Here is a 144179-nt window from a genome sequence, read left to right on the forward strand (position 1 = left end):
TTGAGACGAATGCGTGTGAAATGTATTGTACAATGGTGGTTGGTTTTTATTCAAATTGGCATTGCAATACTACAATCACGGGCGTGACGAATCATCACGTTATAAAATAGCTAATGTGCTTTTTCTGTAAATAGAAAATCTGACTTTGATCGGTGCAATGTGAGCCAATAATTTTGTTGGTATTCAATATTGGATATTCGTATAGTATTGATTTTATAATGCATTTTGCGATACAATTTGATAGAAACCCACTTTGGTTACAAGACGATGCAAAGCACTTAAAGTTTGATGATTAAAAGAAATGTTACGCTGTGCTTACCACTTTCAGAGAGAACTGAATAATTATAGAGTTATAGGTTAAAAGGGAATTCTATTGCGCGAATGTTTCATCGAAATGCAATCAAGCATTTGGGAGGCACTCATAATCACTAAAGGATTTCCAATCAATTCTTCAAATGTGCGAACATAGCCGAAGGATATTCTCGTATCTATGAAGTGATTCACTTCTTCATGTTACAAAACAATAATATATAGATTCGTGTAAATTAGCTTATTATGAACAGAAAGAGGTGATGTTAATTGGAAATTCAAGAAATCATTTGATACTTATGTGATTTTCTTTTCCATTATTTTGTGCATTTTTGTCAAATATCAACTGCAACATAATTTTATATGGTATTGAATAAGTCTTTTGAACTACCGATCATATGATGAACAAGTAGGCTATTTTCCATCATCATCGTCATCCTAAGCTATCCTCGACCCACTGCAGAGTGAAGGCCTCTCCAAGGTGACGCAACTCTGATTTATTTCACGTCTTTCTCATCCAGGTTACATGAAGAAATATTGTAATTTCATCCCTCCATCTAATTTTCTGTCTTCCTGGGTGCCTAGTACCATTTCTAAGTATCCATTCTGTAGCCAATTTGATCCGTCGTCCATCTGATGTTCCAGCCTGGTGACCAGCCCAAGACCACTTCTTTTGTATCACAGTCTGGTTGACATCGGTGACCTGAGTCATGCTTCTGATCCACTCGTTTGTTTTCCTGTCTCTTTTTGTGATCCCAAGCATGCTCCTTTCCATACTGTGTTGAGACACTCTCAACTTCTGCTATATTTTCTGAGTCATGGCCCAAGCTTCTGAGCCATCTCATTCAATTCTCCAGAAGAACCCCACCATGCTCTTACTTTTTCTAACTTCGTCATAGTACCACGCTGTTCGTTCCCTCATACTGTCTTGACTTGATTATGGCAATGCCATCCTCTATGGTATCACTCAAGGTGAAAGAAATAGACTGCGGAAGCTGCAAATTCGTGCTGTGCGTTTGATATTCTCTGTTCCTCGCTCAACTTGTACCTCTAAACTTCTCATTCAATTGCATTGGCTTCCTATCCAGGACCGAATTCTTTTTAAACTTCTGCTTTATGTTTTCAAGTGCTCTCAGGGCCGTGTCCCTAATTATCTTTGTGAGCTTCTGTAAGCTTATGCTCCCGGAAGACAAGGATTGAGATATTCTTCCGAAAAGACTCTGCTTAGTCATCCTAGGGCACGTAGAGCAGCTGGTTTAAATACCTTCTCTGTCTCTGGCCCGAGGGAATGGAATAAACCCCCTAAGGCCATTAGGGAGACTCCCTCAAATCCAGTTTTCCAGTGGGCGGAGCAGTTGCTTTCGTTAATATGAGGCGGCTTATTACTAATTAATTAGTTTGATGAATTTCGTCTAAAAACTGAAATTACTTCGAAGGACATTTGATATATTCAAACAGGACAATTAAATTGATAAGAAGACCAAGAAACGCAAAACATGAAAAGGTCCCGGGTCTGTCAATCGTCGATTTGATGTGTTTATGTTTTTTGTAGTTCTTGTATTACTCGATCTTAGTGTTGCATTTGATACTGTAGATCGACAGAACATCGGGGTATCATGTGCAGCACTGAGATGGTGTGAATCTTACTTAAAGGACAGATCAGAGTGTGTGTGTGTCTGCACCTCTTCTTCTAAAGCTGTGGCATTGAACTATTCTGTGCCGCAGGGGTCTGTGCTCGGACCACAGTGGTTTGTTATATGCACCTCTACTGTGTGTCACATTATACACAAATATCATTTCCATCCCATTTACGCAGATGACACACAGATTTATATTTCATTTGATGCATCGCAGAACGCAGCTATTCTTCTTCTGGAGTCATGAATTGAGGAAATCCGTCAATGGATGAAAAATAATTACCCAAAACTTGATGATGATCAAAATTATTTGATATCAGAAGGACATTCCTCGTATTCAGAATGCAATTTTGTGTGTCTGATGTGCTCTCAGGTCCCACAATAAATACTGTGCAAAACTGCAAAGGTTGCTATCCGTCTTTTAAAGCATTAGCAAAACATCAGGCATGATCTGATGAAAGCATTTTGAAATAGTTTTAATACGGTATTTGCTCATTATTGAAAAAGGTCATATGCATTTTTCTTTCCCAATCGAAAATCAAAATGTCCGTAGCTTTTGTGGTCATGATATGAAATTATTAAAATGTGAAGTTCTACTATTATTGCTACCCAAGGTTTCATATTACGGTTAAATCGATATATTAATCGAGTCAATTTATTATTTCATATTAATATCCGCGTAACTGTCGATTCAGGGTTAAAACTCTACCAGATTAAAAAAATATAGAATCTTTCTATAACTTTAATAAGAATCGGCGTTCTATCAAAACTACCAATCTGCATTTCTATTAAAACTACCTTAAAACTATACAAATGGTTAGTTTTCAGTCAGAGGAGGCTTAAGGTTAAATACCACTAATTATGTATTACACGGGTTTCAATGGGAAAATGCCTAATTTCGGGTGGAATTTTCTCATATTCAGAACTCTCACAGTTCAATGCCACTAATATCAGGTGAAACTATATGATTTAGATGCCAAATGATCAAAAATTCAAGATAGGTTGACCTGAGACTTTTCTTGTTTTAACGCACTGAACCCCCGGGGGGGTCACTCGTATACCAAATTGGTACGCATGCTCGTCCCCAAAAACGTCGAAAAAGGGTCTATTTTTGGCCTTGTGGTGGCGTCGACGTTTTTAGAAAAAAGGGTGCTTTTCAGGTAAAGTTTCGACATTTAGGGTATCTTTTTTCAATTTCAATGGACTTGTTTTAGAGTTTACGCCATTTAGGGGTCCATTTTAGTTTCTTACACTGAATTACGCCATATTTTAGGGTAAGATTTTCAGAGCCTTACGCCAATAAGGGGTGAAATTTTTCTACACTGATTACGCCATTTAGGGTCCATTTTTGAGGTGCTGGGACGAGCATGCATACCACATTGGTAAACGAGTGATCCCCCCGGGACTGAACCGTAAACACCTTAAAATGACAGTGCGCCCTCGAAGCTGAAAGTTACAATATGATAGGGCGAATATTTACTAAAACCGAAGCCGTGCGTATGAATTTTGGTACTATTACAACAAAAATGTCATATAATGAGAGAAAATGTACCATTTTGAAGCATCAAACTCTAAAAAGTACTTTTTTGCTATATAACCTGATCAATTTCAGCGATTTTAATGCAGACTTTTCGAATGCCATAAAAACAAATAGTTACTCGTCGTATCGCCCATGCCTATTAGTGGTATTTAACCTTAAAGGCATTCCTACAATGCACTATGATTGGGAAATTTGATCAATATAACCTAATTTTAAAGGCAAAGTCCTCATTGCCACACCCCGTGCCACACACACAAAATGGTAATTTTAAAACTGCAGCCAACGAGCTAATTGTTGTGACTTATAACTTATATTTGACTTTCTTACAGGAAACATTCATATTGTCCCACTGCATTAATTTTATTCATAAGTCTCAATGTTTTGAATGTTAAATAAAAGGATGAAAACACCAGATATTTGCACACAATCCCAATGCAAGGTATGGTCAACTATGCCACACGTGTACAAAGGCCAGACATACCAAGGTCAGAAACCCCATTGGGTTATGGGAATGTCTTTAAACATCCTCTGGTTTTCAGTAGTGTTTATACCATTGCATTTTATATTCAAAAGCTCATCACCAGTACCATTACTTAAATTTAGTGAAATATACAGAACCCATGAGCCCTGAAACAAATTACAACTTACATTATCGCGTGCCCAAAGGTACAGACAATCTTAGGTTACATGGAATATTACATTTACACGTTATACGTTGTAAAAATAGAATTTTGATTTAAATATTTACGTTTCATTGCTAGTCTCTCTGTCCTTTATTATACTTCCACGCGATACGCGATTTCAATTTGAATTTCACATTGCAATGCTCGTCTATAGTGAAATATTATTAGTGTCAAGTTATTAAATTAATTTTAAAAGGCAATTCAAGCTTTGTGCAAATGCCCTCACCAGATCTCTCATTATAAAAGTATTACGTTGCCTAAATGAAACATATATTTCGTTCTTAAATACCACTTACCATGTCATTATTCTTCTTCGAGTCTGGGGTATGAGCATGAACATTCGCTTAGAAGTGCAAGTGAAGCATGGGCCTGACCTTCAAATTATTTTAAGATCCGACATCAATTTAGCGTCCCAGAAATGAACAATATAGACAAAACGAGAGCCATGGGAGAATTGTACTAATTCAAAATATGATGCAATTAATTATTTTGACGATAATGCAACCATGCCAATATTATAAGCAAATGTTAAATATTCCTGAGGGTTTTATGTTAAAGCTGAATTTTTTGTTACCACTTGCTTACACAAGATTCACTTATGAAATGTTTAGGAAAGGGTTTTGGACGTGGTTGTGTCAATCCACGAATTAGCAGTTTTTGGGATATGTGAGTCTTTCGTTAATGACCAAGGTATAGATAAGTTGACCGATGATGTCACATGTTTACATTCAGACCGCCCTCTGTTGTTTCAAGCCAGGTAAAATAACTCAGGAGTGTCTATAGCAGACCACATAAATCTCTTAACAACTCGACTTTTAAAAACCTTTGAAATTGTGTGTGATATTATGTGTATAGCTTGATACATTTGTAAACAAGTTTGATAACATTTTTAGTATTATTTGCTTTGAACCAAAGTTAATGAATAAAAATCAACTTCTTCCATGTAAACTATAGTGTTTTTTGCCTGGCAGTTTTGATCTCAGACCAGCAGAGGGCATATCAAATGTAAACACATGTCAAATCATCGATATCTATCTCGTGTCAACATGGTCAAGGAGATGAGTAGTATTGCGGAGGTGGTATTGCGCTTATGTATATCCAAATATGATTTTCGATAACCCTTTAGATTATTGAAACTTCAGGCCAATCTTTACATTATCCGGACTAATTTCACATCTTGTTTATTGTATACGGTCTAATTCTACTACAATATAGGCTATAGGAGAAAGCAAACGTGTAAACCTTCGGAGCAGGTATGCCTACCACGTGGTTCTCATCATTATGGCCATCGGGGAATCTGGTGATTGCAAAATTAGGTCATATAGATCATTACAAACTTCTCATAATAGCTACGCGACTAATAGCAATGTGTTCATAGAATTACAGCTTTTAAAAAAAAAGTGAGCAAGTGCAACAGTATTGACCAAAAAGATACCTCGTCAGAAGCATGTGACGTCACCTAACAACAGTTGTGTACAGTGATGGTGGGGCACACTAAGTATTGAAAAATATTTAAATATAAACTGGAGTACATTGCGCTTGTCATGACAGAGAGCAATGAATAAGTCCATGAAAATGAAAAATAAGAGTAGCGTGAGATTGAAATAAACAGATTCAATAAAAAGTTGAAGAAAATGTTTCTGTTATGAATTTATAGATTGTTTATTGCCTTTTCACTTTTGAATAGGGATCACTGCATCTTTTGAAATCGACCGCTTACCATTAAAATACTTGCTTTTTTTCTCAACGAGATCTCAGAGCAACAAGCAACAAATGAGGTGTCAAAATTTGCAGTATGACATTCTGCATTCAGTGAGTTTATTGATTGCTCCTTACCCTATTGCTTTTCAAATCATGGCGAATTTTTCAAGTGTTACGATACTCTTTTGAGAAGTTTATTATTTTCATGAACCATTGTCAACCATTGCTATTCCTCCATTGCAAAGAAAGTATTTAAGGTTAGCTTATTTTAAGCTGTTGCGATTTGGAAGTGAGCTTTGGCAAAATTGCATTGATCATTTCATAGCGAGTGTGTAGAAGAATTCAAATATCACAGATATACTTTTGTAGGTCCTGTGGTTCTTGAGTTATGTTGTAAAGAGGGCTGAAACAGCAACACTTTTACAAAACAACAATATATCAAGCAAGTTTTCAAAATATATGATTTGTAGAATAAACTTTTGCAAAACATCATAGTGTTAGTTTTCAATAATATTTTGATATAGATACTGAAAATCGGGGTTTTTTTGGCTGCTTTGACCAACAATACCTAGTCTACCCTAATAATATGTTGATCTTATTTCCGGGGAAGTCATTACGAATAACATCTCTGATATTTTGAGATCTCTAAATGATATTCTCACAATGTGACTGTTTCATAAAAATAATAACAGCTTTGGCTGGGTAATCTAATTGATGAGACGCCGGTGAAAAAACAAATGTCTAAATCTGTACTGACGTACACGAAGCACTGTAATTAAAAATGCTATCTTTGTTGTGTATGTTTGCCCCAGAAACAACCTCCTCAGCCATCTTAATGATGTAATTTGGTGTGTGATTTCAATTTAAGTACTGATACATTTACCAAATCACCATAGATTATTACGTTCATTACATGTTTTCACCTCATTGCGTTCTCAGTTAAGGGGGTATTACACCCCTGTGGTAAATTCGTGACTATTTTTGCATTTTTCTCAAAAAAATAATAACACACTGGTAACAAAAGTTATGCATATTATTGGGGCAAGGAATCCAATTACTACACTGAAATTTCAGTGACTCAAGGCAAGCGGTTCAGTATATATGATAGGAAATGAGGTACATTCTAGCGGTACCTCTTTTCTTATCATAAATGACGAACCGCTTGTCTTGGGTCACTGAAATTCCAGTGTAATCGGATTCCTTGCCCTATAATATACATAACTTTTGTTACCACTGTGTTATTAGTTTTGAGAAAATGCAAAAATAGACATTAATTTATCGAGGGGTGTAGTACCCCTTAAAGAAACTAAATATCCCATTAAGTATGTGTGTTTGCTCTACTATCAATATGCTAAAAATAAAACAAGAGAACTATATGTGAAAACGAGTAGGTAAACGTGTTGCTTTAGTCTGGCTGACATATCAAGCGTATATACCATGTCCTCTGAAGTGCTTCGTGACAGACTTTTTTCCCGACTTTTTTCCGCAATCCGTCAAAATAAGACAAGTCTTTTGTTGTCAATGCCAAAGTGTATTTTTTTATCTTTTTTTGTACAAATTACTTTCATTTATCTTAATCCGCTTTTTATTCAGCATACATTAATTGACGTCAAGACAAATTAAAGGCAACCATAGTATTGTAGGCTAATAAAAGCAACCCCCGGGAAGCAACCTTGGAAGATATGAGATTTATTCAGAACCAATTTGAAAGAAATTATACGATTGCATAACTATATATCTTGTATATGTATTATATAAAAGCTGTGCATCTAACAAACGAAGCTAATTCCGCGTGACGTCATTGATGGTGCGTAATCATTCCCTCATAGTCAATGTCAAGTCACTTATTAAACTTTCTAAATTTTCAGAATTTTAACTCTTACATAATGTGTGTTATGTAATGTGAACCAAGTATGATGTATTCACTACGACGGCGAATACCATTGTTATGAAAATGCATTCAAATTTAAAGCACAAAGAAATATTACGCAATATATATGCACACAAGAAGGCTCGGGTTCTTAGATATGTGCCCTAATATCACATAGGAAGCCTGGAAGCCATGCTATATCTCTTAATATTAAGAAAAGACATGATATTCGGAGGTGTCCCTACAACATCACTAGCAGCAACGAATCTTCAGGCTGAAGACTCCGGTCGACCCAGTCAAAGTGCTCCGGTGAGTGTACCAAATTTGAGTAGCGTAGCAGTATACGTTTGCTTTCTACTAGCAACAAATGTTCCCCCGTTGGATTAAATAAAACTATTACTAAAATAGAAACATATGGAAAGGTTTCTATACAACAACAAAAAAACGATTCTCTTATAAACCATCATGCGCTCAGTTTCCACCTCGATACACCTGAGCAAGCAAGTGCAGTGAATTGTCTCCGCACAGTCTTTGATTACACTACACGGTTGAGTGCATAGCAAATGTAAGAGCTGTGGAGCTTCTAGCTGAAAATGGGCCTCTTTGATTGTTTTTGTCGAAACCTCAAGTGTTCCCTTCATCCAATCAGATTTTTGTATATCAACCGAAAGCTAACACTTCCCCCTAAACACGCTTTTCGTCAACAGATAACACAATTCAATGTTATAACAAGGCAAGGCGAATGTGGGAAATCTGTTGAAAACTACCTATCCAAGCACATTTTTTGACCAAAATGTAGGTTTTAAAAGTCAAATTTTATGTCATTAAATGAAAGAGCACACATATATATTTGTCCATATACTAGCGTCACTAGAATGCAATGGCCTATTCTCTTTAAATTTCAAATCTTGTGTAAAAAAATACTATTTTCACCTCAAATTCAATGAACTATGACTTTGCTAAAGAGCGCTTACAAATTGATATGTCCTTAGACCTTAACCTTTAAGATGCACTGTGCATTTACTTCTTCAGACAAAATTATTTTGAATGTCAGGCTATGTGCATCAAATTTAAGGACAGATTTTGTAAAAATTTAGCGTACCCTTAAATATCCAAAGTTATCATAGAAGCAAGAGAGTGTTTATGTCAATTATGTGGACGGAACTTGAAATTCTGATCATTCTATTAAATTCAAGGTTGTTATTTTTTTTACCCATTGGTCGTTTGCTTCAATCTTTTAATTGGCCGTAAATTTAGGAATCCTTTACCATAATTATGTTTATAATCATAGCGTATACGTTAACGATGTTGTGATTACTGGGACGTTCTGTTTGGCTTGGGGACAAAAATCGTTTACATATATTTATTCAAAGTCGTGCTAAATGGGAGACGTAAAAACTAAGATGCACTGTGAATTTTCTTCTTCAGACAAAATTATTTTGAATGTCAGGCTATGTGCATCAAATCTGAGGACAGATTTTGTAAAAATTTAGCGTACCCTTAAATACCCAAAGTTATCATAGAAGCAAGACAGTGTTTATGTCAATTATGTGGACGGAACTTGAAATTCTGATCATTCTATTAAATTCAAGGTTGTTATTTTTTTTACCCATTGGTCGTTTATGGCAAGCCAAGGGGGCCAAAAGCGTGGAACAGCTACGCGTAGCTTCTTTCTCGTTACGAGCAGCTGTTTGACCAATCAAAATAGTCAAATTTAATCACGTGGTTGGGTCGTTAGCTGCGCGTAGTATAGTTATAAGCTGTTATAGGTATCCTCTTTCACAATTATTATCTTGTAATTAATTTACGGAATTAGCATAGATAACGAACGGGTAAAGGAGGCCAAATCACAGCACGTGTCAAGAGAACATGTTGCTAATGCCTGGCTAAAATGACACAAAGCATATTTATTTAGTGTTTCCAAGTTTACACCGTGTTTAATAGAAAGTATTAACTTTATACTCGGGCTGTATTAGCGGTGCAGGGGATATGAAGGTCAAACAACAACTAACTACTGATGTAAAGCGCTGTGTAAAGATATTGCAGGGAAAGCGATATCACATGCCACTGTGTAAATATGGAGAGAGTAAAATGGGTCATCATTTTTTTCGGAACCGGGGGAGGGGGGTTCCTAAATTTACAAAAAGTCGGCGTCAATAAATTGCGACCCTGACTATTTCGGCATCAAAATGTTATGACCCCAGACTCCCATCACCGATACACCTTACCCCCTAGACAGGCTAAAATTGTATTGAAATCAGTCTTTTTGAATACAATAAACACACTATCTGTAGTCATCTTGTGACTCCCTACATTTTGTCATTATCAATTTATGACCCCCTCCCCTTATTTTTCTTTCCAAAAAGTATGACCCCCTATATTTGGGATCCCCTTCCGAAGAAAATGATAGCCCCTAAATATAGAACAATCATCATTCTGTTCAGATATTACTTTAATAGCACCTATACCATTTGATATACTACATATATTTTCATTTACAAAAATTAACAACGTAATATTTGTGAGAGAGGATGTTTACATCAGCTCCACGTGTTTAAAACCGCGAATCTGATTGGTTAATAAGCTGCACGTAACGAGAAAGAAGCTGCGCGTAGCTAGTCCCACGTTCTGAGCCGCTTAGCTTGCCATAGTCGTTTGCTTCAATCTTTTAATTGGCCGTAAATTTAGGAATCCTTTACCATAATTATGTTTATAATCATAGCGTATACGTTAACGATGTTGTGATTACTGGGACGTTCTGTTTGGCTTGGGGACAAACATCGTTTACATATATTTATTCAACGTCGTGCTAAATGGGAGACGTAAAAACTAAAATTGATCTAATAATTTGGCGAAGTTGTACTTGTCTCTCGAGATGTTTTTACAATACTTATTACATATTGGCATCATTTGAACTACATTGTAATTCTATGCAGCAAAGTTAGTTATTTTAATTCAATTCAATTCAATTCAATTCAATTAATATATTTCACAACTTCAAAAATACAGGATGTAAATGACAAATGACATACAAAACAAAGTAGTGTATCAGATCACAAGCCCACTTTCACTTAAGGTTTGACATTATTTTAAAGTGTTGCGATTTGGTAGTTCACAGCATCTTGCGAATGGTAGTCAGCTTTGGCAAAAATCGCATTGCTCATTTCATAGCGAGTGTGTAGAAGAATTCAAATATCACAGATATACTTTTGTGGTTCTTGAGTTATGTTGTAGGAGGGCTGAAACACCTGCAACACTTACATAAACGTACATAACTCATTAACAACGATAAATCAAGCAAGGTTTGAAAGTATATGGTTTGTAGAATGAACTTTTGCAAAACATCAAAGTGTTATTTTTCAATAATATATTAATTTACATAATGAAAATCGATATTTTTTGGCTGCTTCGAGTCGACCAACAGTACCTTGCCTACCCTTAATGAAGAAATTATAACTAAATGTGTCATTCAGTAAACCCTGATTAGCTTTCAAAAATCAAAGATTTTACTTTTTATGTTTTTTTTTGTAGGGACCACCTTTCCCACATGACCACGACAGCACAACGCATTAAATCAAGTAAACGATGCGTTCAGTTTTAACTATAGAATCCATCAAATGGCATTACATTTCAAATGTACTGGTAATTTTTCAAAAGTACCATGATCGATGCGAGTTCCATTTGTTATTCATATTCGAGATAACATATTGCGCAAGTGTTTTGCACTTTCGTTATATAAACATCAAGTTATATGGAATACAGAAACGAATGATGTCAAGTACACAGCGATTCCCGGACAATGTTAGTTGGGTCGTTGAGGCGCTTCGACATTTCATTTATGTAATGTTTTGATACATTAAACGAACTTGAATTTTCAACTCAGACGATAAGCGATTGATTTCATCAATAAAATGTATCATAGTCTGGAGGCTCAGACGAACTTGGATTGGGCTATTCCAGTTAATATCCACACTACCCCTGTGGAAGATTTTGGAAATATCTTCTACATGGGGAGTATGAATTTCAAATGTAATTGATTAGAGTTAATCATTTTGAAACTCATACTCCCCCTGTATTATGGCTTCACCTATATCTTCCAAAACTGGAGTGAGTATTTCAAATGGAAGTACCCAATTGTCTATTCTATCTAAAATAGATACTCCCTCTGTGGCAAACATTAGCTAAATCTTCCACAGGGGTAGTGTGGATTTTGAATACAATAGCCAGTTTTCAGCCCAGACGATATGAGCGACTGATTTCATTAATAAAATGAATCGTAGTATGGAACACAAACTAGGACACAATATTATCATTGATGTAAGATCAATTATTGCTCATTGCTGGCGTCTGTGCTGGGAAAAAGAAAACATAAATGCATTTTGCTCGCAATTCTAGTACCATCATGTCTGTCCTTTTTGTTTTGATAGATATTGCATTATTATCTAATTGTTCAATTTTACATTAGAGTAAAAACCTTGCTAGTCGATCGACTTACTGAAAGCAAAGTTTGGAAGACCTTATTCGCCATTGCACCTACTCACTTCTGGTACTAAGCAGTAGATTTATGGACGTTCTTTCTTTCTCAAAGCATTTTTTAAAACTTTCTTTAATCTAATATAATCTAGGGACCCATTTTTTAAAATACTTTTTACCAACTTCACTAAAACTGGTTGAAATGTGGGTGACATGTTTTCAATGATTTGTTATCAAATAAAGCGTTTTTCAACCGTGTTTGGTGAATATTTCTCATTATTATGTTTTGATGAATCTAAGTGTGTGAAAATATTGGTTCCAAAACATAATAATGATAAAATTGGATGCTTTACGCCCTATATTTTTTGGTCTCGCTATGAGTTTTAAAATATTGGACTCGACTACGTCTCGTCTAATATATTAAAACTCATTGCTCGACCAATAAATAGGGGCTCAATCGATCAAATTTTATATCACAATTGGTCATTTATTTTAAAAATTGGTTCTTAAATATTTTGCCATTCTAAATTTGTATACCAACAAATAAGTAGTTATAAGGCCCGAAGTTTTCTATAATTCCAGTTTTAAGACCAACCTTAACCCACCACATATTGTACCGGAATCCATATGACATTAATTTTGACATAAATTTCCATCTGATATCTGTTTTAATTCCATCTGTTGCTTATTCCATTATCCAGTGCACCACAATCAAGGAAATAAAGCCGGGCATTATGTTTGCTTGCTTCACACCGGTTTTCACATTGAACCATTCTGACTCCTAGATGAAGGGAAGGAGGCAGAATGGTTCAAGGTGAAAACCGGACGGTGAAGCAAGGAGACGTAATGCCTGGCACTATTTCCTTGATTGTGGTGGACTTGATAATAAAATATGCAACAGATGGAAATAACACAGGAATTCGATGGAAATTTATGACAAAATTAGAAGATTTGGACTTGCGAATGATATAGCCCTTGTATCATCTACCATCCAACACGTGCAGGATAAGGCAACAAAGCTGATTGAATTTGCAGTAAAAACTGGTCTAAAAATTAATACCAAGAAAACTGAAGTGCTTAGAATAAAAAGCAAATCCAGCACCAGGATAGTCTTAGTAGGCCAGTAACAAAACGAGGTAGAAAAGTATACATATCTCGAGTCCCATTTCAGCAACCAAGGAGGAAGGGTGAAGACATGAAGAACAGAATTTGCAAGGCAATGGGATCATTCTTGAAGCTCAAACAAATTTCGAATAAGCTACAAACAAGCTCACTGTAGGAACCAACCAAAAACTGTTTCAATCTCTAGTAATGTGAGTATTATTATACGGCTGTTAGAAAATCAATGCTAGTGATGAATATCAACACGAGCCCAAAATATGACATTTGACCATTTAAATTTCACCTCTACATAAGGAACCATTTTGGATTTTTAAAATGTACAAATTTACGCACTAATATATACAAATGACGCACTATTCCACGACTTGGATTTTCCTGGACTTTGTTCGAGCTTCTGGGAGATGAATACGTGTGATATGTATATTGTACAATGCTGCTAGTGGTTGGTTTTTATTCACATTCGCATTGCAATACTACAATCACTGGCGTGACGAATCACCACATTACCTATTTTTTTTTCCTGTAAATAAAAAATCTGACTTTGATCGGTGCAATGCGCGAGCCAATATTTTATGCAATAATTTTGTTGGCTTTCAATACTGGATATTAGTACAGTATTGATTTTATAATGCATTTTGCGATACAATTTGAAAGAAAACCACTTTTGTTACAAGACGATGCAAAGCGCTTAAAGTTTGATGATTAAAAGAAATGTTACGCTGTGCTTAACATTTTCAGAGAGAACTGAATAATTATAGAGTTATCGGTTAAAAGGGAATTCTATTGCGCGAATGTTTCATCGAAATGCAATCAAGTATTTGGGAGGCACTCATAATCACTAAAGGATTTCCAACCAATTTTTCAAAAGTGTGAACATAGCCGAACGTGATTCTTGTATCCATGAAGTGATTCACTTCTTCATGTTACAAAACAATAATAATAGAGTCGTGTAAATTAGTTTATTATGAACAGAAAGAGGTGATGTTAATTGGAAATTAAAGAAATCATTTGATACTTATGTGATTTTTTTTTCATTTGTGCAATTTATTTTTGGCAAATATCAGCTGCAACATTTAGTCTATGCAGTATTATATCACCCGTCTATTAAATTTGGTGTTGAATAAGTCTTTTGAACTACCGATCATATGATGAACAAGTAGGCTATTTAGTTTTCATTATAAAATTCATCCTCATTAGGCCGTGTAAAATTAATATTTTGGTTCTCGTCCCTCCCTCCTCAATTTCTGGGATTTGTCAGATTTTTTTTTTTTTTTTAGATTTTTCAATTTTTTAGACTTTGGAATGATTTATGAAATCTTCATACATATAAATAAGTTTATTAGAGAACAAGCATCACTTCCAAGTCTTTTGTGGTACTCTAGGGGTTTATCCTCAGAATCTCACATTTGAAAAAAAAAAAAGGGCCTCATCGTTTCCATCGTTTCCTCGAGCACTGTTGGAGAAGACCGAAACCTACTGACAATGCTAATTTTACATTGAAAAAAAAAAAAAAAACACCTCCCTCCCTCATCAATTCATGAAAATCCTCTGGACGAGAACCAAAACATTAATTTTATACGGCCTTATCACCATCCTAAGCTATCATCGAACCAGTGCAGGGTGAAGGCTTCTCCAAGGTGATGCCACTCTGATTTCTTCCACGTCTTTCTCATCCAGGTTACATGAAGAAATATTGTAATTTCATCCCTCCATCTTTCTGTCGTCCTGGGTACCTACTACCATTTCTAGGTATTCATTATGTGACCAATTTGGTCCAGCTAGGTGACCTTCCCAAGACCTGTTTCACAATCTGGATGACATCGGTGACCTGAGTCATGCTTCTGATTTACTCAGAATACGTGTGGCCGAGTGGATAAGGCGCCCGACTCATAATCCATAGGTTGCGAGTTCGAGCCCCGCTCGTGCCAACGTGTTGTGTCCTTGAGCAAGACACTTTATCCTCATTGCCTACTGGAGGATGGGGTTGGGTTGGATTGGATGTTTGTATAGTTGTTTGTTTCAATCTTGCAATATTGGCGCTGATTAAGCTGCTGCCTGCAAATTGCATTGTGTCTGTTTAGGTGTGTTTAATGTACAATTCTAGCAATTTGACCTACGGGTCACCATTAGAGTTTGAAATAAAACCTTCCTTTTCCTTTTTCTGCTCGTTTTTTTCCTGTCTCTTTTTGTGATCCCAAGCTCCTTTCCATACTGTGTTGAGACACTCTTAACTTCTTCTCCAGTCTCGAAGTCATGGCCCAGGTTTCTGAGCCGTATGTTATGGCTGGGAGAACACACATTGGTTGTAAGCTGTTGTAGACTTTCTTTTAAAGACAAAGTGGCATGTTGCTCTGCATCAACTCATGCAAGTTTCCAAAAGAACCCGACCCTGCTCTTACTCTTCTAACTTCGCGCGGGTAACTTCGTCAAAGTGCTTATGATTCATTTTGACAACTTGACCCAAATACACATATTCTCCTAATTCTTCTGGTGCTGTTTGGTGTATGCAGATTTGGTTCTTGATGACGAATCTGTTGAACATGCTTTTAGTCTTGCTCATGCTGATCTTCAGCCCCACTTGGTTATTTACATTGTTAAGGGAAAGTATTGCATAGACTCCAGATCATCAGGATTTTTCTGCAAAGATTACAATACAGTCTGCACATCTCAGGTGGTTTGTCCTCTCCCCATTGATGTTGATCACTTTTTTCCCCCAGTCAAGCTTTTGTTTGGTGGCTTCCAGAGCTGCGTTGAAAGGTTTTGGTGATAATTATGGTATCTCCTGCCGAACCCCCGGCAGTGGTGTAATTAGGGTGGGGGAACAGGGGCAACGTGCCCCGGGCGCTACCACTAGGGGGCGCCAATTCGGTCTCACCTAAAAATGCCATTCCCACACCCTCGCGTCTAAGATATTCTCGGGTGGGGAGTAGGAGCGCCAATTTTGTTTCTTGCCCCGGGCGCTACCAACCCTAGTTACGCTACTGCTGATGTTGTTGCTCATAGAGTATATCTAGATGTTAATTGTTCCTTTACTGTACATGTCCTCGATTATGTGCTCTCAATTCCCTGATCAACCAGTTTGAGTTTCAATATTGCCGAAAGCCTCATACAAAAGTCGAACACAATAGTTGCTGGTATTCATTTGCTGTCTCTATGATCTGGTTAATTACATAATTATGTATATAGGTGATCTGTGGTAGAGAATCTATTTCTAAACAGTGACGTTGCTAGGGGTTGTGGCGACCAGGGCTTGTGGCGACCAGGGCTAAGGATACATAATACCGCCCCCCCCCTCAATTCTTGAAACAATTGCGACATTTTTTGGTTATAATGAAGTTAATTATCGGTCTTCAAAATTTGACATTTGACTATGTGAATTTCACCTCTGCATAAGAGGGCATTTTGGATTTTTAAAACATACAAATTTACGCACTAATATACAAATTACGCACTATTCCACGACTTGAATTTTCATGGCCTTTGTTCGAGCTTTTGAGACGAATGCGTGTGAAATGTATTGTACAATGGTGGTTGGTTTTTATTCAAATTGGCATTGCAATACTACAATCACTGGCGTGACGAATCATCACGTTATAAAATAGCTAATGTGCTTTTTCTGTAAATAAAAAATCTGACTTTGATCGGTGCAATGTGAGCCAATAATTTTGTTGGTATTCAATATTGGATATTCGTATAGTATTGATTTTATAATGCATTTTGCGATACAATTTGATAGAAACCCACTTTGGTTACAAGACGATGCAAAGCACTTAAAGTTAGATGATTAAAAGAAATGTTACGCTGTGCTTAACATTTTCAGAGAGAACTGAATAATTATAGAGTTATCGGTTAAAAGGGAATTCTATTGCGCGAATGTTTCATCGAAATGCAATCAAGCATTTGGGAGGCACTCATAATCACTAAAGGATTTCCAATCAATTCTTCAAAAGTGCGAACATAGCCGAAGGATATTCTTGTATCCATGTAGTGATTCACTTCTTCATGTTACAAAACAATAATATATAGATTCGTGTAAATTAGCTTATTATGAACAGAAAGAGGTGATGTTAATTGGAAATTCAAGAAATCATTTGATACTTATGTGAATTTTCTTTTCATTTGTGCAATTTATGTTGTCAAATATCAGCTGCAACATTTAGTACATCACCCCGTCTATTAAAGTTGGTATTCAATAAGTCTTTTGAACTACCGATCATATGATGAAAAAGTAGGCTATTTTCCATCATCATCATGATCATCACCATCATCCTATATGTCGATGTCCTAAGCTATCCTCAACCCACTGCAGGGTGAAGGCCTCTCCAAGGTGATGCCACTCTGATTTATTCCACGTCTTTCTCATCCAGGTTACATGAAGAAATATTGTAATTTCATCCCTCCATCTAACTTTCTGTCTTCCTGGGTGCCTACCATTTCTAAGTATCCATTCTGTAACCAGTTTGGTCAGTCGTCCATCTGATGTTCCCCTCCACACCGTCAACATCCCTATATCTTCGTGTTAAAAATTGCCGTGATAGTACGATGAATCCTCACGTTTTTCAGCAACTACGCATGGTGATTTTATTCGAGATAGGCCGTGCAACTCAGGCTAAGCATACAATTTGAGATTTTGAGCGCCTGCCACACTGTTTCTATTCTATGTTTTACGATTTTCGCATGATCAATATATGGCTGGCCGTAACCGCCACAACGTGGAGCTGCTACGCGTAGCTTACTTTTCGCTTCGCGGAGCTAAATTGACCAATCATGTTAGATCTTTTCATTACGCGGAGCCAGTGGATGCATCCTCGTTCCAGAGAGACAAAACTCTTGCCAAATTAATGTTTACTATGGGGATTTTAAATGAATCGATTGTAAATAAACCACGACCAGTTGTACAGGATCAATACCATTGTTTGATTAGTGTATAGTCAATGTTACCTTGCATGCATGTGTCATGTGTGTGTGTGGCGTGTTTGTTTGTTTGTTTGTCTACTGTGTCAGGCCAGGATCACTGACACCCACGGTACTGATACTCTCATACTATCACGGTGATCATATTGTTGAATGTTGTTGACTTAAAAATAATCATGATGCAGTCATGTCTACAGTAGAACTCACCACGACCTTTGAAGGACTTAAACCCTATTAAAAGCTATTAAACCAAGATAACACTCAATGAAAACGGCTCAACTATGTTACATCAGATCTTCTCTGGTTAAATACACACTGCACTTGTGTCTGTTTTACCTGTGCAATGAGCAATGAGCTGGTATTATAGTTTCAGTTGGGTGAACGATTATAAAGCGAACGCAAGGTAACAATACTGTGGGCTTTTTGTTTACGAAATGAGACAATAGTCTGCTTATTGTTAACCAGCGTTCTTGAAAATGAGAAGCTTAATGACTTAACACGGTTTAGAAATAATTTCTTCATATTTTTTGGTACAAAAGTACCAATATTTCCAAACACCTAAATTAGCTAAAATTTAGGACATGTTACAAAACTATATTTTCTAGAATTTCAGAGAATACTTTAAATATTGGCCGGTTATTTTTTACACAGTAGTGACGTCAACTAGGCAATGGCCTATACTTCTAACATACACTATTTGTAGAGGTCACGCGTCAATGGTGAGCGCACTGAGTATTGTGTATAGGAAAACGGACAGTAACTATTATGTATTGCCTACTACTAGTATATAAAGTAAATCCGAACTGGTTTGCAGTTTGCTGAAGGTCGAATTCCGCAGGGACACCGCGCAAGTTATACAAATTAGCTCCCGGCGATACTGCAGATCGCAGAACTGTGTGCATAGTTTACCACCACTCTGCCTAGCTATATAGTTATGTACAATACTGTATGAGTTTCTTATGAGTGCATGTCCATCTTAATAATAAGTCAGTTCGTACTTTTCATAAACTACTTTTTGAATCATAACTTTCGTGACCGAGGATATCTTGCAACTACGTGACGCTCGTCTAGCAAATTCTTAATGAATAAATTCGCTTCACGTAATGAGTAAGTCGTACTTAATTAGTCAGTTTTACCTCCGAGTAATGAAAAACTCTAACATGATCATGATTGGTCAATTTGGCTCCACGGAGCAAAAAGTCAGCTACGCGTAGCAGCTCCACGTTGTGGCGGTTGCGGCTTACCATATCAGTATCCCATATGATATTTCTATTGCAAGAAAATTTTATTTGTTGTCAGGTTTTATCTTAAATACACTAACTGGAAATTAAATACACTAATTAGTGAGGACCGGTATTTTGCTGTGGATATGTTTAACTGCAATTTGCGGGTAAAAATTTGAAATCCTGAGTAAAACTTTTGATCATATTCAACTCTTTGAGAAAAAATTTATATAAAAGAATGCATGTAAAATCCAGCTGCAATACAATGCACATTATTGACACACTATCACTCTCTTTATCTACGGCAATAATAGAATATCGATTTCAATCGAATTGAATACGATGCTCAGTTTTGAGTTTGTAGTTGACTACTAAGCGACCTAAGCGATCGATTGCTAGCCAATCAGATAGAACTCCTTTTCTTGCGTTCGGTGAAATAAGAGTCGCCCGTCGCTCACCAACGGAGTATTAAATTTATATTTATCGAATAGGAAGTCGACACTGTGCCCTCTAGGTGACCAGCCCAAGACCACTTCTTTTGTTTCCAGTCTGGATCATCACATCGGTGACCTGTGTCATGCTTCTGATCCGCTCGTTTGCATGTCTATTTTTGTGATCCCAAACATACTGTGTTCAGACACTCTAACTGTGCTCCATACTCTGAGTCAAATTGGATACAATATTCATTTTGGCCAATCGGCAGCTAGTTCTCATGGGGTTAAAGTAAACTACACATCAAGAAGGGACAAACCATAAGTTGCACAATATTTTGTGAAATCGGACCAAAAGGTTTGTGAGATTTGAACTCCAGACACTAACTCACACAGCGATCTTACCAAACCTTTCCAAATTTGATTTCAAGATATATTGCTTTTCAAAATCATAGTACATTTCAATACATAACATACACGATTCAAACGAGTTCTGATATGTAAACTTCGGTACAATCAGCTGACAACATAATACGGTGGCGCTATTGAAGCACAATTAGTGGAGTTCTCGGCAGTTTAATCCAGCTTTCTAGCAAATTGTTTGCTCTATTCTTTTGATTTTTAGTTAATTGAACAATAGAAAAACCAAAGCCGAGATCTTAAAAGGGCCTTAGCACAAAATATTATTGCATCAGGGATAATTCTTCGTTTGATCAATTCATGCCAGGTTTAACATACACATAGGCCTATACGGTAGCACGGTAGTTCTTTAAATTGCCAGGAGCATTATTATCAAAGACCACTTGACATTATTGTTTATCAACAAAGGCGAGGGACTGGTCTATCGATATGCTTGAACGAACCGCTACACTGTTCAACGGTCTTCTAATATGAAATGTGATGGGCGATTTTAAGTGACAAGATGAGGGGTGTCCACCCGGAGATGTCCGGATAATTTATAACGATAATGTCGTGGTAATTGTGAATGGGATTGATGAGCATGCTGGTGTTTCCAACACTTTGAATGAAAAAACAATCTACCAAAGTACCGGTACCAAAGCTAATAGTTTTGTGGCTAAACCAACATGACAGGTTAGCCGATCCAAACACCGAAATAGGGTCTTTCCTCATCGGGGATAAACAGTGGTGTGATTGGGAAGCCAAATCATATGGAAAGGTTTCTATACAAAACGATTCTCTTATAAACCATCATGCGCACAGTTTCCACCTCGATGCACCTGAGCACAAATTTTCGTCCAAGAGCTCTCAAGCAAACAGTGAATTGTCTCCGCACAGTCAACTTGGTGATGACGTGGGCGTGTATGGCAAGCTAAGCGGCTCAGAACGTGGGACTAGCTACGCGCAGCTTCTTTCTCGTTACGTGCAGCTTATTAACCAATCAGATTCGCGGTTTTAAACACGTGGAGCTGATGTAAACATCCTCTCTCACAAATATTATGTTGTTAATTTTTGTAAATGAAAATATCTGTAGTATATCAGCAAAAAATGGTATAGGTGCTATTAAAGTAATATCTGAACAGAATGATGATTGTTCTATATTTAGGGGCTATCATTTTCTTCGGAAGGGATCCCAAATATAGGGGTCATACTTTTTGGAAAGAAAAATAAGGGGAGGGGGGTCATAAATTGATAATGACAAAATGTAGGGAGTCACAAGATGACTACAGATAGTGTGTTTATTGTATACAAAAAGACTGATTTCAATACAATTTTAGCCTGTCTAGGGGGTAAGGTGTTGGGAGTCGGGGGTCATAACATTTTGATGCCGAAATAGTGAGGGCCGCAATTTATTGACGCCGACTTTTTGTAAATTTAGGAACCTCCCCCCGTTCCGAAAAAAAATGATGACCCATTTTACTCTCTCCATATTTACACAGTGGCATGTGATATTGCTTTCCCTGCAATATGTTTACACAGCGCTTTACATCAGTAGTAGTTGTTTGACCTTCATATCCCCTGCACCGCTAATACAGCCCGAGTATAAAGTTACTTGCTATTAAACACGGTGTAAACTTGGAAACACTAAATAAATATGCTTTGTGTCATTTTAGCTAGGCATTAGCAACATGTTCTCTTGACACGTGCTGTGATTTGGCCTCCTTTACCCGTTCGTTATCTATGCTAATTCCGTAAATTAATTACAAGATAATAATTGTGAAAGAGGATACCTATAACTATACTACGCGCAGCTAACGACCCAACCACGTGATTAAATTTGACTATTTTGATTGGTCAAACAGCTGCTCGTAACGAGAAAGAAGCTACGCGTAGCTATTCCACGCTTTTGGCCCCCTTGGCTTGCCATAGGCGTGCGGCCAATCCGCACAGTCTTATGGATACTAGTCACATGAGTCAGACGAAGGAGTCGGTTATATGTTATTGTTCTCATCATTTATTAGGGTTCTGGGCTGATCCAAGTGATCGGCTGGGAGCAGTAGTAGTGGTTATTGATGCAGAGAGAGAGATGTATGTCTTGATTAACCTGCCTCGACGGTCACAGGGTACGGAAGAGCAAAGAATGATCGGCACACCGGTTTATATACCCTGATATCACGTGACCTGAAATAACTGAAGGCCGCCATCTCTCTTCTGAATCCATTCCCGCTACAACATTGCAAACATAAAACAGCAATTTCACCATCAATTGCCACTCTCCCTTTTATTTATTTATTCATTTAGCCATTCAATCATTCAATCATTCATTCATTCATTCATTTAATTATATATTTATTTTATTTGTTTTTAGCTGATACCCAAGAAGAAATAAGTGATTAAAGTAAGTGGAGTTTAATGTTCCACTTCAAGCATCTTATTATCACCCGATTACCCCTATAAGTCCCACTGATAAACTCTTATAGGGGCGGCTGTGCAATAATGATCTGTTTCCCCGGAGTGAGTAAAAAGATGCATATTTTTAATGTCACCGTACTGTTATCCTGAGTCTTTTAGAGTGTTTTATGAAAAAGGTGTCCAGAAATGCGTTCCACAATTCTCTTTGGCAAACACTTCCACCTCCCCCCTTGGACCTGGCAAAAATTACTTGCTCCCCCCTTTTTTTGCCCTCCTACATATTGCTTGCCCCCCCCCCCCGCTTTCTTTATTGCACTGCCCCTTAATATACAGATATGGTGGCAAATGCATGTCATCACTGTCTTAATTGGTGATCCTCCAGGATCTCCCTGTCCTTGCTTCCCATACAGTTACCCAACCAATGTACTTATAATCAAAATCCTCGATTCTATCATGGTTTTGCCATGGGTCTCGCATTGTGAAAAATGACAGCTCTCTAGCAACTACTGCCATTCGTTTCCTATGACTTGGATTTTATCCATGCATCTTTTGGCCATATCCCTTAGGAGGCCAATCTGGCAAGAACGCCCTATCTCATCGATGATATACCCGTAGGCGTAGGTGTCAGCAGCCTCTGTGTGCCCGGTTATCCCTTCGATCAATTCTGGTGCCTTGAAAGGTCGTCTCGTTCTATAGACAGCCTTTTCCTTTTTAGATAATTGTAACGGAGCTGATGGTGTAGCCATGGACTCTACAGAACCAGAGTTGAAGATTTTTCCTTCCCATATTCTTCCGTTTGGATTTGGACTTGGTGGAAAGCGGCATAAGAAAACGTTCCCGTAGTTCAAATCTCCGTGTGTGTACCCTGCTTTGTGCAGCATGGCGAGTCGTCTGGCGATGTCACCAGCAACAGCCAACCATTCTGATTTCATCAGTCGCGGAGATAAGGCGTTCAGAGCGTCAATTATTAGCGTTTTATATGAAAGTGTATAAATCTTTTTGCCCCTCAGTTCAGGAAGTATCGACGGCGACGAACTCGTGTGGACTACTCCTTGTCTAAGGACAGCGTGCTCTGAACCATGGAATCTTAGGGGCCAGTTGATGTTGGATGGCACCAACAGGATCGGCAGGATCAATAACAGGCTCAACCCTGATACATGGTTAGCCCTGCATCGAGCAGCAGCGATGTAGTACGAGTTCTTGGCGCTCCTTAATCTATTCAAGGAAATCGGCAGTACTCGATTTAGTGATGGGCGTTTTGGCAACCCCAAACACGGCTGTCAATGCTGCAGTGAAGAAGGCAACGGGATACCACTTCACTTATTGTTTCCCAAGAATAATCATAGAAGGTCACAATTTGATGTCAGAGACTAACGGCGTGAAGGGGGATGTGGAACCTAATGTGGACGGCTCCTCGCCCGGTAGGGTGTCCCATGGAGAGCAGGTGGGCCCAGACCGTCAGCTAGCTACTGTTCGAAATAGTAAGGTCATCTTGCGAAAAAGTAAGATCATCAGAGTTGGAACCTGGAATGCGCGAACTCTTAACCAGAGTGGGAAGCTGGAAAATGTTAAGCAAGAGATGACCCGACTTAAAATCAACATACTAGGAATAAATGAAACCAGGTGGACAAATAATGGAGACTTCAAAATCGATGACTTGAAGAGGATTTATGCAGGTGGTGACAAGCATGAGAAAGGAGTTGGGCTAATGCTAGATGCAGATATGGCTAAATGTGTGCTGGGCTATTGGACTGTAAGTGAGAGAGTTTTGCTGGTCAAACTACAAGGACAACCTTTCAATATCTCTGTTATTGTAGTATATGCTCCCACAGCAGAGAGCACAGAAGAGGAGATTGGTGCTTTTTATGATAAACTGGAGGAATCAAAGTCTCAGTGCAAATCAGATGAAATATACAACTGATCATGGGAGATTTGAATGCAAAGGTGGGACAAGGACAAGGACAAGATGGCAAAACAGTAGGCAAGTTTGGACTTGGAGAAAGAAATGAGCGTGGTGATAGGTGGGTGCAGTGGTGTGAAGCAAACAACATGGTAATCACAAACACTTGGTTTAAGGAGCACCCCAGAAGAATATATACATGGAAGAGCCCTGGGGATCGCACAAGGAACCAGATAGATTACATAACCATTAATGACAGATTTAGAAGAGCAGTGAAAGCAGTGACACATCCAGGGGCAGACTGCAGGAGAGATCATATTCCAGTAGTATGCACACTGCGTTGTAAGCTGAGAAAGTTGAAGAGAGCGAAGATCACGAAGAAGGTAGATTTTTGAACAGCTGAAGAAACCAGAGATCCGAATGGAGTATTCCATCAAAGTGGAGAACAGGTTTGAGCAACTCACAGACGAAGGAGAAGAGATGACATGGGAATCAATGAGGGATATCTTGATTGAAACAGCAGAGGAATGCCTGCCGAAGAAGAAGAGAGAAAGTAAAAGCAAGTGGATGACAGAAGAAATGCTATCAATGATGAGAGACAGACAAAAGATCATGGACAGGGATTCGAAAGAATATAGAGAGTCGGACAGGGAAATAAAGAAACGTTGCAAGGAGGCCAGAGAGACCTGGCTGAATAGTGAATGTGCCAAAATTGAGAGTCAATTTGGAGAGAATCGGAATGAGTACCAGAGGATAAATGAGATCTCAGGCAGGAAATCAGTCTGTTCAAGCTCTGGGTGCATCAAGGCAAAGAATGGTACTATGCTGGTAGGGAAAGATGATGTAATGAAAAGATGGATTGAATATGTTGGGGAGTTATTTCACGATGTAAGGGACGGTTTGCCAAGCTTTCCAGATTCTATTGAGGGTCCAAAGATATTGCAGTCAGAGGTTCGATCAGCTATAAAAATGATGAGCAGAAATAAGGCTGCTGGGCCAGATGGAATAGTTGTTGGAATGATTGAAGCATTAGAGGATTATGGAATTGAGAAACTGACAGGAGTCATCAAAAGAATGTATGATGATGGGATATTTCCGGAAGACCTGAGCAAATCAATCTTTATTGCTCTTCCCAAGAAACCTGGCGCTGTGGATTGTGAACAACACCGTACAATTAGCCTTCTGAGCCATGTTACAAAGATAATTCTAAAAATCCTGTTCCTCCGTGCAAGAAGTAGAATAAAACCTGAGATTGGTAAAGAGCAGTTCGGCTTTGTAGAAGATGCTGGTACCAGGAATGCGATTTATGTCTTGAGAATGATAACAGAGAGAGAGCGGTAAAGATGCAGAAGGATGTTTTCATGTGTTTCATTGACTACTCAAAAGCCTTTGACAAGGTGAGACATGATCAGCTTTTTGAAGATCTTGGTAAGCTAGACCTGCATGGAAAGGATCTACGACTGTTGCAGAACCTTTATTGGAACCAAACAGCGTGCATAAGGGTGGATGGAGATTATAGTGAATATACAAGCATTAAGAGAGGAGTCAGACAGGGATGTGTGATGTCACCAGATCTCTTTAATTATTACAGTGAGCTGATTCTAAGGGAGCTAGAAAAGGAAAATGGTCTCAGTATAGGTGGACATAACATCACGAACATAAGATATGCAGATGACACTGTCCTATTAGCTGAGTCTGAGGAGGATCTGCAAAGGCTTCTTGATGTGGTGGTTCAGGAAAGTGAGAGGAAAGGTTTATCGTTAAATTGCAAGAAGACAGAATGTATGGTGGTATCAAAGACTGAAAGCCCAACATGCGTATTGAAGGTGAAAGATCAAAGAATTAAGCAAGTTTCCTCCTTCAACTACCTTGGCAGTCTAATCACAGAAGATGCCAGATGTATTAAGGAGGTTAAGAGAAGGATTACACTGCTGCGTTCTCAAAATTAGACAAGATCCTAAAAAACAGTACCCTCAGTATAGAAACCAGAATTCGGGTACTCAACTGCTATGTCGTCCCTGTATTAATGTATGGAAGTGAAGCATGGTCAATAACAACAGACATTAAAAGAAGATTGGAGAGCTGCGAGATGTGGTTCCTTAGAAGAATGATGAAGATCCCGTGGACTGATAAAGTGTCTAATGACGATGTCCTAAGTAGAGCAAATGTGAACAGGAAGCTGTTACGTGAAATCAGAGTTAAGCAGCTCAAATTCCTTGGTCATATCCTCAGAAAAGATGGTTTCGAGAACCTAGCATTGACAGGAAGAATAGAAGGAACAAGGAGCAGAGGCATGAAGAGAGTGACGAGGTTATCAAATCTGAAAGACTGGCTAAAAGAAAGGGGAGCTGAACATAAAGCGACAGAGCTTCTGGAGATGGCTTATAACAGAGAATTGTGGCATGACATGATCGCCAACGTCTTAGGATATGGCACCTAGAGAGAGAGTCGTCAGTGAAATACTATACAACCACCGTGTAACTAAGTCTTGAACTTCACTATTAAAGTGTCACGAACATCACGTACGTCAGTGCCTAGCTCCTTGTCTCGGCTCCTACGGAGATAAAACTGCATGTGCGCTGGGATTAGGCTATATGTAACTTCAGCAGATCTGCAGATCTGCATGGTACACAGTGTCAACACCCTGTATTATAAATATTTTTTCCATACAGCTCCATACTCCGTTGGTGAGCGTATTCAATTCTATTGAAATCAATATTCAATTATTGACACAGATAAAGAAAGTTTACATAATTATGATTGAATATTCTATACAAGCACCTGGATCTTAACTGAATGGGCTAAACGTGTTTCTTTATACCTATAAAGTATAGTTGTAATTCTCAAAATAAAATATAGGCCTATCACAATTTTTACGGCGATTTAAAAATCTTTACGGATAAAATGCAGTAAAATATATACACAACAAACAGCAGTCGCCGCTAATTAGTGTATTGCATTTCAAATTATAGTGTACTGGAAACAAAACCTGGGTTTCACCTGAAAACAAATCGAATTTTATTGTAATAGCAACATCATATGCATGGGGTACTGGTGCATGCGCAAATCACTATACGCAAAGTAGGCCTACTATCACTGCAATTTTTGACACGAAGATATAGGGATAATGACGATGTGTGGTATAGTAAAGAGTGTTTCCGTCCCCGGGATGAACATGCATGCTGTACATCGCCTACCCGGTAGTAAAGAGCATTTTCAAAATAGGTTCTTGTCTTTATTCAAAATATTACTTGATGTCATAAAATGATTGGGTGTACGTTGCCTACCTGTGACTGTGCAACAGATGAAGAGCCAGAGCCTTTCCAATACGAGTCCTGCGTGTTGCATTCGTACATACAGTGTTCCCTGCCAGGTTGCTGGTCCTCATCTTGACGAACCATACAGCACATTGACCGCAGAACATCCAGCAGAGTTCTGAATCCGAACAAAGATATAAAGACATGACGAAATCGTGCATTACTGAAACTAGTATGCGCGTTTCTTGGGTGAAATACTAATAATTAGGCTATACTATATAATAGCCTGCAAGGCCTATCTTACTATAAATAGGGAAATGTTGTATGTATGTATGTATGTATCTATGTGGTTTATGTAAAAGGCTCCGTCAGTTTCGATCCAAATGTCGCCAAATTCATACGGGAGATCGAGGAATATACGGGAAATTGCCTCGACTTTATTTGGTTGAAATCGGTCAAGAATTGGCTGCAAAAACAGTGAAAATATGGGTAAAAACGGGGTTTTTGTTATGAAAATCAGTTGTCAGTCTGCGCGTCAATGCAGCTGGCAGGCAGCGCGCCGGCGTGCGAGCGTAATGCGCACTACGCCAATGCGCGCGTAAACGGCGCAGAGCCACGCGACTTGCGAGCCAGAGACCAGTGGACATGATAATACAGAAAGAAGGAAAAATAAATAAAAATTAAAGGGTAAAAAGGTACATGGACGGGTCACGGGATTATGATAACGATGAACACGTCCGCATACACGCTATGAGAGGACGTATACGGGAAAAATATGTGTGTTGTATAAACAAAATGAAGCGGTAGACCTACTATAAAGAAAAATGAAATTAACATATAAAAATGAAATATGAAATAAAGCGCAAAAAAATTTTACTTTAATTCATAATTTCAAAGTCGTGACAAAGATTCCGATATTTACATTATTGTTACCGGTATGTAATTGTCTTTACTCGAACCACAGATCCTGAAAAGAAGTTTGCAATGTTTTAGAAAGCTTGCGTCATCTTTTAGAGTAACTAAAACTGTTTTGTTGTTGTTGTTGTTGTTTGTTGTAGTTGTTGTTTCGGGTTTTTTTTTAATTTCTTGAAACAGTTGTTGTTGTTGTTTTGGGTTTTTTAATTTCTTGAAACAGTTGATAAAATTTGCACGGATTCATGTTTATTCATGTTTAAAGTAAACTTAATTTGATCAAGTGAAATTTAAAAAAAAATATGATTAAAATGTCTTGAAATGCCTGTGTTATTATCATGTTTTGTACTTTTCTTTTTCTGATTTGATTTGTTCGGATTTTGACAACCCTGGATAACCCAAGAAAGCCTCTATTGAAGCTTATTTCCATTGGGGTCCATTTGAACACCGGGACGGGCTGGGAACAGTCAGGGGTTAACACCCCGGGGGGGGGGTACTCACGTTTGGTTTTGGTAGGGACGTGCCGCTGAGATTTTGGAAGTGGACCTATATAAATATACCAATTTGTCTTTACTCGAACCACAGATCCTGAAAAGAAGTTTGCAATGTTTTAGAAAGCTTGCGTCATCTTTTAGAGTAACTAAAACTGTTTTGTTGTTGTTGTTGTTGTTTGTTGTAGTTGTTGTTTCGGTTTTTTTTTTAATTTCTTGAAACAGTTGTTGTTGTTGTTTTGGGTTTTTTAATTTCTTGAAACAGTTGATAAAATTTGCACGGATTCATGTTTATTCATGTTTAAAGTAAACTTAATTTGATCAAGTGAAATTTAAAAAAAAATATGATTAAAATGTCTTGAAATGCCTGTGTTATTATCATGTTTTGTACTTTTCTTTTTCTGATTTGATTTGTTCGGATTTTGACAACCCTGGATAACCCAAGAAAGCCTCTATTGAAGCTTATTTCCATTGGGGTCCATTTGAACACCGGGACGGGCTGGGAACAGTCAGGGGTTAACACCCCGGGGGGGGTACTCACGTTTGGTTTTGGTAGGGACGTGCCGCTGAGATTTTGGAAGTGGACCTATATAAATATACCAATTTGTCAAGAAATTCTGACCCATTGATATACCAAAAGTCGAATTTAACGGCCGAATTTAACCAAAATTGTCTTAGTTTTTACAAATTTTGGCTAGATTAAGGAAAAATTGGGCTGTTTTCCGAAAAAATTGAGAAAATTTTGAAAAAAGGACCCATTCATATACCAAAAATAGGCTTTGAAAAAGGGGTCATTGATATACCAGAAGGCCGAAAATGCTACCCATGTTTGCGGCACGTCCCCGTATGGTCATTTGTACTGAGTACCCCCCCCCCCCGGGGTTAACACCCTACTCTTTTCGAAACTAGCTGCGAAATATATGTTGCGAAACTAGCTGCGAAATACATATACAGGTATGGCTCTCTGGCTCTCTACTTTTTTTTTGTCACTAACCTTCTAATTCCTGCAGAATTTCGTTTCCTTGTTAGGCTTACATGTCGCACATCAGGCGGTGTCGTAATTGAGAACGACTGAAAAGACAAACGCACATGAAATCAAAAATGAGTCAATAGGCCTATGCCTACATATGTTCGATCAACTGCAATCGTAATGCTTATTTTATTTAAAAAAAACAGTATGTCGTATGCTAGAAGGGTTCAGAAGAACCAAATTAAATGGGTTTCCCCTGCATGACCAATCTTATAGCCTGAACTAGAAACGAACTGGCCAAGTTCTGGTTTGAAGAACTAATAACACCAAATACCAATTGCTAAATAACCAAGACGAAATATGACGAAAGTAGATTACAAGAAGAAAATCATGAGAGATTTCAAGAAGAAACCAAAAACCTTCTACAATTATGTTCGTGCTAAAGAATTAAGACAATGGTCTCTCACATGGAGAATCAATGAGCAAGGCGATCTTACAAAGACCTACAAAGAAACAGCTGATCAATGTTTTGAACAACTTCTTTCAGGGTGTCTTCACGGAAGAACCTGATGGGGAACCACCAACTTTAGTAGACCGCAAGCCAGACATGGAAGAGCTCAGTGGAGCAGAGTTTACTCTTGAATACTCTTGAAGGTTGTCCCCTTGTTCATGATCTTTAAGAAATCTCTAGAGGAAGGCTATATCCATGGCTGGAAACTGGAATGAGTATCACCGATCTTTGAGAAAGGGTAAAAATATCAGGCTTGTAACTATAGACCAGTCAGCCTTCAGCGGTCCTTGTAAAATCACGGAGTGGGTACTGAGAGATGCCATTCGTAAGCATGTCACCCAGCACAACCTGCTCTCAGAAGATCAACATGGGTTCAGAAGTGGAAGAGATGACCCTTAGACAGTGCAATAAGTATCAGGTCCCCAGAACCAAAACAAAAGATATGGGAACAGCTCAATACCCTATCTCACTCATCTACTTAATTAGTGCGTCTCATCATGTTCATATTCAGCTGGTGTGTTTTAACTGTGATTTTATGACAGCATTTTTTATCTTGATGTATTCAATTTGTCCCTTATAATTTGGCTGGTCCAATTTATGTGCAAAATTTTGTTATGTTATTTATTAATTACTGCTTTATAAAATTAAATTCTTTTGAGCATCTGGGGTGTGGGGTGTGTGTGTATATGGGAGGCTGATAGTTTGAGTGTGGGTGCTATAGGAGTTGGGGTGTGTGTGTGGAGATATGGGGTGTGTATGAGCTGTATGAGTGTGAGTGTGAGATTTTGCCTCAACAAGTGCAATTAATTTCTTTGAGTAATTTTATGGTGTTTTTATGTAGGCCTATATTTTATACCGTATGTTTTTTATGTCTTTTAATGTAAACAATGCAAATGTAATATTTCATGTAATTTGGCCTACGGGCCACGAATTTGAAATAAATTTAATCTGAATCTGAATATGAAGATCATGCATGACCAACTCACCACTCTAGAAGACATTACAGAAAGCTTGAATGAAGGATTCGGAGTGGATGTCATATCTTGACTATACGCAAAGGCCTTCGACACAGTCCTTTAAAAGCGGCTAATCTCCAAAATGAAAGCATAATGGAATTTCTGCCAAGATCTGATAGACAGGATCAAGGATTTTCTGAGGAAAGTATTGTCAGACTGGGCCGATGTCATGAGCGGCGTACCTCAAGGGTCAGTGTGAGGACAACCAGAGGTATAGTTACGTCAACAACTAAAATGTTTGCTGACAACACCAAACTGTACAACAGGGTCAAGAAAGACAGCTCTGACAGAAGTGATGCTACAGGATGATCACAACCAACCCAAGGACTGCCAGATACCTGGCATTCTCTTACTCTCCCAAAAATGTTTATATAGGCCTATAGGAATCCTGCAATTCTGTTATCAGTTATTGTACAGAATAAAATTGTAGAATTTCTTCTCACACCGTACATTGCTTTTTGTGTTGGTCCCATGTACAGGAAGCATCAAACCATTATCACATGAGTATCAGAGTTATCAGAAAAGAGAAGGAACCATCCCCGGTTCCCATGAGTCGCATTCTTGTAAGTCTGCGTGTCCGGGGACACCTTACTCCTGATATCCGTGTTGGCTCTGTAACCTTTTGGTCCAGGAAAATTTCATTGCAGGTAGGCCTATTGTTAAGGGATCTAAAATGAGCGTTTATTGCGTTTCGACAGTATTTTTTGTGGGACATGAGAGCACCTCAGACCTATCGAATTGCATTCTGAATACGAAGCATGTCTTTCTGATATCAAATAATTTTCATTTTTGAAAATTACAATATAATCTAAATTTTATGACAAATTATAAAAATTTGATATTTTTCAAATTTTTGATATATAACAGTCCTCGAAGTAAATTATATAAATCTAATGATATATTCTTAAAGTGTATGTAGCAGGAAGGAAAAGCCGACGGTCAATTGAAAATTTTGACCTTTCATATTGAAGATATGGATTTTTTCCCAAAAGACCTAATTTTTTTTGGTGTTTTGGGAAAAAAAATCCATATCTTCAATACGAAAGGTCAAAATTTTCAATTGATCGTCGGCTTTTCATCCCACCCACATACACTTTAAGTATAAATCATCAGATTTATAAAGTTTACTTCAAGTACTGTTAAATATCAAAAATATCAATTTTTAATGATTTGCCATAAAATGTGTATTAAATTGCGAATTTCAAAAATTCAAAATTATTTGATATCAGAATGACATTCTTCGTATTCAGAATGCAATTCGATATGTCTGATGTGCTCTAATGTCCCAAAATAAATACTGTCCAAACGTTCATACCCCAGCCCTTAAGAGGGTACATTTTGATGGTTCAATTGCATACTTTTTTACTTCCCTTTCTGACCAGTCTGCGAGATTAAAATCTCCTGCCAGGATGACAATGGCATGTTTGAATTTGGATTGGATTTCAGACAGTGATGGCGAGTTGCTCAATATTGGCTGTTGGCGAGCGTGGTGGTCGGTAGAAGGAGTGGTTGATGACCTTGAATGTGGAGTTCAGCCCACAAAATTTCGGCATCACTACTAGAGATATTACATTCAGATGCACTAAAGATCGTCATTTATCATAATAAAAACTCCTCCTTTGCGAGCATGGATGATGATGAGGAGTCCGTTGCACTGCATGTAACTCGCGAACCTTGAAATTTGAACCTCGTGAAAAACGAATTAAAGAATTGAAAATTATTACAGAACAACAAAATGTACTTACCGAAGTTTTCTTCTTTCGCTTTAAGTAGTTCATATTCATGTAGGCCCTATTGAGAGAGTATGCTTAATATTGAATCAAATTTACTTCAGGAATCAGATATAGGCCCTACGACATGCATTACTGGCGTACATAAAAATTGTGATTAAATTGTCACGGTTGTTTATGTTTTTTGGTAGCTAATGTAACGTACAGACGCGCTGTTCCCCATGTAACGCCACGCGTCGACGCGTATTACTGTTGCGCGTAACGCGTCAATCGCAAGTAAATACGCCTGGCAACGGGTGATGACGGACTGTGCATGTGTCACTCGACTCGACCGTCATCAAAATCAAGCTGGATGATTATTTTCATGCATGATGTCTTGTCCTTGAATGTGAAGTGCGTATACATAGGAGTTTCATTCACGACCTGTCCATTTCCCAAAAGGACCGTCGTCTTGGGGAGGCTTCTCTCTTCAGAGACTCTGTAAGATAACTGGATTTTATTGCCAAAAGTTGCAAAAAAAAGCGTATCAAATTCAGTGTCATTCAAGTAGTGATGGTGGTAGAGATACACAACTTCGTCTGCTTGTAATACCATTACAATTCCGAATTCCGTGGCGGGCTCAACACAACTTTAAACCTGCTGATTTTAGCTATTTACTGCATTGATTTCGTAGACAGTTACATCCATCATGGTCGACACATACCAGTCTTTGAATGCAGGGCGTCAACAGCAGCGTTTGATTACGATGACGACTCCTATGGAGCATTGGTTATTGGTACATGAATGGTATATGGAAAGACGGGAAAGGGTCCAGGTAAGATCCAATCTCAATCTCAATGTGGTTTCGTCGGTAACGGTGAGCTGCTGCAACACATCTAAACCAACGTTGACCTTTCGCTCGCATTCAATATTCATAGAAGACGAAGATATTTAGTCCAAGCCTGATTTAAGCTACGGTAGATCATATATATATTATATAAAGCTATGATTAAAAAAATCAAATATCTGATCTTAGTTTGTAGAGTTTTTAGAGGTGACACCAATAATAATTTTACAATACACAAGTATTCAACGAACTTTAGGCCTATCAATAATTGCCTGTGAACTTTTTGTTCATCCTCAGGTAGGGCTAGGCTATTGTAGCTTGTTGTTTTGCATTCGAATATTTTTAATTAACATATATTCTTTTAATTGCAGTTGACACCAATATCTTCAGAAACCTATCAAGTTTAACATCTGTATAACATATGTCAAATCAAAAACAAATTTGGTGATATTCTAAACATTTACTTTCTCATAAATCACAGACAGTTATAATTATTATCATTAACATATCAAAAAATCAATGTTCGGGGTTTTGTGAGAAAGTGTCACATATTCTTGGGAGGTAGAATCTCGGAATAAAATATGATAAAATGTGACCAGGCACCGCAAAACTTGTGGAATGTCGCATTTGGTGATTCTGAGATGTAGGCAGTTGTAGATTGACAACAATAATGAAAATAAAGGACTTGAAATCAGCAACATAAAATATTTTGTTCAAAGTCTAAAATGCTTTGGTATCATTTTTAAGCTTGCATGCATATTCAAGGAGAAACATTGAATCAAAATAAGCAATTTGCTAATGTGCAACTTTCATCAATTTGGTCTTGCCATGTTCAAAATCGTACGTGCTTACATTGTATAGATAGCGGAAAATTAACCGATTTATACCGGTACTCGTCGAAATCCAATAAAGATAATCTTAGTGTTACCTACGGTCAAAACACAATCAGGGCAAAAGACTTATCTTTGATCAGATAAGTGTCAATGGCCGTATGCCCCGCGAGGCATCTATTTTTGGTCTTATTTGTGATAAACTACCATTAACGTCATCCGTAATGACTGCTTAAATGTTATGAAAATGTGTGTATTTTATCTCCGGGGTAGTTCTACAAGAAACATTTCCGCAGGCAAGATGTTTGTAACAAGTTGACGACGCCAATTATGTATCAGGGAACTAAAATATGTACGTGTCGAGCTCCGGTTCTGTGATCGAGCATAAGATACTTTTATAAATAGCGGAAAGGACCTTTTTTTGTCTCGAGCATAGCAGGATGTAAGTCTACCTGAAGATCAAGACTATCAAGTTCCGTTTAACATTTAAAGGTATAATACATTTAATCACATACGGTCAGAAAACCCTTTTTCCTGATTGGTTTTGATAAAATTGACAAGATATCTATCTGATATTGATATTGATAAGAAAATGATATTTGCTGATATAATGTCGGTGATTTTATTTTTTTTTATTTTGAGGAAGTAGCTATCTGCTGCTGATATTGGATTGACAAAGTAAGCTATCTATACTGCTGATATTTGGTTTTGAGAAAGTAGCTATCTACTGCTGACATTATTATTGACGAGGTAGCTATTTATTGCTGACATTATTATTGACGAGGTAGCTATTTACTGCTGATATTTGGTATTGATGAAGTAGCTATATAGGCCTACTCTTGATATTGGTATTGATGAAGTAGCTATCTACTGCTGATATTGGTATTGATGAAGTAGCTATCCACTACTGATATTGTATTGACGAAGTAGCTATCTAGGCCTACTGCTGATATTGTTATTGACGAACTGCCGTTTACTGCTGATTTTGGTTTTGACGAAGTAGCTGTTTACTGCTGATATTTGGTATTGATGAAGTAGCTATCTACTGCTGATATTGGTATTGATGAAGTAACTTTGTTGGCCATTTCTTCCTTGTCATACGCCTTTATTCAAGAGAGTCGTTGCTATAGATCTTTGCAACTGTTTCAGTCTACAATTTGCAAGTAAAATTTCATCTATTCTAGCCAACGAAAGAAATAAGCATCACCGTACCTTACTTCTACTCCTATAGTGATTTTTCCATTTTTGAAACACCGACTGAAAAACCCATTCATGTCAAAATTCTGTCAATGACTCATGGTTTTATACTGAAAGATGATTGCATGGGTGACTGAGTAATCGGATACATAAAAATTCAAAACAAATTAACTAACAATTTACATTGATCACGTTGATATCGAGAACGTTTTTGTACATTACATGTATAGGATGTTGAAAAGTGCAACTTTTTCTGAAAGCATCATTTTTGGAAAATGTGATAATTTATGACCAACAAAAAATGATTTTCAAAAAGAAGAAAATTGGGAGGGTAGCAAAAAGATTCTTCTATTCACAGGTTTTTAAATTTTTCAAATCAACCAAATATATGTCACGTTATGCAAAGAAATGTTCTGTAATTTTAGGGGGGGGTATTTCTTTTGAATTGTAGCTATCTACTGCTGATATTGGTGTTGACGAAGTAGCTGTTTACTGCATGCTGATATTTGGTATTGATGAAGTAGGCCTAGCTATCTACTGCTGATATTGTTATTGACGAAGTAGCTGTTTACTGAGCGACTGATATTTGGTATTGATGAAGTAGCTATCTACTGCTGATACAGACTTGACATTTAATATGGAATATTTTTTCGCAAAATTCCAAGACTGGACTGGAAGGGGTCTGCATGAACCGCACGGGCTAAATTTAATTGGGGTGTGTCGGGAGACGGTGTAAAATATTTGTTTGATAGGAAATGTGCTTTCCATGAGTTTACATTATGGTGCTTATAATGTAGCGAATTTGCCTAAAATGGCGGATTTAGGGAGGCTGAAATTGAGCTTTGTGGGGGGACACAATTTCGGACTTTATGCAACATTGTTCTCTTATTATCACATTTATTGGGGTTTGAAGTGGTATTTCGTAAACTTCGTCAGCAATTGGCATTCATCACAGCTGAAATACGCTTGCAATGTACCAATTTTTCGAACAAGGGAGGAGCTTAAAATATGGCTCATAAATATTTTACGTACTCAGAAAGTTTGAATGCCCCCTCCGAGGTCAAATGTTATAAAATTACAGTACAAAACAACTGCGCGGATTCTTGGTTGTCCAATCAACTCACGCTGTTTCTTTGTAACATTTGGCCCCAGGTGGCCATTCAACATTTCTTAGTGCGTAACACTTTTCAGAGCCATATTTTTAAAAGCTCCTCCCACTTTCAAAACTGGTAGATTACAAGTGCATTTCAGGTCTGACGGACACTTATTGTATTTAGGTTCAGTAAATATCACCTCAAACCTCAATAAATTTGATAATATCAGAATAATGTTCCTCAAATACAGATATTTTACCCCCACAAAAATTAAATTCAGTATCCATAAATCCGCCATTGTAGGCTACTTCAGTACATTATGAGCGCCATTATGTAAACTAATAGAAAGCACATTTTCTGACAAACAATTACTTTACACCATCTTCCGACACACCCCAATTAATATTTACCCCGTGCGGTTTATGCAGACCGGTTCCAGACCAGTCCTGAAATTTTGCCCAAAAATATTCCATATTAAATGTCAAGTCTGTATTATCATTGACGAAGTAGCTATCTCCTGCTGATAGGCCTATGTGGTATTGATGAAGTAACTGTCTACTGATGATATTAGCGTTGATAAAGTAGCTATCTACTGCTAACATTGGTATTGATAAAGTAGTCAGGGATGAAATTCTACTTTTGACAAAATAAGCCTAAAAACAAAAAAAGCATGAATTCAGGCAAAATCCTGAAAACTTACATCTCTGAAGTAGGTATCTACTGCTGATATTGGTATCAATAAATTAGCTATCTACTGCTGATATTGGTATTGATGAAGTAGCTATCTACTGCTGATATTGGTATTGATGAAGTAGCTATTTACTGCTGATATTGGTATTGATGAAGTAGCTATCAACTGATATTTGGTTCTGAGGAAGTAGCTATCTACTGCTGATGTAGTATTGATGAAGTAGCTATCTACTGCTGATATTGGTATTGATGAAGTAGCTATCTACTCCTGATATTGGTGTTGATGAAGTAGCTATCTACTCCTGATATTGTTTTTGATGAAGTAGCCATCTACTCCTGATATTTCGTTTTGAGGAAGTAGCTATCTACTGCTGATACGTGATATTGACGAAGTAGCTATTTACTGCTGATATTGGTTTTGATGAAGTAGCTATAATATACTCTTGATATTGGTATTGATGAAGTAGTTAACTGCTGATATTGTTTTTGACGAAGTAGCTATTTACTGAGCCATTGCATGTCAACTCCAGGGATGTGCACCGCAGCACCTCTTCAATTTGTTCTTTTTCTGTGTGGTGGTAGATATTGATGAGAAAGTAAAATCCTGAAAATTTGAGCTTCATACTCTATTTCGTTTTCCCGTGGCATCAATTTGAAATTTAGTGGGGTCAGCGTAAAAAATGTGTCGCAACACGAAAGACGATGTTTGGAGGTCCATAAATGTATCCTGGGGTACTTTTTTGTGTCGATTTCAAATCTGGCATCAGAAAACTTGTAACTCCTTTACTTTAAAAGATATAGGGCCCTCAAAATGCAACTTCGTCCATCCAGGACCAACTTCGGGGGTCAGAACTCCCAAAAGTAAAAATAATTTTACCGTCCATTTTTTTGCCAGTCAGAGCCCTTTGGTAGGACATTACTCTTATCCCATATCGAGCCTATTAAAATACTTTAAGCTGAGATATTACCTATGCAAAACTCCAATTGTACATTTTTTTAAAATATATTTTGACCCCCCTAAACACCAATGTCAGACATTTTGCCCCACCATCAACTTCAGGTATGTTGAAAATATGTTCTTGGACAACATTTCTGAGAGATAGTGGCTTGGGGTCTTGATGATTTTGCTAAACAATTGAAGAGGTGCTGTGGTGCACATCCCTAGAGTTGACATGGATTGGCTCTGCTGATATTTACATTGATGAAGTAGCTATCTGCTGCTGATATTGTTATTGATGAAGTAGCTATCTACTGCTGATACTGTAATTGATGAAGTAGCTATCTACTCCTGATATTGGTATTGATGAAGTAGCTATCTACATAACTGCTGATATTGTTATTGATGAAGTAACTATCTACTGCTGATATTTGTTATTGATGAAGCAGCTATCTACTGCTGATATTATTATTGACGAAGTAGCTATCTACTGCTGATAGGCCTATGTGGTATTGATGAAGTAACTATCTACTGATGATATTGGCGTTGACGAAGTAGCTATCTACTGCTACCATTGGTATTGATAAAGTAGTAAAATAAGCCTGAAAACAGCGTGAAAATTACCAACTTGGCCCTAAAACAGGCTGAAAGTGAAATATGTTGCGTAAATCTGGACTACAAAAAAGCCTGAATTCAGGCAAAAGCCTGAAAACTTACATCTCTGAAGTAGGTATCTACTGCTGATACGGGTATCAATAAATTAGCTATCTACTGCTGATATTTGTATTGATGAAGTAGCTATCTACTGCTGATATTGTTATTAATGAAGTAGCTATCTACTGCTGATATTGGTTTTGATGAAGTAGCTATCTACTCTTGATATTGATATTGATGAAGTAGTGCTATACACCTGATTTTGGGATTAATGAAGTGGCTATCTAACTGCTGACTTACCCTGTACTCGTACTGTTCGAAAGTGTTTTTAAGTAAATAAATTGGGTAGCTAACTGCTCATAATGGTGTTGTTGACGTACACTGCAAAATTCCTGGCGACATAGTGACTATATCGCACTGGAACTCTAAAGTCACTACCGCCGTCACTCCAGAATGGTGGCCGACGGAGTCACTACAGGAGAGTGACTACATCGGAAACAAGGCAGTAGGGTATTATGCAGCAGTGTCATCACGCAGTGACTACAACTGCTAGCCTCCGATGTGTTACCTGCTCGATGCCGCATCGGCGACTCATGAATGTACACCACTGAGTACACTGCAAGATTCTCATCTGTGTGACGCCGATGTCACCAGAATGTCACTCCATCGGAAACTACACCTCGGTTTTCCATATCGCCGGTCCGAAATAGCCGGGTAGCCAGCCTCCTAGGTTTCTACAGAGTGACTTCGCGGCGCGGTGACTTCGCAGGAGAGTCACACTGGTGTGACTACGCGACTAGGCCTGGGTGCTCAGTACGGCGTTTTGGGTTGCCGGTTTTGCTTTTATTGCCATATTTTTTATATTCTCTTGATTTATTCAAATAATATTCTTTATTTCTTGCTTTTTAGGGGATTAGGGAGGAAATTGCAAACTGGACTTTAAAAATAAGGGAAATATTAGATGAATAAAATGATTTGTTAGTAAAAGAAACATGATCAGTAAAACAACTTGAGAAAAATTGCAAATAAAGAAGTTAAAAGTAGGAATATTATAAGAAGCATGTAGGTCTATTGATGAATTAAAAATATTAAATGTGTAAATAAAAATAAATAAATAATTATAACAATAATAATTCATAACAAGCATTAATATTTGCGTGATAAAAAATAGGACACAATTTCAAACAAACACTGCAATAGGCCTATATTGATGTGACACCGATTTATAGGCATAATTTGATAACGTAAAAAATCAACATGAAAAACGAATTAAACTAATAGGCCTATGAAAACACCATTTTGAAAAACAAGAAAAGAAAATAACACAAGCCAAAGTTTTGCATAAACTTACGGCAGTAAAAGTATAAATTTGTAGTAGGCCTTTCAGGAAAGTGACAAGAAGTAAAACAAAATGCATGCTAGGCCTATAAATCAATTTTAAATATAACTGAAAAATTCTTGCTTCAAAATAAGTAAAGTTTTGGCAAATCAAAATGTATAAATTGAAAATGCTAGGCCTATAATAGGCATACTTTGCGTACTTCGGCTAAAAATTAATATCTCTTTTAAAACACAATTCGTTTCAAATAAAAAAAGTTTCAATAGGCCTATAAAAACGTTATCATGCAAAATATGAAAAAATAGGCATAATTTGATAGCAAAACATGTCATCTATGAAGTAAACAAAGCAATGATAAAAGTTTTGTGGGAAAACAAGCAAACAAATAAACTAAAATAAAAACGTTTGAAATGAAACAAACAAATAAACCAAGAACAAGAACTGCAAAAGTAAAACACACACAGTTGATGAGATTATTAAACAGGCAGCACAAAAACAATTAAAATATATAAAAGAGAACAACAAATAAAAGAAACAAAATGAATCGGAAGTCTCACAGTAGAAATATAAATGACAAAGAATGCAAAAGCACGATAAAAAACAAAGACGGCAGTACAGCCGCAGACCCGCTGTACAGCATGCATCAATCAATTAATTATAAAACCAACTCATTCCATTCATGAGCGTATACAAGCAGTAAACAAGCATGATACGCGTATTTGTCATCATCAGCGCGTATTTGGTAGATATACGCGCGCGTCCCCAGAGTGTTCGAACTCATAACAGGGTTCGGTCAACGACCTTTTGGCAGTGTAGTCACCTTGAAGTTCGCCGACTGGGCACCGAGCAGGCGACGCATGGGGACACGCTACGGAAGTCACTTTGATGTGACTACAAGATGTGGACCACTGTCGGAATCTAGTCAGTGGTGTACATCATGAGTCGCCGATGCGGCATCGAGCAGATAACACATCGGAGGCTAGCAGTTGTAGTCAATGTGTGATGACACTGCTGCATAGTGGCCTACTGCCTTGTTTCCGATGTTGTCACTCTCCTGTAGTGACTCTGTCGGCCACCATAGGGTAGGTTATTCTGGAGTGACGGCGGTAGTGACTTCAGAGTTCCAGTGCGATGTAGTCACTCTTTCGCCAGGAATTTTGCAGTGTAGGAGGCTGGCTACCCGGCTATTTCGGACCGGCGATATGAAAAACCGAGGTGTAGTTTCCGATGCAGTGACATTGATGTGACATCGGCGTCACACAGATGAGAATCTTGCAGTGTAGCTATATACGTACTACTGTTGCAGTTGTTGAAATAACTATCTGTTGCTGATATTGACGTTAAAGACGAAGCTACTATCTATTGCTAATATAAATATTTGTGTTGAAAAGTAGTTTCATATCATCTATAATACTGGTGATATTGATGTAACCGGCCATCTACTCCTGGTAACTGGTACACAATATGCCACTTGACACTCACAAATTAATACTTCAATGAAATAATTAACTTAATGATTATTAATATTTTTGCTCAATAGATTTGGAGAAGGAGTCTAGGAAGACGACTAAACAATATGATGATGGTCTTGGTAGGTACAAAGCTACTTAATACATCACATCCAGTAGCATAGCCTGGGGGCAGGAGGAAGAGTGTCACCCCCCACCCCCCCCCCCCACCGACAAAAAGTTTAAAGAGGAAAGTGCCGCTCTGACAAAAAATGAGAGAGAAAATCGGAAGGGCAAAGACAAAAGAAAGGGGCAAGGAGCCCGTTTTCCACAAATCTTACCCTGATCGTGGGCCAAAATAGCGTAAAATACAAAAATTGTGCGCGCTACGTGCACACATTGTCCCAGTAAAGCCCTTTTCACCCCTATCGTCGGCCCAAAACAGTGTAAAATGCAAGACTTTGCAGTCTACAGCAAAAATGTCGTCTCTCTAAAAGTGTAGGGACTATAAATTCCACCGATAATACCGGGTCAAAATGATGCAACCGGGCATTTTTTTCACCTTTGCCCCAATTTTTTTTTCATTTTGCCCCCCCCCCCCCCCCGACAGCTGGCTACGCCCCTGCATACATCCGAGTTATTCTTTGAGTAATTGATGGAACTACCAGACATTCTTTGATTCCCGCAGCATGTTAGCACTTTAACGGTTTTGTTCTTGTAAACTGTCTGAACAATATGAAATACATTTTGTTTGCACTCTTGTTGCGCTTTTTGCTCCTTTAAATTTCCCTGATATAAGTAAAATTATTAAATGGCAACCAACACCCGACCGACATTTTAAAACATGCACCTCAATTTATTATAGGTACTTATCGTCCATTAACATTATATCAAAACCATTGCAACCAGGATGAGCTCTCAAATTAACGTACCTGTAAATCGAGACAACTTGATAACTAGTTCCTTGTCTAGGGGAATTTCAAGCTAGCACTATTATTTTCACAAGAGGCTTCTTTTTTTTTCAACCTCACCGGGGTCAAACTCGGGACATCTCGTACTGATCTTGCCTATCAACTGCGTTAACTTGACTAACATAACCTTTGTTCATGTCTTTTCTCATACAGAATATGTCACTTCAGGAGTACCCACTGGAGCACTTAGAAAATGAAGATGCTGAAGAAGACGTTGATGCAGGTTGCCATGACAACCAAGACGAAAAACCTGAACAAGACCACCAATACCAAAGACCTTCTGAACATTATTGTGACGAGAAAACAAAACAATTGGCTGCTCCAAATCCCCCCACCTGCTGTTAACTGACATGATTTCCAAATAACTGCTATAATTTCAGGTTTAACATGTGAATAAAAGCAAAGATTAAATTATACCAATTATATTTTTTCCACAATTTGGTACATGTACGTGTCCTATGCTGGTAACACATTAGTTGTTTTAACCAAAAATACCACAACTCATGTAATAAATCAAAGCATTTCTTTGGTGAGAACACATGAATTACAGATCATGTAACACAATTGTTATTTTGTAATAGTGTATTTTATTTCAAAATCTCAGGAAGTAAGATTACATGTGAAAATGAATCAGTGGAAGTATAGGATTATGTGACCTGATCCGTGCTCCCACACCACGAAATAACCGCAAAACCACGAGTTGGTAGTTTTGAGACCAGTGGCATTGCCAAGGGCAAGGGGACCCCCCTTTGTGAGAAGTCTTGCCCCCCTGTCAGATCCTGGCCACCCTGGTATGTAAGATTTTAGCCCTTTTATACATTTTAGCCCATTTTTGGCAAAGAGTGCCCCCTTAAAAGTTGTCTTGTCCCCTATGCCCACCCTCTGAAAAAATGCTGACTACGCCACTGTTTGAGTCCCCTGGCTGCAGAGTTGGTATAGTTTATTTGATGTGCACATGTACAAGACGGTATATGTAGTATGTCTTTGTGAAGGGGGCATTTACAAAGGCCCCATATTACACTATTGGCTGGTGGGCACTCAGTATTAAGGCTTGTAAGGAGATGCACTTTTTGACATTATGATGCTGAGGACAATTTGTGGTCTAAAGGTATTAATATTTTTTATACCTATACATTGCATAAGAGAATATGGGGACACTACATCACCGCATTTACCATCGATTGGAAAGTATGGAAGATTAATTAAAAAAGCTGTAATCATTACTACATTACATATTAAAGTGTATTGTGACAAATACATGAGCATTGAATTTAGAGTTTGACTGATATACAAAATAATATTCATAATATACACATGATATTCAAGACGTGGCTGCATTTCAAAATCAAAATATGGAAAAAGAACTTATTTTGTTGCCAAAATAATATAAACTGTGCATAGTTCTGGGGTTTTTTTTCCAACCAAATTGACTTTTTTGCCTTGTCAACTGCCTATAACTTCCAATACATGTACATCTTCCTAAGTCATTAACCAATTTCATTGTTATTTATCAATCACATGTCCATTGTTTCAACCCTGTTTCTGTGCGTTTTCACAATACCCTTTAAAATGAGTTATGCAATTAACATATTAAAGTGGCTATTCAGTTGAACCCAACAAATAATTAAGCTAAACAAAAAAATACTTATGTCTCAAAGCCCATGGCAGTTTAAAAAACGAATGCGGAATGAGGGGTTTCTTTTAAAGATTTTTTTTTTTTTTTTGAATTTTGAATTAAGATGTTATTTTCGAGTGTTCAAAAGTACACAGCATAAAATTGTGGTTGACTTACACAATTAAAGTGCAAATATCAATTGTTTTATACCTAAACAATGCGAGTATCAAATCATTAAACTTTTCTTCCAAAATCTTTGATGATTTTACAGCAATAAACTTTGAGACATAACTACTTTTTTTAGCCTAATGTGGCTCAATATAGCTTGGCCACAGGTAACATGTGACAACTCACACTGCAACAATGCAGTTGGCTTATCTACATACATAAAATGTGTCCCGGCCTCCCTCTAAATAAAAAATGTAGACTCAAGGGGGTAATGCAACCAGGCTTCCCAGAATAGCCCCCCCTTCAAAAACCTGGATCCCCTTTGTCTATAGGAAATGAGGCATATGATGATGGTGCACCAAACAAATCTTAGACCCCTGTTAACACAGAGCCTGAAGTCGAATTAGAACAAAGTCAAATTAGAACTCGACTTTGTTTGTGTATAAACAGGATCACCACGTTTTGAACTCAGAAGTCAACTTCTAATGACGACTCTGAGCAACTTTTGTCGAATTCAAAATCGACTTCAAACTCTATTTCTGCAGGGTAAACAAACTTGCAATTAGAATTCATAATGGTCATTTGAGAGCATAAGCAAGTGATGGCCTAAAAGGCATTCTGTTTTGAAGTCATCTATTGTGTAAACACCCTGTCAACAAATAATTTATGTAAATTAATCCTTACTCACAATCTGAAGTCCATGTTGGAATTGAAGTCGACTTCTCTCCATGTAAACAGGGTCACAGAAAAGCAGTCTTCAATTTCAATTTGGAAACAACATAAACAAGAAAAATGAACATAAAGGGTCATAATGAATATAATGTATTACAAACATTTTGTTTACAATAAATCTGGATTCTTTTCAATAAGCAGTATTATTATTTACATATTATTTACATAATATACACAATAGATTTCAGGATGAGCTAAGGATGACAATAACTTTCCAAATTAAACATCCTATTTTTAATAGAAAATATAACATTTAAACGTGTACACAAAATTTGTGTATGGGAATACACATTGACTTGGAATATGGTTATATGGATAGGGTTTGTGTAAAGCCATGATTTTACTGCGATATCAAAAATGGAAAAAAAATCGGTGACAACTCTCTAGTCCGAAGGTTCCCTAGTCTGAAGGCTCTTTAGTCCAAAGGTTCGATAGTCCTAACTAGAACGAACCCCGTTCCACAAACCCGAGACGCCTCTCGAATAGCGAAAAACCTTCGGACTAGCGAACCCTTCAGACTAGAGAGAAGTCACAAAAAATCAAGGAATCAGGAGTAGAAAATGGAAATAGAAGTTATCAAGAAATATTGTAAAAAAATACCTTTTTTGTAACAAAAAAATTAAATTCAATGACACCCAATTGCAAAACTTCACTGACAGCCTGCGACCTGACTCCCAGCACTTTATGTGTGCCTCTTCAAATTCATTACACTAGGTGCGAGATTAAAATATCCCAGGTTTTTTTTTCTTTTACAAAAAGAAAATTGTAACATTTACTTCCTATATTTTGGTTTATATTTTGCAAGTTTATTTTACCTAAATCTTAATACAGGCTTTTAAGGTAGCTTTTGATATGACATGTCACATATTTTCATGTGTCCTTATTTTGTTTATAAAGCCACAGCCATTCCATCCACAGGCAATGGCGGCACCAGAGGGGACACGGGGGACAAATGTCCCCAGTCAGGAATCTTGCCCCAGTTGCTCCCTGATAAAAACCCAAAATTACAAAAATGTTCACATTTTACGGCAATTTTGCACAAAATTTGTTGATTCCCCCCCCCCTGAAATTCACGTTGCCCCACCCCAATGCTCCCTGGAAAAAGTTCCTGGTGCTGCCACTGTCCACAGGATTCCATCTTGATAAAGGCATAAATTATTGTCAGACAATCACACCATACCCATGCATATTCTCATTATCTAAGTTGTTTTCACCAGTATCTATGTACACAAACTATGGATACCATAATTCCAATGAGACTAGACCCAAGGAGTACCAACTCCATGCTACGCCGCTATGTTTGCCAGTGGCGTTGCCAGGATTTTGGAACCGAGGGGGCACAACTTGTAAATGTACCGACGGAAATATTTTTTGCCGACGGAAGTTGATAAAAATGGGTTTTTTGCATGGTTTGAAAAAGTGAAAAGCAAAAAAAAAATATTAAAAAAAAGGATTATAGGCGGTACCAACATAAAAACACAAAATTTTTATGTAAAATTCAATTTCATTCACAATTTTTCATTATTTTTTTATAATTCTCCCCTTTTTTCTGTCACCCTGGGTAAAAAACAGTCTATTGTTAACCCAATTTTTTTTCACCAACGCCTTACATGAACCGGCCGCCATGATGACGAAGCGGGGGGCACCGCCCCCTGGCCCCCCTAGCTACGCCACTGATGTTTGCATGTCACTCATGGTGGGGAAAAATAGTGTACCTCCAGTTCAAGGGTTCACACCACTTAATCCACCTGTGAAGCGGTTTCCAGCAAAAATTTATCGTGCCCATGAATAAACATTGTGCAAAATTGATAAAATATTAACAATTTTAGTGAAAATTGTGTTTTACTAGTAGTACTTGTGAATGTGATCTTTACAAATTTGAAAAGAAAATGCAAAATTTGAGTGATGTACATGATTATGTACACACATGGTTAGCAGTCGGATGTAAACACAGGAAAATTTTCTCAAAAAGTAGACGCATATATGGAGTCATTTTTAAATATGTTATGTAGAATTCTGTTCTGATTATGATGATATCAAAAATATATTTCAAGGTAACTCCACTTATGGCCTAAAACGCGACCCCTCTTTTGAACGAAAAATCTATGGAAAACTATTTTGTGGTCCATATACTGTAAGGAGCAAATTGTCATTGATTTTGGGTTTTTGCCGTCAAATGCTGGAGGTACACTATTTTGGTCCCCATGGATGACAAACCAAGATTGATCATAGTGTTACATATAGAGCAATTTTTGAGTTGATTCTCTTTGGGTCTAATCGCATTGCATAAATCAAACATGCATTTCATGCAAATAAGTCTTATTGGTTACCAGTAACCATGGGGACGTAAAGTCATTTAATTTGCGCCCAATGCTTTTCAAGCATACAGGGGCATTCGCATGTAAAGGTGGTATCAGTATATGTGGCTGTCAAGGATCCCTTTTTCAGACTCTTCGGCAATTCCAAAGACCCACATTTGAGAATCATGCTACAGTTAAAGCTCTGACTTCACTTTAAAAAAATTCAGCTCTTAAGCTCAAATTTACAATTTATTAGCTCTAAAGCCTATAATTTGGCCCAATTCTAGTTTACCAGGCCAAAAATATTTATTGAAATTTCAGTTCCGAAGCCCCTATTTTTATCGAAAATCAATTCCCAAAGTTTGGTGCTCCACACCACACACCCTTACCAAAAATTAAAGTTGATGTCCTTCAATAGTTTCAATTCTCATTCAAATTTTTAAAAAAACTCTGTGAAACAAAACAAATTTGTGGTTTACAGAATTTTAAATTGACATTGCATCAATTGGATTTTGTTTCTTTTCTTAAAAAATACTATATACCATATTTACTCTATTAAACGACCCATTGCATTGCATTTTCCCGGTTCACTTCCGGGTATGGTGATGCCATTTTCGACCGGTACAGAATTACTTTCACAAGATAGCATGGAAATTTCAGCATTTTTTAAACATTTTGGTAGAAAAAATGGTGGGGGCATTCAATTATAGAAGAGGGGCGACTAATAAAGTAAATACAGTACTAGCATTATTCAGAACTCTACAATCCATAACATCAAAATACAACCCAGCTATCATTGCCGAGACTAATATTAGTCTTAGATCATAATGATGTTAACAGGTATACAGTGGAACAACAACAACAAATCTTCAGTTCTGTAATATTATACATTACTTTGCAATATTGTATGGATTTTAAGTTGCAAATTGTAACTATTCTAGGTCTTGTTTCAAATTGAGAGCACCATCAGTGCATTTACATTGTTTCGACAATACGCGTGTGGATGCACAATGTACAACTGCAAAATACACACACAGCCTTGCTCTCAATTTGAAACAAGATGCACTATAGATCCTGACTGGCAATGTTCAAATCTAAATGGACCACTAACTATTAACATACATGATCAATTTCAATGCATTCAAAATCCTAATTGAACATTTAACCCTGTGGCTTGAACTTAGACCCTGTGGATTGAGTATTGAACCTTGTGGGTTGATCATTGTACCCTGTGAAATCCCAACTACAAAATAATTCTTGTTTAAAAGAACAGTTTGCATTGGTATAGTTCTTGTGCATTGGTTCACATATATAAATGTTGTATATACGAGTATATAGTTACCATGTACTCTATTATTGCATTGTATTTTAATACTTATAGCCTATATCAAATAATTTGTGACCAGATCTGATCCAATCAGGCCGAGTCGACAATAATTAAATTGAGATAGAGGCAAAAAGTGAGTAGAAAAAACAATAAAAAGCATAAAAAATGGATATATAAAATGTTCACAACGTTGCAACCAAGTATTCAAGAGACCTGGCAATTCAACACCAGTAATTGTAGGTACTGTGCAAGTTTGCAATGGTTGTAACTCAATTTTCAACATTTCCAACTTTGGCCTGAGTGGATTTTCTTGCCCCCCCCCCACCCACTTTCAGCCTTAAAAACCCAAAATTACGAAAATGTCAACTTTTTGCGACAATTTTGCGCAAAATTTGTTGATTTTTCCCCCCTCTGAAATTCACTTTGTCCCCAATGCCCCGAAAAAATTCCTGGTGCCGCCACTAATGACAGCACTAAAGAAAAAACAAGTGATACAAAAATGAATAGAAAATTTCTTGTCTATGCTAACTGCATGAGTATAGGTTCAATTGCAGATTGCACTAGCCTCTTCCAACGGTGTTCTAATGCATTGTGCTTGCATGATATAGATGCAGCTTAAGGCCAGAGTAATGGAAGACACATTCGTCCACGCCCGAATTTGAGATTTCTTGATTTTTATCAACACTAAGATGTATTCTTTCACTTGAAACTGATAAAATACAACTTGTTAATATTTACACGTATTTTTGCTTGATTTATTTCACTCTTTTCAACTCTAAAAAGTCACATGGCTCAAGACAGCTTAGTAAATTGGCGGAAATAATGAGTCAGAAATGCTTGCGAATCTGAAATATTGTGATTACGCAGCGATTCACGGGCGCGTGACGCTGCGCAACTCTGCGCGCGTATGTCCAACGCAGTCAAGTCGCATTCGGTATGTTTTTTTAACGCCGCAAATGCGGTGTAAACAAAACACAAATTTGCAGTCAAAATGCCACTTAGATTTTTTAATTATGTTGAATTTTGGCGGACTAAAAGCAGACATTATAAATTCATTGTTGCAAAAAGATGCATATTAAGACCATGCACCAGTTACAGCTTTTACAAGCGTGAAAGTCTTGCCATTTTAAAATATAAGGACATTTTGTGCATAATTTTGACATTTTTTTACTAAAACGTCAATTTCTCATAGTTCACTTTTGACAATATTGCACGATTTTTGTGACAAGATAACTCGAAAAATATGCAAGCAAAAGGTAAACTTTTTGCACTATCGTTTAGAGTACATCAAAGTCTAGGGAAGGTTTTCTCATTTTTTCAAAATATTTGTTTTAAACAAAAATATACACCATTATGTGCAATTTTAGCTGAATAGAATGACAAAATTGCTTTTTTCACATGTTTTTTCAATATTTCAAAAAAGAGACGCAATTTCAAAAAAATAAAAAACCTTCCCTAAGTTCATGTCTCTTCTTCATTAAAAGCTAACTGATTTTTTTTTACTTCCGAACTGATTTTTTTTTAAGTTGTCACAAAAAAATTGGGGTAAAAAAGTGATTTTTTGTGATTTTATCAAAAACTCGAGATTTTTGAAAAAATCTGACGTCACCATGGGATTCCTTGACTCATTTCCTTTCCAAAAATGTATAGTTTTATATACTTTGGAGATACAATTCAGAAATAATGATGCTCGAAAAGGTCCATGTTCTCTCCCATTACTCTGCCCTTAAGAGTGGTAAAAATATATAGCCATTGTACAGAGGAACATATCATTACATATAACAGTAACATACAAAGGAAGACACACAGACTTCCCAGAGCATTGACCATGAACAAACTATAGTGTACGTGTCTCATCTCAAGTTTTTGGATTTTTTAAAAATCCATTTTTGATTTCACAGCAGTGTCAGATTTGAATCGCAGGCTGCTTCCTACCTAATCCTCGGGGGCATATACACAGGTGTAGATGGCGATTTGTCCATATATTGGCAACGCAACTGTGTAAATGCACTGATTAGAATCAGCCACTGCAAAATCCAACATGTTGTTACTCTCAACTTGAGACAAGACACACCATTATAGACATACTGGATAGAGCCTTCAAATGGCAACTGACAAAACACCCTACTGCCCCCTTAACATGAAGTGAACTTGGATGAGTCACAAAAAATTCTGAGAAAGTTCTCAAATTGCTTGTTTGAACAAGTCTAAAAAATTATACAAATTATAACCGGAAGAATCTTAGGTCACTTTACGACTTGTTCAAATTACAACAGGAAGAATTAGGTAACTTTATGTAAACTGAGCTCAAAAAAGAAACTTATAATTTTTACAACTTGTGATTCACAAGGTCATATCTTAAAATACTGTCAATCAAAATGAACCAAAATTACACACAGGATTACCTTAATACTCTACTCAAAACACATGTCAGTAACCAAGCAGTTGTCCAACTGACACAACAGCAAAATGCACTGTCATGGGACAGCTTGCTGGACTTCCTTCACTTTCACAGCCCAACATTTGGCACCCATGGCAAAAAAATCTGTTACAATGCACACAAGATCCTTGCACAGATGATAAAACGGTGCTGCTTTCTGCTTTTCATACACTTTTTTCATGAAACAGGGCTGGGCTGTGAATGTGGTCCAGGAAGCTGTCCCATGTCAGTGCATTTTGCTGTTGTGTCAGTTGGATAACTGCTTGGTTACTGACATGTGTTAAGAGTAGAGTATTGAAGTAAATCTGTGTGTAATTTTGGTTCAATTTGACGGACAGGATTTCAAGATATGACCTTGTGAAAAATTATAAGTTTTTTTTTTAGCTCAGTTTATAATGTTATACGACTGGTTCAATGGGTTATTCCAGTTGGAATCCATACGCCCCTATGACTTAAATCTCCCACAGGGTGTGTATATTTCAAATGGAGTCACCCATTCAGATAACCCTGTTTGAAATTCACAGTACTCCCTGTGTGGAAGTTTAAAGTTATGTCTTCCATAGGGGGTCTATGGATTTCAACTGGAATATACCCAATTTCCATTCATGTATGCTTCCAGTTTGAGGCTCTGCCCTTAAATGTATGACTGTGCAAGGGGCATTTGGATTCTAGCATGCTAGTTTCTTAAACACTTGAGAAAGTTCCTGCAATCTTATTGGTTCTTAGTAGGTCCACTCGTTGACACGATATGCATATATACACGCTATTTGAACCAATGGAGGTGCATAGCAACAACAGGACTGATCTTTTCTAATCCCTAGGTAATTCATCCTTCTAAAAATATAAGATTTAATTTGATTGAAATTCAGTATACTTATGATTAATATTTTTACTTGGTTAAGGGGGTACTACAACCCTGGCCAATTTTGTGCCTATTTTTGCATTTTTCTCAAAAATTATAGCGCATTGTTTATTTATTTATTCGTTATTTATTCAGGAAAATTCCATCAATACAAAAGTACTGGTCTCCCTGGAAGCCCTGATAACATACATATAACATTGATATACAAATAATATTATAAGAATATGAATAATATACAAACATGGAATTTAGAACAAGTTCAAATTAATAAATTTATGAGGGCTATAATAAGTTCCTTATTAATGTCTTAAATACATACCTATACAAAATTATAGGGCATTCTTGAATTGACACAAATATTAAAAGGAAGTCTATTCCATGAAGTGGCAGCTCTATAATGAAAAGTTCTCTGCCCAGAAGACAATTTCCACCTTGGAACAACCAATTTGTTATGAGATTGACTTCAAGTGTTCTTAGAATGAGTAGAGGAGGTGAAGGTAAATTGAGATGACATTGGTGACAAGTAAGATATGTAATTATAGGGGCAAGGACTACAACTACTGCACTGAAAATTCGGCAAATCAAGGCAAGTAGTTATTGATTTCTTGATCAAATATTGGTTTTCCCTCATTTTTGACTGTAACTTCACAACTGTTGTCTGTGCTGAAATAAAATTTCAAGTGCAATAGTTGTAGTCCTTGCCCCTATAATGTACATATCTTACTTGTCACCAATGCGCTATAATTTTTGAGAAAAATGCAAAAATAGGCACAAAATTGGGCAGGGGTGTAGTACCCCTTCAAGTGTTTAAGAATGAGAATAAAGGTATTGGCGTAAAACAAGTCGGCTTTGCCTTGTTGTGTTATAGCCCATGTTATATGAGATAATAGATGCATGTCAGCAGCTAAAAACAATACCTTTATACTCAAAGTAGTGCATGACAAATATACTCAGATATTTCATTTGCAACTTTCCAGCAAAACTATATAGCCTATACTTTGATCAGCTCGAATCGGTGGGCCTTATAACATCGCGGATTAATATCAAAATATTTTATTTTGATAATTGTCTTGTAACATCTCGCCAGAAGCATGACAAATTATTAATTCAAGTCCTATACTTTGTCTATACTTTATTTAACACACAAAATATAGACCAGGCAGCATTCTAATAGCATTCTTAACATGGGTCTACTTTTCGGCTTAATAAAAGCCTAACATTTGCCGCCTATTACGAGCTGATCAAACTATAAAATTGCGGCTCGCCCACAGATTGAGTGATTAGTATTTGTATGTATACATATTATATACAGCCCATTATTTCTTTATATGGTATATAATACCTACAATATATTTCCATGTTTTAGATTTGGTAATCATGTTTTTGAATGAAGTGCTACACTCAGATAAAAAATAATAAACAAAACAAACAAGTCTTTAACTAAACCCTGTAAACATAAACAGTAAATATGAGGTGATTTTGTGTCAATTGATTTCAATCTTTTTTTCACTGGAATTTTTACATCTTTTTGAAAACAATATTGAAATAGATTTGATCGAATTTGATTTGTGTATCTAATACACATAGCGGGTTTGATATGAAACTCACAAAATTGCACAATGTAGGTCTTTTAGTTCTTTAGACCAAACCAGTGTTCTGAAATTACTATACTCCCTATTCCAGAAAAATACAGCACTAATTTTTTGGAACTAAAAAAATTATTATCCTGTTTTGCCAAATGAAACATTGCATGATTTCTTACAATTGTAGTCACAAAATTCTAAAAGTTGGCACAAGTCTATGTATTCAAAATCTTGAGTAATTTGCTTAGAGTTAGCTCATAATTTCAATATTTTATATTAGGTTTGAAAATTGGTTATGGAGAAGATTAGAAAATGTGTTTTCCAGAAATTAGAATGCATAACTTGAAACTAGTCTTTGTACAAGTGGGCTTGATTGTCATAGCATAAGAAAAACGCCCTAAAATGCATGTTTTTGGCCCTAATTTCCCCCAAGTTTTTTGGCCAAATATTAAAATGTAACTTCCATTGCCAGTTAGAACTAAGTAAAGGATTAGGATTTAGCTATGTTTCATTTGGCAAAATATGAAATTTTTATAATCAAAAAAAAAAAAAATTAGTGCTGTATTTTTTGGAATAGGGAATAATATACCAACAAGATTAAACAAATGAGTTGTGATTTGTTATTGCATAGCATGATTGGAAGCTCTTCTATAAGACACTTGAATTTTGTGGTCTATCCTTCATGTAGACATACATGAAATTAGCCTATTGTCAAGCTATCACTGAGGAATTATAGACATCTTTATTCTGCAAGTTGTTTAATCCCTGTCTTGATAGTAGGCTAACTCCGAGGCGACCTACATCAAGTTATTTTTTCGGTTTTGGAGTGTCCCTAGCTAAATGCTAGATCAAATAAAAAATAGGTCCTAGTGTATTCAATGTGCAAAGTTATAATTTGTGTTCATGTCATACTCTATTAATGATTTATATATGGATACAAATTCAATGCATCATTAATAGAGTATGCTTGAACACAAATTACAACTTTGCATATTAAAAACACTATTTTTCTTCTTTTTTTTTCCTTCTTTAATGTCAACCAAGAATGATCCTATAATTTGGTTCATCATAAGTTTGGTAGTGATGTATGTGCATATTTCGTTCGCCGCAGTATCAAATGGCGCACATAAAGTTAAACGCCCTGAGGATTCATGTCCACGTGCATGGGCGGTTTGTTGACACGCTTGCGGCGCAACCGCAAAATAGCATTGACGTCACTACCAAACTTAAGGTGAACCAAATTATAGCATTTAAATCTAGGTGCAGGGACACTCCAAAACCCAAAAACTTTTTGGAAAATTTTTCATATATTTCATACATATTTCAAAAATTGGAAATTTAAAAATGGGAGATTTATAAAATATAAAAAAAATTGGAATTCCAACAAAAATCAGAGATTCCACACCCCTGAAGTTGTGTAAATCCCTGCCTTGATACTAGGCTAACTCCACGGAGGCCTACATGAAGGTAATGCCCACTTCTCAATTCATCAAAAGCTAATAAACGGTTCCCACAGACTTTACAATTTCAAAATATGATGACTTGTCAGTGACTTACTTCCAATTAAAGATACAAAACTTACTGAAAATAGGCCTCACACCACATCGTACCACCACCTCCCACGGAACTGACCTTGCTTCACACTTTTCTGCTGTGTTGCCCTCTCTCTCTCTCCCTCTCACTCTCTCTTTCATTCAGTTTTACAGTTTGCATTCTTACTTTCTATAAGAACTTTTGAACTTTTTTGTCTGGAATATGTCCATGACCATAACAAATATTCCACGACTTTTGACCCCTTCTCTGAAAATTCCATAGTTTTTTCCACGATTCTGTTAAATTTTAAAATACCATGACTGTGGGATAACTTATGTAAATACAGAGTCTGTGGGACACCCGATATAAATTTTCAAAACTTGAGAAAGTAGACAAAATGGCCCCATCTTCAAGTCATAATTTAAAGATGAAGCCAACAATCTGATTCCTACTGGAGATCATAGTTTGAGTCCTTGATTGCATTATATTGCAGCCTTGTTATGCGAGTATTCCCATTGGGTATGAGGTTGTCGTTGTTGACTCTGACAGTATGGGGAATCCTGCTTCTTTCCGATGGCTATTCAGGGCTGGACCCCAGTCCGCTTGTGGCTTTAAAACTGCTTTCAATCTCTGAGAAGATCAAAATGGATAATACAACACATGAAGGGTGAGAATTAACAACTATATTATATCCATACATATTATACCATCAAGTAGTTTCCGGTGTTTTCATTGGATAAGCTTCCCAATTTACTGACATGATATATCTTGTATCATACCTAGCTGAGTACATCACATGCACGTATCAACAGACTGTATCATGTTAAGGGCATGCGCTGCTCTGCATGACAACTCGCACAGCAACAACTTTTTAATATTAAACAATCACAGCGTTTCAACAACAGGTTACAGAGCTGTGTGTGCCCGCATTGAAACACAGATTTCACTGAGATTTGAGAGCAAACACGGCAGCATTTCTGAACGACATTTGTGGCGAAAAGTAGGGTTCAGTGGTCTCAGCAGAGTTGGTGCGGAAGATGACTGAGAAATGAAGTTATCCCTTTACACTTTATCTGAAACTTTTCCCACATGAAGGGAGATAATAACTAACCTCTTTCATTGTTCCTTTCTCAATGTACACCCTGTAGATTGGATACAGAAATATAGGCAGTAAGGAGCTACACGTCATCATCCATCCTAAACCATCGGCCCACGCTGGATAGGTGTAGCGATCACCATACTTAGATGGGGACGATGCCACAAAGGTGAAGATTATTACAAACTGAAAATATTCAAGACAAAGTAAACAGATAATGTGAATAAATAAAAAATTTTATAAAGTTCAGATATTGGACTATTCCAGCCTACACCCCGTATGGAAGACATGACCTTATAAAAATCCAACACAGGGAGTGTGAATTTCAAATGAAGTTACTTGAATAGGTGACTCCATTTGAGATCTACACCCCCATGTGTGTGAGATTATGGTTGTGTCTTCCATAGGGAGTGTATGGATTTCAACTGGAATAGCCCAATATAAAATAAAAGCTCAAAGTGATTGGCATAGGTTTGCACACGCACCAGTTCTAGTTCTACTGGGTAGTCAACTTGTATGTTGTATCGCACCCAGCTTGTCCTCTTGAACCTAGAGGGTGGAGTAGAGGTATCAGAACCAGGGATGGCCCCCTTCTCTTTTCGAATATCTTTGACACTTTAACGTGCACAGATGTGACTCATCCTGTACACGGGACCATCGGCTTTACGTGACTTCCAAACCACGACACGTTGCACACACACTGCCTATACCTGCACGTGCTAAACAGTGTATATGGGGGTGAGAAGGAATTCTACAATTACATTCTGTAGCGTAACTGAACGTAATTGCAGGATTTCCGACCTTTAGGAACATTTTGGGAGAGGAAGAGAATTCTCGCCTAAGGCAAGCCCAAGATTCGAACCCTTGCTGATTGTATTCTTCCGGCCAACAGCGCAACGCCTTAACCGCTCGGCCATCTCACCCTCAAGTTGATTGGTTTATTGGTTTATATCATAAAAAAAATCACATTACAGCTAAAACTAACTGTATTGCACAAACTTGAACAGTATAAAAACATACAAGTTTAATTTACAAGTAGGGTACCTTACCAATAGACATATTGGTGAGACAAATTTCCAGCCTATTTTCCAGAAGATTCCCGGATGAAAACCCAACATGGCACTGATATCGTCTAGGTAACGGTCAGCCCCTGTGATAGAACAAATTTAGAATGATAAATTTACATTTGACTGATATAGGTAACAGTCAACAACTGTCATGACAGCTGAAACCTGTATTCGCCAAGGAGGCAACCAGGTAGAAGGCAGAGCAGCACAGTAAACTTACTTCAGAAGAACTAAAGACAAACCAAACAGCCTTTTAGGGCTACCTTTTATCCTAAAAAGAGGAATGACTTATGTTGTAAATAAAAACAGGAAGCAAGAAACAACTAAGTAAGAAAGTAAGAAACATAATAAAACAAAAAGGCATAAATAACCAAGAAAAAATAATTGCAAGTAAAGCAAAAGAAGTCCCATTCGGCATCCATTTTACCCACAAATTAATGACACAACTAACAAAATCCATTGCCCCTTTTACCGGTACACCATCAACTCCAAAAGACCCACCACCTCAAAATTCTGGGGGAGCATACCCACCAAAAATGTATGATGTGCCCCCTCCCCCCAATCCATATATCCTACAGTACAGGTAATATTATTGCTGGGCAAGGAAAACCTCTAATATTATGCAATTATTCCAAAGGTCAAATGCAAAACCTCAAAAGTGGGCCCCAGTTACATTATAGTCCTCATATATGCATGCATGATAGATATATATAATTCTTTTCATTGCAATCATCGTTTAAGTGATCCAGCTAGCTGGGAGATGTTTCATGATAGGCAGGGCCAGATTTACCATTGGGCCAGATGGTCCCAGGCCCAGGGGCCCAAAAAATTTGGGGCCCAAAAAATTGCCCTGCACACCATGTTTTGGGTCAAAATTTATATAGAAAAATTCACCTTCATTTTGGGCGAAGATAGTCTGAATTATTGAAATTTTTTATGCGCAAATTTCCCAGTCAAATCAGAACTAAATATGCCTGTTGTCTCTAATTCTAATGCTTCCGCCACCATTGTCGATCTAAAAGTATATGTGAACTAAAATTTGCACATGCGCATGCCTTTTGCACGATGAGTTTGGGGCCTCCAAATTTTGGCCTGGCCCAGGGCCCCTCAAAAAGGTAAATCCAGCCATGATGATAGGTAGACCAAACATACTCCAGTCTATGAGGTGGTGGGGAGGGGCCCTCACAGCTACTTGCAAGACCCCAACCACCTGTTTTGTCATTATTTTGAAACTCCTGGATCCATCATTAATGTTGTTATTATCATCACTGTTGTTGCTGTGTCATGCTGTTGTTCTTGCTCATCGCTGGGCTCATAGCCTATTTTTTTCCTTGGAGCCTAGCCTATATTTGTGATTAACTTACTTCGTTAAACCAAGTTTGTTTTCAAAAATTTGTAAAAAGCTTTTAGGATCCCACTGTGTGGTGTCATTTTAATATGGAATATGGTGCTATTAAGGAAATGCTTTTATGCTCATGGCGTGATTCCAGGTCAATAAATGGCATAAAATTGTGTCATATGCTTTTGTACTTGGTGTGAGGCATAGTAATCTAATTCAAAACAAAGAATGGAAAGAAATTTGTTTTATTTTCTTATCATATTATAATTGTTTTAGTTTAGTGGGGCCTGATGGGGATGAGTTATATCCATATTTATTCCCAAATTCAACCTATAACTTGAAATCTTGCACTTATTTTTATTGTAGCATTTTTTCTTTGTGTCTGTACTTTTGTATTAAATTCTAATCAAATCATTCTCACAAAATGGGCAAGTATGTGCTAACAAAAATATGACGATTACTAAAATGTACTAGCAAAATACCTAATTCTTGATCATGAAAGCAAATTGGGGTATGCAGAGATATTTGCTTAGAGCGTACTACGTACAAACCACATGCTTACGGCGCAAACACAGCTTTTGAGAATTGACCAATTACATTTTCCAATATGGTCGTCGCTAGGCAAGGTCAAGGTTCGGTCATGTAGGCCGTGTGACCGTGTTATTCCACGAACAGTACGTTGATGCAGAAGGTACATCCTGTCATGATCAAAAATCAGATATTTTGCCTACAATTTGATGGTTCCGCCTTTGCTAACACATGTACCATACAGCCTAAACAAGACACACATGGCACAAAACTATATTTCCTTCATTCATATCAGATTAACACTACACAATGATAAACCTTCTTACCATATACCCATGTGATGCAGATACATTCCAAGAAACCAACGAATAAGAGTGATACCCCGGCAGAATATGTGTTCATGATAGTCAGCAGGTACACACCTCCCTGGATGCATGGAGCAAAACAATAAGAAGAATGAGACCATTTTGATTTGATTTGATTTGTTCGGGTTTTTACAACCCTGGATAAAACCAAGGAAGTGTCTACTGAAGCTTATTTCCATTGGGGTCCATTTGAACACTGGGACGGGTTGAGAACATTCAGGGGTTAACACGCTACTCTTTTCGAAACTTGCTGCAAGATACATGTACAGGTATGGTTTTCGGTAACGGGACTGACACTTTTAATGTCCCTCCGAATGACAGAGTACTTTCATGATTCATTTACCCAATTCTAAAATGTCGAACTATGGGGAAAGCGGAAGTCTCAATTTAATCTACAGAGGTTGCCAATATGATACAAAATTCATGCATGCCTTAATCTATCTATAGCTTCCTCACAGGGAGTGTATATTTCAAATAGAGTCACCCATTCAGGTTTTTCATATAAACCAATTATCAAAAATAACATAAAATACTAACATTGTGAGCCAACTTTTAGCCTATACTCAAGATTTTGAGCACTTCCAAGTCTTAGAATTTTGTGACTACAATTTAAGAACATGTGAAAAATTGCATGTTTTTGGCCAATTTTCCCTAAAATTGTAAAAATCTTAAAATTTGATTTGATTTGATTTCGCTGTGTTTCACTTGGTAAAACAGAATATTTTTTTAATTTCAAAAAACTAGTGCTGTATTTTTCTTATAAAATTCATACTCACATTAGTTACTAGTGGAATGCCCAGTACAAATAGTACCATAGCCATGGCCAGTGTGATCCAGGTTTTTTTCTTGCGAAACATTGGATTATATTCTGCCATTTAAATCAACCATTCCGTCATTACCGTCTCAAACATACAAAACTGTTACGAAACAAAAATACAAAACATTAATTCACAGGGGTGCTCAGTTCATAAGTGCTTATGGGAACAAATATGGATAGCAAATTTGGCTTCTACTTCTTACTTGGGTAAGGTACAGCTAGTATTATGGGTCACAAATTTCGGAAAACATGCTTACAGAAGGTTTTTTTTTTTTTTCATTTGTTTTTCAAAAGTTTGGAGAAAGTGTTAATTTTGCATTATTTTGAAGCACAATTTTCCCCAAATTTGTATATTTATCTTCATTTTTGAACAGCAATAAGTTCTTAAGCCATGCCAAAAGCCCCAGGGGGTACTCAAGTTTGGTTTTGCCACTGAGAATTTGAAAATGGATCCATCAATATACCAATATTCAATTTGGACCTATCGATATACCAAAAGTCAAAATTTAACCAAAATTGTCTTAGTTTTTCAAATATTTTGGCTAGATTGAGGCAAAATTGTGATTTTCCAAAAAAATAGAGAAAACTTTGAAAAAGAACCCATCCATATACCAAAATTGGTCTAAAGGGGTCATTGATATAACAAAAGGCCGAAATTGCAACCCATGTTTGCGGTATGTCCCTGTATGGTCATTTGTACTGAGTACCCCCCCCCGGACCAAAAGTACATTTCGTGTAGCTTTTTCATCACATTTGGTAAACTTTTGGGTCAACACAAAATCCAGAAAGTTTCATGCTCCTGATTGTCTCGAGACATCAGGAAAACACAACACCAAAGCATTTTGGTCCAGCATGATCGGAGGAGCAAATGCAAGTGGCTTACTAAGAAAGGTGTGAACACAACAAAAGAAATGGAATTAAAGCAGAGACCTGATTGGCTGCACCCCACTAAAGTGCCATCTGAATGGCCAAGAATCTGGGATTGTTGCTATAACAACACAACAACTCCTACATCATTCCAATACCATGACCCAAATCAATAGCATTAACTTTCAAGAGGACTTGATATGGCTCAAGTGGAACTGATAGGATAATTGTCCAGACTTGGCTGCACATGAATGCCCAAGTTTCCCTGATGCTGAGACAATCTGGTTTTTAAAAGATTTTCAACTTTGAAAAACGTCATTACTTAATTTTGAATGGACTTAAAATGTGCAATATTTGTAAAACTTCATGCTCCTTTACCAGCTAGATTTTTTAACACCATGCCATGAATATAGTGTGCTTTACTATGCAAATATGCCTCTGTAGTTTCGCTCATGGTAACCCATAGTGGAAACTAGTTGTGTATCCCATGCTGTGGTACTAGACTCGTAGACGCTGCATAGCTACAAGGAAGAATGACAACCTCCAGCAAAGTGTCTCACATGTGTCTGTAACTATCACTATTGAACACAATAGCCTCATCCCAATGGCATAGTTCAATAACCTCAATTATACAATCAAAGTGCAAAATTTGACCTCAAGTTGCACAGTATGAGTTTTTGTACCCAAATTGTCAAAGGTCATTCAATGAATATACAAATGTATTGGGGTTAAAGAACTGTGCCCTTATAGATGGGCATGTTGTGGATCCTAGCGTATCTGACAAAGGTGATATGTACTTTCATATTGTGTTGCCATAATTCTACTATGCTTCCACCTTGAATAGCACCCAAGTATCTTGATGCAAATGTTTCATGCAGTGGCGGCGCCAGGAATTTTTTTCCGGGGGGGCATTGAGGGGGCAAAGTGAATTTCAGGGGGCAAAATCAACAAATTTTGCGCAAAATTACCGCAAAAAGGTGAAATTTTCGTAATTTTGGGTTTTTACTGGGGGGGGGGGCAACAGGGGGGGCAAGAGTTCTGACTGGGGGGCATTTGTCCCTCATGCCCCCCCCCGTGGCCCCACCACTGGTTTCATGTTCACACACTGTCATATGATTTCTGTACACCAAACATTACAATCATTCAAACTCACACTTTAGTGGTGGTATTATAACATAGGTGCAATGTCATGAACGTCTGACATTTTCGTTTGAATGAAGTGCGACAACATTTGAATCTGAGCCACACAACATGATTATGACATTAAAAACCCAGTCAAATGTTATTGATAAGCTTTATCGGCAAATTAAAACAGCATGGGATAGCTGAAAATGAAACTGAGGAGTAGGGTATTAACTATTATACATGGTAAGATGTAGTACATCTAGTACAGGGTGTTCCAAAAATTATTAAACTTGGGTTCATCTCAAGTTCGGTAGTGATGTAGTTGTGTATTTTGCTGATCATAGTATCGAAATAGTATCATAGTACGCAATTTGTACCTATATGCATACAAGGGTGGTTTGTCAAAAACTCCGGAACTTCAGGTGAACAAAAGTATAGTAGCAATCCATGTGAGTTTTAATTACTTCACCGTCAACATGATTAAGACAATAGTATTCTTAACTTGCATTTATAGACCTTGCCTCAAGTTCTTCTGATGTTCAAAAGCTAATAGGCAGCATCCTCCATTAAAATATTGATTTCATATTCAATAATATTTGATTCAATATACTGAAGGAAATTTGTTTGGGTTGGATAACTGCTTCATATCGTATCGGCAAATCAACTGCTTGCAGTGACAGAAGTGGGTAAGTGCAATAGCTGCCATGTGCAGTAGATGAGTACAATATACTGTGTGTTAATTGGCCAATGTTCACAGTGCAGCTATTGGACTTACCCAATTCTGGCACTGAGCAGTCGAAATCAGTCTTCTTCTGTATTTTTAATGGCTGGGAAAAAAGTGTGACTAACATGCACAAATGTTGTGTGCAGGATCTTTGAGACGATAATTGTTATTTATGTGGCTTTATCGATATCTTGGTTGTAATGAAATTCATTTGCCCATTACCCATAATGCACTGAATTGTGCAATAACTTTTTATGTAAAGAAACTTTAATGTTTACTGTCTTTTCTCTTAACCACGCAGGTGTCGACTGCAGACGACAAGTCTCATATTTGTTCTAATTCAGAATTGTACATTTTCATGACCACATTTGGAATCAGTATGAACTTGCATTAAAATGAGTACAAACAAGCCTAGTATTGGTTCAGTGGTTTTTAGATAGCTCTGATATTTTGAGCAAATAGCTCAAAACTTGGACTTGAGCATTAAATACACCTCCATCTGCAATATTTAGGTTTGATGAGGCTACCTTTAAATTGAGCTATGCAGCCCATTCCTGCACTACTGGGTTTGTCTGGCAGTTGTTTTGATCTTCAAAAGCTTTCAAATCCATGCCTGCTATAAAATGGGATATATTCCACTTGAAATCCATGCATCCCCTATGAAAGACATTCCCATAATCTCCCACACACCTAATTTCAAATGGGGTTACATGAATAGGTGATTCCATGAAATCTATGCACTCCCTGTGTGGGAGATTACAGTTATATCTTCCACGGGGGGTGTATGGATTTCAACTGGAATAGCCTGATGAGAGAATGACCCCACAGGGGGTGTATGGATTTCAACTGGAATAGCCCCAGGTGAGAATGTTCCCTTACCTCACTTCCTATTCCCAGCATCAACACCATCACAAAGAATAGCACAGACCACAATGGTGACAGCGGCATTCTTGCAATTGCCTCGGGGTATGCGATGAAGGCTAATCCAGGACCTAAATCAAAATAATACGAAACATTGATTAACATAGAAAAGAATTGGTAGAACTGGGTCAAGCCGCTCCGGATTATGTTTTCCTTAATGGTTTACTTATATACATCATGTTATACTAGTAACTTAATACAGCAACAACAACTCCATCACCTAAGTTTTACTTTTTATTTTTTGGCAAGGGAGCTCAAAAGGCACCTATAGAGTCCACAACTTTCCACAAGTTCCCCCTAATACTATTTGAAATAAGTCCAAAATGTTTTACAAAATGTAAAAATGTAAATCGGTATGTATAGCCCTATTTGTTTTACACATATGGACCAATTTATAGAGTCACACATGATGACACATCATTACGTCCAGTCGCAATGGTTAATTGTGTAAGAAAAGAGGCCGTTTTAAAAGTCAGATTTTCTTTAACAAACACATGAATAGACCTGGCCTACTGTATTGTTTGAGACTTGACTCCTGTGGACTCAGATGCAACTTTTAACACTGTTTAAAAAAGTCTCTCTTTTTACATAATGAACCATTGTGACTGGACGCAATGATGTGTGATGCTGTAATTTGGTCCATATGTGTAAAACAAATAAGGCTTTTTACATGTTTGCATTTCGTCAAATATTTTTCGATTCATTTTAAAAAGTATTTAGGGGGGACTTATTATAAGTTGTGGACCCTATATTTATTAGTTATAAATTCCAAAATGTTCATTTTAGAGAAATTGGCTAAAATGCTAAAAAAATTGGTATTATAGCACCCTCAACCATCACTCTCCATAGAACTACATATAAACAGAACACACATTTCACAAAAATGGTCCTAAAAATATAAAAATCCAAGTTCCTTTTTTACCAAATTTTGCATAATTGTGAAGATTCAAGATATTTTTAATAATCTGCCATAAAATGTGCATTATATCGTGAATTGCAAAAAAAAAATCAAAATTATTTGATATCAGAAGGACATTCTATAGTATTCAAAATGCAATTTGATATGTCTCATGTGCTCTCAGGTCCCACAAAAAATATGTGAAAACGATGCTATCAGAGCCCTTAAAAGTGTGATTTGGGAAGATAATGTATAACCAACTCTCTCAACCTGTCCTATTTTTTCCAGCCATGGCTTAATTCTGAATTGTCACCTAATTTGGGTGTACTTTGTCTTGGGTCCAATCTCTATCATGGAAAATTTCCTATATCTTTCTAAATATAATGAGTGTTTGTTCTAGATTTGTGTTTTAGTGTTTCATATTTGAAATAACTAATGCTTAATTGCAAAATTTCGAAACCACAAACCTAAACTGGGTGCTATGATGTACAAGATTGGGCTACGAGTATGCATTTTAGCAAGTGGGCAATAGGTATTTCCTTCATGTTGCCAATGCAGTAGATACTCAAAAAACGGATTTTATTATACTAGAAAGTTGTTTACGTGCATGTAGGCTCCTTCACAGTCGGTTTCTGTCGTGTATGTTTACGAATGAGCTACATGCAGACTGGGTTGCCAGGGACTACCAGGACAAAGTATCGTTTTTGACTATAACAATGTAAATATTAGCAAGATTTGGATTTGACCTCCTATCAGGTTTACTGATAACATAATTAATTGGAAATCTGAAATAAACACTTATTTTGTAAACAGGTGAAACTCTATGATTATTTATGGTTGGAAATTGCTGTTAATGAAATAGATAATATATTAAACATACATTTTGTTTTTTCAACGATTAAAATCCATTCACAAATAAGGTTTTTAGGAACCATTTGACATTAAACATTTTGAACAATTGCTCTATGAAAAAAAGGGATATAATTGCACCGCTGATCCAGGCTGCTGATAAGCTGTCAATAAGTGTGATCACTAATTCAACGATAATAATGAGCAATTATCTGACCATACAGGAACCAAGCTGGGTATAAACAGTGCAGAAGGCTACTACCATCACTAATTGATGTTGGGAGTGACACTGGTGGTGATGGTGTTGGTGGTGGGGGGTAAATACCAGTAATTGGGGGTAGATAGTGGCTTTGGTTTTACACATTTTTGGTATAGCAACTGAACAGTTTATAGTAGTAACAATATAATCAACACATTCAGAAAATAAAGATTGGTTTGAGCCCAGGAATCCCTGGGATTGAGTAATCAGTCTTTTTTATTATAATATGATCAGTGTAACTACCAATAAACTATACATTGCGAATAAATATCTCAAATAAACTACCATGTTTTTAATGGATTTTAACTGTAATTTACCAAACATTGGTAAATGGTAAAAATAATGGCAAAACACAGAAGAGGTAAAAGGACAGAGATATGGAGTTATGAATTGATATGAAATCCCTTATTAAGCAGCAAACATTCTTAAGGTTGTCTGAATATAGATTGTTGTATAACTCGGATGATGTGGTTTCAATGGAGCAGTTTGTTACAGGTATGAATTAAAGGAGTATTTTGTGATCCTAGCATCCTCTTTTTGTGACATTTTTCAGTACATATCCATGAAAAAAGCTTATTCCAAAAATTTCAGTTGATTCCGATTTTGCATTTGCGAGTTATGCCTGATTATGTGTATTACAATGCTCCATAGACAATGTGTTGTAATTTCGTTCTGGTATACCACAACGAAATTCAAATTTCACGATATCTTTGCAAAATGAATTAATCTGCATGAAATATTTTGTAAATAAACATTATGTAGCCAGAGGTTTCCAGTGATATAAAAATCTCAACTTTTTTTGAGAAAAGTGGGGGTGAGGCTGTGGATCACGAAATGCCCTTTTAAATGTAGACCTATTTCGCACACATTTTTCAATTCAGCTTTCAACATGAAAATTGTGAGTATTTCCTAGTATGTCATTGGTGGTGTATTTACCAAAAAATGCCAATATTTCACACTCGGTTAGTTGTGCCAAACATTCAAATTTACTAGCATTCCAAGTACTTGCAATTCAAAGTTATGAAGTTGATCTGCATCCATGGTGTTGTCTTTTTAAAGACATTTCTTGTTTAAATTTATTATGCCAATAATAAATTTACCTTGGCCTGAAAAGGAGGTTCACCTGCTAAGTTTTACATTAACTAGAATGCATATTGATGCAAATTGGTCCAGTCATGCTGGCTTAAATGTTGGAGGCCTTTTAAATTTTGCACTATTGGGTAGAGCTGCCAGACTTGTCTAGGACTTCCACTATAAGCTTATGAACATGATGTAGGTCAGTAAAGCTAAGTTTGGTGTATCAGCTTTCCTATGCACTATTTGGTATTGTCCTGTTTTACCAAAGGAAAACTGGTCTTTGTACATTTAAAGCAACTTTCCACTAATAACATCTTATCCCTAACCGTACCAGGTACTATATACAAAATACTACTTGATATATGCGCTGTTCGTGCATGCATCCCACGTGGTGTGATGACGCAATCGCCCTTAGTGATATATAGACAGTTTTGCTGGCCAGCGAAGCCCAACACCCGTGGCAAAGTGTCGCCGACTCAGTGCTTGGCATGAGAGGGGTCTCTGGTTCAAATCCCATCCAGAGCAAACAACCTCTTTCTTTGTTTTCTCTCTTTATTCCTTCATTCTTTCCCTTCCGTCGCCAAAATGCCCTTAGGCCATTAGGGTTATGTGAACATTTGAAGAGCTCAGAACTTCAGCTGCAAAAATCATTAAATGTCATTTTCAAACCGAATTGCCAAATCACATGCCCTAACAGGTTAGCTTTAAATTGGCACCTTACTTAAATAATTCCAAGGTACAGTTTTGAAACTATGATCAAAGAGAAGGTTGATTCATCTGGGGTCCATTTCACTCAACTTTACAAAGCTTTGTAAGTCTTGAAATCGTTCGTCAATTCCATTTCCCTAAACTAAACAAACGGTACCCTTCGTAACAAATAGAGCTTCACTATAGGAAACCTTCGTAAAGTTACATCTAGTATTGGGTATTTATAACTTTATGAACAGTGGGTTAAAGGTTTAGTGAAATGGACCCCAGGTCTGGTGCCTTCATCAGAGAAAAGGAATTACAAAAAATGGGGAAAATTAGGTACTTTAACAAGGCAAAAGTAACTTTTTTTAGGTATCATTGACATGGTGCCTTCAGAAAAGAAAGTTTTCTATTACCAAGACCAAACTTTTGAGATAGTTTGTATATTTGAAAGTGAAAAACTAACCATAGGGCAAGCCGTTTTACTGCTGCATTCAGAAATTACAATCATCACAACAAATCGTAAACAAACGTTTCTGAGTTTGATAGACAGGTGACGTCAAACGCAAACTAGTAATTTTATTTCTGGCTCTGATTATACGTAAATTAGTATTTTTATATCTGGCTCTGACTATAGCTTACCTGAGTCAACAACTTTGTCAACCGTTGTACCCGCATCTGCTGCCATGAAGCCAATCACAGCAAAGATGACAAAACCAGCAAAGACACTTGTGGCACAGTTGATGACTAGGACTATCAAAGCATCTCTGCAGGGTGAAAAATGAAGACGAAGATTTTTATCCATTAGCGAACATGAATTGTGTACATCTTCAAACTTGCTGGTAAACTTGGTGCATGTTTTTTAGTTTGGTAAATGTTATTCAAAGTCCTTACTTTCAATAACAGGGCAGTCATCTGAGATATCACACATGTTATGTTACGCATACCGATGTTAAGTAATCACATGTTTTAAGGTATATTGCATGTGTTACGTTATACCAACATTAAGTATTCACACGTCTTGAGACCTTAAGACGCATACCTACATAAAGTACTCGCATCTTAAGATATCGCATGTATGCTACACTACACATACCGACGTTAAGGGCGTTAAGTACTCGCACGTCTTAAGATATCACACATGTTATGTTTCTCACACCAACGTTAAGTACTCGCACATCTTAAGATATCGCACACGTTACATTATGCATACCAAACATTAAGTACTCGCACATCTTCGTTCTTTGCACATATTACTAAACGCATACCAACGTTAATATTTTACACACAACAAATGAAAGGACTTTTTAAAGAAACTTAATCTCATCTGTGATGTTAATTGGACGGGTTATGGACGGCCTGGGTATTTTTTTATGTTCAAGTTTGCGATTAAAGAGGAAGCCCCACCAGAGCAGTTCTTCTGGGGTGAACCAAACCTGCCTGGTTATCAAATTAATCAGTGACATGGTTATCTCTGAATTTATCTCTGATTTATCTCTGAAGGTGTTAATTGATGTTTTAATGTTATTGCATCAATTAGCACCTGTCAGCCAAATTCAGAGATAACCTTTTACTGATTAATTTGATAACCTGGCAGGTTTGGTTCACCCCAGAAGAACTGCTTTGGCGGGGGTTCCTCTAAAGCATGGGTGGACAGGACACTAGCTAAAGCCCTTACTTGGTCAAAGCATCTAGGAATCTCACATAAAGTCTTACCTGTAACAGTTGTTATGCCATTTGTTGTAGCTAGATAATGTATGGAGACTACCAAATGCAATGCCAGCAGAATAGAAGATCTGTACAGCTGCGTCTAACCACACCTATTGAAATACACATAACAAGCAATCTATGTAAACTGTGGACAGTGAAAGAGAGGACAGAGAGTAGTACCCACATCTATGTAAACTGTGGACAGTGAAAGAGAGGACAGCGAGTAGTACCCAGATCTATGTAAATTGTGGACAGTGAAAGATAGGACAGAGAGTAGTACCCACATCTATGTAAACTGTGGACAGTGAAAGAGAGGACAGAGAGTAGAACCCACATCTATGTAAATTGTGGACAGTGAAAGAGAGGACAGAGAGTAGTACCCACATCTATGTAAACTGAGGACAGTGAAAGAGAGGACAGAGAGTAGTACCCACATCTATGTAAACTGAGGTCAGTGAAAGAGAGGACAGAGAGTAGTACCCACATCTATGTAAACTGAGGACAGTGAAAGAGAGGACAGAGAGTAGTACCCACATCTATGTAAATTGAGGACAGTGAAAGAGAGGACAGAGAGTAGTACCCACATCTATTTAAACTGAGGACAGTGAAAGAGAGGACAGAGAGTAGTACCCACATCTATGTGAATTGAGGACAGTGAAAGAGAGGACAGAGAGTAGTACCCACATCTATGTAAACTGAGGACAGTGAAAGAGAGGACAGAGAGTAGTACCCACATCTATGTAAATTGAGGACAGTGAAAGAGAGGACAGAGAGTAGTACCCACATCTATGTAAATTGAGGACAGTGAAAGAGAGGACAGAGAGTAGTACCCACATCTATGTAAACTGTGGACAGCGAACAGTGAAACAGATAGTCCAGTAGCAAAGTGTATGGTTTTCATATGTCATGCAAGTTTTGTGATTAAGGCTTGGAACCAAGTTATAACTTTGCTGAAGACCTTAAATCACCCGAATAACTTTGGTGGCAAAAATGCATCTTGCTCCAAAAAGAGCTATGTGCTATGTCCCCCCTCAAGGTAATACAGGGGTCAAATTTCAAAATTAATCACATTTTGTTCTAAACCAGCTTTAACCATCTAGAACGTATCATTACAAAGGCAACTTTGCCAAATATGTCAAGGTCAATACGGTTCAACAGGTATTTTGGTCAAAAAAATGTTGTTAAAACCATATCCTTTGGTATTAAGGGGGTACTACACCCATGCAGTTTTTTTTGCATTTTATTGCATTTTGTGAAGAAATGAGAAAAAGAAATTGGACAAAGTGGTATGCAAAATGAAGGGGCAAATCTTCTCGTTCAATTGGTGGCATCAGTATCAATGAAGCGTACATGCTTCTAATGATATAAGCCAAAAGGTGGTACATCACTGATGTTTTAAATTAACTTCATTTTGGAAAGCTTACTATCAACGGATTTAGTTAAAATTTTGGATATGTGTTGCTAACACATTAGGGAAATAATGTTGATATGTAAAATGGGAATAAGCGGTCCCTGATCTCTTTTATGACTTCATGAACTTGGTGCTCCACAACTATCAAAAAACGAACCGGTTAAAATGCTTCTATTTTCAATGTTGAAGCTATATTTTGTATTTTGAACTTGCGACACTATTTCACTGAAACTTAATTAAGCCATAGGTAACAGGTTACCACAACCACACTACAGCAATGTTGAAAAAGATTGTATTTTTGTCACCCATACCACCATATTAGGTAGTTTGCCGTAAGCTTCATTTTGTGATTTTGGTAACTATTTTATATTTATTTGCCCAATTCATCTCAACTAGGCAATCTAAATTGTACTCACCATTTACATCCCAAGGTATTTTAGTATATCCACCTCACATATTTCCATTATATATCCAGTAACAGACAAAATATCAAAATTGATGCCTCATTATGACATGTATGATAACAGACTACCACATGTTGATGCCTGAATTTGACCTGAACCAATTGACCTATAACCTGACCTTTGATGACCTTATAGCCTTTTTTAATCTCTTTTCCTAACACCACATTATAGATGATAAATACATGGTGTAGTATTAAATTGTCTATGTGGAAGAGATTAGGCCTATTTAATTTATTCAGTGTTATAATCAGTGAGTACATTTCTATAGATGGTATAACAAAGGATTTAATGTATTCTATTCATGCCCTCTACTTGAAAGCTCTTGATGTTGAAAAGAATAAATTATGGACAATTTATGGTTTGTTATGAAACACGCATCTGAGTTACCAGGATACATGTAAACAAAAAATATATAGGGCTAAAATGACTTACTATACAATGGTTTAAAAGCACCTTTTTTATTATTATTTTATTTTTTCTTTATTTCACATGATCCGTGCATATATTGCCTAGCTATAAATGAAAAAATATTTTTTTAGACCAATCAAACCAATACATGGGTGTAGTACGCCCTTAATGGTTCAAAAAATGCAGAGATTGGCCTATCTGTGTCTCGAGTTATAAGCAAAAATGTCAGAGGTCAAGCCCTTTCACCCGGTTACTTATGTAACGAAGCATTATAGAAAGTGCAAATTATTCTTTACTTAAATTTGGTATTAAAAATCATACAATTAGACACCATTTTTATGAAAATCAGATTATTTTAAAGGTTGTGACCCCTGTGACCCCTGTGGAGCCCAAAATGGGACCTTTAACCCTTTTGCTTGTAACTCCATAGTCATTCACCTCAGATAGGTCTGGGTCAAGCCATACTTTTTCTGAATGTTATTATCAGAGCAATACTTTGGCGTGATAACAAGATTTGAACAATTTTGAAATTGACCTTAACTCTTTTCTGAGCAAGGTGCATTTTTGCCACCCAAGTTTTTCCTAGTCTTTGATGTTAACTAATTCTGGATTTTGCTTGCTTCTTGACTAAGAGGATAGAGAGTAGTACCCCTTAGTAAGGGGACACTTGGAGCAACTCAACCGTGACCAGGGCCTCAGGATTTCAACATTTTATATTCACTGATTCATCCTATGCCATCTCAAGTCAATCATAACATCAACTTCTTCACAACAACTCTGAAGACTAATGTTTTCACATCAAAATACTGAGGTTAGCCTCAATTATTTTGGTGTTGAATGACTGCTGAAACTTTTAATTGCAGTTAACATTTTGAAAATGCCCCTAAAAATTACTAAAAATAGCCAGTTCCCCCTTGCCCACACATCAACTCCAAGGATGATTCATGCCCACTACAATGCATTGATATGGGCATCATCGAAGACCAAAAATAAGATTTTAAGGAATTGGAAAGCAACATATGCACAATGTATTCTAGCTTATTCTGTTGGACCTGAGAGCACATCATATACACCAAATTGCATTCTGAATACAAGGAATGTACATCTGATATCAAATAATTTTGATTTTTTGAAATTTGCGATATATACAAATTTCATGTCAAATTATTACAAATTGATATTTTTAACATTTAACAGTCCTCAAAGCAAACTTTGTAAATCTAATGATATGTATTTTAAAGTGTAGGCCTATGTAGCTGTGAGGAAAACCGTCCATCATTTTTTCCAAATTTTGACCTTTCGTATATTGAAGATACACATTTTTCCTTAAGGGGGTACTACACCCCTGTGGCAAATGTGTGACTATTTTTGCATTTTTCTCCAAAAATAATAAGACACTGGTAACAAAAGTTATGTATATTATTGGGGCAAGGAATCCAATTACTACACTGAAATTTCAGTGACTCAAGACAAGCGGTTCAGTATATATGATAGAAAATGAGGTACAGCGTAGCGGTACCTTATTTCTTATCATAAATAACGAACAGCTTGTCTTGGGTCACTGAAATTCCAGTGTAGTAATTGAATTCCTTGCCCGTATAACATACATAACTTTTGTTACCAGTGTGTAATTAGTTTTTGAGAAAAATACAAAAATAGACACACATTTATCGAGGGGTGTAGTACCCCCTTAAAAGACTTAAAATTGGTATGTCTTATCAGAAGGACATTCCTTTTATTTAAAATGCAGTTTGATATGTCTGATGTGTTCTCCTGTCCCACAAAAACTACTGTGCTACTGCTAACGTTGCTATCTGGTCCCTTTAGGTGACTCTATGGTCTTTATGCTAGAGCTAGAGATATGTTGTTATCATCAGTATAATAAATACTGGGGCACAATGCACAGTGATAATTCAGTGGAGAACTTAATTCTGATCATGTCACAAAAACTGATACAACACAACATTTCCCTGTAGCCACCTTAAATTTTATATCATTTTGTTTCTAAAATAATGAACATTCATGAAATCTGACTCATGTTGCTTTTAATAATCACATTACATAATATTAATTCAAAGCGCATCAAACTGAGATCCAACACAGGTTTGCATGAGTTCCAATTCGGCGGTGATTTAGCACTTTTTGACAAAATGAGTTCATACAAACTTTCAAACTGTATGAATGAAACTCTAAATTCATAAACTTTTGAAACATTCATGTAATTAGTTAATGAGATGGCACTAATTAGTGTGATACTATATGTTTCCCCACCCTCCCTTGCATGACAATGTCATTCTGTGATTTGGCATACTAGCGTATCATGAAACGTCGCCATAGGCCACCATGTAACTGCACTATAGCTAATGATTTGACATACTAGTCAGTGCCAACGTAACAAACCACTGTAGAAGCAACGAGGAAGGTTTTAAAAAAAAATGTTTTGGCATATCGTATGAGGTTTTTGAATGTTTTGACATACTAGCGTATCAGTTTATTCACTTAATTACTTATTATTATTAGTGCAAATAGATAATGCTCCAATTATGTGAATAACAAACTGAAATACCTATTTTATCATATTCTTAAGAAAAAAAGAAAAAAATTACTTGTTTCCTTCCTCAAAAATTGGTAATTTTTCAAACGCGATTTTCTCAAAACTCCATTTTCCCTCATGCTAAATCACAGACGAATTATGGATTTCTTTAAAAGTGTGATGAACTTGGGAGGATGGACTGCAGGAGGGAATATCTTGGTAGCCCTTAACTCTCTTCACGCGGGTGTCGACTGCAGACGACAAGTTTTAAAAAAAATTTAGAAATTCAAAAATTTCAGAAAAGTAAATTTTCATGACCATATTTGGAATCAGCATGAAAAATGCACTAAAATGAGTACAAACAAGCCTAGTATTGATTCAGTAGTTCTTAAGATAGCTCTTGATATTTTGAGAAAATATTTCAAAACTTGAACTTTTTCAATTGAAGCGCATGACTAGCACGCAGAGCATTAATTGCCCCACACCTAATAGGTCATAGACCTTTATACATTCACCAGTTCACTGACCTATGTACAAGTGGACATTGAAAACTAAAACGGAAATACCAAAAATTGACACCACTTTCATGATGAGAGGTGGCTTTAGGCTTTCATCATTTTCATTCATATGCTCAAACTAGTTAACAAATGTTTGTTTGTTTGTTTGTTTGTTTGTTACAATGGGTGTTGCATGCAGAAATACACAGGCACTGCTGGGACTCGACTTAAACTCAAACAAACTGCTTGCGCCAGATGTTTAAACATAAAAAAAAATCAGTCCAAATTTTAAATACACAGAAATAAACAGAATGTAACAGATTTTAAAAAGGTGACTCTCACAACAAAATGAAGTGAATGTCTACTCGCAGCCTGGATCAAGGAAGTTCTTAATTGGATATTATATATGTTAGTCATTTTTTGTCAAGTTCTGTGGCTTTATGGTTTTAGACTAAATTACCCTAAAGGGGAGGGTTGAAAACCACATAAGTTTCAGTATAAATTTATTTGTAAAATATTGAATTGTAGGCCATTTATAGACTGTCAAAACATTATTTGAAAGAAACAAATATAAACTTCGACATATTCTTTAATTTTTGGGTAAAAATCTTATATATTTGAGTGATGTTTACTATTATGTGCACATGAACGCACAAGTTCGAAACGTGGTTAGCAGTTGGATGTAAACCAGGATGTAAACACAGGAAAATCTGGCCTTGAATATAATATAGCGCTAATTTTCTCAAAAAGTATACAGAAAATGTTAAGTTATTTTCAGATATGTTATGCAGAATTCTGTTCTGATTAAGATGATATAAATAGGCCTCTATATTTCAAAGTTCAAAGTAACTCGATTTATGGCCTGAAACACGACCGCTCTTTTGTGGCCTGTACTCTTAGGCCTTGTATCCATAGGCTGTTCCCTTGTGGCGTGTGCCCTTGTTCCGTGTTTACTTTTTCCCATGTGACCTGCCACACAGACAACGAACCTTTGTTTTGCTTAGTGGCCGCTCACGGTCCGTTGTCTGTGTGGCAGGTCACATGGGAAAAAGTAAACACGGAACAAGGGCACACGCCACAAGGGAACAGCCTATGGATACGAGGCCTTACAGTCTATTTTGTTGTTACATAACTGACTAAGTGTTCCAATTAAAGCATCCCACGATTCCCACCCCCTGTTACTGGTAACAAAGTAGAGTTGGGCGACTAAGTCGCCAATAGTCATTAGTCGCGACTATTACTGGTAGTCGCGACTAAAACTATTGAAAACCAAAAGTCGTCAAATGCAACTACATTTTTATGTTACAAAATCATGATAAAAGTGCCAGATATCCGCACCAAAACCAACTAAATACTAGTACTTAACATATAAACTGTGAAAATGTGATAAAACATTAGTCATTGTCTTACTGATAGTAACACTATACAAACAAGTAATCAGAAAGTCCATAAATCATCATTAAATTGGTGTTGTTGACTTCTTATCGTAAATTTGCACCAATCTTTCACCCGATTTTTTGGTCCAATTTTGACCACAGATAGTCGCGACTATAGTCGTAGTTGTGACTATTTGCTGCCAACTAGTCGACTAGGAAAAAAGTGATAGTCGCCCAACTCTATAACAAAGCACTGTACACCTTTGCACCATTGAACCACTTGGTGATGACCTAGGCCTATATCAATATGTGAGTGGACGCGGCGAATCAGCCGTAAACTCGGCAAATTGTATTCTGAGTTAAAGTGTAAAATGTATGTGAAGGTCATATTCATAGGTGTATCAATTCGTTGCGACAAGTATCTTATCAAACGCTGTTTAAATCAATCAATAATACTACTGCTGAAGAGGATAATAAGCTTCTACCTATTTCTATAGAATAGTTCTTGTCTTTGTTTGCTTTGGCTAAATCCTGTTCAAGCAGTAGATAACAAAGCATTGTATTTTGTCTAGGTATGTATAATCAACAATGAACAATGAGAGGATATTTCTGAACCTCGTTGACTTGGGCATGATTTGAAATGACCGCCAATTATGACTGTTGGATATTTGTTACCAGAAATGTAGAAAAAGAGACACATGTAGAACTGATAAAAAATACAATTTTGTTGAAGGAACAGAGTTCAACAAATCATAACTCCGCTTTTGGATATCGTTTGAAGTCAAATGATATACCATTTTAAAGCTTATGGTATATACTTTCTAAACACGAAATAAAACAAAATTGACCGGGGCCGACTTTACGGCTGATTCGCCGCGTCCAGTCACATATTGCAAGTGCTCCTATGGCAGAATGGTTCACTTCTTGTGACACTTTAATATTCCCCATTCCAGAAAAATACAGAACTAATCTTTTGGGATTAAAAAAATATTATCCTGTTTTACCAAATGAAACATAGCGGAATCCTAATCCTTTAATTATTGTCCTAACTAACAATAAAAGTCAAATACTTGGCAAATATTTGGAAATAAAGGCCTTTTTAGAGTGTTTTTCGTATGCTGTAACAATCAAGCCAAAAGACTTGTACTAAGACTAATATCAGTTTATGCATTCTAATTTTTGGAAAAGACATGTTTCGTTCTTATAACCAACCATTTAATTAAAGTTACACAAAAAAAGTGAAAATTAGAGCAAAATTTCGGCATATACTCAAGATAGCATTTCAACTGTATTAGCAGTATATCTGAACTACAACATTCGAAAACTTTTATATTTCCCTGGCTGCCTCTTTTTGGCCTCAATGTCAGGAATTGATAGTATTTTTATCAATGAATAATGTTATTATTGTAGATTCTGGTGGGAATAGTAAATCATCTTCTGCCTCTCATGACCTAAATAGACACTCCCACTGTGGATTAAATCAAAACAGTTTGTCAGTGGTTTCAACTATTGAATGCAACAAATTACTATGTGTCTGAAAGCTGCCTCTGGTAATGTCTGGAAATCTGAATGGATGAGTACGAGTATTAGTCATCTAAAAAATGTTGTCAGAGACCAATGAGTATACTCGGCACACACATACAGCAGGCCCCATGTCACAGGGGAAGTTGCCCAAAATTGTCCAAAATTGTCAAAATTGACCAAAGTTACACAAAGTTGCCTAAACATTTTGCAAACTTACGCAAAGTTGCCCAAACTTTTCATAAAGTTGCATAAAATTGCGCAAATTTACTTGAGGTTAATGCAAAGTTGCAAAAAAATTAGCAAAGTCGATTGACAACTTTACACAATTTAGCACAATTTTGCGATTTTTTGTCCATTTTGACAATTTCGGACAACTTTGGGCAACTTCCCCTGTGACATAGGGCCTTACAGCTAAACACACACAAAAAAACCCCACTGTAAATGCATGATTCGATTTCACCACATTCTATTTCCACCTTGGTTAATGCAGTGGCGGATCTAGAGCATTCAGGGGGTCAATTTCAGAAAATTAATAAAATGTAAAAAATAGCCGTGGCACAGGGGGGTGTCTGAGGGGAGATGTGCCCCCTGAGAAGTAAGAAACTTGTGCAAAATAAAGACCTAATTGAAGTGCTTTGGTTGGCCATTTTGGCACTACTGTAGTATTAGTCTGTAAAAGTTTGAAAAAAACGAAAATTTGTGAAATGATGGTCCATGAAATGAAGCCTTAGTTTTCCCAATTATTGTAGGCCTATGTGTTAAACATAAATTGGCAAATGTCAAAAGCAGAAGCGAAAATGGCCACTTGCTATAATTCCATAGTTTTAGGGTAAAATTCATAATTTTACGATAAACTTCATAAATTTAAGGTATAATTCATGTAAAATACAAGCATTTCAAAAGCTTCCGTGTGACCCCTTCCCGCACCCACCCCCTTCAGCTTTCCGTGCTTTGGCCTCATATCGATGGGTCCCCCTCCTGATATTAAAAATATTCTGGACCTTCTGAGGGTATTTCATTTGCATCACATATCATTTGTACACAAACTGGCCAGAAAAAGAATTTCATATTTTATTTATTATGCAACCAATTGCAACTTCTATGCGGGCCAATTCTTATTCTATTGGGAACTCATTCATTCGTTCATTTCAAGTCTATTTCATTTCATTTGGCTGCGAACCAGGCGACTACAAAGTTTCTCCATGTACTACGATTTGAAGCCAAGGTGGTAATGGCATCTGGCAGTAAAAAGTTGTCAAAGTCTCTTTGACAAATAGCCTTTTGTTGCCTTTTGTATTGTTTTGGGAACTAATTTGTTACCCTAAATAAACTTACCAATTTTACACATATTTAAGGTCACACTCTACATACATCAGTAAACATCAAAAGAGACTGACGCTATAGGGCTATACAATCACAGGACAAAACATAGCTTTTCCCAGAGTATTTCGCACTTGTGTCATTGATATTCACACAAAAGACATTTCAATTTCATCCAGAAAAATCTTCAAGCCAGAAACTCTAGTTCAATTTCACTATTGTGCCATTAGATTTCAATATTTTAGTATTATAGTTCCTGTTTGTGTCATTGATTTTCATCAAATTGCAGGTCAAATTTGTCTGAAAATATCTAGCGATCCCTTTTGCAAAAGCAATTCCGTCATTTGTCATTGAAATTCATTATTGAGTTTGTGCGACTTTGATTTTTAAGGACAAATTTAAATTGTCCTTTATATGAATATGAATGATATAAGTGCAAAATTCTCTGGGAAAGCCCATAGTTGGCACACCTTGACAATATGTTACAATTCATCATTGCCGCTCTGATAGTTTGGTGAAATTTAGTATAACTATGTTTTATGAAGAGTACAAACCTTCCCCCATTCCCCCTCAATTAATTACAAGTGACCTTTTTTATATTTTTTTCTTTTTTTATCAAAAAAAACTGATTTTTGTTGCTCCCTACACTTGCAAATTGCGATTTTTTAAAAATTTTATATACTTTTGCAAACTTTGGAAGGCAACCGTCTCTGCCAGCCTTCTTTCACTGTCACTACATCATTTTTATGTTTTATAGTGCTTTTTATCAGTGGCGGCGCTACGGAGGGGGGGGGGGCAGTTTGCCCCCCCTCAACTTTTGAGACAAAACCCCCCAAATCACGTTTATATGCTTCCATTTTATGCATTTAATTTTATATTATGTATTTCATATGTTCTTACTTGTATACTAGTATTATTGTATACTTTTAGCCCTTTTTTTTTTATAGCTAAGGCACTATATAAATGTCTGAAATAATAATAATAAATAACCACTATTATCTAAAGTTACTCCACCAACTTACATTTGAATGGTCTATGCCTTATACTAAACACCCTCTAGAGTCAAAAGGTCATCCCTTGTGGCACTTTCTGTCTAGTCTGGTAGTACTGTATAAGTGGTAATTTTCGCGAGGGTTTTATTTTCGAGGATTTCACAAATGGAGTGTCATCCCCGAAATTAACACCTCGCGAATATATGTATAATGTTTTGCAAGTATAGGGCAAAGACTAAGCAATCGCGAAAATAACAATCGCAAAAATGTCTCTATCACTCCAATTCGCGAAAATAACTATACGCGAAAATTACCACTTATACAGTACTCCTGATTCCAGAAAAATACAGCACTAATTTTAGGAATATCCAAACATACATGTAGCTAAATCCTAAACCGTTAATTAGTTCTAACTGGCAATTAAACAATCAAATTTTAATATATTTTGCAATTTGAGGGAAAATGGGCCAAAACATGCAAAATTGCAATTACAATTTTATTTACAATTTACTACATTTTATTACAATTATTTACAATTGTTGCAACAAAATTTTAAGACTTGGCACAAATAAATTCTGATTTTGCCAAATAAATAAAAAGTTGGGTTTTTAAGAAGCATTGTGTATTTTTTTCTTCTATAAATATGCACATGTCGGAATATAGGCCTATAGAGCAGGAAAAAAGTATAATGTGAACTCCTAGTCCTGGACTCCCTCCACACATGAAATAAACACCACTGTAATATTACCCCCTCCCTGAACAACACATGCTAGATCACAATAACCAGAAAGGATATCTTACACTTCCCATGATGCATTTCTTCCATTTCTATTTTCTGTACTCTGATTTGTTATCTGGTGCAATATGGATTGAGAGTGACAAAATGTAGGCTACCTCAATGAACAGAGCACATCCAGATACTGCAAAATGTTTAGCCTGTCTCTTATCAAAATGAAAACAAAGTGAGCCTGTACAAGGTAATGGAATGTCATTTGACGAAATAAGATGATATGAATCATGTTGCAAAGGATTCTGGGAAGGGTAAGATACCTTCCCTGCACATTAACTACATTACCATGTCATTTCTCAAAGGTCAGATTGAGGGTTCCAGCAAATTGAATTACATTATGATAAAAGTGGTCATTTTTGTGTCTAGTTGTTTGCGGTTTGCCGATTTTGAACTACTTTGCTTGCTTTTAAATTTGTCATTTTGACACTCTTTACTTATATCCATCACTCAGTGGCAGCACCAGGAATATTGTTTTTTTTGGGGGGGCATGCAGGGGCGGATCCAGGAATTTTCAATAGAGGGGGCGCCGAGCCACCACCGCCGCTGCTGCGGCTTGGCGCCCACACAAAGTCAGGCGCCGCTCTGCAAAAATACACAGAGCATGCGCCGATCTGCAAAAAATAGAGGGGGCGCGCGCCGGGTGCGCCCCCCTCTAAATCCGCCACTGGCATGGGGGATGAATCTTATGGTTTCACTCGCAGTACGTGTTGACAGTGAAAATTACCATTTCACACATTTATTGTAGCAAATATCCTACAGAACATAGAACACCACATTGACACTTGACTCTTATTTCCATGAAAAAGAAAATACATAGCATGAGCCCTAGCATAGTAGTAGCAATCTTGAGCCAACTATTGGATATGGCGGCAAAAAAAACTTGTTTTCCGGTCGGGCGGACTTTTCAAGTAGGTCAGTCAGAATTTTTTTTTTCTGGAGGCTAAGTAGGGTCCAACATTTGGTATTAGAAGTTTCTGGTATAGTGATATTGTTGACGGTATGGTGAATGAAATGTGAACCAGCTCTACTTGTTTACTTGTGACATGAGCAGCACATGCAGGAGTACACATAGTAGTAATGACCGGGAGTAATGATGATATCATTGGTATGACACAGATGTAATTACAAAGGTACCCCCAGATGTCAGCATACTTCACACTCAGTGAGGCAGGGAGGCCAGACATCTAGAATATGACATGTTGAAAGACTTCTGATGCCATGCTTACTACTAATATCTAGGTCAGCATTATTATTATTTTGATTTACTCGAGTACAGCTTCATGTTAAAAATTCCTGGTGCCGCCACTGGAAATAAAGAACATTTAGAATGAATGAAGATACTAAATGTTTGAAAAATCAACAAAAAAAGAGACTATAATGAATTTGACAAACATTGGTGGCATCAGGCAGTCAAGTTAGCTCAATCACTAAGGCGTTCAACTATGGTGAGAGAGGTTGCGGGTGCGAACCCCGGCAGTGGTTAGTGCCCTCTCGTGTAAAAATTGTGTTTGCTTGAAATTCCCCTGAACAAGGAACTTACTGCTACTTGTCTTGTTGTAACCTGTATGATACTCGGGGAGCTGATCCTGGCTGTGAAGGTCAATTGTGAAATGTCTACGGTGTGCGCTTCTTAGCTCTGAGTCCCTGTGTTGTTAATGGCTTATGGAATGATGTGGGGCCGTAGTGGTCAGTCACAACCTATAAAGTGTGCTGTAGCTTGTGGATCAACGTCCAGACCTTGTGCCTGTGTGTAGCGCACTATAAATCATTGGCTTAAAAACTTTTGATCAGGGTCAGTTGCTGGGGAGGGGTAAAATCAAGATGAAATTTAGCAATTTGCCAATTTGCAATTTTACAGTCAAGTATATTTTGATCCTAGGAACTCTTTAAAAAAAACTTGAAAAAATGGTCATACATGAATTAATCTATAGATATATTATTAGTTGTAATGCTTGTGGACAAGTTGTGACACAGAGCAAATAGTATAAGTTTTTTTTAAAAAGTTTTTTGTGTTCGTTGAGATGCTATCACCCCCACATTGACCTCTGTGAGGGTGTTGTAGTAGACAGTTTAAGGAGCACAGTAATTATGCACATGTTATAGAGCATGTAGAATTTCAAAGGGGCTATTGAAAAGTGGCTATTCCAGTTGAAATCCATACACCCTCTATGGAAGCCTTGACCTTAAACTCCCAACCAGGGAGTGCAGATTTCAAATGGAGTCACCCTTCAGGGAGGAAGATCCAAATGAGGATCCTGCAGACACAAGATATCTTTCTTAAATTTCAAGTGAAAGATGACATGCATCCTGCATCCAGTATAAAATAAGAATGATGTTTATGTATCTTATCAAGTTACCAAGAGTTATATTAGATTTCAACACAAAGTGTCTCCTCATATTTTGTAAGCACCTGTTTTATGTTTTTGCTTCATAATTTAATATACCATGCTGGCTACAGTTTCACTGACAACAAGTCTTTTAGGTGATGAAAAAAACACCCTGTTTTTACGGGGCAGACTGACTCAGATATTGACCGAAATATTTCAAATTATGTTTGCCAAAAATCAATTTTTTTTGCTAGATTTTTCAAGCTTTCATTTTTAGGTTCATTTTAGCCTCAAGAAAAAACAAAAATCCTTGAGGATTCTTGAAAAGTTTGTCTGCCCGTAAAACAGAAGTTTTTTTGTTGCCTTTTAGTGAAAAATGTAAGGTGTCAGATCAGTTCGGAGTGATGAGGTAAAGACACCCAGAAACCGTGATCCACTTCTGGAAGTCCTGGAAACATGTTCGGTGTGACGGTTAACGGGTGTAACGGACATCAATCTTGCAAGGCCAATTAAGTTAGTGACAGTAAATTAATGCAATGCACATGACACAGGACTACCTAAGATCATGAAAACAAAATACAGTACTTCCGCCCTACACCACATCACACGATCATCTACCAGGCAGAGCGTCAGTGGAAATGTGATGGTTGGCCATCAAACGGTTAATAGGTTGTCGGGTGTTACCCGGTTAGAAATACGGTGTGCCCAGTGGAAACGCACAGTCTGAGCTACTAATAGGGCCAGTTCTTGACGTTTCAAGTTTCCCCTTATTGCGTGCATGTCATGGCACCTAGTCACCTACCTTGGCACTTTTCAGCTTCTGTATGTCAGGTTTAATGTAATATATGATACCATCAAAAGCGCCATCTAACGTCGCTCCACGAATCAGAAGCGCCAGCAACACCACATACGGAAATGTTGAAGTTACATAAACAACCTGTAAATATACGGACATACAGGAAGAGTTGAGGTTTCTTCTCAATGATTGGTAATAATTATTTGCAAAACGCTCAAACAAATCGCTTAAATTCATTTAGGACAAAAGAAACAAACCTGTTAGGGTTGGCACTACTACAGATCCCCAATTTTGACTAATGTAGTAAAGAGTCTGTGGACCCCTCATGGATCCCAAAGTTTCAGATGCTAGTGCTACCCCTGCCCTGTTGTCACTAATTTGGGTGAAGAAAAAAATGCAATGAATTACATTTGAACTAAATTTTTGATACCTTTTTTCAATCCCAGTTCATACTAGTTTATAAGGAAGACTTTTAGCCTTCATATATTTTTGCCAATGTTGTTCCGACTTTTCTCACTAAAATAAAGACCTGGTACTGTGCCTACTAAAGTATCACAAAACATATTGGAATATAAGGGACCGTTCAATATTTATGCCGGGAGTAGTGTGAGTTTTAAGGGAGAATCCAAATTTTTGGGGTCTTAAGGGGGAATCTTAATTACTAGAACCATCAATTTCTTGTCAAAACTACCACTTCCCCAATGTAAATATTGAGCGGAGTAAGATATACTCTGACGAATATTACACTTAACTTATCTAATTCTGCAAAACATTACCATTTTATACTAACCTTGCCTGATGTTTTAATTCCTTTTATCAAACAGACGAATGTGATTAGCCATGCCAGGAGCAGACAGAGACACAGATGCCACCTCACAGTCCCTACATCATGTATGCCTGATGATATACCCAGCACATAATTACTGCATGGGGGAAGAGAAAGTTCTCCATTAATTTCTATATTATTGACCAAAAATATTTGAATTCTGGACAAAAAATCAGGCTTTTTATGATTTTTGGCCCAAAATAGCATTATTTTAACCATTTTTGGTGCAAATTTCTCAAAGTTGGTCAGAATTCAAAAAAATAAAACAAAAGTGTCCTATATCTTGAATGCCTGATGATATACCCAGTACATAATTACTGCATGGGGGAAGAGAAAGTTCTCAATTAATTTCTATTATACTTTCATATCCATGCACCAAATCAATAATGTCACACATTACTCTGATAGCAAGTTACTCAGTTAAAACAGGAGTATTAAAATGTTTTTTTACCACTTTTCAACATTGAATTAAAATGTTCATCAAAACGTTTTGTAATGCTAACAAACTATGAAAGAAAATTTTGAAAAAAAAAATTGTATTTATATCAGTTGCAAAGATTTTGTGGCACCTTTATTTAAAAAGTCACATCATTCATAATCTTTACACATTTACTGGCAATCTTTAAGGAATTGGATCTAGCGATGTTTGCACAGTATTTTTTGTGGAACCTGACACAACAATCTGAATATGACGAATGTCCTTCTGACATCAAATTATTTATCATAATAAGTTTTTGAAATTTGTGATATGGTATATTACAACTTGATATTTTTGACATATTTGAAAATTTTGACATTTTGTATACATTTATTTCCCAAAAGACCTTTTAAATGATGGATGGCTTTTCCTCCCAGCTACATACACTTTAATTAATTACATATCATTAGATTTATAAAGTCTACTTCAAGGACTGTTAAATGTCAAAAATACCAATTTTTACTAATATGCCATAAAATTTGTATTATATCGCAAATTTAAAAAAAAATCAAAATTATTTGATATAAGAAGGACATTCCTCGTATTCTGAATGTGCTCTCATGTCCCACAAAAAGTACTGTATAAACGTTGCTATCTGATCCCCAAAAGGTTATTTTTAAATATTACAAAATGTTTTGTGCTTCCTGGGAAGTTTTCAGGCATGAGAATAATCAACATGAATAACCTGAGAAGTTTGAAAAGCCTTAAAAAGTGTGAAATTAGGCTAAAAAGACCAAAAACAGGCTGAAATTAAAAAGAAAGTGCGTAAATTTGGACCAAAAAAAGCCTGAATTCAGGCTTAAAACTGAAAATTCTCATGCCTGGGTTTTTCATAACTTTTGAATGAACTGTGCAGTGATGTTATGAAGATTTATGTGTACAAAGATTGAGATTGATTTATTACTATTCCATTTTTTTATGATTCACTTCCTTATTGAGTTTTGCTACACATTTGGCAATCGGCCAGATTCAAAATAAGTGTTTTTCACAACATGCAATCCATTTTGCTCTCAACATGGAAGTAGATCTACTGCATGCACTCACTGACCATTTAGTACACCCCAGGGTTAGCGCAAGCTCAAAAATTAAAAATGTCCAATTGATTTTCCCCAGACCCTTTAAGACCCAAATTTAAAGGGTGCGATGAGAATTTTAAGAGGCCCAAACTTTTAAAATGGTCAAATACTGATTTAGATTTAGGATTCCCAGTTTCACGTGGTTGCTTGTTGGGCTGGTCGCTTGTTAGGCTGGTCGTTTGTTGGGCTGGTCGCCTTCATGTCATTGTTACGATGATATACACAAGTTGGTACAACCACAAACTTAGCAGAGATGCCAACATTAACATCCAGAAATAGGGAGGATTCAAACAAAAAATAGGGAGGATTTCAAAATTACATGCAACTTCAATGTCATATACCTGTATACATTGTAACTTGTCAGAAATAGGGAGGTCGCCAAATTTGGATGTCAAAATGGATAAAAATGTTTTCAACAATAGGAAGCCTCGAGGGAGGGTTGCATCTCTGACTTAGTTGAATGCATTTTTGGCATGTGGTTTAAATTCTCTTTCGTGCATCGTAAAATTTATAAGGTCCATGCAGTTTTGATCAGACCCATTGGTTAATTTCAACTTGTAATTTAGGGGGCCCAAACTGTCCAAAACAAAAAAAGTAAGGGGTCCCAAGATGCACAAGAATGCGACCCATTGCCATGACATCCCCGCTCAAAGAACATATGATATGACTTTGCAATGAGCAGAAACTGCTTAAAAAAACATTTTGTGTAATAATTCAGGATGTCAAAAGTCACAAAGTCTTAAAAAACTTTTTCTGGTATTTTCTGATATTGTTCAAAATTAGGATCGGTAATCTTTTAAAAACTTTTATCCCTATTTTTAAAGTAAGGATGGATGACACCCAAACAACATACTTTTTTGCCAAACTGTGGTTTAAATTAATATAACAACTTACTTAAAATATTCTTCACTTGGTCTAACAGGCTTCAGAAAACTAGTGACATTGCTGCTGCTAGCATTGTAGCTACCAACCTCTATATGATTTGCCTTATCTATAGAGCACAAGTCTGTATTCCATGGATGGCCACACCTAGCCCAGGGAAGTTCTTTTGTGAGTGATGCAAACAGATAGAAGAGTGCATAGGCTACAATGACATTGTAGTAGATGGTTACTAGAGCTCCGATAATTAACATACCATACCCAAGACCTGTAGATAGAAATTAAAGCAAATACATGTGTTTAAAAAACAACAACGACTTTATTCCAAATGTTCATCCCCCCCAAAAAAAATTGTTCTTAGCTAAACATACCTCTTTGGACGTAATGGTAAATATTTTCTTGGCAAAACTACCCTACACAAGTTTAGCATGATCCGAAAAATAGTACCCTTTTTGTCTTGAAAATGCTTTTGTCTCAAACCCTATAACAACATGTACAAGGGTACAATTGTGGTTTACCCTGCGCACCCTGTGTTTTCAATACAATTATTGTTTATACAGCACACCCTAATTTTTTAGGGTTAGGGTTAGGTTTAGGGTTAGGGTGGGGTTTGGGGTTAGGGTTATACTTGTACAGAGTATACCAGAATTATTCCACTGCAACTTATACTTGCCTGGTCTAAAAAAAAAACAAGAAACCTAACAACTTCTTGATTTATTTTTCAAAGCATGTTTCCCAGCAAAAACAAAACATTTTCGACATTTTTCGCAAAAGGATATAAAACGTTTTCATAACATTCAAAAACAATTTTTGAAAATTCACTGCACAATATTCTAACATGATAATGTTATTTTTAATAAGTGTTGTCAAAATATGTGACAACAAATGTTTGCAAATAATATTTTACAATAACTCTTAAAATTGTTGTTGTACCGCTTTTTCATCAAAAAAAATTATAACGTTTTCATGACCTTTATAAAACCTGACATTTCTTATCAAGATGTTTTTACCAAAATATAACCCAATTAAAATGTTTTAAAAGTGTTATGTGCTTGCTGGGTTACAGTACATTACACAAGGGATATCCATACCTTTGAATATTGGACTAATTTTCCAAATGGACAAGCATCCTAAACTGGCAAACTGACCAAAGCTCAATTCCAAGAAGAACAGCGGAAGTCCGCACACCACGGCCATTATTAAGTATGGAATAAGGAATGCACCTGTATGGGGTGGAAAGAATATAAAAATATCATTATAATTAACCAGTATTCAAATTATCCCAATATCCTTTTAAAAACTTTGTAATGTTACACAGTGGCGCAGCCAGGATTTTGGAACCGAGGGGGCACAACTTGTAAATGTACCGACAGAAATATGTTTTGCTGACGGAAGTTTTGATTTGTTGAAAAAGTGAAGAGCAATAAAAAGGATTATAGGCGGTACCAATATAAAAACACATTTTTATGTAAAATTCAATTTCATTCACAATTTTTCATCATTTTTTTTATAATTCTCCACTTTTTTTCTTTCACCCTGGGTAAAAAATAGTCTATTGTTAACCCAATTTTTTTTTCACCAACGCCTTCCGCTACCTACCACCTTACATGAACCGACGGCTGATATAACGAGCGGGGGTTCACCGCCCCTGCCCCCTAGCTACAGGGAAAATGTATCACACAATATTGTTAGTAAGATAAGATTTTCATATCAGTGAACTAATCTCCCGGTTAAAGCACTCCATATATCAGCGGGTACTCATGCTCGTTGGTGAACTTTGAAAAAAAAAATCCTTTTGCATTTCATTTCACATAGTTTTCAGGATATATTTTTCAATATACCATTTCTGACTAAAATGTATAAGATACATGTACGATATATTAATGCATGGCACCACGGTTATGCATCTTATAATTGTCAATTGATGTGATGCGATATGTAGGCCTAATTTGCACCGAATGGGGTAAACAAAATTGATTAAAGAATACACTTTTTTCAATTTTACGAACAACTGATATGAAAAATTACCCCTTTTTTGAGTTTCGCAAATTCATGTTTCTTTATCTGAAAATATCCATTGAAGTTTTGCACAATTTCCTAGTGTTAAAAGAATTATGTTTAGAGTGATTGAAGCAATGGGGAAGTTAAAAGGGGCATTTCGGGATCCACAGCTTCATCCCCCACTTTTCTCAAAAAAGTTGAGACTTTTATATCACTGGAAACCTCTGGTTACATTATAATGTTCTCTGAACAAAAATGTGGCATTCTTAAAATGCATGGCATGGCATGCAAATTCATAGCATGCTTTGAGTAACTGTTTTCATCAAGAACATTAGATTTATGGTGAGCTGAGCTGAAAGTTTACACATTGGGTAATTGTAATTTAAGAATGAAAACTAGACAATTTTCAGGATTTTTGATTTTTAAAAACAATTTTAAGGGTCATCTGTAAGCACTAAGCAGGCCCATTGGAACAAATTTGAAAGTAGTGCAGCCAAAATTTGGGGTGAAACCCCCAGTGGACTTTAAAGGGGCAGAGTACCCAAACACTTTTGACAATGAATAAGTTTAATGGCAAGTTAATTGAGTCTACACTTCAAAACTATGACAAATCAATTTTAAATTTGGTTTTTTTTATATATATTTATTTCAATTTTTTAAACTGAAAAGTGGTGCGGCCATGGCACCATTTCGGATGGCCCTGTTTGTAAGGACAAGATCACAACAAAGTGGGTTCTTTATGCTGAACTAGAGGCTTATTTGAACTGATGACCCCACACCCAGTGTGCACACTACTTTTTTCAGCTATAGCCTAGATGTTAAAAGAAATATAATCTATCAATAGACTAATCATTCAGGTTCAGCCAAAGTCTACCATTAAAATCCAACAGACTTTCCAGCCCATTTGGGATGGCCAGTCACATAAATTCAAATGACATGGGTGATTGGGTAAATAAGTTTGTGCTTTATGTGTTAAAATCGCAAAACTGCAATCCACAATATTTTTTTTTTGCCTATTCTTTGGTGAAATTTTGCTCCCTCGCTTCAATAATGGTGAAAGTGATGTTGCCAACTCCTTCAACATATGGGTGCAGAATGGTAGCATACAGGGGCTTACAGGTACTGTATACTGATATATAGTACGGTACTCATTTTACTCCCTTCACAACTACTTCTTTTGGTTATAGATTTTATCAAAAGAAATAGGATAGGCCCTATATATCAAATCAATGGTTCAGCCAAAGTATGGTTAAAATCCAACAGACTTTCCAGTCCATTTGGGATGGCCATTCAGACACATATATTCAAATTATATGGGTGATTTCAGCATGAAATTATGGCTTTTGAAATGATTTGGGGGAAGATGATAACCGATTTATGTCTTCCATAGCAATTTATCAACACTGAACTCCAAATTAGAACCATCTCACAGCCCTATACAGCATTATTGTAACACTTTGGAATCCAGGGGAGGAATATAATGAGGGAATTACACACTTTTTTTAAAAATGCAATAAAAGGACACAGTCAAATTTGTGTTATAGACATAAACTTGTGTGACCCCCATGGTGGCTCCATGAAATGAAATTTCCAAAAATTGCCACAAAAATGGTAAATTTTCATTTCTTATGGCAGGGGGGATAGGGGAGGGGGCTAGATTTCTGACTGGGGGGATTTCCCCTTTTTTAATTCAAGACTTTGATATAATTTCCACCAGGGGCTCAACCCCAACTTTATACTAATTGATTTCTTTGCCCTGTATACTGAGTATTGCTCTACAGGTAGCTATCTAAAAATACAGGGACAGGGATACCATAGATCTAGTCCATATACTTTGAGCCCTTACTATATAGGTTCCTAGTAAAATAGATCTCACTAGATTTTCTAGTCAAATTTCTTGTCAAATTTTACAGTGATTGGGTACAATTTGACATGCACTGGGGCGATGCAATAATTATGTGTACCCCAGGACTCCCAGGGTGGCAGGTTAAAAGGGGAATAAGCCATTTTTGGTAGGTCAAAGGGGGCAGGAGCATGCAATTTTTTGGCAGAGAAGGTATTCTAGAGGTATCTTTTAGTTTGTTTTCATATTTTCATTAATATTTGTTTCCCCATCACTATTTGGCACTCATAAAAACAAAAGTAGAAACATTGTTACACTTAAAATGAAAATGTAACAAAACAATCAAATAATTCTGTTACATTTACACAGCATGCAGTGAACAAATTTGGTTTAGAGAGTGAAACTTATATCACTGGATGTTGCTCATGCTCGTGTAAAATTCAACACCTGGGAGCTAAACCAGACATCTGCCGGTAGAGTACAAACTTAGGTAGGCCTATCGATCCATTATTAAAATGACCTACATGCAATATTTTGTCCTTTAGTCCATTATTCAGAACGATTAATTATGTTCATTTTTCGCACATTTATATGACATTTACAAACAATATATGCTGGGATCCACAGTGGCATACTGAGTAGCAGAATTAATATGCTTGTCGCATAGATGCAGTGGCGTAGCTAGGGGTAAGGGCAGGGTATAATTTAGTGTCAGAATTTTGCAAAGCTAAATTGTGACAAAGTTTTATTTGTATAGCAATAACTGTAGATAGCAAATTATGACATTCATATGTTTGTGTGATTACACACCAATTTGGCTAGCTTGTGTACCAAAATACGATGGATACCAGCCCTGGGTAAATGTGGCATTATGTGCCCTGTGCACCATTTTAGGGTGCACGGCACCGAATTTACCAATTCAGTGCCCTAGATTGATTTTGCACCCCTCCAAGCGCACAAAGTGGACATTTCAACTCATTTAAAAGGCCATTTTTAGACCGAAATTTAACTTGATAACTGGATCAAGCTTTTGAGTTCTACACCATGATTGAAATGATCACAACACAAAGTTTATGGAATGTACCATCAATTCCAAAAGGTGCGTGATCCAGTTACCAGGGAGTTACCTTTAGAACCACTGTGCTGGCGAATAGGTGCCACAACCCTATATGCCACTGGTATCTAAAGTGCCACTCTTACAATTTTAAACATCTCAAAAAAAGTAACTGATCCCCCTTAATAAATAATGACCATTATTCAAAAACGGGTGATGTATTACAAATCTGTAAAATGCATTGGAAGCAGACACCTCATTTGTAGCAATTGACTAAATATTGAAGTCACAGTGTACATTTAAATCAATGTAGCCCAAGATTTGAAAGTTGCAGTAACTTGTATTGATTTTGTATTCAGTGTAATGGAAGGAAATCTGTGTAATGATATCTGAGTGTTTATGTATTATAAAAATTTGTATGTAAGTGCAACTTTCAAATCAGGACCTCACTACATTAAATTGACAGGTGTTTTATTGTTTTCTGGGCTATGGTATCAAATGAAGTGTCAAAATGAGCAGAAATAAATTCTGCTTCAAACACATTTTACAGATATGCAATACAATAGCCCCTTTTTGAATAATGGTCATTATTGAAGGGGGGTTAGTTACTTTTTTTGAGATGTTTATATTCTTACACATTAATTTGAACAACCTATAACATTTCTTTTTGAAAATGTCATTTAATATTTTTCATATCAATTGCACATTGAACATTTGATATACCCAAGTGTAATTAAATACCCATCTCCAGCAGCTCAGAGCATCCTTTGTTTCTGCAAGACTGCTCTGGATTCTAAAAAGATACAGCACAATTTTTTTTGGGATCAAATAACTATTATCCTGTTTTCCCAAATGAATATTATAGCCTAATCCTAATCCTTCAGGAAAAAGGAAACTACCTGGCTATAAGTCAAGTTTTTATATGTGGCCAATTTTTGGAAAAGGGTCCAAAACATGTTTACATGTTTTAGAGTGTTTTTTGTACACTGCGACAATCAAGCCCAAAGACTTGTACTATATAAGACTAAATGCATTCTACTTTTTGGAAAATATATTTCTAATATTTTTTCTAACCAAATATCACAATTAAAGGAGTATTTCGTGATCCTAGCATCCTCTTTTTATGTGATTTTTCAGTAGATATTCACGAAAAAAGCTTTCAGAAAATTTCAGTTGATTCCAATTTTGCGTAACTTGCGAGTTATGCATGATTATGTGTATTACACTGCTCCATAGACAATGCGTTGTAATTTCATTCTGGTATACCAGAACGTAATTCAAATTTCCCGATATTTTTGCAAGGAAATTTTTTGCACATAAACATTATGTAGCCAGAGGTTTCCAGTGGTACAAAAATCTCAACTTTTTTGAAAAATGTGGGGGGAATGGGGATGATGCTGTGATCACTGAAATGCCCTTATTAATGTAAAACTTAAAAAATTATTAGCAAAGTCTATAAATTACACTTAAATTTTGAATGCTTAGACTTGTGCCAAGTCTTCAAATTATGTGACTAAAGCATTACGCAAAACATGCAAATTTGCATGGTTCTGACCCATTTCCACCAAATTGCAAAAATAATAAAATTCGACTTTTATTGCTAGTTTAAGCCATAACTAGAACTAAAGGATAGCATAAACAGGATAATTTTGTTTAAATCCAAACAAATTATAGTAAACTGTATTTTTTTCTGGAATCGTGGGAGTAGAGAGTGCTCCTCCACTTAAAACTAGTTAAATGATTTTGTTAGCCAGCACAGAACTAGATCAGCTCACATACATTATGTACTGGTTTTAATAATGATCCGCTGACCTGATGATGATTATAACATGTGGAAATGACATCCTACATGTACCTACCTGCATGTATGATCTAAATCATATTTTCACATTTACTATGAAGCACAATATTTTTTGCAGCACAAATATTATTATAGTTGACAGAGGTGAATTCTGAATAAAATACTGGAATTTTCATATAATCTCATTGGACTTCATCTGGCAACTGCAAAGATGCTCCGGTATTGATCGTAATCGGAGACTGGTCATGTGTCAATCGGCAAGGAATATTGACAATCGATGAATCCCATGCGTGTAAATCCCATGATCGTGAGGAGAGGTGGTTTGAGCGGGGAGTTCGAGAAGCGATTTGGGAACGAGTGGAGAAGCCATCCCTCAACAAACTAGGGGGCCTGAGATTCCAACTTTCACACGCATGGGATTCATCAACATTTATTATTATAGTTCTTATGCAAATTCATGTCATTTGTGACATTTTTAGTAGGGGGGTTGCACCCTAAAATTCACTTTTAGAAATATTTAGAAATCACTAAAATTCACCACATTTTTATATGTCAACATTTTGAATTTTCAAGGAGTTAAAGGAATAGGATAGCAACGTTTGCACAGTATTTTCTGTGAGAAATGTAAGCACATCAGACACACCAAATAGCATTTTGCGATTTGCCATAAAATTTGTGTTATATCAAGAATTTCAAAAAAATCAAAATTATATCATCAGGAGAAGGATATTCCCTTATTCAAAATGCAATTTGATTTGTTTGATGTGCTCTCATGTCCCACAAAAGATACTGTGCAAACATTGCTTTCCGATCCTTTAACCCCTGAGCACTACCTGCCGATCTAACATTGCCTCTGATTGGTCAATTACATGATATCTTCACTTTTATCACCAATCAGAATGGAGGTTTGCAAATAACTCACCCCAATTTTTTTGTGTGGTGCAATTATTCTAACAATGTTGCTGATTGGTCCAATTGATAATGAAAACTTCTTTTTGGCCAATCGGCAGGTAGTTCTATGGGGTTAAAGCATTGGACAAACAAAACGATAAAACTGACTTACCTCCTCCATTTTCATAACACAAGAACGGAAAGCGCCACACATTTCCCAATCCTACAGCGTAGCTTACAGCCGACAGAATAAAGTCTAGTTTCCCACTCCAGTTTCCCCTGCTTACATTCTCGTCCATGATTTCCTCTCTTCCATGTTTCTCAGCATCCAGTTTTTCACTGCAAGGGTCTAAGCAGTGTTCAGTACACGGGTCATGCAATGTTTCCGAGACGGACATCTATGCGTGTCAAAAAAAACCATACTAGTAGTGTATCATTAAATTGTTGATACGATCATATAACAGCGCGGGTAATCAATGTTTGTTGCTTTAGGACCAATATTGGTCCATTTTGCATTAAGAGTATATCGTATGTTTTGGTTAATGTTGATGAATTTGGTTGTTATTTGTATCTTATTTTATGTTATTGTTAATTATCTCATCATGGTTGATGCGCACAAAACATCATGATAAACAGTATCTTCATTTTATGTTTGTATATAATTATGTGGGGGTGCGTGTGTGTGTGGGGGGTGAGTGTACAAGGTGTGAGTTTTTACGTGAGGGGTGAAGTAGTGTGGGATGTGTATGTTTGTGCGGTATATGAGGACGATAATGTTGTGTGGGGAGTAGTGCAGTGGTGGATATTTGAGGGTGATAGGAGAATATGAGTTCAATATGAGTTTGATTTTGATTCGGATTTGTGCAATATATTTGATTATAATTTTGTGCCATGTTGAGTTACCAAGAATATAGTAGTACTTTGTAATGATTTGTTCTTAACATTGTATTAGTTTAAGTACTTGTAAATTGGTATTCTCTATTTAAATTGTGATTTATATGTTTATGCTTTATTATAATACTCTTGTATCTGTATGTTTTTTAATGTTATGCAGGGCCCCGTGTAAGAACAGCATTTTAGCTGATCGGGCCACCCTGGGTAAATATGATGCAATAAATAAATAAATAAACCCTCACACATTTTGCAGACCTTAGGTACTTCCCCCTTTGACACCCCCTGTGTGCTGTGCAAGTATGATGTGCAGCGCTAAAACGCAGCTAATGCAAATTTTCTGCGATTTCATGTTCAGGCACATCTAGGCATCAGCTGAAATAAGGGTGGGGGAAATATCACTGCCGGAACTTCAGCCAGGCCAAATGACATAGGTTGCCGTATCTAGTGCATCATTTTACAGGATAGGCAACAGTGGCTTCGGAACCGGGGGGCTGAGGGGCTGGGGGTTCTCCCCCCCAATAATTTTGGTGGCTATGAAAAAGTACCATTGGGCTCCCCTAATAATTTGAGCCAGGTACTATTGGGCCCCCAATATTTATCATCTTCCGGACCCCCTAGGCAAGTATAGCCAACAACCTGGGGGCACTTTTATTTCAAGTTATCAGCCGTGTACAAAAAAATAAGAAAAGGGGTCTTTTTTTCACATCTGGGCCTGATATCTTGCATAGGGTGTCAAAACAGCAAAAATGGAAGAAAAGTGTACCTTAATCACACAGATGTTACTCAAAAAGGGTAGATAAACTCACTACCAAGATGTTTACAAAATCAGTAAATTTGTAACCAAAAACTCCTCAAACTCAGTGAATTATAACAGTAAAATACTTGTTTAGGGTAGGAAAACAACCGTGTAGTACTTACTTTGGGTCCATTTTACAGATGCACACGGTTGTTTGATGTGATCATTTATTAGTTTTTTAAACAAAACACCATGTACAACCCAATTTTTAGGCTTAAACAGCTTAAAGCGGCCAATATTAATGTATGCAGATGCTTTTGAGTCATTGTCAACTTTAATTTCCCATTATTTTCAACATTATTCACTTTTACAGCAGTTTTTTAAAGCTTTTTCGAATATAAAATGTATCTATTTATGACAAGATTGGTGGCGCTATTTAGATACTGGAAATTACTTTTTCAGGCTTTTAATAATAATAATTCTATTTATTTTTTGATGAAATATGTTTACAAAATTTCTTTCTTGTTTGTTTCACATATTCCACCTGTTTAATTGTCAGTATTGATTACATACCCCTTGCAAATTAAGAAATATGATTTATGATAAATAGCGCCATCTATTGTTTGCATTTTCTTAATAATGAAGCCAATTCTATATACATCAAACAACCATGTGCAAAATACTTGCTTTTGGGTATTTTTGGAAAGTCCTTGTACTCAGGTGCTATAACCCTGGGCAAACATCAGGCATTACCATGATTGGAACCTACTGTATGCTCAAACTCTAACCGTTTTCCTATGTTTTTTATATTAACAAGGATGCAGTTTTATATAGAGACCCCCCACCTCTAGGCAATGTGGTAAAAATCCTAAGTAATACCCCATGCTCCCCATATTACTATGTTCTTCTTAGAAATTTGGCATGCATTTCTTTAATTCTTCAACCCTCTCCACCCCCCGCCCCCCTGGGAAATTTCAAAATGGCCTGCCAAAATATACTTTCCCCAAACCCGCCCAGCTGCTTAAAAACTAGCCCCCCCCTCCTTCTCGGCCTGCCAAAAATTGCTACCCCCCCCCCCTTCCGCCTGCCAAACAATGTTTGCCCCTCACATGCAAGGGAATTTACAAACCTGAAATGGTATCCGAGCAGTGGCGTAACTAGGGGGACAGGGGGTGCAACATGCCCCAGGCGCCACCCTTGTGGGGCACCAAAATGACCAATTCAGCATCGATTCTGTGCCCCTCCAAGCGATGAAAGTCAAAATTTCCGTGTGCTTCGCGCGCATTTCAGCACAAAATCAATTGAAAGAACATTTTAAGACCAATATTCAACTTCTAGTAACCAAAATTAATTTATAGTGGTAGGCCTTATTTGTCAAAAAATTTGCACACTCCTCGGGGGGTAGGGGCGCCAATTTTGTTTCTTGCCCCGGGCGCTGCCAACCCTAGTTACACCACTGTATCCGAGGGTAGAGCGAGTAGGAAATTTTAAATACCACATATTTTAATGTGTTGTCCTATGCCCGGTCCTAAGCCTTTTACAGTTTTAGAGCATAAAAAAAGGTGCTTCATGTGCTTCATATTTGAAATGATAAAACTGGAACAATATAGGCCTGCAAACAACATTCATAAACAGGGACCAACTTCAAAAGTTTCCTTCAAAATAGTGAGAACTAATAATACTAGACAGAGCCCAATAAGTCTTGAGCTCTAAGGACCAGGGCCGTAGCAAGCGGGGCAGCCGGGGATCCCGGGGGGGTACTCAGTACAAACGACCATATGGGGACGTGCCGCAAACATGGGTAGCATTTTCAGCCTTCTGGTATATCAATGACCCCCTTTTCAAAGCCTATTTTGGTATATGAATGGGTCCTTTTTTCTAAATTTTCTAAATTTTTTCGGAAAACAGCCCAATTTTTCCTTAATCTAGCCAAAATGTTCAAAATTTTCCCAAAATTTTGGGAAAATTTGTAAAAACTAAGACAATTTTGGTTAAATTCGGCCGAAAATTTTGACTTTTGGTGTATCAATGCGTCCAAATTTCTTGAAAAATTGGTATATTTATGGGTCCACTTCCAAAATCTCAGCGGCAAGTCCCTACCAAAACCAAACTTGAGTACCCCCCCGGGCCGGGGATGCCATGGCCGCCCCACTTTTTTGAGAAATTTGTTATGTTTTTCTTTATATCTTTATTTCAATTTGGTCATATATATATTTGTATTTTGGCCGCCCCACATTTGTCATGGCCGCCCCACATTTTACAACCTTGCTACGGCCCTGCTTAGGACCCTCACATACTTTTTCAGATTTGTAAATGTTCAATGCAAACCTGGAAAACATTTTATAGGCATAATGGCAAAAACATGTACTATGTATAAAATACCCTTGAACATGATCATACATGGTATGTTGAAGTTGAAAGTGAAGTTGCCTCAGGCACAGCTAGGTTTAACCTTGCTCCCTCCTATGGTATTATTTTAAATGGTAGTATTATTCAACTCCCATTAATTTTCACCTCAAATTATCACACAGGCCCATAGCCAGGATTTTTTGTGGGGTGGGAGGGGGGTTGATTTTGAAAAAGTGGACTAAGCTTTTTTCCAGGGCTGGCAATTTTCTTCCCAAATTTGGACCTTTCTGACCAAAAAAGCTTTAGAAATCCGTTTTTAGCTCGCTACGCTCACAAATTCTTCAATTTTGGAACTTTTTGTATACTTTTGCATATTTAGGGGGGGGGGGTGCATCCCCCTGGCTAAAGCTCTGTTATCACATATAAAAACAAAATGTTGCAAAAATATGTTTTGTTTTTTACAACAAAGATTTTCAATATAAATCTCTTAAAAATAATGATTCTTGGGAGAGGCTACAATCCTGAATTCCTGATCCAGGAAAAAAATAGTTGGCACACTTGCACTACACGATTGAAATGTGTGCCCTATCAAAATATGCATGTGATATATCATATGTGAAGTACAGGCTACCCCAGGTCCGTACGCAGGGGTGTGTGACCGCAGCCCCCCCCCCTTCAGAAATGTATAAAAAAAAGGCCCAAAATATCACAATTAGCGAGCGTAGCAAGCAAAAAAATCGGGTATTTTACGCTTTTTTGTCAAAAAAGGTCCAAACTTGGGGGCAAAAAGTCCACTTTTCACAAAATTGCACCCCCTTTAAGGGGGTACTACACCCCTGCCCAATTTTGTGCCTATTTTTGCATTTTTCTCAAAAATTATAGCGCATTGGTGACAAGTAAGATATTATTGGGGCAAGTTTATTTATTTATTACTGGAAAATTTATTTCAGCACAGACAACAGTTGTGGAGTTACAGTCAAAAATGAGGGAAAACCAATATTTGATCAATAAATCAATAACTATTTGCCTTGAGTTGCTGAATTTTCAGTGCAGTAGTTGTAGTCCTTGCCCTATTATATACATATCTGACTTGTCACCTATGCGATATAATTTTGAGAAAAATGCAAAAATAGGCACAAAATTGGCCAGGGTGTAGTACCCCTATAAAAAAGTCCACTTTTTCAAAATCAGCACCCCCCACCAAAAAAAATCCTGCATACCAGCCTGGAATCAGGGGGCATGTGGGACGAAGAGATACCAAAAGACAGGCAAAGTGTGCCAACTTTTTTTTCCGGGATTATAGACTTCCAAGTACATCTACATACATAATGTGAAGTTTGTGAACCTTTATCAAAAATAACAAGGCGGTTCTCGAACCACGAGTCTCGCCTGCTTTCGCGATCGCCTGCTTTTACAATTACTTTTGGTAGAAGTAATGAGAGACATTCTTCAAAGTCTTTTTTGGCCTAATAACTTGGCCTACGACCCGAAAATTGATATATGTAATGCGCAATATAACAAGTATCGCCGGATCCGTGCGATCGCTGCAAGTGGGACAAGGAATTCAATTTTGCAGTGTTGGTGTCTTTGAAGCAGGTTCAAGTTTGACCCCTATTTTGACCTGTAACCCCTCTGTGAGCTTATCCTTTGAGGGCGCTCATCTTAAAATAATGCCAGAAAGGGTATTTCCATCCACGGGACAAAGCGTCTTGACATCAAAAGTGTTCGGAAACCAATTTCGGACACTTTTGATGCCCAAACGATTTTCGGGAAGAAAGCGTCTTGACATCAAAAGTGTTCGACACCGATTTCGACACTTTTGATGCCCAAACGATTTTCGGGAAGAAAGCGTCTTGACATCAAAAGTGTTCGGACACCGATTTCGGACACTTTTGATGCCCAAACGATTTTCGGGGACAAAGCGTCTTGACATCAAAAGTGTTCGAAACCGATTTCGGACACTTTTGATGCCCAAACGATTTTCGGGGACAAAGCGTCTTGACATCAAAAGTGTTCGAAACCGATTTCGGACACTTTTGATGCCCAAACGATTTTCGGGGACAAAGCGTCTTGACATCAAAAGTGTTCGAAACCGATTTCGGACACTTTTGATGTCCAAACGATTTTCGGGGACAAAGCGTCTTGACATCAAAAGTGTTCGGACACCGATTTCGGACACTTTTGATGCCCAAACGATTTTCGGGAATTCGGAAAAAAAGTGACATCGAAAGTGTTCGGACACCGATTTCGGACACTTTTGATGCCCAAACGATTTTCGGGAAGAAAGCGTCTTGACATCAAAAGTGTTCGGACACCGATTTCGGACACTTTTGATGCCCAAACGATTTTCGGGGACAAAGCGTCTTGACATCAAAAGTGTTCGAAACCGATTTCGGACACTTTTGATGCCCAAACGATTTTCAGGGAATTCGGAAAAAAAAAATAGGAAAAAAATTCTGGAAAAAAAAATTTCGGAAAAAAAATTTCAAAAAAAAAAAAAATTTCGAAAAAAAAAAAAAATCAAAAAAAAAAAATTTCGGAAAAAAAAAATTCGGAAAAAAAAAAAATTGAAAAAAAAAAAAAAATTCGGAAAAAAAAAAATTTCAAAAAAAAAATTTCGAAAAAAAAAATTGAAAAAAAAAATCGAAAAAAAAATCAGAAAAACAATTGAAAAAAAAAAAAAACGGAAAAAAAAAAAAAAAAATTTCAATTTCCTAACGGACGGACTAACAGACGGAGAGAAATGATTACTTATAGAGCTGATACCCGCAGCTAAAAACAATATTTCATTCAATTTGTGACCCCCCCCTCAACTTTGAGTGTGTGGGAGGGGCCACATGGGGGGGGGTACTAGTGTGCATCCTCTGGTCATACTACCCCTACCACATTATGTTGACCGTACCCACCAAGTTTCGTGCCCATACGACAGTTTTTAGTCATTTGACCTCAGATGACCCCTGGATGACCTTGGGTGACCTTGACGCACTAACCAATACAAACTTGTTCTGTCTGGGGTGAAGATGCACCCACCCACCAAGTTAGAAGAACGTCGACCCCTAGTCTCCGAGAAAATAGGTTTTTGCATTTTATGCATAAATTATGCAAATTAGGTACTTAATTACCATATTTTGCGCTAAAAATCGAATCGGGTTGAGATCCTCTGGTCATACTACCCCCTACCACGTTTCATCATCATAGGGCTTAGGGATCTTACGAATCCCCGAGATACAGCTCCACAAGGCGGATTTCTTCAGATTTCCAACCATATTTGTAGAATCGTTCATAAATTATGCAAATTAACAACTAAATGCGCATACTTTTCGCGAAAAACTAATCAGGTGATCAGCAGATGTGTATCATAGCTGCCACCAGGTTTCGTTACCATGCGCCCGACGGATTTTGAGATAGTCTGTCCACAAACTCCGCTATCAATTTGCGCTGATTTTCGATAAATTATGCAAATTAGCTATGTTAATTTGCATATTTTTCACCGAAAACATACGGTTATGGAGCAAACTTGGATACCCTTCCTCCCACCAAATAGCGTTCCCCAGATACACCCACCCACACGCCCACACACACACCCGCACGGACAGACAGAAATAGTGATTACTAAGTCCCATCCTGAACAAAGTTCAGGCGAGACAAAAATGACTGCTCACTAGCATCACGCTAAATAAGTTGACCTTTAAGGGTTTAAGGGATCCTTCAAAAATGTTTTCACTCAAGAAAACGTATCCTTTGTAAATTTCCTCCAAATTACAATGTATGACTTTTCACTTCTTCTTTTTTTTTTATTGATTCACCAAAAAGTGCCTCTTTTAGTTTTAGTGGATTTGGATTTGTATGGTGACAGTTGTTTTCTGCTTATTGCAATTCTAATCAATTGCTGATATTTTAATCATGTTTCACATCAGATGGAGATAAAATAAATATGCGCTGTTAATGTTCTGGGCACTTAAATAACACTAAGGTTTGCAATATCCCAAAGAACATCCTTTTTTGCCTATTTTCCCCTAAAGAACCCATATTTTGCATGTTTTCCCTTAAACATCCTCTTCCCTCACATACCTCATGCACGTTTCTTGTTTCCCCCCAAAGGCCATTTTTTACTCCTACAACAAACCCCTTTCGTCATTTGTGGAAAAAATCCTACTGTTATAGTCAAATGCAGCAAACCTTTGACGAGCGCGAGTACCGTGATGTTGCAAATTCGGCGCTAACAACGCGTACAGCGCATAGTTCATTCATAAATTTCCACTCAGCAACAACATATCGCCTTATCAGCCAATCAGACACAAGTGCGTGCAACACAGTAAATACGTGATGCATCCTTACAGTACGCGCTCGTCAAAGGTTTACTGCATTTTAGTATACAACAACTGCCCCATAAGAACTAATTTTTAGAATCTGCCCCCGAAATAACCTATATTTTTTAAATCTCCTCCAAAGGCAGGTTGTTTTTTAGCATCTGCCCTGAAATACCCTATTTTTAGGATTTTTTACCTCAGAGGACCTCAAATTTTTTAGCATCTGCCTGCGAAAACCCCCCATTTTTTAGCATTCGCCCCAAAAGACTAATTTCAAACAATTTTGCCCCCGAAAGTCCCCCGTGTTGAAGGTTGGGCTCCACATGCATGTCGCTTTACTATTGGAGTCCCTTCCCCAGAGATGTCACAGGCTGACCCAAAAAAATCCTGAACTTGCGAAGCGTAGCGAGCGAAGCTCTCGCGCAACACGGCCCTGGGGTCGGGGGCCCGCTTAAGGGCCCCCCGAAGCCAGATGGTTTCTGCACATTTAGCACCACAGTAAAGGCTATTTCAGAGGGTAAAAAAATTCCTTTAAAAGGAATAGGGTGGGCAAATGAAAAATTGTCAAGAGAAATGAAAGAATGAGTAAGTCAAGTTCACAATTAAAAACAGGCAAAATATGACACAACATCGATTTCCAATAGGGGAATAACACTAACGTATAAACAAAGTTAAAAGAGTTTTCAACTTTATACGTCGTTTGTTATTCCCCCATTGGAGGTTGTGTCATATTTTCCCTGATTTTAATCTGATCTATTGCTTATCCTTTGTTCTCTGCTGGTCAATTGGAACAGATTTTCCCTGTTTTTATATTAACCCTTCACATCATAACACAAGACGTTTTATGTTAACATTTTATATAAAACATGGTTATAAAACTTTTGTAGATAATAGTTATTTAAAACATTTTCGTAATCATACCTAGAGTTTTTTTTTATCATCAGATAGAAAGACTTCTGCTCATCATCTCTGGTGAGACAACAGGGCTGGGGTATCTTTCCATATCAAAGTTTAAAAATCTGTCATATCAATTTCCTCAATATGTTGTATTACAACTTATGAGGGGAAATGTTTGATTTTACAATATTTCGATATTTGTAACTTTATTATGATTAACATAACTGTATTTCAAAGCGTCAAACTATATCATTATTTTGTCCCAACAAAAATAATCCAGGGAATAAAATATTCATTCATATGTTTATTTATTTTATTCAACCTGGGCCATTTCTACTGGTGCACATGCATTCTAATAATTTGTCTATAATATCTTATATATACAAGCATCAAGAAGCACTATTTGTCACAAGATTTGAAAAGTAAATAGCCTATGTACACACTGAACACAATGCACATACAAGCTGTATTGAAGTACATGCCGAAGCTGTCAGTATAAAATGATATATGGTCATTTTCACAGTAAAGGGTGTAACTTTTGATTTTTAGGGTCAAAATTTCAAACCACTTAAATATGTTTCTGTTTACTGTAATCATGCATAGAAGCAACTTAAATTCCAGTAAAATAATGTTTCAAGGCTTAAACCTTTTGATTTCTGATAAAAAATTGACATTTCCATAACATTTTGGTTAAAATCTAAGAAAAATGTATTTTACATAAGCTCAGAAAATTATGACATGAAAGCTGGAATACATGTGAAATCCCATTCCAAAGTAAGTCAACAGATATAAGTTAAATTTTATACCATGTTTTGCTATGTTTGTAATTGCAATTTTGAAAATTTTTAACATCAAGGGTCATTTGCAATGGAAATTTCCCAACCTTAAACGTATTTTTTAAGTTTTAATTGGGTTCCTAAAATAATTTGAATGTCTAACTTCATGTACAAATACTACTTGATGAAAGGAACCTCCCAGCCAAGTTTCACAGAAATTGGAGTTATTTTCTAGAATTGGCAATTCAAGCGATCTGTGTTTCGGAGGCTTCAGTTAACAACACAGGTGATCATAAAAGTAAAATATTTGGCTAACTACTACAAGTTGACATGAAAAAATAGGTAAAAAATATCACAATTACCAATTTTCATGCATTGCTTCTAAGTATTGAATTTCAGTTGTGACAAAACTTAAATTATCACAGCAAGTCATTTTTTTTTTTTTTTTTTTTTTCATGTTAACAATGGGCAAACATTGCAGAAGTAGTTTTTTTGAAAACAACACTGTTGGGATCATCTAAGCTGTTATTTTCTTGTGTGTATTGAATCAATGATTCTATGCGGCAGATATTGTAGATTTATAACATGGTAATTTTTTCACCCATTTGTTAAGTATGGTGTTATTTGCATGTGAAGCCTCCAAACGGACTTTCTTGGGTATCAGTATATTTTTCAAACATTAACCATAATATCAATTTTTTTTAAATTTATGACATTCTGCACATATCATGTAACAATTACAATGCAGATATCAATATGGAACACACCAATTTAGATATGCATAGATGATAATTAACCTAATTGTTGTTTCGGAGGCTTCATTTGTTTCGGAGGCTTCAATTGTTAACGGAAAGTTTGTATTGGGTCCTATTTTCAAACGGTGATATATATCTCCACGATCAGTGTCCGAAATAAGGAAAATATGGTGGTTGTCCCGAGGACAACTAAAACATGAATTCTGCTTGTCCTCAAAACATTTTGGTTGTCCCCGAAATATAGGTCATGTTTTTGTGTGCAAGGAATCCAAATAGTGGCTGTCCAGAGGATAAGTACATAGCTCAATATGGTTGTCCTCAGTGATTTTTGGACAAGAGGACAAGAGGATAAGTGCTTATTTCGAACACTGTCCACGATTTAAAAACAAGTGACTTGAGGATCTACTTTGCTACATTTTGATAAATAGATTGGATGAGCTCTTTTATTTATATTTGCCCAAGCTTGCTGAACAGTTTGTTTCGGAGGCTTCAAAAAAGTTAACGGAAAAAGGCTCTTTGAAGTCAAGATTTTATAAAAATTTTAAAAGCTTGCAAATCGACTAATTTTTGTTACCCATTTCAAGTTAAGATATCAACTGTTATGAATCAAGAAGAAGTGAAGAAATAACCAAGAATTATGAACCAAAGCTATACCCACAAAGTTTGTTAACAATTGTTAACGGAAAATGAAGCCTCGAAGCGACAAATCTCAAGTCCGGTTCTCAAAAATACAGGGCTGTTCACAATTAAATCTAATGTGGCAGTGTTTACTGAACATATGACCGTACTTTCAGGATAAGAAAAATTATCCATGAACTAACTGAAGAAAACACAGAGTTTTACAAAAATGTTACTGTTTTTTATAGTTTTTCAAAATGGCAATATTAGGTACATTTAAGCCTGCTAAAACTGAACGTAGTAACTCCCGAAGATGATTATGCTACCCAAGGTAGCTGCTAACTAGATGACTTATGTGGCCAAAAATCATGGAATTCTGTGGCTTTATTAGAACACTACGGATCAAAATGTTAAAAATCCATACACCCTTTACCGTGAAAATGACCATATATGACCTTCACGATGCTATTAATTTAGCCCAAAGATTGGGAAAACTAGCAAAACTGGTGAACTGGTACTGTTCAAATAAAAACATCTGCAAATCTTGCTGCAATTTCCAAATAGTATTTCTATTACTTAAATAATTATTTTTGTTATTTCTTTTAATACAAACACATTACTGCCTATGACGACTTCATCGTATTACTTACATATCAAAATCAAGTAATGATTACAAAACTCGCCGTAAACTATCACCTCTGTGGGTGTTTGGGATATAACCGGCACGAATATTTTCTCAACACTGCGGCATGTGAAAAAATAGGTCAATAGTCAGAGAATACAGGGTGGAGTGCACGCGCACTCCACCCAAAAAAGAACAGTTCAAAGCTCCTGGCTTGTTCTACACTTTTAATAAAAAGTGCTTCCTTCTTCCAGAAAACATGCTTTAAAGTTTTCAGTTTCCTATACTTTTATGTACAAGAGACACTCTTAAAAAAAGTTTTTTGGCTATGGCTGATGTTGATATATATGTGAAGCAGAAAGATAAGACAATAGGGCCACTCCAAAAGCGAAAACAAAATTTAAATTTTTTTTTTTTTTTTTTGAAAATCCGGATTTTTTTTTAATCCCAAAATCCGGAAATCCGGATAAATCCGGAAATGTGACATCTCTGCTTCCCCACCCCCCACCCCCAATAAAAAGGCTTCATATGATGCCCGGCTATGTACTATGTACCAGTGAACTTTCATGTCACAAAACCAAATTCCCTTCACAGGATTATAGCACAAATTCTATTGACCAAACAGATGAAATCGGAAACTTTGCAAAATTGAATAGAACTCTTGTCAAAACAGGCCATTTTACATTTTTTAAGCTAGCTGTTAAGCGGTAATTTTTGTTTGTGTCATTTTTGTGCTTTGCTGATATTAAATTAATTTGCTTTTTTTTTTAATTCACAGTTTTTGAGTTTCTTTACATAAACCTACATAAATATTCTTCTAGCTGCATTGGGCGCAAAAAGCATGAACATTAATGTTCCTTGAAACTTTCTCAGAGTATCTAGCTAGAGCAACCAGCCAATATTCTGAATCCAGTCACAGGGTATTAATTCTTTGCAAGTAGGTGCTAGGTATGAATGGTAGATTGGCCACAGCTGTTTCCCACTTGTATTAGGTTTTATTGACATGTCTAGTCTGCACATATTAATTTGAAAACAGGATTATGTTGAGATGGAGACCAAATACATGTACCAGTATAAAGTACTTTATTAAATAGCATGAAAATTTAGGGGGGGGGAGCAAATTTTGGGCCGTTTTTTAATGTGACAGCTATACAAATGTCAAAACACTGATGCAGGGACTGCATGTCTTTTGAGAAGATAAAGAGCAATCGCTCTCTACTGCTCTCCTTAAATCTGATACTTACATGTAGTATGGGAGAGTGATTTTTGACTCTCCTTAACTGACCATTCTCTCCTTACATTCTACTAAAATTGCACCAAACAGCTCTAGTAGGAGCATCGGATAATAGGCCCGCACAGGAAAATAGCCAACTATATTAAATCAGAATTTATGTATCCATACCAAATATATAAACCAATTTAAGATTTGTCTTTACTCCACTTATTTTTAATGTTTCCTGAAAATTTAAACATTTCTTATGTTTTTCTTTATTTTTTGAAAATTCCCTAATTTTTTCTACAAATAATTATTGCTAGCCTACAGGGAATGTGATATGGTTTCCATAGTTTGTGGGGTGGTTAATAAGCCTAATATATAAGTTCTCTCGCCAGATTTTTTTTATAAAGTGTTTATTTTTTGAGAAAATTATTTTTTCTATTTTTAAATTAGGGAAATCTAGAAACACCCATAACTTAAAATAGAAACACTGTATTAAAAAAAAGCTGGCGAGAAAGGTTTCTAAATTTAATAACCTTTCATATGACACCTAATTGTTTGTTAAAATTGGTCCTATGGTTAGCTCAGACAATAATTATGAAATTGGGTCATTCAGTGTTTCTAGATCAAATCTAGAAAATTTGAGCAAGTACTAACATCACCTTCAAATATCACCTTTATTACTGGCCAATATATACATGTGAAAAAAATCACTAATGTTATTTGGTAACATTTTTGTAATAAAAAGATTCAAAAAGCAGTTCTAAAAGTATAAGGGGATAGAAAGGAGAAAAAATAATATTTAAACATAGTATCCATTTTCAAACTTTTACCAAATACTATAGTGAACGAGGCTTTAATAGTGTCAAAACCACTTATGCATAGATACAGAGTGTCTCTTTGGATGAATCTTTTCCTCTTGCCCCAAGGAACATCCATACCAAGTGGGACCTTTGTTCTAAAAAATGCAGTGTTCACCCTATTTTCACCCCTTAAAGGAGTACGTATTTCGTGATCCTAGCATCCTCTTTTTATGACATTTTTCAGTACATATCGACGAAAAAAGCCTATTCCCAAAATTTCAGTTGATTCCGATTTTGCGAAATTCAAATTTCACGATATCTTTGCAAAACGAATTAATCTGCAAGAAATATTTTGTACATAAACATTAGAGGTTTCCAGTGATATAAAAATCTCAACTTTTTTTGAGAAAAGTGGGGGGATGAGGCTGTGGATCACGAAATGCCCCTTTAACAAGTCTACTAACTTACTGTACAAGTCAATGGGGTTTCCTATCAAAAATGGCATACCTCAAAAACGTTTTGTTGGCAAAAATTAAAATTTGGCAGGCAAGTTTTTGCTCCAGATTTCATTGAAGTTCACACCATTTTATAATAAAACCACATTTTTGATCAATTTTATTTGTCATTTGTTAGTTAACAGTCCTAGTACATGTAAGGTAAGATTATAAACCTAAAGTTTTGCCATGCCTTGCTTTGTAATCCTGTTTGGGCTGGACAAAAAATTTTTGGTCCACTTTGCCCTGGTCTTCCCTATACAAAAAGTCCAAAAAAATATCATACTTTGCGAGCGAAGCGAGAAAAAAAAAGTCGGGATTTTTACGCTTGTTCGGTCAAATGTCCAAATTTTGGGAAGAAAGTCCAAAATTCACAAAATTACCCCAACAGGGAAAAAGTCGCACTCTTTCAAAATTAGCACCCAAAAAAAAATCCTGTGTATGGGCCTGCTTTGATTGTGTCACATTGCCAAAATATGTGACACTGTTCCGGGGATTTTTTCCCACAAAATGGGCGCTTAGGCTAATGAAAGTCAATTCCCAGTTTCCCGTTACATTATTTTTCATGACTGTGTAGGTGACCACTTCATTATTCATTATTCATTATTTTATACCATTTCATTATTGCATCTGTTACAGGTGTAAACCAATAACTACCCATGTATACATGTGATAAATCACAGTTTGTAGTTTACAGATGTAGTTTAATTACAACCACATGAAGGTGATTGTACAACTATTTATCAAAAGTTTCACAATATTTTTTACGTGATGAGATCAGAGCAGATCAAAAAGTGCGGGACAGAGAATTGAGTAGGTATTCATTAATAATTCATTATTAACCATATACCATGCTCCTACTGCAAAGAAAATCCCTGAAAATCAACAGAAAGAGATTTGTGATATATTTAAAACCACAATTATTTATTTGTATGTTAAAGTTTGTTAGAAATCAACATTTTATTCAAAATAATGAAATATTTGGCCAGCAAATTGTTTTGAGCGGAGTAGGGTAACGGGAAACTGGGAATCAACTTTCATTAATAGCCTTATGGGCTGAATAACACAAAATTTTGCATGCACAGGCTAAATTGTAGAGAGCCAAAATTACATGCATTTGTGCATGTACAGCGTTTGCCCCTGGCCTTCCATGCACTCTATAGCGGCCCACCTTTCTACAACCCAGGTCCTGGATCCAGTGATGCTTTATTTATTAAATAGGACATTGAATACATTCATTCATTCGTGAAATCCTTTTTAAAATCTGAAAAATTGCAGCAAGTATAACCAGACTGAGAACCCTTTCACTGCAGTCCCAGATAGCAGTACTACAGGTATTTAATAATGATTGAGTCATTGTAATATTTTTAAATGACACTAATGACACTAGGCCAAATCAATTCAATTTTATTTTTTGAAATTCAGTATATTCAAAAAATATGTCTAGGAAGTAGATATGCTTTCTATAGCCTTGCTATTAACTTGAATCCAGTCTAAAAATGTATTTCCCAGCAACATGAACATTGACGTAGGCCTACCCAGTATTCAGGGAGCAAGTTCACCGCCCGGGTTCACCGGGCAAGATGAAGACAAACCAATCATCCAGTCTCATACATAAATATCTGGCGCCCGGATCTGGCGACTGTATTAAGACTTTGTCTGTAAATGTTTAAATCCGTATAAAATACTTGTTGGCCCAAGATCTGATTTAAAACCAACCTTAGATTAGCTTAAATTATAAGCTTTCTCACTTCACTTTCTACTCATGTAGGGCTCATGTAGGCTACTTGCACATCCAAGCACCAACATGACCAAGTCCTGCACTAAGCATACCAGGTCCTTGACCTCATGAGTTGTACAGTAAACTCAGTGAAACCAAAGTAAACTAGTTGTCCTCAGTCAACATTTTCTGCTGATTTACATAGATATAACTTACCTTGCTCTTTTCGTCCGAATTATCCATTTTGTCCAAAATTTGCTTCCCTATGCCTACTACAAGTATTTGCAAAATCAGCAGTATGAAAATGATATAAACCGGGTGCACGTCACACATACACGTGGTACACACTTCATGTAAAGCAGCCTGATGTAAACATACTCGAGGGAGGATGGGTGTGTGTACGTTCATTCACCTGTCAGACTGTCACATTTCAATTCAATCAGGGACCTGGACTCAGTCTGACTCCGTGATCAGACCCTGTCCGTGATAGGAACATTAATAGCGCCCTCAGATTATGGGACAGGGAAGCAAATCTTTATTGAACGGAAAAAATTTTATACAAAAATTATAAAACAACTGAAAAACCCTATTAAAAAAGGGGAAAAGAAAGAAACTTGATAGACTTTGTTTGTTGAAAGAAAGAAATATCGAAAGAAAGATAGACAGAAAGTTTGAAAGAAAGGTGGAAACAAAGAAATTAAAGCTTGAAAGAAGGACTTGAGTTTGAAATTTTGAACGAAAGAAAAGCAGTTTGAAAGAAAGATTTAAGAAAGTTTGAAAGAAAGAAAGTATGAAAGAAAGTTTGAAAGATGAAAAAGGGGATATAAAACAAGAAAAGTGATGAAAAGGGAATACAACAAAAAAGGTGATGAAAGACTGGAATAAAGCCCTAGAATTAACCAAGAAAAATGAGGAAAAATGGGAATATAGCAAGAAGAAAAGTGATGAAACAGGGAATAAAACAAGAAAAGTGATAAAAAGAGAATGAAACAAGAAAAGCGATGAAAAAAGGAATGAAACAGGAAAAGTAATGACAAGAGGAATAAAACAAGAAATGAAAAGGGGAATAAAGCATGAAAAGTAATGAAAATGAGAATAGGCCCAAAAGCAAGAAAAGTGATCAAAATGGGAATAAAACATGAAAAGTAACGAAAAGGGAATAAAGCAAGAAAAGTGATGAAAAGGAGAATAAAACAAGAAAAGTGACGAAAAGGGAATAAAGCAAGAAAAGTGATGAAAAGAAGAATAAAAAAATAAAACAAGAAAGGTGATCAAAGGAGGAATAAAGCAAGAAAAGTGGTGAAAAGGGGAAAAACAAGAGGAGTGAAGAAAAATTAGAATAAATTAAGAAAAGTGATTAAAAGGAATGGGCCTAAAGCAAGACAAGTGGTGAAAAGGGAATAACAAAAGAAAGTGATGAATAGGGAAATAAACAAGAAAAGTAATGAAATGGGGAATAAAACAAGACTGATGAAAAGGGGAATAAAACAAGAAAAGTGATGAAATGGGGAATAAAACAAGAAAAGTAATGAAATGGGGAATAAAACAAGAAAAGTGGTGAAAAGGGGAATAAAACAAGAAAAGTGATGAAAAGGGGAATAAAACAAGAAAAGTGCTGAAAAGGGGAATAAAACAAGAAAAGTGGTGAAAAGGGGAATACAACAAGAAAATTAATGAAATGGGGAATAAAACAAGAAAAGGGGAATAAAACAAGAAAAGTAATGAAATGGGGAATAAAACAAGAAAAGTGGTGAAAAGGGGAATAAAACAAGAAAAGTGGTGAAAAGGGGAATAAAACAAGAAAAGTGGTGAAAAGGGGAATAAAACAAGAAAAGTGCTGAAAAGGGGAATAAAACAAGAAAAGTGGTGAAAAGGGGAATAAAACAAGAAAAGTGGTGAAAAGGGGAATACAACAAGAAAAGTAATGAAATATGGAATAAAACAAGAAAAGGGGAATAAAACAAGAAAAGTAATGAAATGGGGAATAAAACAAGAAAAGTGATGAAAAGGGAATAAAACAAGAAAAGTAATGAAATGGGGAATAAAACAAGAAAAGTAATGAAATGGGGAATAAAACAAGAAAAGTAATGAAATGGGGAATAAAACAAGAAAAGTAATGAAAAGGGGAATAAAACAAGAAAAGTAATGAAATGGGGAATAAAACAAGAAAAGAGATGAAATGGGGAATAAAACAAGAAAAGTAATGAAATGGGGAATAAAACAAGAAAAGTAATGAAATGGGGAATAAAACAAGAAAAGTAATGAAATGGGGAATAAAACAAGAAAAGTAATGAAATGGGGAATAAAACAAGAAAAGTAATGAAAAGGGGAATAAAACAAGAAAAGTAATGAAATGGGGAATAAAACAAGAAAAGTGATGAAATGGGGAATAAAACAAGAAAAGTAATGAAATGGGGAATAAAACAAGAAAAGTGGTGAAAAGGGGAATAAAACAAGAAAAGTGATGAAAAGGGGAATAAAACAAGAAAAGTAATGAAATGGGGAATAAAACAAGAAAAGTAATGAAATGGGGAATAAAACAAGAAAAGTAATGAAATGGGGAATAAAACAAGAAAAGTGGTGAAAGAGGGAATAAAACAAGAAAAGTAATGAAATGGGGAATAAAACAAGAAAAGTAATGAAATGGGGAATAAAACAAGAAAAGTAATGAAATGGGGAATAAAACAAGAAAAGTAATGAAATGGGGAATAAAACAAGAAAAGTAATGAAAAGGGAATAAAACAAGAAAAGTAATGAAATGGGGAATAAAACAAGAAAAGTGATGAAATGGGGAATAAAACAAGAAAAGTAATGAAATGGGGAATAAAACAAGAAAAGTGGTGAAAAGGGGAATAAAACAAGAAAAGTAATGAAATGGGGAATAAAACAAGAAAAGTGGTGAAAGAGGAATAAAACAAGAAAAGTAATGAAAACGGGAATAAAACAAGAAAAGTAATGAAATGGGAAATAAAACAAGAAAAGTAATGAAATGGGGAATAAAACAAGAAAAGTAATAAAATGGGGAATAAAACAAGAAAAGTGGTGAAAGAGGGAATAAAACAAGAAAAGTAATGAAAACGGGAATAAAACAAGAAAAGTAATGAAATGGGAAATAAAACAAGAAAAGTAATGAAATGGGGAATAAAACAAGAAAAGTAATGAAATGGGGAATAAAACAAGAAAAGTAATGAAAAGGGGAATAAAACAAGAAAAGTGATGAAAAGGGGAATAAAACAAGAAAAGTAATGAAATGGGGAATAAAACAAGAAAAGTAATGAAATGGGGAATAAAACAAGAAAAGTAATGAAATGGGGAATAAAACAAGAAAAGTAATGAAATGAGGAATAAAACAAGACTGATGAAAAGGGGAATAAAACAAGAAAAGTGGTGAAAAGGGGAATAAAACAAGAAAAGTGGTGAAAATGGGAATAAAACAAGAAAAGTGGTGAAAAGGGGAATAAAACAACAAAAGTGGTGAAAAGGGGAATAAAACAACAAAAGTGGTGAAAAGGGGAATACAACAACAAGGAAAGTGATGAAACGGGCAATAAAACAAAACAAATTAAAAGGGGAATAAAACAAGAAAATTGATGAAAACCCAGCAAACACAAAATGTTTTACAGAAAGCGATTTATGTCGGGACGGTTATGAAGACTATAAAACGTTTGAATAATATTCAGAAAATTATTTTGTAAATTAAATCAAATACTGGAACTAAAATTTGCAACTCACTTTGCTAAGTTGCGTCCGAAAGCATCCGACTTCATCTGATTGAAGATGTTGTGATGACGTCAGATGTTGTGACGTCAATATTCAGAAAACTTTTGAAAATCTAATGCGAAACAGCCTGTGATGCAACATTCTAACATAGTGTTTAGCTATACTATGTTTTAAATGTTGACTAAGTACATTTTGCAAAACTGTTTGCCAAAAATATTTAGCATTATAACCAATAATTTTTTGACAACATTGTTGTTTTTTTGCAATGTTGCTGTAGTTTTTTTCATTAAATAAAACGTTTTAAAATGTTTTCATTACATTTGAAAAAGGCGATAAGAAAAGTGATGAAAGGGGAATAAAACAAGAAAAGTCATGAAAAGGGGAATAAAACAAGAAGAGTAAATGGGTCATACCCTAAACAAGTATTCCAATCAAAAAAATTTTCTTCATTGTCTACCATGTCCCATTGTCCGACGCTGTTATTTTTAAACAAGCATTCACCTCAAAATATTGATGAGCGTCCCCGGCCCCCTTTTTTTCATTGTTTTTTCATTGCCAGGTACATGCCAAGTCAAAAAAAATGTTTTTTGTTTCTTCAAAATATCTTTAAGTGGTGTAACATTCCTTATATATTAAGACTATTTTACTAATCTATTTTGTTTCTTTATGTTTAATGATTTTTTAAATGATATCATTTTGACTGTCTATACAGAATCATCATTTTTTCTTATTTTTTTCTTTTTGTTTTCGTTTTTGTTTTGTTTCTTATTTTCTTTCCTTCATGTTCCCAATAATCTCTGCTATATAAGTGCCGTTTTTAATTTTGGTCAGCTTCTTCATTTAAACATTTCTTTATAGCTTTGCATTCGGCCTATAATGCCGATTTTTTTCTAGGTGCGCGGCAAATTATAGCCGTTTTACCGGCCCCGGGATTTTGCGCACTGAATCCTCACATTTGCCGTACTGAATCATCATCATCTAGAACGTGTGTTTATGGTTTTTTTAACATTATTGTTAGCATGTTTTTTTTTGCTTGCTATCTTCTGTGGATATCATTTAGGGCCAAGAAGAAAATTATTTATACCTCTATTAGTTTTGTTCTTTATGTTTAATGAATTTTTTAATGATATTATTTTGACTGTCTGCCGAAGATAGCAATCACGGCGGGTTTATATGAGACAAAAAGTAATTTTTGCGAACAGAATCATCATTGTTTTTGTTTTGTTTTATTTTTGTTTTGCTTTTTTGTTTTGTTTCTTATTTTCTTTCCTTCATGTTCCCAATAATCTCTGCTATATAAGTGCCGTTTTAAATTTTGGTCAGCTTCTTCATTTAAACATTTCTTTATAGCTTTGCATTCGGCCTATAATGCCGATTTTTTTCTAGGCGCGCGGCAAATTATAGCCGTTTTACCGGCCCCGGGATTTTGCGCACTGAATCCTCACATTTGCCGTACTGAATCATCATCATTTAGAACGCGTGTTAGGAAATATTTTTTTAAACATTATTGTTAGCATGTTTTTTGCTTTGCTTGCTATCTTCTGTGGATATCATTTAGGGCCACGAAGAAAATTATTTATACCTCTATTTTTTTGTTCTTTATGTTTAATGAATTTTTTAATGATATTATTTTGACTGTCTGCCGAAGATAGCAATCACGGCGGGTTTATATGAGACAAAAAGTAATTTTTTGCGCACTGAATCATCACTGTTTTTTGTTTTGTTTTGTTTTTGTTTTGCTTTTTTGTTTTGTTTCTTATTGCCGTACTGAATCATCATCATCTAGGATGCGTGTTAGGCAACGTTTTTTGGAACATTATTATTTTGCATGTTTTTGCTTTGCTTGCTATCTTCTGTAGATATCATTTAGGGCTTACGAAGAAAATGATTTATACCTCTATTTTTTGTTCTTTATGTTTAATGACTTTTTTAATGATATCATTTTGATTGTCTGCCGAAGATAGCAATCACGGTGAGTTTATATGAGACAGAAAGTAATTTTTTGCGCACTGAATCATCACTGTTTTTTGTTTTGTTTTGTTTTTGTTTTGCTTTTTTGTTTTGTTTCTTATTTACTTTCCTTTGTGTTTCCAATAATCTCGGCTATATACGTGCCGTTTTAAATTTTGGTCAGTTTCTCCATTAACATTTCTTTATAACTTTGCATTCGGCCTAATGCCGATTTTTTTTTCTAGGCGAGCGGCAAATTATAGCCGTTTTACCGGCCCGGGATTTTGCGCACTGAATCCTCACATTGGTCGTACTGAATCATCATCATCTAGAACGCGTGTTAGGCAATGTTTTTCTTTGGAACATTATTGTTAGCATGTTTTTTGCTTTACTTGCTATCTTCTGTAGATATCATTTAGGGCCTACGAAGAAAATGATTTATACCTCTATTTTTTGTTCTTTATGTTTAATGAGTTTTTTAATGATATAATTTTGACTGTCTGCCGAAGATAGCAATCACGGTGAGTTTATATATGAGACAAAAAAGTATTTTTTTGCGCACTGAATCATCATTACAAGCCGACGACGGATGTCGGCTTGTTCTGTCTCTTCTCAATTCTTTCTTCTTCTTGCACAGCCGCCATCGGCGCTGTGCATTCTTTTTACCGCGTTCTTGCACAGCCGCCATCGGCGCTGTGCATTCTTTTTACCGCGTTCTTCTTCTTAGTCTAGCCGAGCGGCGGCTAGACTCCTGTTTCTGGGCGATTTCTTTCTTCTTCTTCTTCTTCTTAGTCTAGCCGAGCGGCGGCTAGACTCCTGTTTCCCAGTAGTTTCTTTCTTCTTCTTCTTAGTCTAGCCGAGCGGCGGCTAGACTCCTGTTTCTGGGCGATTTCTTACACAGCCGTGACGTTAGTCACGGCTGTGTCTTTTTTCTTACAGGTTCTTCTTCTTCTTTCTTCTTTCTGTCAACCATTAAATTTGCTCTAGCACTCACATGCTTACATCGATTTTGACCTAACTTGGTCACAATGATCATTGACTGTGCCCCTACATGTCACATGAAACTTGTGGGGTCAAAGGTCACGTAGGGGTCATAGGGGTCAAAAACGTGATTTCAACTCAAATGCATCTTCTCCTACAAATTACGTAGGACAGTGACGTCACTTGCACACATCCATTGTTATTATCCAGTGTCTATATGGTGTACACAGATTTGGGGTCAAAGGTCATTAAAGGGTCACTTCCGGTATAAAACAAAATATCTTCAAAACATTTTATTAGCTAAGAAAAACATAGGACAGTGATGGTATGTTCACACAAGAATTGTTTTTAACCAATGTATATGTTGTATTTTTTTGTTTGGGGTCAAAGGTCATTAAGGGGTCACTTCCGGAATAAAACGAAATACCTTTAAAATGCATCTTCTCCCACAAATTACGTAGGACAGTGACACCACTTGCACACATGCATTGTTATTACCCAGTGTCAATGTGGTGTACACAGATTTGGGGTCAAAGGTCATTAAGGGGCCACTTCCGGTATAAATCGAAATATCTTCAAAACATTTTATTAGCTAAGAAAAACATAGGACAGTGATGGTATGTTCACACATGAATTGTTTTTAACCAATGTATATATGGTATTTTTTATTTGGGGTCAAAGGTCATTAAGGGGTCATTTCCGGTATAAAACGAAATACCTTTAAAATGCATCTTCTCCCACAAATTACGCAGGACAGTAATGCCACTTACACACATGCATTGTTATTACCCAGTGTCCATGGGGTGTACACAGATTTGGGGTCAAAGGTCATTAAAGGGTCACTTCCGGTCTGAGACGAAAAACATTCAAAATGTCCCTTCTGCCACAAATAACATGGCAAAGTAATGCCACGTGCACGCATACATTGACATTAGCCAATGCCTATGGGGTTTTCATATATTTTGGGGTCAAAGGTCAGTAAGGGGTCACAACACGGCTGTGTTCGTGGTCTTAGACCACAGCTAAGTCTAGTTTCTTCTTCTTCTTCTTCTTCTTCTGTCAACATTTAACATAATTTGCTCTAGCTCCTTTATTATTTGACCGATTATGACCAAACTTGGGCACAAGCTCCACTACCCCAGCCTTTACATTTGACATGACCCATTTGGGGTCAAACGTCATGCATGAGTAATTTTGGGTAAAAATGTGATTTTTACCAAAAATGCTTCTTCTCCTACAGATTACATGGTACAGTAATGAGATTTATACATTGACCTTGGCTATAGCCGGGGCCTATGGGGTCCTCACAGATTTGGGGTCAAAGGTCATTAAGGTGGTATTTCCGGCACATAACCAAATACCTTCAAAATGCTTCTTTTCCTACAGATTCTATGGTACAGAGATGCGACTGACACATATGCATTGACATTAGTTGGTGTCTATGGGGTCCTCACAGATTTTGAGTTCAAGGTCAAACAGGGGACAAAAATGGTTGATTACTGAAAATCACTTTAAAATTCAATATTTTCTGCATATTACGTGCTGTGATCATCAGAATAATGCCAAAAGGGCTCTAGCACAGTGTTTACTCTCTCTGGAAATTGAGTGCGCCAAATGAAGCATTTCTCCCAAAATTGACTCAATTTTGTCTCAGTAATTCCTCAAATTGACTAATTGTAATACAGCATTGCAAATTGTTGTGGGCCAAATATAATTTTCACTGGGCCCAATTTGAGACATACAGCCTCTGAGTAAACACTGCTCTAGCATTATGTTCATGTACGATTGTAATCAGATTTGGCTTAAACATGGAGGAGGGGTCTGTTTTGGGGTCAAAAGGGGTAAAATTCTAAAGTTTTTCCAATTTAAATGAAAATTAGTATATGTGATCTTGATATGATTCAAAATATATTGGAGGTCATTTCAAGGTCACCAGAGGTCAACGAAAGGTCAAAAGGGGTCAAATTCTAATATTTGTCCAATTTAGATGAAAATTAGTATATGTGATCTTGATATGATTCAAAATATATTGGAGGTCATTTCAAGGTCACCAGAAGTCAACTAAAAGGTCAAAAGGGGTCAAATTACAAAGTTTATTCAATTTGAATGAAAATTAGTATATGTTATGTGGATATGATGCAAAATGTGGTGAAGGTCATTTCAAGGTCATCAGATGTCATTTCAAGGTCACGGCTAGACTTCGCAGCCTTACTAAGGATGCAATATATCTAGTTCTTCTTCTTCTTCTTCTTCTTCTTCTTCTTCTTCTTCTTCTTCTTCTTCTTCTGTCAACATTTAACATAATTTGCTCTAGCTGCTTTATTATTTGACCGATTATGACCAAACTTGGGCACAAGCTCCACTACCCCAGCCTTTACATTTGACATGACCCATTTGGGGTCAAACGTCATGCATGAGTAATTTTGGGTAAAAATGTGATTTTTACCAAAAATGCTTCTTCTCCTACAGATTACATGGTACAGTAATGAGATTTATACATTGACCTTGGCTATAGCCGGGGCCTATGGGGTCCTCACAGATTTGGGGTCAAAGGTCATTAAGGTGGTATTTCCAGCACATAACCAAATATCTTCAAAATGCTTCTTTTCCTACAGATTCTATGATTCAGAGATGCGACTGACACATATGCATTGACATTAGTTGGTGTCTATGGGGTCCTCACAGATTTTGAGTTCAAGGTCATACAGGGACAAAAATGGTTGATTACTGAAAATCACTTTAAAATTCAATATTTTCTGCATATTACGTGCTGTGATCATCAGAATAATGCCAAAAGGGCTCTAGCATTATGTTCATGTACGATTGTAATCAGATTTGGCTTAAACATGGAGGTGGGGTCTGTTTTGGGGTCAAAAGGGGTAAAATTCTAAAGTTTGTCCAATTTAAATGAAAATTAGTATATGTGATCTTGATATGATTCAAAATATATTGGAGGTCATTTCAAGGTCACCAGAGGTCAACGAAAGGTCAAAAGGGGTCAAATTCTAATATTTGTCCAATTTAGATGAAAATTAGTATATGTGATCTTGATATGATTCAAAATATATTGGAGGTCATTTCAAGGTCACCAGAGGTCAACTAAAGGTCAAAGGGGGTCAAATTACAAAGTTTATTCAATTTGAATGAAAATTAGTATATGTTATGTGGATATGATGCAAAATGTGGTGAAGGTCATTTCAAGGTCATCAGATGTCATTTCAAGGTCACGGCTAGACTTCGCAGCCTTACTAAGGATGCAATATATCTAGTTCTTCTTCTTCTTAGTCTAGCCGAGCGGCGGCTAGACTCCTGTTTCCCAGTAGTTTCTTTCTTCTTCTTCTTCTTCTTCTTAGTCTAGCCGAGCGGCGGCTAGACTCTTGAATCCCAGTAGTTTCTTAGTCTAGCCGAGCGGCGGCTAGACTCTTGAATCCCAGTAGTTTCTTTCTTCTTCTTCTTACACAGCCGTGACGTTAGTCACGGCTGTGTCTTTTTTCTTACAGGTTCTTTCTTCTTTCTTTCTTCTTTCTTTCTTCTTTCTTTCTTCTTTCTGCCGACCACTTCATTTGCTCTAGCACTTACATGCTTACACCGATTTTGACCTTACTTGGTCACAACCATCATTGACCATGCCCCTACATGTCATATGAAACTCGTGGGGTCAAAGGTCACGCAGAGGTCATAGGGGTCAAAAACGTGATTTCAACTAAAAATGCTTCTTCTCTCACAGATTACGTAGGACAGTGACACCACTTGCATACATGCATTGTTATTATCCAGTGTCTATAGGGTCCTCACAGATTTTGGGTCAAAGGTCATTAAGGGGTCACTTCCGGTATAAAACGAAAAACTTTCAAATTTTTTATTTGCTAAGACAAACATAGGACAGTAACGATATGTTCACACATAAATTGTAGTTATCCTGTGTATATGTGGTATTTTTATATTTAGGGTCAAAGGTCATTAAGGGGCCACTTCCGGTATAATACGAAATACGTTTAAAATGCTTCTTCTCCCACAAATTACCTAGGACAGTGACACCACTTGCACACATGCATTGTTATTACCCAGTGTCTATGGGGTCCTCACAGATTTGGGATCAAAGGTCATTAAGGGGTCACTTCCGGTATAAAACGAAAAACCTTCAATTTTTTTATTTGCTAAGAAAAACATTCGACAGTAACGCAATGTTCACACATGAATTGTGGGTACCCAATTCATATGTGGTATTTTTATTTGGGGTCAAATGTCATTAAGGGGTCACTTCCGGTATAAAACGAAAAACCGTCAATTTATTTTATTTGCTAAGAAAAACATTGGACAGTAACGGTATGTTCACACATGAATTGTGGGTACCCAATTCATATGTGGTATTTTTTTTATTTAGGGTCAAATGTCATTAAGGGGTCACTTCCGGTCTGAGACGAAAAACCTTCAAAATGCCCTTCTGCCACAAGTAACATAGCAAAGTGGTGCCACATGCACCCATGCATTGACATTAGCCAATGTCTATGGCCGTTTTCATATATTTTGGGGTCAAAGGTCATTAGGGGTAACAACACGGCTGTGTTCGTGGGTTAGACCACAGCTTAGTCTAGTTACACAGCCGTGACGTTAGTCACGGCTGTGTCTTTTCTCTTACAGGTTCTTTCTTCTTTCTTTCTTCTTTCTTTCTTCTTTCTTTCTTCTTTCTGCCGACCACTTCATTTGCTCTAGCACTTACATGCTTACACCGATTTTGACCTTACTTGGTCACAACCATCATTGACCATGCCCCTACATGTCATATGAAACTCGTGGGGTCAAAGGTCACGCAGAGGTCATAGGGGTCAAAAACGTGATAAAAACTCAAAAATGCTTCTTCTCTCACAGATTACGTAGGACAGTGACACCACTTGCACACATGCATTGTTATTATCCAGTGTCTATAGGGTCCTCACAGATTTTGGGTCAAAGGTCATTAAGGGGTCACTTCCGGTATAAAACGAAAAACTTTCAAATTTTTTTATTTGCTAAGACAAACATAGGACAGTAACGGTATGTTCACACATAAATTGTAGTTATCCTGTGTATATGTGGTATTTTTATATTTAGGGTCAAAGGTCATTAAGGGGCCACTTCCGGTATAATACGAAATACGTTTAAAATGCTTCTTCTCCCACAAATTACGTAGGACAGTGACACCACTTGCACACATGCATTGTTATTACCCAGTGTCTATGGGGTCCTCACAGATTTGGGATCAAAGGTCATTAAGGGTCACTTCCGGTATAAAACGAAAAACCTTCAAATTTTTTATTTGCTAAGAAAAACATAGGACAGTAACGGTATGTTCACACATGAATTGTGGGTACCCAATTCATATGTGGTATTTTTTTATTTGGGGTCAAATGTCATTAAGGGGTCACTTCCGGTATAAAACGAAAAACCGTCAATTTTTTTTATTTGCTAAGAAAAACATTGGACAGTAACGGTATGTTCACACATGAATTGTGGGTACCCAATTCATATGTGGTATTTTTTTATTTAGGGTCAAATGTCATTAAGGGTCACTTCCGGTCTGAGACGAAAAACCTTCAAAATGCCCTTCTGCCACAAGTAACATAGCAAAGTGGTGCCACATGCACCCATGCATTGACATTAGCCAATGTCTATGGCCGTTTTCATATATTTTGGGGTCAAAGGTCATTAGGGGTAACAACACGGCTGTGTTCGTGGGTTAGACCACAGCTTAGTCTAGTTACACAGCCGTGACGTTAGTCACGGCTGTGTCTTTTTTTTCTTACAGGTTCTTTCTTTCTTCTTCTTCTTCTTCTTCTTCTTTCTGCCGACCACTACATTTGCTCTAACACTTACATGCTTACACCGATTTTGACCTAACTTGGTCACAACCATCATTGACCATGCCCCTACATGTCATATGAAACTCGTGGGGTCAAAGGTCACGCAGGGGTCATAGAGGTCAGAAACGTGATTTCAACTCAAAATGCTTCTTCTCTCACAGATTACGTAGGATAGTGACACCACTTGCACACATGCATTGCTATTATCCAGTGTCTATGGGGTCCTCACAGATTTGGGGTCAAAGGTCATTAAGGGGTCACTTCCGGTATAAAACGAAAAAATTTCAAAATTTTTTATTTGCTAAGAAAAACATAGGACAGTAAAGATATGTTCACACATAAATTGTAGTTACCCTGTGTATATGTGGTATTTTTTTACTTAGTGTTAAAGGTCATTAAGGGCCACTTCCGGTATAAAACGAAATACCTTTAAAATGCTTCTTCTCCCACAAATTACGTAGGACAGTGACACCACTTGCACACATGAATTGTTATTACCCAGTGTCTATGGGGTCCTCACAGATTTGGGGTCAAATGTCATTAAGGGGTCACTTCCGGTATAAAACGAAAAACCTTCAAAATTTTTTATTTGCTAAGAAAAACATAGGACAGTAAAGGTATGTTCACACATGAATTGTGGTTACCCAATTCATACGTGGTATTTTTTATTTGGGGTCAAAGGTCATTAAGGGGTCACTTCCGGTCTGAGACGAAAAACCTTCAAAATGCCCCTTCTGCCACAAATAACATAGCAAAGTTGTGCCACGTGCACCCATGCATTGACATTAGCCAATGTCTATGGGCGTTGTCATATATTTTGGGGTTAAAGGTCATTAGGGGTCAAAACACGGCTGTGTTCGTGGTCTTAGACCACAGCTAATTCTTCTTCTTTCTGCCGACCACTTCATTTGCTCTAGCACTTACATGCTTACACCGATTTTGACCTAACTTGGTCATAACCATCATTGACCATGCCCCTACATGTCATATGAAACTCGTGGGGTCAAAGGTCACGCAGGGGTCATAGGGGTCAAAAAACGTGATTTCAACTCAAAATGCTTCTTCTCTCACAGATTACATAGGACGGTGACACCACTTGCACACATGAATTGTTATTATCCCGTGTCTATGGGGTCCTCACAGATTTGGGGTCAAAGGTCATTAAAGGGTCACTTCCGGTATAAAACGAAAAATCTTCAAAAATTTTTATTTGCTAAGAAAAACATAGGACAGTAACGGTATGTTCACACATAAATTGTAGTTACCCTGTGTATATGTGGTATTTTTTTATTTAGGGTCAAAGGTCATTAAGGGGCCACTTCCGGTATAAAACGAAATACCTTTAAAATGCTTCTTCTCCGACAAATTACGTAGGACAGTGACAGCACTTGCACACATGCATTGTTATTACCCAGTGTCTATGGGGTCCTCACAGATTTGGGGTCAAAGGTCATTAAGGGGTCACTTCCGGTATAAAACGAAAAACCTTCAACATTTTTTATTTGCTAAGAAAAACATAGGACAGTAACGGTATGTTCACACATACATTGTAGTTACCCTGTGTATATGTGGTATTTTTTATTAAGTGTCAAAAGGTCATTAAGGGCCACTTCCGGTACAAAACGAAATACCTTTTAAATGCTTCTTCTCCCACAAATTACGTAGGACAGTAACACCACTTGTATACATGCATTGTTATTACCCAGTGTCTATGGGGTCCTCACAGATTTGGGGTCAAAGGTCATTAAGGGGTCACTTCCGGTATAAAACGAAAAACCTTCAATTTTTTTTATTTGCTAAGAAAAACATAGGACAGTAACGGTATGTTCACACATGAATTATGGGTACCCAATTCATATGTGGTATTTTTTTATTTGGGGTCAAATGTCATTAAGGGGTCACTTCCGGTCTGAGACGAAAAACCTTCAAAATGCCCCTTCTGCCACAAGTAACATAGCAAAGTGGTGCCACATGCACCCATGCATTGACATTAGCCAATGTCTTTGGCCGTTTTCATATATTTTGTGGTCAAAGGTCATTAGGGGTAACAACACGGCTGTGTTCGTGGGTTAGACCACAGCTTAGTCTAGTTCTTCTTCTTTCTGTCAACATTTAACATAATTTGCTCTAGCTCCTTCATTATTTGACCGATTATGACCAAACTTGCGCACAAGCTCAACTACCCCAGCCTTTACATATGACATGACCCATTTGGGGTCAAACGTCACGCATGAGTAATTTTGGCTAAAAATGTGATTTTAGCAAAAATGCTTCTTCTCCTACAGATTACATGGTAGAGTATCGAGATTTGGACATTTACCTTGGCTATAGCCGGGGCCTATGGGGTCCTCACAGATTTGGGGTCAAAGGTCATTAAGGGGTATTTCCGGCACATAACCAAATACCTTCAAAATGCTTCTTTTCCTACAGATTCTATGGTACAGAGATGCGACTGACACATATGCATTGACATTAGTTGGTGTCTATGGGGTCCTCACAGATTTTGAGTTCAAGGTCAAACAGGGACAAAAATGGTTGATTACTGAAAATCACTTTAAAATTCAATATTTTCTGCATATTACGTGCTGTGATCATCAGAATAATGCCAAAAGGGCTCTAGCATTATGTTCATATACGATTGTAATCAGATTTGGCTTAAACATGGAGGAGGGGTCTGTTTTGGGGTCAAAAGGGGTAAAATTCTAAAGTTTGTCCAATTTAAATGAAAATTAGTATATGTGATCTTGATATGATTCAAAATATATTGGAGGTCATTTCAAGGTCACCAGAGGTCAACGAAAGGTCAAATTCTAATATTTGTCCAATTTAGATGAAAATTAGTATATGTGATCTTGATATGATTCAAAATATATTGGAGGTCATTTCAAGGTCACCAGAAGTCAACTAAAGGTCAAAAGGGGTCAAATTACAAAGTTTATTCAATTTGAATGAAAATTAGTATATGTTATGTGGATATGATGCAAAATGTGGTGAAGGTCATTTCAAGGTCATCAGATGTCATTTCAAGGTCACAGCTAGACTTTGCAGCCTTACTAAGGATGCAATATATCTAGTTTCTTCTTCTTCTTGCACAGCCGCCATCGGCGCTGTGCATTCTTTTTACCGCGTTCTTCTTCTTACCTAGCCGGGACACCGGCTAGGTCTTGTGATGCTATCGGATCTTTCTTCTGCTTCTTTCTGGCAACACGTGCGTGACTTGCCACGTTTCGCCCTAGCTCTGTTATGCTTTGACCGATTTTGACTATACTTGGTCGCAAACACCACTGACCATGTCCCCACATGTGACATGACATTGAACTCCATTTGACCTTTGACCTGCTCACAATGGCAAAAATGCGATTTTTACTCTAAAATGCTTCTTCTTCCACAAATAACATGTGATGGTGACATGCTTAGGTCATGTGACTTGACTTTGGTCGGTGTCTATAGGGTGTTCACAGATAAGGGGTCAAAGGTCATTAAGGGGGTCATTTAGGTCCGAAAGCTAAAAATATTCAAAAAATCACTGCTTTTACAAATTACATAGCAGAGTGTTGTCATTAACACACTTGCATTGCTACTAACCAGGGTCCTTGGGGTGCTTACAGTTTTGGGGTCAAAGGTCATTAAGGGGTCGCTTCCGGTCAAAAACCAAAATCATCAAATATGTTCATTTTTTATATCTCAAAACGTAACCAGACCAGAGTGACATAAACTTCATATATGCATTAGTGTTACCCGATGTATGCACGGTATTTTTTTTTTTTTTGGTCAAAGGTCATTTAGACGTCATTTCCGGTTTTAAGCTAAATAACTTCAAGAATTTTTATCTCCATAACTAAGCATAGTAGATTTTTTAAATTTAAACTGTAACAATGCATTTTCTCGGTGTATATGAGGTTTTTTTATATTGGGGTCAAAGGTCATTAAGGAGGTCAAAACGTCAAATTTGCCAAAAAATGTTTAAAATTACGGAAAAGTAGCTGCATCTCAGCCTATGTAAGACGGATAAAGCACCTACATACTACAGTGATGCACCATTAATGGTGTGAGATGTCCATAATAGCCGGTCAAAGGTCAAACTTTAAGATAAGACTGGCATTTCCGGCCGGGCTAGGTCCAGATCTGTAACCAGATCTAGTTCTTTCTTCTTTCTTTCTTCTTTCTGGCAACAAATTTTTCAAAATGCTTCTTCACCTACATGTTACATCGTACAATGACGTCACTTGCACATATGCATCGTCTATATCCAGTGTCTATAGGGTGTTCACAGATTTGGGGTCAAAGGTCATTAAGGGGTCATTTCCGGTATAAAACCAAATATCTTCAAAATGCTTCTTCTTCCACAAATTACATGTGATGGTGACATGCTTTAGTCATGTGACTTGACTTTGATCGGTGTCTATAGGGTGTTCACAGATAAGGGGTCAAAGGTCATTAAAAGGGTCATTTCCGGTCTGAAAGCTAAAAATATTCAAAAAATCACTGTTTTTACAAATGACATAGCAGAGTGTCGTCATTAGCACACATACATTGCTACTACCCAGGGTCTTTGGGGTGTCTACAGTTTTGGGGTCAAAGTTCATTAAAGGGTCGCTTCCGGTCAAAAACCAAAAATCATCAAATATGTTCATTCTTTTTATCTCAAAACGTAACCAGACCAGAGTGACATAAACTTCATATATGCATTAGTGTTACTCGATGTAGGCACGGTATTTTTATTATTTTGGTCAAAGGTCATTTAGACGTCATTTCCGGTTTGAAGCTAAATAACTTCAAGAATTTTTATCTCCATAACTAAGCATAGTAGATTTTTTTAATTTAAACTGTAACAATGCATTTTCTCGGTGTATATGAGGGTTTTTTTTTATATTTTTTTCAAAGGTCATTAAGGAGGTCAAAACGTCAAATTTGCAAAAAAATGTTTAAAATTACGGAAAAGTAGCTGTATCTCAGCCTATGGAAGACGGATAAAGCCTCTACATGCTACAGTGATGCACCATTAATGGTGTGAGATGTCCATAATAGCCGGTCAAAGGTCAAACTTTAAGTTAAGACTGGCATTTCCGGCCCTGGCTAGGTCCAGATCTGTAACCAGATCTAGTTCTTTCTGTCAACATCATGTCAACATCATTAAATCAGCCATCGTAGCCACATGCTTTCAGCCATGTTGATCATAGTTGGTCACTAGGACTATTGGGTGGTGCCACAGATGTCACATGATCAACTTCCGATCAAATGTCATCCACTTCCGGTCAGTGGCCAAAACCGTGATTTTCACTAAAAATGCTACTCCTCCCACATATAACATAGCATCGTGACGTCACTTGCACACATACATCACCTATAGCCAGTGTCTAAAAGTCCTTCACAGAATTGGGATCAAAGGTCATTAAGGGGTCACTTCCGGTAAAAGTCTGACAAATTTGTAAAAATATTCAAAAAATCACTGTCTTTACAAATTACATAGCAGAGAGTCGCCATTAGCACACATGCATCGCTACTAGCCAGGGTCTTTAGGATGTCTACAGTTTTGGGGTCAAAGGTCATTAAGGGGTTACTTCCGGTCAAAAACCAAAATTATCAAAAATGTTTAAAAAATTTTATCTCAAAATGTAAACAGACCAGAGTAATATAATCATCATACATGAATCAGTGTTACTTGATGTATGCATGGTATTTTTATTTTGGGGGTCAAAGGTCATTAAGGGGTCACTTCCTGTTTTTAGCTAAATAACTTTAAGAATTTTTATCTCGACAACTAAACATAGTAGAATTTTTTAATTAAAATTGGAACAATGCATTTTGTCGGTGTACATAAGGTTTTTTTTTCATTGAAGTCAAAAGTCATTAAGGGGTCAAAAGGTCAATCATAAATTTTTTAAAATCAAAATCCACGTATAAGTTCCGATTAAGCTGAAATTCACCAGGAATATTCCTTATGACATCCTAAGCACTATGTTATATTTTGCGGGGTCAAAGGTAATTAAAGGATCACTTCCGGTTCTCACAGATTAAGGGGTCATTTTTTATTTTGCATCAGCCCCCCTAAAATACCTGGCGGTTGTGCATGCTCGCGGTCGCAGGCGACCGCAACCATATCTCGTTCTTCTTCTTTCTGTCAACATTTGATATAATTTGCTTTAGCTCCTTCATTATTTGACCGATTATGACCAAACTTGCGCACAAGCTCTACTACCCCAGCCTTTACATTTGACATGACCCATTTGGGGTCAAGCGTCACGCATGAGTAATTTTGGCTAAAAATGTGATTTTTACCAAAAATGCTTCTTCTCCTACAGATTACATGGTACAGTATTGAGATTTGCACATTGACCTTGGCTATAGCCGGGGCCTATGGGGTCCTCACAGATTTGGGGTCAAAGGGCATTAAGGGGTATTTCCGGTACATAACCAAATACCTTCAAAATGCTTCTTTTGCTACAGATTATATGGTACGGAGATGGGACTGATACATATTCATTGACTTAAGCTGGTGTCTATGGGGTCCTCACAGATTTTGAGTTCAAGGTCATACAGGGGGCAAAAATGGTTGATTACTGAAAATCACTTTAAAATTCAATATTTTCTGCATATTAAGTGCTGTGATCATCAGAATAATGCCAAAAGGGCTTTAGCAGTATGTGCATATAGGATTGTAATCGGGCTTGGCTTAAACATGGAGGAGGGGTCTGTTTGGGGGTCAAAAGGGTAAAATTCTAAAGTTTGTCCAATTTAAATGAAAATTAGTATATGTGATCTTGATATGATTCAAAATATTGTGGAGGTCATTTCAAGGTCACCAGAGGTCAACCAAAGGTCAAAAGGGGTCAAATTGCAAAGTTTGTTCAATTTGAATGAAAATTAGTATATGCTATGTGGATATGATGCAAAACGTGGTGAAGGTCATTTCAAGGTCATCAGAGGTCATTTCAAGGTCACGGCTAGACTTCGCAGCCTTACAGGGATGCAATATATCTAGTTCTTCTTCTTCTTCTTCTTCTTCTTCTTCTTCTTCTTCTGTCAACATTTAACATAATTTGCTCTAGCTCCTTTATTATTTGACCGATTATGACCAAACTTGGGCACAAGCTCCACTATCCCAGCCTTTACATTTGACATGACCCATTTGGGGTCAAACGTCATGCATGAGTAATTTTGGCTAAAAATGTGATTTTTACCAAAAATGCTTCTTCTCCTACAGATTACATAGTACAGTAATGAGATTTATACATTGACCTTGGTTATAGCCGGGGCCTATGGGGTCCTCACTGATTTGGGGTCAAAGGTCATTAAGGGGGTATTTTCGGCACATAACCAAATACCTTCAAAATGCTTCTTTTCCTACAGATTCTATGGTACAGAGATGCGACTGACACATATGCATTGACATTAGTTGGTGTCTATGGGGTCCTCACATATTTTGAGTTCAAGGTCAAACAGGGGACAAAAATGGTTGATTACTGAAAATCACTTTAAAATTCAATATTTTCTGCATATTAAGTGCTGTGATCATCAGAATAATGCCAAAAGGGCTTTAGCAGTATGTGCATATAGGATTGTAATCGGGCTTGGCTTAAACATGGAGGAGGGGTCTGTTTGGGGGTCAAAAGGGGTAAAATTCTAAAGTTTGTCCAATTTAAATGAAAATTAGTATATGTGATCTTGATATGATTCAAAATATATTGGAGGTCATTTCAAGGTCACCAGAAGTCAACTAAAGGTCAAAAGGGGTCAAATTACAAAGTTTATTCAATTTGAATGAAAATTAGTATATGTTATGTGGATATGATGCAAAATGTGGTGAAGGTCATTTTAAGGTCATCAGATGTCATTTCAAGGTCACGGCTAGACTTCGCAGCCTTACTAAGGATGCAATATATCTAGTTGCACAGCCGCCATCGGCGCTGTGCATTGTTTTTACCGCGTTCTTCTTCTTCTGTCAACATTTTGCAGACCCCCCCCCTCTTGAAATTTACAAATTGCTCTAGCTCCGACATACTTTCATGGATTTCAACCGAACTTAGACACACTCATCACTGGCACTTGCTACAAATGTCACATGATCAATTTCCGGTCAAAAATCATCCACTTCCGGTCAATGACCAAAAACGTGATTTTCACTAAAAATGCTTCTTCTTCCACATATTACATAGCACGTTGACGTCACTTACACACATGCATCATCTATATCCAGTGTCTAAAAGTTATACCACAGAATTGGGATCAAAGGTCATTAAGGGGTCACTTCCGGTAAAAGTCTGACAAATTTGTAAAAAATATTCAAAAAATCACTGTCTTTACAAATTACATAGCAGAGAGTCGCCATTAGCACACATGCATTGCTACTAGCTAGGGTCTTTAGGATGCCTACAGTTTTGGGGTCAAAGGTCATTAAGGGGTTACTTCCGGTCAAAAACCAAAATTATCAAAAAAGTTTAAAAATTTTTTATCTCAAAATGTAAACAGACCAGAGTAATATAATCATCATATATGAATCAGTGTTACCTGATGTATGCATGGTATTTTTATTTTGGGGGTCAAAGGTCATTAAGGGGTCACTTCCTGTTTTTAGCTAAATAATTTTAAGAATTTTTATCTCGACAACTAAACATGGTAGAATTTTTTAATTAAAACTGGAACAATGCATTTTGTCGTTGTACATAAGGTTTTTTTTTCATTGAGGTCAAAGGTCATTAATGGGGTCAAAAAATCAATCATAAATTTAAAAAAAATCAAAATCCATGTATAAGTTCCGATTAAGCTGAAATTCACCAGGAATATTCCTTATGACATCCTAAGCACTATGTAATATTTTTGCGGGGTCAAAGGTAATGAAGGGATCACTTCCGGTTATCAACAAAACCGCCTGGTGGCTGTGCTCGCGGTCGCAGGTGACCGCAACCGATCGTATATCTAGTTTCTTCTTCTTTCTGTCAACATCATGTCAACATCATTAAATCAGCCATCGTAGCCACATGCTTTCAGCCATGTTGATCATAGTTGGTCACTAGGACTATTGGGTGGTGCCACAGATGTCACATGATCAACTTCCGATCAAATGTCATCCACTTCCGGTCAGTGGCAAAAACCATGATTTTCACTCAAAATGCTTCTTCTTCCACATTTTACATAGCACCATGACGTCACTTGCACACATGCATCGCCTATCACCAGTGTCTAAAAGTCCTTCACAGAATTGGGATCAAAGGTCATTAAGGGGTCACTTCCGGTAAAAGTATGAAAAATTTGTAAAAAATATTCAAAAAATCACTGTCTTTACAAATTACATAGCAGAGAGTCGCCATTAGCACATATGCATCGCTACTAGCCAGGGTCTTTAGGATGCCTACAGTTTTGGGGTCAAAGGTCATTAAGGGGTTACTTCCGGTCAAAACCAAAATTATCAAAATTTAAAAAAATTTTATCTCAAAATGTAAACAGACCAGAGCAATATAACCATCATACATGAATTGGTATTACCTGATGTATGCACGGTATTTTTATTTTGGGGGTCAAAGGTCATTAAGGGTTCACTTCCTGTTTTTAGCTAAATAACTTTAAGAATTTTTATCTCGACAACTAAACAAAGTAGAATTTTTTAATTAAAATTTGAACAATGCATTTTGTCGGTGTACATAAGGTTTTTTTTTTCATTGAGGTCAAACGTCATTAAGGGGGTCAAAAGGTCAATCATAAATTTAAAAAAAATCAAAATCCATTTATAAATTCCGATTAAGCTGGAATTCACCAGGAATATTCCTTATGACATCCTGAGCAGTATGTAATATTTTGCGGGGTCAAAGGTTATTAAGGGATCACTTCCGGTTATCAACAAAACCGCCTGGTGGCTGTGCTCGCGGTCGCAGGTGACCGCAACCAATCAGATCTCGTTCTTCTTCTTTCTGTCAACATCATTAAATCAACCATCGTAGCCACATGCTTTCAGCCATGTTGATCATAGTTGGTCACTGGGACTATTGGGTGGTGCCACATATGTCACATGATCAACTTCCGATCAAATGTCATCCACTTCCGGTCAGTGGCCAAAACGTGATTTTCACTAAAATGCTACTCCTCCCACATATAACATACCATTGTGACGTCACTTGCACACATACATCACCTATAGCCAGTGTCTAAAAGTCCTTCACAGAATTGGGATCAAAGGTCATTAAGGGGTCACTTCCGGTAAAAGTCTGAAAAATTTGTAAAAAATATTCAAAAAATCACTGTCTTTACAAATTACATAGCAGAGAGTCGCCATTAGCACACATGCATCGCTACTAGCTAGGGTCTTTAGGATGCCTACAGTTTTGGGGTCAAAGGTCATTAAGGGGTTACAACCGGTCAAAAATCAAAATTATCAAAAAGTTTAAAAATTTTTATCTCAAAATGTAAACAGACCAGAGTAATATAATCATCATACATGAATTAGTGTTACCTGATGTATGCATGGTATTTTTATTTTGGGGTCAAGGGTCATTAATGGGTCACTTCCTGTTTTTAGCTAAATAACTTTAAGAATTTTTATCTCGACAACTAAACATAGTAGAATTTTTTAATTAAAATTGGAACAATGCATTTTGTCGGTGTACATAAGTTTTTTTTTCATTGAAGTCAAAAGTCATTAAGGGGTCAAAAGGTCAATCATAAATTTTTTTAAATCAAAATCCACGTATAAGTTCCGATTAAGCTGAAATTCACCAGGAATATTCCTTATGACATCCTAAGCACTATGTTATATTTTTGCGGGGTCAAAGGTAATTAAAGGATCACTTCCGGTTTTCACAGATTAAGGGGGCATTTTTTATTTTGCATCAGCCCCCCCCTAAAATACCTGGCGGTTGTGCATGCTCGCGGTCGCAGGCGACCGCAACCATATCTAGTTTCTTACAAGCCGACGTCAAACGTCGGCTTGTGCTGTCTCTTCTCAATTCTTACAAGCCGACGACGGATGTCGGCTTGTTCTGTCTCTTCTCAATTCTTCTTCTTCTTTCTTCTTCTGGCAACCTCGTGACATTTTGCGTGAATTGCCACGTTTCGCCCTAGCTCTCTTATGCTTCGACAGATTTCAACCATACTTGAGCCAAATGACCACTGGACTAGGCCAAACCTTCCATTTGACTTTGACCTTGCTGTGACCTTTGACCTAGCTATAATGGTCAAAAGTGTGATTTCACAAAAAATGCTACTCCTTCCACAAATTTCATGCAATGATCACGTGACTCATGCATATGAATCAACATGTGGCAGTGCTTAAAACTTCCTAAAAAGAATTGAGGTCAAAGGTCATTAAGGGAGTCATTTCCGGTCTGAAAGCTAAAAATATTCAAAAAATCACTGTCTTTACAAAATATATAGCAGAGAGTCGCCATTAGCACACATGCATTGCTACTAGCCAGGGTCTTTAGGATGCCTACAGGTTTGGGGTCAAAGGTCAATAAGGGGTTACTTCCGGTCAAAAACCAAAATTATCAAAAATGTTCAAAAAAAATTTATCTCAAAATGTAAACAGACCAGAGTAATATAACCATCATACATGAATCAGTGTTCCCTGATGTATGCATGGTATTTTTATTTTGGGGGTCAAAGGTCATTAAGGGGTCACTTCCTGTTTTTAGCTGAATAACTTTAAGAATTTTTATCTCAAGAACTAAACATGTTAGAATTTTTAATTAAAATTGGAACAATGCATTTTGTCGGTGTAAACAAGGTTTTTTTTCATTTAGTTCAAAGGTCATTAAGGGGGTCAAAAGGTCAATCAAAATTTTCAAAAAATCAAAATCCATGTATAAGTTCCGATTAAGCTGAAATTCACCAGGAATATTTCTTATGACCTCCTAAGGACGGTGCAAGAGCAGTTGACCCCATCCGTAACCCAGGGGTCAAGTTATAGGGGTCAAATTGCGGCTTGTATCAGCGTCTGTTGACTCTAGTTCTTTCTTTCTTCTGGCAACCGCAATCAACTGCATGTAGCTCCGCAAGGGATTGACAGATTTCAACCAAAGTTGACCCAAATGACCACTGGGCTAGGCCAAACCTTCCATTTGACTTTGACCTCGCTGTGACCTTTGACCTAGCTATAATGGTCAAAATGTGATTTCACAAAAATGCTACTCCTTCCACAAATTTCATGCAATGATCATGTGACTCATGCATATGAATCAACATGTGGCAGTGCTTAAAACTTCCTAAAAAGAATTGAGGTCAAAGGTCATTAAGGGGTCATTTCCGGTCTGAAAGCTAAAAATATTCAAAAATCACTGTCTTTACAAAATATATAGCAGAGAGTCGCCATTAGCACACATGCATTGCTACTAGCCAGGGTCTTTAGGATGCCTACAGGTTTGGGGTCAAAGGTCATTAAGGGGTTACTTCCGGTCAAAAACCAAAATGTTCAAAAAATTTATCTCAAAATGTAAACAGACCAGAATAATATAACCAACATACATGAATTAGTGTTCCTGATGTATATGCATGGTATTTTTATTTTGGGGGTCAAAGGTCATTAAGGGGTCACTTCCTGTTTTTAGCTGAATAACTTCAAGAATTTTTATCTCAAGAACTGAACATGTTAGAATTTTTTAATTAAAATTGGAACAATGCATTTTGTCGGTGTACATAAGGTTTTTTTTACATTGAGGTCAAAGGTCATTAAAGGGGTCAAAAGGTCAATCAAAATTTTCAAAAATCAAAATCCATGTATAAGTTCCGATTAAGCTGAAATTCACCAGGAATATTTCTTATGACATCCTAAGCACAGTGCAAGAGCAGTTGACCCCATCCGTAACCCAGGGGTCAAGTTATAGGGGTCAAATTGCGGCTTGTATTCAGCGTCTGTTGACTCTAGTTCTTTACCTAGCCGGGACACCGGCTAGGTCTTGTGATGCTATCGGATCTTTCTTCTTTCTTCTTCTGCTTCTTTCTTCTGGCAACAAATTTCAAAATGCTTCTTCTCTTACATGTTACATCCTACAATGGTGTCACTTGCACATATGCATCGGCTATATCCAGTGTCTATAGGATATTCACAAATTTGGGGTCAAAGGTCATTAAGGGGTCATTTCCGGTATAAAACCAAATATCTTCAAAATGCTTCTTCTCCTACATGTTACATCATATAATGACGTCACTTGCACATATGCATCGGCTATATCCAGTGCCTATAAATTATTCACAGAATTTGGGTCAAAGGTCATTAAGGGGTCATTTCCGGTCTGAAAGCTAAAAATATTCAAAAATCACTGTCTTTACAAATTACACAGCAGAGTGTTGTCATTAGCACACATGCATTGCTACCAACCAGGGTCTTTGGGGTGTCTACAGTTTTGGGGTCAAAGGTCATTAAGGGTCGCTTCTGGTCAAAAACCAAAATCATCAAATATGTTCATTTTTTATATCTCAAAACATAACCAGACCAGAGTGACATTAATTTCATATATGTATTAGTGTTACCCGATGTATGCACAGTATTTTTATTTTTTGGTCCAAGGTCATTTAGACGTCATTTCCGGTTTTAAGCTAAATAACTTCAAGAATTTTTATCTCCATAACTAAGCATAGTAGATTTTTTTAATTTAAACTGTAACAATGCATTTTCTCGGTGTATATGAGGGTTTTTTTATATTGGGGTCAAAGGTCATTAAGGAGGTCAAAACGTCAAATTTGCAAAAAATGTTTAAAATTACGGAAAAGTAGCTGTATCTCAGCCTATGGAAGACGGATAAAGCCCCTACATGCTACAGTGATGCACCATTAATGGTGTGAGATGTCCATAATAGCCGGTCAAATGTCAAGCTTTAAGTTAAGACTGGCATTTCCGGCCCCGGCTAGGTCCAGATCTGTAACCAGATCTAGTTCTTCTTCTTTCTTCTTTCTTCTTCTGGCAACCGCAATCAACTGCATGTAGCTCCGCAAGGGATTGACAGATTTCAACCAAAGTTGACCCAAATGACCATTGGGCTAGGCCAAACCTTCCATTTGACTTTGACCTCGCTGTGACCTTTGACCTAGCTATAATGGTCAAAAATGTGATTTCACAAAAAAATGCTACTCCTTCCACAAATTACATGCAATGATCATGTGACTCATGCATATGAATCAACATGTAGCAGTGCTTATACCTTGCTAAAAAGAGTTGAGGTCAAAGGTCATTAAGGGGGTCATTTCCGGTCTGAAAGCTAAAAATATTCAAAAAATCACTGTCTTTACAAATTATATAGCAGAGAGTCGCCTTTAGCACACATGCATCGCTACTAGCCAGGGTCTTTAGGATGCCTACAGTTTTGGGGTCAAAGGTCATTAAGGGGTTACTTCCGGTCAAAAACCGAAATATTAAAAAAAAAATTTATCTCAAAATGTAAACAGACCAGAGTAATATAACCATCATACATGAATCAGTGTTCCCTGATGTATGCATGGTATTTTTATTTTGGGGTCAAAGGTCATTAAGGGTCACTTCCTGTTTTTAGCTGAATAACTTTAAGAATTTTTATCTCAAGAACTAAACATGTTAGAATTTTTTAATTAAAATTGGAACAATGCATTTTGTCGGTGTAAACAAGGTTTTTTTTTTTCATTGAGGTCAAAGGTCATTAAGGGGGTCAAAAGGTCAATCAAACATTTAAAAAAATCAAAATCCATGTATAAGTTCCGATTAAGATGAAATTCACCAGGAATATTTCTTATGACCTCCTAAGCACAATGCAAGAGCAGTTGACCCCATCCGTAACCCAGGGGTCAAGTTATAGGGGTCAAATTGCGGCTTGTATCAGCGTCTGTTGACTCTAGTTCTTTCTTTCTTCTGGCAACCGCAATCAACTGCATGTAGCTCCGCAAGGGATTGACAGATTTCAACCAAAGTTGACCCAAATGACCACTGGGCTAGGCCAAACCTTCCATTTGACTTTGACCTCGCTGTGACCTTTGACCTAGCTATAATGGTCAAAAATGTGATTTCACAAAAAATGCTACTCCTTCCACAAATTTCATGCAATGATCATGTGACTCATGCATATGAATCAACATGTGGCAGTGCTTAAAACTTCCTAAAAAGAATTGAGGTCAAAGGTCATTAAGGGGTCATTTCCGGTCTGAAAGCTAAAAATATTCAAAAATCACTGTCTTTACAAAATATATAGCAGAGAGTCGCCATTAGCACACATGCATTGCTACTAGCCAGGGTCTTTAGGATGCCTACAGGTTTGGGGTCAAAGGTCATTAAGGGGTTACTTCCGGTCAAAAACCAAAATGTTCAAAAACATTTTATCTCAAAATGTAAACAGACCAGAATAATATAACCAACATACATGAATTAGTGTTCCCTGATGTATGCATGGTATTTTTATTTTGGGGGTCAAAGGTCATTAAGGGGTCACTTCCTGTTTTTAGCTGAATAACTTCAAGAATTTTTATCTCAAGAACTGAACATGTTAGAATTTTTTAATTAAAATTGAAACAATGCATTTTGTCGGTGTACATAAGGTTTTTTTACATTGAGGTCAAAGGTCATTAAAGGGGTCAAAAGGTCAATCAAAATTTTCAAAAATCAAAATCCATGTATAAGTTTCGATTAAGCTGAAATTCACCAGGAATATTTCTTATGACATCCTAAGCACAGTGTAAGAGCAGTTGACCCCATCCGTAACCCAGGTGTCAAGTTATAGGGGTCAAATTGCGGCTTGTATTCAGCGTCTGTTGACTCTAGTTACAAGCCGACGACGGATGTCGGCTTGTTCTGTCTCTTCTTAATTCTTCTTTCTTCTTCTTCTGGCAACTCGTGACATTTTGCGTGACTTGCCACGTTTCGCCCTAGCTCTCTTATGCTTCGACAGATTTCAACCATACTTGAGCCAAATGACCACTGGACTAGGCCAAACCTTACATTTGACTTTGACCTGACTGTGACTTTGACCTTGACCTTATGGTCAAAAATGTTGATTTCACAAAAATGCTACTCCTTCCACAAATTACATGCAATGATCATGTGACTCATGCATATGAATCAACATGTGGCAGTGCTTAAAACTTCCTAAAAAGAATTGAGGTCAAAGTTCATTAAGGGGTCATTTCCGGTCAAAATCTGAAAAATTTGTAAAAAATATTCAAAAAATCACTGTCTGTACAAATTACATAGCAGAGAGTCGACATTAACACACATGCATTGCTATTAGCCAGGGTCTTTAGGATGCCTACAGTTTCGGGGTCAAAGGTCATTAAGGGTTACTTCCGGTCAAAAACCAAAATTATCAAAATGTTCAAAACATTTTTATTTCAAAATGTAAACAGACCAGAATAATATAACCAACATACATGAATTAGTGTTCCCTGATGTATGCATGGTATTTTTATTTTGGGGGTCAAAGGTCATTAAGGGGTCACTTCCTGTTTTTAGCTGAATAACTTCAAGAATTTTTATCTCAAGAACTGAACATGTTAGAATTTTTTAATTAAAATTGGAACAATGCATTTTGTCGATGTACATAAGGTTTTTTTTTCATTGAGGTCAAAGGTCATTATAGGGGTCAAAAGGTCAATCAAAAATTTAAAAAATCAAAATCCATGTTTAAGTTCCGATTAAGCTGAAATTCACCAGGAATATTTCTTATGACATCCTAAGCACAATGCAAGAGCAGTTGACCCCATCCGTAACCCAGGGGTCAAGTTATAGGGGTCAAATTGCGGCTTGTATTCAGCGTCTGTTGACTCTAGTTCTTCTTTCTTCTTCTTTCTTTCTTCTGGCAACCAATCAACTGCATCTAGCTTCGCAAAGGATTGACAGATTTCAACCAAAGTTGACCCAAATGACCACTGGGCTAGGCCAAACCTTCCATTTGACTTTGACCTCGCTGTGACCTTTGACCTAGCTATAATGGTCAAAAATGTGATTTCACAAAAAATGCAACTCCTTCAACAAATGTCATGTAATGATCATGTGACTCATGCATATGAATCAACATGTGGCAGTGCTTAAAACTTCCTAAAAAAGAATTGAGGTCAAAGGTCATTAAGGGGGTCATTTCCGGTCTGAAAGCTAAAAATATTCAAAAAATCACTGTCTTTACAAAATATATAGCAGAGAGTCGCCATTAGCACACATGCATTGCTACTAGCCAGGGTCTTTAGGATGCCTACAGGTTTGGGGTCAAAGGTCATTAAGGGGTTACTTCCGGTCAAAAACCAAAATGTTCAAAAATTTTTTATCTCAAAATGTAAACAGACCAGAATAATATAACCAACATACATGAATTAGTGTTCCCTGATGTATGCACGGTATTTTTATTTTGGGGGTCAAAGGTCATTAAGGGGTCACTTCCTGTTTTTAGCTGAATAACTTTAAGAATTTTTATCTCAAGAACTAAACATGTTAGAATTTTTTAATTAAAATTGGAACAATGCATTTTGTCGGTGTACATAAGGCTTTTTTTTTCATTGAGGTCAAAGGTCATTATAATAAAAAGGTCAATCAAAATTTAAAAAATCAAAATCCATGTATAAGTTCCAATTAAGCTGAAATTCACCAGGAATATTTCTTATGACATCCTAAGCACAATGTAGAGCAGTTGACCCCATCCGTAACCCAGGGTCAAGTTATAGGGTCAAATTGCGGCTTGTATTCAGCGTCTGTTGACTCTAGTTGTTTTTTTTTTTTGTTTTGTTTTTGTTTTGTTTTTTTTTTGTTTTTTGTTTTGTTTTTGTTTTGTTTTTTTTTTGTTTTTGTTTTTGTTTTTGTTTTGTTTTTTTGGTTTTGTTTTGGTTTTGTTTTGGTTTTATTTTTGTTTTATTTTTGGTTTTTTTTCTTATTTTCTTTCCTTGATGTTCCCAATAATCTCGGCTATATAAGTGCTGTGTTAAATTTGGCCAGCTTCTTCATTTTATCAATTCTTTATAGCTTTGCATTCGGCCTAATGCCGATTTTTTTTCTAGGCGCGCGGCAAATTATAGCCGTTTTACCGGCCCCGGGATTCTGCGTACTGATGATTCCTCATATTTCCCGTACTGAATCATCATCATCTATGATGCGTGTTAGGCAACGTTTTTTGGAACATTATTGTTAACATGTTTTTTGCTTTGCTTGCTATCTTCTGTAGATAGCATTTATGGCCTAGAAACAAAATGAATCACACATCTACTTTGTTCTTTATGTTGAATGATTTTTTTAATGATATAATTTTGACTGTCTACCGAAGATAGCAATATGAGACAAAAAGTAATTTTTTGCGCACTGAATCGTCAATGTTTTTGTTTTGTTTTGTTTTTGTTTTTGATTTTGTTTTGTTTTGTTTCTTATTTTCTTTCCTTCATGTTCCCAATAATCTCTACTATATAAGTGCCGTTTTAAATTTTGGTCAGCTTCTTCATTTTAACATTTCTTTATAGCTTTGCATTCGGCCTAATGCCGATTTTTATTTTCTAGGCGCGCGGCAAATTATTGCCGTTTTACCGGCCCCGGGATTTTGCGCACTGAATCCTTACATTTTGCGTACTGAATCATCATCATCTGGAACGCGTGTTAGGCAATGTTTTTTGGAAAATTATTGTTAGCATGTTTTTTGCTTTCCTCGCTATCTTCTGTAGGGCCTACAAAGAAAATGATTCATGCCTCTACTTTTTTCTTTATGTTAAATTATTTTTTTTAAATGATATCATTTTGACTGAATCATCATTGCTTTTTCTATTGTTTTGTTTTTGTTTTGTTTTTGTTTTTGTTTTTGTTTTTGTTTTTGTTTTTGTTTTTGTTTTTGTTTTGTTTTTATTTTGTTTTTGTTTTGTTTTTGTTTTGTTTTTGTTATGTTTTTGTTATGTTTTTGTTTGTTTTTGTTTTGCCGTGCCGTTTTAAATTTTGGTCAGCTTCTTCATTTTAACATTTCTTTATAGCTTTGCATTCGGCCTAATGCCGATTTTTATTTTCTAGGCGCGCGGCAAATTATTGCCGTTTTACCGGCCCCGGGATTTTGCGCACTGAATCCTCACATTCGCCGTACTAAATCATCATCATCTGGAACGCGTGTTAGGCAATGTTTTTTTGGAACATTATTGTTAGCATGTTTTTTGCTTTGCTCGCTATCTTCTGTAGATAGCATTTAGGGCATGGAAAGAAAATGATTCAAGCCTTTACTTTTTTCTTTATGTTTAATGATTTTTTTAATGATATCATTTTGATTGTCTACCGAAGATAGCAACACGGCGAGTTTATATGAGACAAAAAGTATTTTTGCGCACTGAATCATCATTGTTTTTTGTTTTGTTTTGTTTTCAGTTTCTTTTTGTTTTGCTTTTTTGTTTTGTTTCTTATTTTCTTTCCTTCATGTTCCCAATAATCTCTGCTATATAAGTGCCGTTTTAAATTTTGGTCAGCTTCTTCATTTTAACATTTCTTTATAGCTTTGCATTCGGCCTAATGCCGATTTTTATTTTCTAGGCGGGCGGCAAATTATTGCCGTTTTACCGGCCCCGGGATTTTGCGCACTGAATCCTTACATTTTGCGTACTGAATCATCATCATCTAGAACGCGTGTTAGGCAATGTTTTTTGGAAAATTATTATTACTATTAGCATGTTTTTTGCTTTGCTCGCTGTCTTCTGTAGAAAGCATTTAGGGCCTAGAAAGAAATTGATTCAAGCCTCTACTTTTTTCTTTATGTTTAATGATTTTTTTAATGTTATCATTTTGACTGTCTGAAGAAGATAGCAAACAACGGCGGGTTTATATGAGACAAAAAGTATTTTTTTGCGTACTGAATCATCATTGCTTTTTCTTTTCTTTTGTTTTTGTTTTTGTTTTTGTTTTTGTTTTGCTTTTTTGTTTTGTTTCTTATTTTCTTTCCTTC

At 36.7% G+C, this 144179-nt stretch overlaps 1 protein-coding gene and 1 pseudogene across 1 annotated transcript; one reads left to right on the forward strand and one right to left on the reverse strand.

Moving 5' to 3' along the window:
• The first annotated feature begins 34076 nt into the window (after nt 1-34076).
• LOC140160289 (uncharacterized) lies at nt 34077-43913 on the forward strand. The gene is made up of 3 exons (XM_072183560.1): nt 34077-34315; nt 42609-42659; nt 43641-43913. The coding sequence occupies exons 1-3, from the start codon at nt 34190-34192 to the stop codon at nt 43830-43832; spliced, it is 369 nt and encodes a 122-aa protein (XP_072039661.1). The 5' UTR covers nt 34077-34189; the 3' UTR covers nt 43833-43913.
• Nucleotides 43914-53320: 9407 nt separating this feature from the next.
• On the reverse strand, nt 53321-112254 carry LOC140160718 (sodium- and chloride-dependent glycine transporter 1-like; annotated as a pseudogene).
• Between the last annotated feature and the right edge of the window lie 31925 nt (nt 112255-144179).

This window comes from Amphiura filiformis, chromosome 9 (genome assembly GCF_039555335.1).
Source record: "Amphiura filiformis chromosome 9, Afil_fr2py, whole genome shotgun sequence".
Classification (NCBI taxonomy): Eukaryota; Metazoa; Echinodermata; class Ophiuroidea; order Amphilepidida; family Amphiuridae; genus Amphiura; species Amphiura filiformis.

Excerpts from the sequence above, each read along its gene's own strand:
- LOC140160289 (XM_072183560.1), top strand. The coding sequence starts at position 34,190 with ATGGTCGACACATACCAGTCTTTGAATGCAGGGCGTCAACAGCAGCGT. Across the intron at positions 34,316-42,608 it reads AAAGACGGGAAAGGGTCCAG|ATTTGGAGAAGGAGTCTAGG; the intron begins GTAAGATCCAAT and ends TTTGCTCAATAG. Across the intron at positions 42,660-43,640 it reads ACAATATGATGATGGTCTTG|AATATGTCACTTCAGGAGTA; the intron begins GTAGGTACAAAG and ends TTTCTCATACAG.